Source organism: Anopheles stephensi, chromosome 3 (genome assembly GCF_013141755.1).
Source record: "Anopheles stephensi strain Indian chromosome 3, UCI_ANSTEP_V1.0, whole genome shotgun sequence".
Lineage (NCBI taxonomy): Eukaryota > Metazoa > Arthropoda > Insecta > Diptera > Culicidae > Anopheles > Anopheles stephensi.
Genome location: NC_050203.1, coordinates 50511591 through 50628219, shown reverse-complemented (window position 1 = coordinate 50628219; position 116629 = coordinate 50511591). Strand labels below are relative to the sequence as shown.

The 116629-nt window shown below is 45.7% G+C and overlaps 4 protein-coding genes and 1 long non-coding RNA gene across 12 annotated transcripts; 2 read left to right on the top strand and 3 right to left on the bottom strand.

Annotated features, from left to right (window-relative positions):
• Window positions 1-18005: 18005 nt before the first annotated feature.
• LOC118514590 lies at window positions 18006-22303 on the bottom strand. Its single transcript, XR_004906675.1, has 2 exons — window positions 22163-22303; window positions 18006-18091 (listed from the first exon to the last, which is right to left on the bottom strand). It is a non-coding gene; the product is annotated as an uncharacterized LOC118514590 (long non-coding RNA).
• Window positions 22304-29949: 7646 nt separating this feature from the next.
• On the bottom strand, window positions 29950-46778 carry LOC118514518 (intersectin-1). Of its 6 annotated transcripts, none has more exons than XM_036061488.1 (14): window positions 45827-46778; window positions 43735-44442; window positions 42395-42807; window positions 42235-42332; window positions 41994-42169; window positions 41540-41924; window positions 41305-41478; window positions 40969-41220; window positions 40675-40886; window positions 40408-40597; window positions 37171-37578; window positions 36957-37086; window positions 36697-36870; window positions 29950-33994 (listed from the first exon to the last, which is right to left on the bottom strand). In XM_036061488.1, exons 1-14 carry the CDS (start codon window positions 45985-45987, stop codon window positions 33984-33986), a joined length of 3492 nt encoding a protein of 1163 aa, XP_035917381.1. In that variant the 5' UTR covers window positions 45988-46778; the 3' UTR covers window positions 29950-33983. The 6 variants fall into 6 exon arrangements, with proteins under 6 accessions (XP_035917381.1, XP_035917382.1, XP_035917378.1 ...); XM_036061489.1 differs by having other exon boundaries at window positions 33994-34120; XM_036061485.1 differs by lacking the exon at window positions 29950-33994 and having other exon boundaries at window positions 34302-36870; window positions 45827-46319; window positions 46551-46778.
• Window positions 46779-49030: 2252 nt separating this feature from the next.
• LOC118514571 (glucose-6-phosphate 1-epimerase) lies at window positions 49031-98799 on the top strand. 3 transcript variants are annotated; one of them, XM_036061571.1, is made up of 8 exons: window positions 49031-49150; window positions 50463-50929; window positions 64664-64715; window positions 95603-95661; window positions 95750-95906; window positions 95980-96160; window positions 96234-96542; window positions 96607-98799. In XM_036061571.1, exons 2-8 carry the CDS (start codon window positions 50803-50805, stop codon window positions 96613-96615), a joined length of 894 nt encoding a protein of 297 aa, XP_035917464.1. In that variant the 5' UTR covers window positions 49031-49150; window positions 50463-50802; the 3' UTR covers window positions 96616-98799. The 3 variants fall into 3 exon arrangements, with proteins under 3 accessions (XP_035917464.1, XP_035917465.1, XP_035917463.1); XM_036061572.1 differs by having other exon boundaries at window positions 49046-49197; XM_036061570.1 differs by having other exon boundaries at window positions 49051-49203.
• Window positions 98800-99801: 1002 nt separating this feature from the next.
• LOC118514589 (putative SERF-like protein) lies at window positions 99802-104875 on the top strand. The gene is made up of 3 exons (XM_036061591.1): window positions 99802-100078; window positions 100894-100996; window positions 103388-104875. The coding sequence occupies exons 1-3, from the start codon at window positions 100072-100074 to the stop codon at window positions 103455-103457; spliced, it is 180 nt and encodes a 59-aa protein (XP_035917484.1). The 5' UTR covers window positions 99802-100071; the 3' UTR covers window positions 103458-104875.
• Window positions 104876-108281: 3406 nt separating this feature from the next.
• Window positions 108282-116305, bottom strand: LOC118514507 (microtubule-associated protein futsch-like). Its single transcript, XM_036061443.1, has 4 exons — window positions 112176-116305; window positions 111867-112093; window positions 111498-111803; window positions 108282-111434 (listed from the first exon to the last, which is right to left on the bottom strand). The coding sequence occupies exons 1-4, from the start codon at window positions 115848-115850 to the stop codon at window positions 108578-108580; spliced, it is 7065 nt and encodes a 2354-aa protein (XP_035917336.1). The 5' UTR covers window positions 115851-116305; the 3' UTR covers window positions 108282-108577.
• Between the last annotated feature and the right edge of the window lie 324 nt (window positions 116306-116629).

Below are 116629 nucleotides of genomic sequence, written 5' to 3'. Positions count from 1 at the left end.
TTTAATTTTCCTTCTTCTGCATTTGACCAAGTTGTGCAGAAAGCGAGCGTTTGGAAAACAGAAAGCTACCAGCACCAGTGAAGGCACCGAAGTACACGTTGCACAAACAACCACATCACTCCCGTTGGCATTCCTTTTCCCACCGCCGTCGTTGTTAGTCCTGCCTGGCGGTAGTTGTGCACACATCGCGCGTATTCAACACTGCCTTAGAAAACGATCGGCCATATAAACCTGACCGCGCTCGGTCGGTGTTATCTCATGCAGCGAGCAGCATTCCATTGGCACTCCTGTTCCCATCGCCGTTCGATTTTAGTCTAGCCTGGGGGTAGTTGTGAAACAAAATCACCAATTTTCAACACTGCCCTATAAACCGATCGGCCATACGAACCGTCTCCGTTGATCGGGTTTATCTCATGCAGCGAACAATACTAGAATTTCTGCGCGCTGTACAAACCATCATTCCACTAGGCACCTTTTCCCATCATCGCGAAACGCCGGCGTCGTGTTAGTTTTGCCTTACAGTAGTTGCTCCAAACACGCGCGTATTCAATCACACGTTATAAACGATCCGCTTTCATACTGGCCAGTGCTGTCTGTCCAGCACTGTGTATTGCCCAGGTGCCCATTTGCTGCTACGGGTAACAAACAGCTCAGGAACCCTCTTCTGGGTGGTGGTTGTGCAGTTTGTGAAGCATTTCTATTCGATCCTTCGATACAATCGTAAACTGTGTACAATTATCAAACCAACCGATGTGCGTTGTATTGCTCACGGGCAAAGCTGGTCTCTGGAAAAAGGAATGGGAATGGGAATGGGAAGAAAACAAAGCTAGCTTAAGATGGAAATTAAACTACAATTCTATGCAATTGAAACAGTGGCCGTGCAGTGCGCTGTTTATTGTCCTTTTGATTTAAATGAGTAAAGGTCTAAAGTAATGGTCCATGGCTCCTTGGCCATCTCGTTCTCTTCGTTCTGGTTGGTCGTTGTCTATTGTTTGCCGAGCGCTTGCGTCGTACCGTGGTCCGAAATACAGCCGGATCTAGCACATTGTACGGGGGCTGCACTCGTTGGTATACCGGCGCCCTCTTCGGTCTTGGCATTTCGTCCTTGTCCAGTAGCAAATGTGGAGCCAGCACCAGAAATAGCTGTTCAGCCCACCCTGGCAGGCCACAGCTGGCAAAGGCTAATTGCCAACATGGTAGCCCGAGATGCACGATGCACATGCGTAAGTATGTGGTGAAGGAGTCCGCCAACAGAGTCCACTTTAACGATCCCATTTCCAACAGATAAATTTCCGGACGGGTTGTACCATGCGTCTTGTAGACCAGAAAAACGAACCCCATGTCCCCTATGCAATCGAGCTCGAACATAGTTCCCCCCGGTCCGTCCAGGTCGAGGTTCCGGATGTGCGTCAGTTCGGTATGTACAGGTGGCCTACACGTAATTTTTCGCGCTTCGAATACTTGTAAGTCCAGCTCGATTGAAACCCATCGGTCGACATGTAGAAACGCTTCATATCGTCTGGCATAAGTACTCCGTTCTTGTTTTCCCAAGCCGTTAGGTCTGCCGTTTTACATGGTCCATTTTCGTCGATCGTCACGTTGCTCACTCGCGGAAGCTTGTTCAGCGTCTTCTTCAGTCCAATCGTCAGGTGCTGCAGGAACGTATCATCAGGACGGTTTTCCGATCTCCATTTTCGACAAAATACGGAACGGGGAGAGGCACAGTGGAAAAAGCGTGTCTGTTGCACACTTCAGCTTGATAAATAATGATTTCAACGCATGCCTGACTTTTACTTATTAATTATTCCAATGGAAGGAATGGTTTCCAATGTGTGCTGAGATGTGTTACAATTTAATTTTTACAACTGTAATTGTCTAATGTCGTCGTCTAGAAGGCGAACAGAGATTTTGTTGGAGAAGGGAGAAACACACGACGCGAAGCGGTATTCAGTTAAAGCACGTCTTTATATAACAAAGAACATTGGCGGAATTAAACCTGGGTTAGACAAGTTGCGAATGACATATGTCAAACCTTTTTGAGGGGTAGGAAATGGCTCATTCAACAGATTTGCCTGCCGAGTTTCTCATGTGCAATTTGAGACAGAAAGTCATAACAACATCAACACAAAACACACGCTCCGCTCCATTCACTTACCGAATGCACGAAAGAAAGCTCGTGCGAGTGATTTGTTTGCTGTACATCCTGCCAGCCTCGCGACAACGCGCTGTACATGGCGTTCCACAGTGTTGGCCCCGAAAAACGAACCCTGCGGTGCTCATCCGTCGCGTAGTGAAGTGTGCGTTTGGCAGAGTAGTTCCGCAACGAACAGCATCAACCGTTGCCTCTTCCACTCGTCCGGGAAGTGGCCGGAATTAATATAGTGCTGGAACGTTCTCCTGAAGACACCGGGAAAGGCCGTCATCGCTGTAATGAAAGCCACGTTCGGGATGTTGTCGTCACCAGGGGCACGCTGTGGGTTGAGCGATTGGGCAATGCTCAACAGCTCCTCTTCGGTTACTGGATACCGCTCCGTGTCCCGCTGACCGGTCAATCCTTCAAATGTTGGCCACTCCATAGGCGGCCGGTCCGGAAAGCGTTCCCCGACGGTTTGGCGAAGCTTGCTGGAGTCCCATTGCTGCAGCGGTTCAGGAAGCTTGTCTGCACAGGCCTTTTTACTGCACTTGACCGCTTGGTCAAACGCCGCCCTTGCTGCAGTATAGGCCGGTCGCCTCTCGTCGCGTTGCTCCTCCGTTCGGGCTCTCCTCAGCCTTCTCCGCATCCCGATGTACGTCTGGCGTAACTGGGCAATCTCGTCGGTCCACCAGCACACCGGTCGTCGTGCCCCTCTGACTGCCGGCAATCGCGGCATTGTTGCGTCGCAGGCAGTCGTCAACGCCTGCGTCAGCTCATCCGCCATCAAGGTGCGATCATGGACGTCTAACCACTCCATCATCACGACGAACAGCTCCTTGTTGAAGTATCGAGAAGCCCACCTGATCTCCGTTGCCTGCTGCTCTTCATGCCCAGTGCTTGTCTGCGCCGCCGCCGTCGTTCTTCCAACCGTAAACATGTTCGTGTTGTGGTCGCTCGGATTTTCGTCGCACACTCGCCCAGTCGCGCTCGATTCCCTGCATGCAGCTGGTTCTGTGCCGTAGATATAAAGCTGTGCTCCGATTACAATACTAACGAAACTTCTTCGCTTCTCGCACAAGCCTGGAGATCGGATGATGAACTGTCGCGTTAAGGTTTAAGATTGCAAGTGAAGTTTGCTGACAAATATAAGGGTCCTTTTATGCTAATAATGTTAATTGTATTGGTGAAGTGTGTTTGTGAGATCCTACGTGGGAGGCTGTACCTGTTTAGGTGCGCGTCGCGTTCGTCCTAACTAAAGTACGCTTGTCTAAGCTTCGATTTATTTGGACATGCTGGGTACTGTAAATGTTTTTCCTATCCTGTACCGGGCTCGTTAATTGTGCCTCCTAACTCCTTAGCTGCATGTTTATTGGACGCGTGGGTATGAAATGATATTTTAGGACACACCCGACGTTTAATGCAGGCGAGCATTTTCGCCTTGAGGACGCGTTTATTTAGGCCAACGACGACGGTTCCAGACGATAAGTGACATTGTTCTTTTTTATTAAACTATATCGTTGCCTATGGACATGCATAGACAATGAAACAACCAATGTTAATTTATATGTTAACTACAGTACATCTGTTTATTATATTGATCCACACGATCCGCACATTAAGGCCGTCACCAGCTAAGAGAAAGCGCGATTCTTCTTTCGATCCTTCGATCCCCCCCGAAAATCTTCGTATCGTTGTCTTCGTAGTTTGTCGTGTCTTTCTTCTCGTCTCCGCTGTCGTTAGCCGCCGTTCAAACTCGCCGCCGGACAAATAGTCGCCGTACAACTCCCCGCCGCTCGAAATCATTGCGTCCCAGCCAAGGTCGCTACAATAGTAAGGATAGCTAATTCGTGCGTGACTATGTTCGTGTTCGTGGCGCACTTGTTTAGCGAGAGAGAGACAGAGAGAGAGAGAGAGAGAAATTCAACCGGTTGTCGTCGACCGATAGTGTTTCTGTTTTATATTTTCCTTCTTCTGCATTTGACCAAGTTGTGCAGAAAGCGAGCGTTTGGAAAACAGAAAGCTACCAGCACCAGTGAAGGCACCGAAGTACACGTTGCACAAACAACCACATCACTCCCGTTGGCATTCCTTTTCCCACCGCCGTCGTTGTTAGTCCTGCCTGGCGGTAGTTGTGCACACATCGCGCGTATTCAACACTGCCTTAGAAAACGATCGGCCATATAAACCTGACCGCGCTGGTCGGTGTTATCTCATGCAGCGAGCAGCATTCCCATTGGCACTCCTGTTCCCATCGCCGTCGATTTTAGTCTAGCCTGGGGGTAGTTGTGAAAAAATCACCAATTTTCAACACTGCCCTATAAACCGATCGGCCATACAAACCCGTCTCCGTTGATCGTGTTTATCTCATGCAGCGAACAATACTAGCATTTCTGCGCGCTGTACAAGCCATCATTCCCACTGGCGCACCTTTTCCCATCATCGCGAAACGCCGGCGTCGTTGTTAGTTTTGCCTTACAGTAGTGATGCAAACACGCGCGTATTCAATCACACGTTATAAACGATCCGCTTTCATACTGGCCAGTGCTGTCTGTCCAGCACTGTGTATTGCCCAGGTGCCCATTTGCTGCTACGGGTAAACAAACAGTCAAGGAACCCTCTTCTGGGTGGTGGTTGGTGCAGTTTGTGAAGCATTTCTATTCGATCCTTCGATACAATCGTAAACTGTGTACAATTATCAAACCAACCGATGTGCGTTGTATTGCTCACGGACAAAGCTGGTCTCTGGAAAAAGGAATGGGAATGGGAATGGGAAGAAAACAAAGCTAGCTTAAGATGGAAATTAAACTACAATTCTATGCAATTGAAACAGTGGCCGTGCAGTGCGCTGTTTATTGTCCTTTTGATTTAAATGAGTAAAGGTCTAAAGTAATGGTCCATGGCTCCTTGGCCACCTCGTTCTCTTCGTTCTGGTTGGTCGTTGTCTATTTGTTTGCCGAGCGCTTGCGTCGTACCGTGGTCCGAAATACAGCCGGATCTAGCACATTGTACGGGGGCTGCACTCGTTGGTATACCGGCGCCCTCTTCGGTCTTGGCATTTCGTCCTTGTCCAGTAGCAAATGTGGAGCCAGCACCAGAAATAGCTGTTCAGCCCACCCTGGCAGGCCACAGCTGGCAAAGGCTAATTGCCAACATGGTAGCCCGAGATGCACGATGCACATGCGTAAGTATGTGGTGAAGGAGTCCGCCAACAGAGTCCACTTTAACGATCCCATTTCCAACAGATAAATTTCCGGACGGGTTGTACCATGCGTCTTGTAGACCAGAAAAACGAACCCCATGTCCCCTATGCAATCGAGCTCGAACATAGTTCCCCCCGGTCCGTCCAGGTCGAGGTTCCGGATGTGCGTCAGTTTCGGTATGTACAGGTGGCCTACACGTAATTTTTCGCGCTTCGAATACTTGTAAGTCCAGCTCGATTGAAACCCATCGGTCGACATGTAGAAACGCTTCATATCGTCTGGCATAAGTACTCCGTTCTTGTTTTCCCAAGCCGTTAGGTCTGCCGTTTTACATGGTCCATTTTCGTCGATCGTCACGTTGCTCACTCGCGGAAGCTTGTTCAGCGTCTTCTTCAGTCCAATCGTCAGGTGCTGCAGGAACGTATCATCAGGACGGTTTCCGATCTCCATTTTCGACAAAATACGGAACGGGGAGAGGCACAGTGGAAAAAGCGTGTCTGTTGCACACTTCAGCTTGATAAATAATGATTTCAACGCATGCCTGACTTTTACTTATTAATTATTCCAATGGAAGGAATGGTTTCCAATGTGTGCTGAGATGTGTTACAATTTAATTTTTACAACTGTAATTGTCTAATGTCGTCGTCTAGTAGGCGAACAGAGATTTGCCTGCCGAGTTTTTCATGTGCAATTTGAGACAGAAAACAATAACAACATCAACACAAAACACACGCTCCGCTCCATTCAGTTACCGAATGCACGAAAGAAAGCTCGTGCGAGTGATTTGTTTGCTGTACATCCTGCCAGCCTCGCGACAACGCGCTGTACATGGCGTTCCACAGTGTTGGCCCCGAAAAACGAACCCTGCGGTGCTCATCCGTCGCGTAGTGAAGTGTGCGTTTGGCAGAGTAGTCCCGCAACGAACAGCATCAACCGTTGCCTCTTCCACTCGTCCGGGAAGTGGCCGGAATTAATATAGTGCTGGAACGTTCTCCTGAAGACACCGGGAAAGGCCGTCATCGCTGTAATGAAAGCCACGTTCGGGATGTTGTCGTCACCAGAGGCACGCTGTGGGTTGAGCGATTGGGCAATGCTCAACAGCTCCTCTTCGGTTACTGGATCCCGCTCCGTGTCCCGCTGACCGGTCAATCCTTCAAATGTTGGCCACTCCATAGGCGGCCGGTCCGGAAAGCGTTCCCCGACGGTTTGGCGAAGCTTGCTGGGGTCCCATTGCTGCAGCGGTTCAGGAAGCTTGTCTGCACAGGCCTTTTTACTGCACTTGACCGCTTGGTCAAACGCTGCCCTTGCTGCAGTATAGGCCGGCCGCCTTTCGTCGCGTTGCTCCTCCGTTCGGGCTCTCCTCAGCCTTCTCCGCATCCCGATGTACGTCTGGCGTAACTGGGCAATCTCGTCGGTCCACCAGCACACCGGTCGTCGTGCCCCTCTGACTGCCGGCAATCGCGGCATTGTTGCGTCGCAGGCAGTCGTCATCGCCTGCGTCAGCTCATCCGCCATCAGGGTGCGATCATGGATGTCTAACCACTCCATCATCACGACGAACAGCTCCTTGTTGAAGTATCGAGAAGCCCACCTGATCTCCGTTGCCTGCTGCTCTCCATGCCCAGTGCTTGTCTGCGCCGCCGCCGTCGTTCTTCCAACCGTAAACATGTTCGTGTTGTGGTCGCTCGGATTTTCGTCGCACACTCGCCCAGTCGCGCTCGATTCCCTGCATGCAGCTGGTTCTGTGCCGTAGATATAAAGCTGTGCTCCGATTACAATACTAACGAAACTTCTTCGCTTCTCGCACAAGCCTGGAGATCGGATGATGAACTGTCGCGTTAAGGTTTAAGATTGCAAGTGAAGTTTGCTGACAAATATAAAGGTTCTTGTATGCTAACAATGTTAATTGTATTGGTGCAGTGTGTTAGTGAGATCCTACGTGGGAGGCTGTACCTGTTTAGGTACGCGTCGCGTTCGTCCTAACTTAACTACGCTTGTCTAAGCTTCGATTTGTTTGGACATTCTGGGTACTGTAAATGTTTTTCCTATCCTGTACCGGGCTCGTTAATTGTGCCTCCTAACTCCTTAGCTGCATGTTTATTGGACGCGTGGGTATGAAATGATATTTTAGGACACACCCGACGTTTAATGCAGGCGAGCATTTTCGCCTTGAGGACGCGTTTATTTAGGCCAACGACGACGGTTCCAGACGATAAGTGACATTGTTCTTTTTTATTAAACTATATCGTTGCCTATGGACATGCATAGACAATGAAACAACCAATGTTAATTTATATGTTAACTACAGTACATCTGTTTATTATATTGATCCACACGATCCGCACATTAAGGCCGTCACCAGCTAAGAGAAAGCGCGATTCTTCTTTCGATCCTTCGATCCCCCCCGAAAATCTTCGTATCGTTGTCTTCGTAGTTTGTCGTGTCTTTCTTCTCGTCTCCGCTGTCGTTAGCCGCCGTTCAAACTCGCCGCCGGACAAATAGTCGCCGTACAACTCCCCGCCGCTCGAAATCATTGCGTCCCAGCCAAGGTCGCTACAATAGTAAGGATAGCTAATTCGTGCGTGACTATGTTCGTGTTCGTGGCGCACTTGTTTAGCGAGAGAGAGACAGAGAGAGAGAGAGAGAGAAATTCAACCGGTTGTCGTCGACCGATAGTGTTTCTGTTTTATATTTTCCTTCTTCTGCATTTGACCAAGTTGTGCAGAAAGCGAGCGTTTGGAAAACAGAAAGCTACCAGCACCAGTGAAGGCACCGAAGTACACGTTGCACAAACAACCACATCATTCCCGTTGGCATTCCTTTTCCCACCGCCGTCGTTGTTAGTCCTGCCTGGCGGTAGTTGTGCACACATCGCGCGTATTCAACACTGCCTTAGAAAACGATCGGCCATATAAACCTGACCGCGCTGGTCGGTGTTATCTCATGCAGCGAGCAGCATTCCCATTGGCACTCCTGTTCCCATCGCCGTCGATTTTAGTCTAGCCTGGGGGTAGTTGTGAAAAAATCACCAATTTTCAACACTGCCCTATAAACCGATCGGCCATACAAACCCGTCTCCGTTGATCGTGTTTATCTCATGCAGCGAACAATACTAGCATTTCTGCGCGCTGTACAAGCCATCATTCCCACTGGCGCACCTTTTCCCATCATCGCGAAACGCCGGCGTCGTTGTTAGTTTTGCCTTACAGTAGTGATGCAAACACGCGCGTATTCAATCACACGTTATAAACGATCCGCTTTCATACTGGCCAGTGCTGTCTGTCCAGCACTGTGTATTGCCCAGGTGCCCATTTGCTGCTACGGGTAAACAAACAGTCAAGGAACCCTCTTCTGGGTGGTGGTTGGTGCAGTTTGTGAAGCATTTCTATTCGATCCTTCGATACAATCGTAAACTGTGTACAATTATCAAACCAACCGATGTGCGTTGTATTGCTCACGGGCAAAGCTGGTCTCTGGAAAAAGGAATGGGAATGGGAATGGGAAGAAAACAAAGCTAGCTTAAGATGGAAATTAAACTACAATTCTATGCAATTGAAACAGTGGCCGTGCAGTGCGCTGTTTATTGTCCTTTTGATTTAAATGAGTAAAGGTCTAAAGTAATGGTCCATGGCTCCTTGGCCACCTCGTTCTCTTCGTTCTGGTTGGTCGTTGTCTATTTGTTTGCCGAGCGCTTGCGTCGTACCGTGGTCCGAAATACAGCCGGATCTAGCACATTGTACGGGGGCTGCACTCGTTGGTATACCGGCGCCCTCTTCGGTCTTGGCATTTCGTCCTTGTCCAGTAGCAAATGTGGAGCCAGCACCAGAAATAGCTGTTCAGCCCACCCTGGCAGGCCACAGCTGGCAAAGGCTAATTGCCAACATGGTAGCCCGAGATGCACGATGCACATGCGTAAGTATGTGGTGAAGGAGTCCGCCAACAGAGTCCACTTTAACGATCCCATTTCCAACAGATAAATTTCCGGACGGGTTGTACCATGCGTCTTGTAGACCAGAAAAACGAACCCCATGTCCCCTATGCAATCGAGCTCGAACATAGTTCCCCCCGGTCCGTCCAGGTCGAGGTTCCGGATGTGCGTCAGTTTCGGTATGTACAGGTGGCCTACACGTAATTTTTCGCGCTTCGAATACTTGTAAGTCCAGCTCGATTGAAACCCATCGGTCGACATGTAGAAACGCTTCATATCGTCTGGCATAAGTACTCCGTTCTTGCTTTCCCAAGCCGTTAGGTCTGCCGTTTTACATGGTCCATTTTCGTCGATCGTCACGTTGCTCACTCGCGGAAGCTTGTTCAGCGTCTTCTTCAGTCCAATCGTCAGGTGCTGCAGGAACGTATCATCAGGACGGTTTCCGATCTCCATTTTCGACAAAATACGGAACGGGGAGAGGCACAGTGGAAAAAGCGTGTCTGTTGCACACTTCAGCTTGATAAATAATGATTTCAACGCATGCCTGACTTTTACTTATTAATTATTCCAATGGAAGGAATGGTTTCCAATGTGTGCTGAGATGTGTTACAATTTAATTTTTACAACTGTAATTGTCTAATGTCGTCGTCTAGTAGGCGAACAGAGATTTGCCTGCCGAGTTTTTCATGTGCAATTTGAGACAGAAAACAATAACAACATCAACACAAAACACACGCTCCGCTCCATTCAGTTACCGAATGCACGAAAGAAAGCTCGTGCGAGTGATTTGTTTGCTGTACATCCTGCCAGCCTCGCGACAACGCGCTGTACATGGCGTTCCACAGTGTTGGCCCCGAAAAACGAACCCTGCGGTGCTCATCCGTCGCGTAGTGAAGTGTGCGTTTGGCAGAGTAGTCCCGCAACGAACAGCATCAACCGTTGCCTCTTCCACTCGTCCGGGAAGTGGCCGGAATTAATATAGTGCTGGAACGTTCTCCTGAAGACACCGGGAAAGGCCGTCATCGCTGTAATGAAAGCCACGTTCGGGATGTTGTCGTCACCAGAGGCACGCTGTGGGTTGAGCGATTGGGCAATGCTCAACAGCTCCTCTTCGGTTACTGGATCCCGCTCCGTGTCCCGCTGACCGGTCAATCCTTCAAATGTTGGCCACTCCATAGGCGGCCGGTCCGGAAAGCGTTCCCCGACGGTTTGGCGAAGCTTGCTGGGGTCCCATTGCTGCAGCGGTTCAGGAAGCTTGTCTGCACAGGCCTTTTTACTGCACTTGACCGCTTGGTCAAACGCTGCCCTTGCTGCAGTATAGGCCGGCCGCCTCTCGTCGCGTTGCTCCTCCGTTCGGGCTCTCCTCAGCCTTCTCCGCATCCCGATGTACGTCTGGCGTAACTGGGCAATCTCGTCGGTCCACCAGCACACCGGTCGTCGTGCCCCTCTGACTGCCGGCAATCGCGGCATTGTTGCGTCGCAGGCAGTCGTCATCGCCTGCGTCAGCTCATCCGCCATCAGGGTGCGATCATGGATGTCTAACCACTCCATCATCACGACGAACAGCTCCTTGTTGAAGTATCGAGAAGCCCACCTGATCTCCGTTGCCTGCTGCTCTCCATGCCCAGTGCTTGTCTGCGCCGCCGCCGTCGTTCTTCCAACCGTAAACATGTTCGTGTTGTGGTCGCTCGGATTTTCGTCGCACACTCGCCCAGTCGCGCTCGATTCCCTGCATGCAGCTGGTTCTGTGCCGTAGATATAAAGCTGTGCTCCGATTACAATACTAACGAAACTTCTTCGCTTCTCGCACAAGCCTGGAGATCGGATGATGAACTGTCGCGTTAAGGTTTAAGATTGCAAGTGAAGTTTGCTGACAAATATAAGGGTTCTTGTATGCTAACAATGTTAATTGTATTGGTGCAGTGTGTTAGTGAGATCCTACGTGGGAGGCTGTACCTGTTTAGGTACGCGTCGCGTTCGTCCTAACTAAACTACGCTTGTCTAAGCTTCGATTTGTTTGGACATTCTGGGTACTGTAAATGTTTTTCCTATCTTGTACCGGGCTCGTTAATTGTGCCTCCCAACTCCTTAGCTGCATGTTTATTGGACGCGTGGGTATGAAATGATATGTTAGGACACACCCGACGTTTAATGCAGGCGAGCATTTTCGCCTTGAGGAGGCGTTTATTTAGGCCAACGACGACGGTTCCAGACGATAAGTGACATTGTTCTTTTTTATTAAACTATGTCGTTGCCTATGGACATGCATAGGCAATGAAACAACCAATGTTAATTTATAGTTAACTACAGTGCATCTGTTTTTTATATTGATCCACACGATCCGCACATTAAGGCCGTCACCAGCTAAGAGAAAGCGCGATTCTTCTTTCGATCCTTCGATCCCCCCCGAAAATCTTCGTATCGTTCTCTTCGTAGTTTGTCGTGTCTTTCTTCTCGTCTCCGCCGTTGTTAGCCGCCGTACAACTCGCCGCCGCTCGAAATCATTGCGTGCCAGCCAAGGTCGCTACAATAGTAAGGATAGCTAATTCGTGCGTGGCTATGTTCGTGTTCGTGGCGCACTTGTTTAGCGAGAGAGAGAGAGAGAAAGAGAGAGATTCAACCGTGTTTATGTTAGTGTTTCTGTTTTATATTTTCCTTCTTCTGCATTTGACCAAGTTGTGCAGAAAGCGAGCGTTTGGAAAACAGAAAGCTACCAGCACCAGTGAAGGCACCGAAGTACACGTTGCACAAACAACCACATCACTCCCATTGGCATTCCTTTTCCCAGCGCCGTCGTTGTTAGTCCTGCCTGGCGGTAGTTGTGCACACATCGCGCGTATTCAACACTGCCTTAGAAAACGATCGGCCATATAAACCTGACCGCGCTGGTCGGTGTTATCTCATGCAGCGAGCAGCATTTGTAGCAGCAGTACGCGTTGTTCAAGCCATCATTCCCATTGGCACTCCTGTTCCCATCGCCGTCGATTTTAGTCTAGCCTGGGGGTAGTTGTGAAAAAAACACCAATTTTCAACATTGCCCTATAAACCGATCGGCCATACAAACCCGTCTCCGTTGATCGGGTTTATCTCATGCAGCGAACAATACTAGCATTTCTGCGCGCTGTACAAGCCATCATTCCCACTGGCGCACCTTTTCCCATCATCGCGAAACGCCGGCGTCGTTGTTAGTTTTGCCTTACAGTAGTGATGCAAACACGCGCGTATTCAATCACACGTTATAAACGATCCGCTTTCATACTGGCCAGTGCTGTCTGTCCAGCACTGTGTATTGCCCAGGTGCCCATTTGCTGCTACGGGTAAACAAACAGTCAAGGAACCCTCTTCTGGGTGGTGGTTGGTGCAGTTTGTGAAGCATTTCTATTCGATCCTTCGATACAATCGTAAACTGTGTACAATTATCAAACCAACCGATGTGCGTTGTATTGCTCACGGGCAAAGCTGGTCTCTGGAAAAAGGAATGGGAATGGGAATGGGAAGAAAACAAAGCTAGCTTAAGATGGAAATTAAACTACAATTCTATGCAATTGAAACAGTGGCCGTGCAGTGCGCTGTTTATTGTCCTTTTGATTTAAATGAGTAAAGGTCTAAAGTAATGGTCCATGGCTCCTTGGCCACCTCGTTCTCTTCGTTCTGGTTGGTCGTTGTCTATTTGTTTGCCGAGCGCTTGCGTCGTACCGTGGTCCGAAATACAGCCGGATCTAGCACATTGTACGGGGGCTGCACTCGTTGGTATACCGGCGCCCTCTTCGGTCTTGGCATTTCGTCCTTGTCCAGTAGCAAATGTGGAGCCAGCACCAGAAATAGCTGTTCAGCCCACCCTGGCAGGCCACAGCTGGCAAAGGCTAATTGCCAACATGGTAGCCCGAGATGCACGATGCACATGCGTAAGTATGTGGTGAAGGAGTCCGCCAACAGAGTCCACTTTAACGATCCCATTTCCAACAGATAAATTTCCGGACGGGTTGTACCATGCGTCTTGTAGACCAGAAAAACGAACTCCATGTCCCCTATGCAATCGAGCTCGAACATAGTTCCCCCCGGTCCGTCCAGGTCGAGGTTCCGGATGTGCGTCAGTTTCGGTATGTACAGGTGGCCTACACGTAATTTTTCGCGCTTCGAATACTTGTAAGTCCAGCTCGATTGAAACCCATCGGTCGACATGTAGAAACGCTTCATATCGTCTGGCATAAGTACTCCGTTCTTGTTTTCCCAAGCCGTTAGGTCTGCCGTTTTACATGGTCCATTTTCGTCGATCGTCACGTTGCTCACTCGCGGAAGCTTGTTCAGCGTCTTCTTCAGTCCAATCGTCAGGTGCTGCAGGAACGTATCATCAGGACGGTTTCCGATCTCCATTTTCGACAAAATACGGAACGGGGAGAGGCACAGTGGAAAAAGCGTGTCTGTTGCACACTTCAGCTTGATAAATAATGATTTCAACGCATGCCTGACTTTTACTTATTAATTATTCCAATGGAAGGAATGGTTTCCAATGTGTGCTGAGATGTGTTACAATTTAATTTTTACAACTGTAATTGTCTAATGTCGTCGTCTAGAAGGCGAACAGAGATTTTGTTGGAGAAGGGAGAAACACACGACGCGAAGCGGTATTCAGTTAAAGCACGTCTTTATATAACAAAGAACATTGGCGGAATTAAACCTGGGTTAGACAAGTTGCGAATGACATATGTCAAACCTTTTTGAGGGGTAGGAAATGGCTCATTCAACAGATTTGCCTGCCGAGTTTCTCATGTGCAATTTGAGACAGAAAGTCATAACAACATCAACACAAAACACACGCTCCGCTCCATTCACTTACCGAATGCACGAAAGAAAGCTCGTGCGAGTGATTTGTTTGCTGTACATCCTGCCAGCCTCGCGACAACGCGCTGTACATGGCGTTCCACAGTGTTGGCCCCGAAAAACGAACCCAGCGGTGCTCATCCGTCGCGTAGTGAAGTGTGCGTTTGGCAGAGTAGTTCCGCAACGAACAGCATCAACCGTTGCCTCTTCCACTCGTCCGGGAAGTGGCCGGAATTAATATAGTGCTGGAACGTTCTCCTGAAGACACCGGGAAAGGCCGTCATCGCTGTAATGAAAGCCACGTTCGGGATGTTGTCGTCACCAGGGGCACGCTGTGGGTTGAGCGATTGGGCAATGCTCAACAGCTCCTCTTCGGTTACTGGATACCGCTCCGTGTCCCGCTGACCGGTCAATCCTTCAAATGTTGGCCACTCCATAGGCGGCCGGTCCGGAAAGCGTTCCCCGACGGTTTGGCGAAGCTTGCTGGAGTCCCATTGCTGCAGCGGTTCAGGAAGCTTGTCTGCACAGGCCTTTTTACTGCACTTGACCGCTTGGTCAAACGCCGCCCTTGCTGCAGTATAGGCCGGCCGCCTCTCGTCGCGTTGCTCCTCCGTTCGGGCTCTCCTCAGCCTTCTCCGCATCCCGATGTACGTCTGGCGTAACTGGGCAATCTCTTCGGTCCACCAGCACACCGGTCGTCGTGCCCCTCTGACTGCCGGCAATCGCGGCATTGCTGCGTCGCAGGCAGTCGTCATCGCCTGCGTCAGCTCATCCGCCATCAGGGTGCGATCATGGATGTCTAACCACTCCATCATCACGACGAACAGCTCCTTGTTGAAGTATCGAGAAGCCCACCTGATCTCCGTTGCCTGCTGCTCTTCATGCCCAGTGCTTGTCTGCGCCGCCGCCGTCGTTCTTCCAACCGTAAACATGTTCGTGTTGTGGTCGCTCGGATTTTCGTCGCACACTCGCCCAGTCGCGCTCGATTCCCTGCATGCAGCTGGTTTCGTGCGGTAGATATAAAGCTGTGCTCCGATTACAATACTAACGAAACTTCTTCGCTTCTCGCACAAGCCTGGAGATCGGATGATGAACTGTCGCGTTAAGGTTTAAGATTGCAAGTGAAGTTTGCTGACAAATATAAGGGTCCTTTTATGCTAATAATGTTAATTGTATTGGTGAAGTGTGTTTGTGAGATCCTACGTGGGAGGCTGTACCTGTTTAGGTACGCGTCGCGTTCGTCCTAACTAAACTACGCTTGTTTAAGCTTCGATTTATTTGGACATGCTGGGTACTGTAAATGTTTTTCCTATCCTGTACCGGGCTCGTTAATTGTGCCTCCTAACTCCTTAGCTGCATGTTTATTGGACGCGTGGGTATGAAATGATATTTTAGGACACACCCGACGCTTAATGCAGGCGAGCATGTTCGCCTTGAGGACGCGTTTATTTAGGCCAACGACGACGGTTCCAGACGATAAGTGACATTGTTCTTTTTTATTAAACTATATCGTTGCCTATGGACATGCATAGACAATGAAACAACCAATGTTAATTTATAGTTAACTACAGTACATCTGTTTATTATATTGATCCACACGATCCGCACATTAAGGCCGTCACCAGCTAAGAGAAAGCGCGATTCTTCTTTCGATCCTTCGATCCCCCCCGAAAATCTTCGTATCGTTCTCTTCGTAGTTTGTCGTGTCTTTCTTCTCGTTTCCGCTGTCGTTAGCCGCCGTTCAAACTCGCCGCCGTACAACTCCCCGCCGCTCGAAATCATTGCGTCCAAGCCAAGGTCGCTACAATAGTAAGGATAGCTAATTCGTGCGTGGCTATGTTCGTGTTCGTGGCGCACTTGTTTAGCGAGAGAGAGAAAGAGACAGAGAGAGAGAGACAGAGAGAGAGAAAGCGAGAGATTCAACCGGTTGTCGTCGACCGATAGTGTTTCTGTTTTATATTTTCCTTCTTCTGCATTTGACCAAGTTGTGCAGAAAGCGAGCGTTTGGAAAACAGAAAGCTACCAGCACCAGTGAAGGCACCGAAGTACACGTTGCACAAACAACCACATCATTCCCGTTGGCATTCCTTTTCCCACCGCCTTCGTTGTTAGTCCTGCCTGGCGGTAGTTGTCCACACATCGTGCGTATTCAACACTGCCTTGGAAAACGATCGGCCATATAAACCTGACCGCGCTGGTCGGTGTTATCTCATGCAGCGAGCAACATTTGTAGCAGCAGTACGCGTTGTTCAAGCCATCATTCCCATTGGCATTCCTTTTCCCATCGCCGTCGTTTTTAGTTTAGTCTGGGGGTAGTTGTGAAAAAAACACCAATTTTCAACACTGCCCTATAAACCGATCGGCCATACAAACCCGTCTCCGTTGATCGTGTTTATCTCATGCAGCGAACAATACTAGCATTTCTGCGCGCTGTACAAGCCATCATTCCCACTGGCGCACCTTTTCCCATCATCGCGAAACGCCGGCGTCGTTGTTAGTTTTGCCTTACAGTAGTGATGCAAACACGCGCGTATTCAATCCCGCGTTATAAACGATCCGCTTTCATACTGGCCAGTGCTGTCTGTCCTGCACTGTGTATTGCCCAGGTGCCCATTTGCTGCTACGGGTAGAAAAACAGTGAAGGAACCCTCCTCTGGGTGGTGGTTGGTGCAGTTTGTGAAGCATTTCTATTCGATCCTTCGATACAATCGTAAACTGTGTACTATTAACAGACCAAACCATGTGCGTTGCATTGCTCACGGGCAAAGCTGGTCTGTGGAAAAAGGAATGGGAATGGGAAGAAAACAAAGCTAGCTTAAGATGGAAATGAAACTACAATTCTATGCAATTGAAACAGTGGCCGTGCAGTGCGCTATTTATTGTCCTTTTGATTTAAATGAGTAATGGTTTAAAGTAATGGTCCATGGCTCCTTGGCCACCTCGTTCTCTTCGTTCTGGTTGGTCGTTGTCTATTTGTTTGCCGAGCGCTTGCATCGTACCGTGGTCCGAAATACAGCCGGATCTAGCACATTGTACGGGGGCTGCACTCGTTGGTATACCGGCGCCCTTTTCGGTCTTGGCATTTCGTCCTTGTCCAGTAGCAAATGTGGAGCCAGCACCAGAAATAGCTGTTCAGCCCACCCTGGCAGGCCACAGCTGGCAAAGGCTAATTGCCAACATGGTAGCCCGAGATGCACGATGCACATGCGTAAGTATGTGGTGAAGGAGTCCGCCAACAGAGTCCACTTTAACGATCCCATTTCCAACAGATAAATTTCCGGACGGGTTGTACCATGCGTCTTGTACACCAGAAAAACGAACCCCATGTCCCCTATGCAATCGAGCTCGAACATAGTTCCCCCCGGTCCGTCCAGGTCGAGGTTCCGGATGTGCGTCAGTTTCGGTATGTACAGGTGGCCTACACGTAGTTTTTCGCGCTTCGAATACTTGTAAGTCCAGCTCGATTGAAACCCATCGGTCGACATGTAGAAACGCTTCATATCGTCTGGCATAAGTACTCCGTTCTTGTTTTCCCAAGCCGTTAGGTCTGCCGTTTTGCATGGTCCATTTTCGTCGATCGTCACGTTGCTCACTCGCGGAAGCTTGTTCAGCGTCTTCTTCAGTCCAATCGTCAGGTGCTGCAGGAACGTATCATCAGGACGGTTTCCGATCTCCATTTTCGACAAAATACGGAACGGGGAGAGGCACAGTGGAAAAGCGTGTCTGTTGCACACTTCAGCTTGATAAATAATGATTTCAACGCATGCCTGACTTTTACTTTTTAATTATTCCAATGGAAGGAATGGTTTCCAATGTGTGCTGAGATGTGTTACAATTCAAACTGTAATTTTCTAATGTCGTCGTCTAGAAGGCGAACAGAGATTTTGTTGGAGAAGGGAGAAACACACGACGCGAAGCGGTATTCAGTTAAAGCACGTCTTTATATAACAAAGAACATTGGCGGAATTAAACCTGGGTTAGACAAGTTGCGAATGACATATGTCAAACCTTTTTGAGGGGTAGGAAATGGCTCATTCAACAGATTTGCCTGCCGAGTTTCTCATGTGCAATTTGAGACAGAAAGTCATAACAACATCAACACAAAACACACGCTCCGCTCCATTCACTTACCGAATGCACGAAAGAAAGCTCGTGCGAGTGATTTGTTTGCTGTACATCCTGCCAGCCTCGCGACAACGCGCTGTACATGGCGTTCCACAGTGTTGGCCCCGAAAAACGAACCCAGCGGTGCTCATCCGTCGCGTAGTGAAGTGTGCGTTTGGCAGAGTAGTTCCGCAACGAACAGCATCAACCGTTGCCTCTTCCACTCGTCCGGGAAGTGGCCGGAATGAATATAGTGCTGGAACGTTCTCCTGAAGACACCGGGAAAGGCCGTCATCGCTGTAATGAAAGCCACGTTCGGGATGTTGTCGTCACCAGGGGCACGCTGTGGGTTGAGCGATTGGGCAATGCTCAACAGCTCCTCTTCGGTTACTGGATCCCGCTCCGTGTCCCGCTGACCGGTCAATCCTTCAAATGTTGGCCACTCCATAGGCAGCCGGTCCGGAAAGCGTTCCCCGACGGTTTGGCGAAGCTTGCTGGGGTCCCATTGCTGCAGCGGTTCAGGAAGCTTGTCTGCACAGGCCTTTTACTGCACTTGACCGCCTGGTCAAGCGCTGCCCTTGCTGCAGTATAGGCCGGCCGCCTCTCGTCGCGTTGCTCCTCCGTTCGGGCTCTCCTCAGCCTTCTCCGCATCCCGATGTACGTCTGGCGTAACTGGGCAATCTCTTCGGTCCACCAGCACACCGGTCGTCGTGCCCCTCTGACTGCCGGCAATCGCGGCATTGCTGCGTCGCAGGCAGTCGTCATCGCCTGCGTCAGCTCATCCGCCATCAGGGTGCGATCATGGATGTCTAACCACTCCATCATCACGACGAACAGCTCCTTGTTGAAGTATCGAGAAGCCCACCTGATCTCCGTTGCCTGCTGCTCTTCATGCCCAGTGCTTGTCTGCGCCGCCGCCGTCGTTCTTCCAACCGTAAACATGTTCGTGTTGTGGTCGGTCGGATTTTCGTCGCACACTCGCCAGTCGCGCTCGATTCCCTGCATGCAGCTGGTTCCGTGCAGTAGATATAAAGCTGTGCTCCGATTACAATACTAACGAAACTTCTTCGCTTCTCGCACTAGCCTGGAGATCGGATGATGAACCGTCGCGTTAAGGTTTAAGATTGCAAGTGAAGTTTGCTGACAAATATAAGGGTCCTTTTATGCTAACAATGTTAATTGTATTGGTGCAGTGTGTTAGTGAGATCCTACGTGGGAGGCTGTACCTGTTTAGGTACGCGTCGCGTTCGTCCTAACTAAACTACGCTTGTCTAAGCTTCGATTTATTTGGACATGCTGGGTACTGTAAATGTTTTTCCTATCTTGTACCGGGCTCGTTAATTGTGCCTCCTAACTCCTTAGCTGCATGTTTATTGGACACGTGGGTATGAAATGATATTTTAGGACACACCCGACGTTTAATGCAGACGAGCATTTTCGCCTTGAGGACGCGTTTATTTAGGCCAACGACGACGGTTCCAGACGATAAGTGACATTGTTCTTTTTTATTAAACTATGTCGTTGCCTATGGACATGCATAGGCAATGAAACAACCAATGTTAATTTATATGTTAACAACAGTGCATCTGTTTTTTATATTGATCCATACGATCCGCACATTAAGGCCGTCACCAGCTAAGAGAAAGCGCTATTCTTCTTTCGATCCTTCGATCCACCCCGAAAATCTTCGTATCGTTCTCTTCGTAGTTTGTCGTGTCTTTCTTCTCGTCTCCGCTGTTGTTAACCGCGGTACAACTCGCCGCCGCTCGAAATCATTGCGTGCCAGCCAAGGTCGCTACAATAGTAAGGATAGCTAATTCGTGCGTGGCTATGTTTGTGTTCGTGGCGCACTTGTTTAGCGAGAGAGAGACAGAGAGAGAGAGAGAGAGAGAGATTCAACCGGTTGCGGTCGACCGATAGTGTTTCTGTTTTATATTTTCCTTCTTCTGCATTTGACCAAGTTGTGCAGAAAGCGAGCGTTTGGAAAACAGAAAGCTACCAGCACCAGTGAAGGCACCGAAGTACACGTTGCACAAACAACCACATCACTCCCATTCGCATTCCTTTTCCCACCGCCGTCGTTGTTAGTCCTGCCTGGCGGTAGTTGTGCACACATCGCGCGTATTCAACACTGCCTTAGAAAACGATCGGCCATATAAACCTGACCGCGCTGGTCGGTATTATCTCATGCAGCGAGCAGCATTTGTAGCAGCAGTACGCGTTGTTCAAGCCATCATTCCCATTGGCACTCCTGTTCCCATCGCCGTCGTTTTTAGTCTAGCCTGGGGGTAGTTGTGAAAAAATCACCAATTTTCAACACTGCCCTATAAACCGATCGGCCATACAAACCCGTCTCCGTTGATCGGGTTTATCTCATGCAGCGAACAATACTAGCATTTCTGCGCGCTGTACAAGCCATCATTCCCACTGACGCACCTTTTCCCATCATCGCGAAACGCCGGCGTCGTTGTTAGTTTTGCCTTACAGTAGTGATGCAAACACGCGCGTATTCAATCACGCGTTATAAACGATCCGCTTTCATACTGGCCAGTGCTGTCTGTCCAGCACTGTGTATTGCCCAGGTGCCCATTTGCTGCTACGGGTAAACAAACAGTCAAGGAACCCTCTTCTGGGTGGTGGTTGGTGCAGTTTGTGAAGCATTTCTATTCGATCCTTCGATACAATCGTAAACTGTGTACTATTAACAGACCAAACCATGTGCGTTGCATTGCTCACGGGCAAAGCTGGTCTCTGGAAAAAGGAATGGGAATGGGAAGAAAACAAAGCTAGCTTAAGATGGAAATGAAACTACATTTCTATGCAATTGAAACAGTGGCCGTGCAGTGCGCTATTTATTGTCCTTTTGATTTAAATGAGTAATGGTCTAAAGTAATGGTCCATGGCTCCTTGGCCACCTCGTGCTCTTCGTTCTGGTTGGTCGTTGTCTATTTGTTTGCCGAGCGCTTGCGTCGTACCGTGGTCCGAAATACAGCCGGATCTAGCACATTGTACGGGGGCTGCACTCGTTGGTATACCGGCGCCCTCTTCGGTCTTGGCATTTCGTCCTTGTCCAGTAGCAAATGTGGAGCCAGCACCAGAAATAGCTGTTCAGCCCACCCTGGCAGGCCACAGCTGGCAAAGGCTAATTGCCAACATGGTAGCCCGAGATGCACGATGCACATGCGTAAGTATGTGGTGAAGGAGTCCGCCAACAGAGTCCACTTTAACGATCCCATTTCCAACAGATAAATTTCCGGACGGGTTGTACCATGCGTCTTGTACACCAGAAAAACGAACCCCATGTCCCCTATGCAATCGAGCTCGAACATAGTTCCCCCCGGTCCGTCCAGGTCGAGGTTCCGGATGTGCGTCAGTTTCGGTATGTACAGGTGGCCTACACGTAGTTTTTCGCGCTTCGAATACTTGTAAGTCCAGCTCGATTGAAACCCATCGGTCGACATGTAGAAACGCTTCATATCGTCTGGCATAAGTACTCCGTTCTTGTTTTCCCAAGCCGTTAGGTCTGCCGTTTTGCATGGTCCATTTTCGTCGATCGTCACGTTGCTCACTCGCGGAAGCTTGTTCAGCGTCTTCTTCAGTCCAATCGTCAGGTGCTGCAGGAACGTATCATCAGGACGGTTTCCGATCTCAATTTTCGACAAAATACGGAACGGGGAGAGGCACAGTGGAAAAGCGTGTCTGTTGCACACTTCAGCTTGATAAATAATGATTTCAACGCATGCCTGACTTTTACTTATTAATTATTCCAATGGAAGGAATGGTTTCCAATGTGTGCTGAGATGTGTTACAATTCAAACTGTAATTGTCTAATGTCGTCGTCTAGAAGGCGAACAGAGATTTTGTTGGAGAAGGGAGAAACACACGACGCGAAGCGGTATTCAGTTAAAGCACGTCTTTATATAACAAAGAACATTGGCGGAATTAAACCCGGGTTAGACAAGACGTATGTCAAACCTTTTTGAGGGGTAGGAAATTGCTCATTCAACAGATTTGCCTGCCGAGTTTCTCATGTGCAATTTGAGACAGAAAGTCATAACAACATCAACACAAAACACACGCTCCGCTCCATTCAGTTACCGAATGCACGAAAGAAAGCTCGTGCGAGTGATTTGTTTGCTGTACATCCTGCCAGCCTCGCGACAACGCGCTGTACATGGCGTTCCACAGTGTTGGCCCCGAAAAACGAACCCAGCGGTGCTCATCCGTCGCGTAGTGAAGTGTGCGTTTGGCAGAGTAGTTCCGCAACGAACAGCATCAACCGTTGCCTCTTCCACTCGTCCGGGAAGTGGCCGGAATGAATATAGTGTTGGAACGTTCTCCTGAAGACACCGGGAAAGGCCGTCATCGCTGTAATGAAAGCCACGTTCGGGATGTTGTCGTCACCAGGGGCACGCTGTGGGTTGAGCGATTGGGCAATGCTCAACAGCTCCTCTTCGGTTACTGGATCCCGCTCCGTGTCCCGCTGACCGGTCAATCCTTCAAATGTTGGCCACTCCATAGGCGGCCGGTCCGGAAAGCGTTCCCCGACGGTTTGGCGAAGCTTGCTGGGGTCCCATTGCTGCAGCGGTTCAGGAAGCTTGTCTGCACAGGCCTTTTTACTGCACTTGACCGCTTGGTCAAACGCCGCCCTTGCTGCAGTATAGGCCGGCCGCCTCTCGTCGCGTTGCTCCTCCGTTCGGGCTCTCCTCAGCCTTCTCCGCATCCCGATGTACGTCTGGCGTAACTGGGCAATCTCGTCGGTCCACCAGCACACCGGTCGTCGTGCCCCTCTGACTGCCGGCAATCGCGGCATTGTTGCGTCGCAGGCAGTCGTCATCGCCTGCGTCAGCTCATCCGCCATCAGGGTGCGATCATGGATGTCTAACCACTCCATCATCACGACGAACAGCTCCTTGTTGAAGTATCGAGAAGCCCACCTGATCTCCGTTGCCTGCTGCTCTTCATGCCCAGTGCTTGTCTGCGCCGCCGCCGTCGTTCTTCCAACCGTAAACATGTTCGTGTTGTGGTCGGTCGGATTTTCGTCGCACACTCGCCAGTCGCGCTCGATTCCCTGCATGCAGCTGGTTCCGTGCAGTAGATATAAAGCTGTGCTCCGATTACAATACTAACGAAACTTCTTCGCTTCTCGCACTAGCCTGGAGATCGGATGATGAACCGTCGCGTTAAGGTTTAAGATTGCAAGTGAAGTTTGCTGACAAATATAAGGGTCCTTTTATGCAAACAATGTTAATTGTATTGGTGCAGTGTGTTAGTGAGATCCTACGTGGGAGGCTGTACCTGTTTAGGTACGCGTCGCGTTCGTCCTAACTAAACTACGCTTGTCTAAGCTTCGATTTATTTGGACATGCTGGGTACTGTAAATGTTTTTCCTATCTTGTACCGGTCTCGTTAATTGTGCCTCCTAACTCCTTAGCTGCATGTTTATTGGACACGTGGGTATGAAATGATATTTTAGGACACACCCGACGTTTAATGCAGACGAGCATTTTCGCCTTGAGGACGCGTTTATTTAGGCCAACGACGACGGTTCCAGACGATAAGTGACATTGTTCTTTTTTATTAAACTATGTCGTTGCCTATGGACATGCATAGGCAATGAAACAACCAATGTTAATTTATATGTTAACAACAGTGCATCTGTTTTTTATATTGATCCATACGATCCGCACATTAAGGCCGTCACCAGCTAAGAGAAAGCGCTATTCTTCTTTCGATCCTTCGATCCACCCCGAAAATCTTCGTATCGTTCTCTTCGTAGTTTGTCGTGTCTTTCTTCTCGTCTCCGCTGTTGTTAACCGCGGTACAACTCGCCGCCGCTCGAAATCATTGCGTGCCAGCCAAGGTCGCTACAATAGTAAGGATAGCTAATTCGTGCGTGGCTATGTTTGTGTTCGTGGCGCACTTGTTTAGCGAGAGAGAGACAGAGAGAGAGAGAGAGAGAGAGATTCAACCGGTTGCGGTCGACCGATAGTGTTTCTGTTTTATATTTTCCTTCTTCTGCATTTGACCAAGTTGTGCAGAAAGCGAGCGTTTGGAAAACAGAAAGCTACCAGCACCAGTGAAGGCACCGAAGTACACGTTGCACAAACAACCACATCACTCCCATTCGCATTCCTTTTCCCACCGCCGTCGTTGTTAGTCCTGCCTGGCGGTAGTTGTGCACACATCGCGCGTATTCAACACTGCCTTAGAAAACGATCGGCCATATAAACCTGACCGCGCTGGTCGGTATTATCTCATGCAGCGAGCAGCATTTGTAGCAGCAGTACGCGTTGTTCAAGCCATCATTCCCATTGGCACTCCTGTTCCCATCGCCGTCGTTTTTAGTCTAGCCTGGGGGTAGTTGTGAAAAAAACACCAATTTTCAACACTGCCCTATAAACCGATCGGCCATACAAACCTGACCGCCTTGATCGGGTTTATCTCATGCAGCGAACAATACTAGAATTTCTGCGCGCTGTACAAGCCATCATTCCCACTGACGCACCTTTTCCCATCATCGCGAAACGCCGGCGTCGTTGTTAGTTTTGCCTTACAGTAGTGATGCAAACACGCGCGTATTCAATCACGCGTTATAAACGATCCGCTTTCATACTGGCCAGTGCTGTCTGTCCAGCACTGTGTATTGCCCAGGTGCCCATTTGCTGCTACGGGTAAACAAACAGTCAAGGAACCCTCTTCTGGGTGGTGGTTGGTGCAGTTTGTGAAGCATTTCTATTCGATCCTTCGATACAATCGTAAACTGTGTACAATTAACTGACCAAATATGTGCGTTGCATTGCTCACGGGCAAAGCTGGTCTCTGGAAAAAGGAATGGGAATGGGAAGAAAACAAAGCTAGCTTAAGATGGAAATGAAACTACATTTCTATGCAATTGAAACAGTGGCCGTGCAGTGCGCTATTTATTGTCCTTTTGATTTAAATGAGTAATGGTCTAAAGTAATGGTCCATGGCTCCTTGGCCACCTCGTGCTCTTCGTTCTGGTTGGTCGTTGTCTATTTGTTTGCCGAGCGCTTGCGTCGTACCGTGGTCCGAAATACAGCCGGATCTAGCACATTGTACGGGGGCTGCACTCGTTGGTATACCGGCGCCCTCTTCGGTCTTGGCATTTCGTCCTTGTCCAGTAGCAAATGTGGAGCCAGCACCAGAAATAGCTGTTCAGCCCACCCTGGCAGGCCACAGCTGGCAAAGGCTAATTGCCAACATGGTAGCCCGAGATGCACGATGCACATGCGTAAGTATGTGGTGAAGGAGTCCGCCAACAGAGTCCACTTTAACGATCCCATTTCCAACAGATAAATTTCCGGACGGGTTGTACCATGCGTCTTGTACACCAGAAAAACGAACCCCATGTCCCCTATGCAATCGAGCTCGAACATAGTTCCCCCCGGTCCGTCCAGGTCGAGGTTCCGGATGTGCGTCAGTTTCGGTATGTACAGGTGGCCTACACGTAGTTTTTCGCGCTTCGAATACCTGTAAGTCCAGCTCGATTGAAACCCATCGGTCGACATGTAGAAACGCTTCATATCGTCTGGCATAAGTACTCCGTTCTTGTTTTCCCAAGCCGTCAGGTCTGCCGTTTTGCATGGTCCATGGTCATCGATCGTCACGTTGCTCACTCGCGGAAGCTTGTTCAGCGTCTTCTTCAGCCCAATCGTCAGGTGCTGCAGGAACGTATCATCAGGACGGTTTCCGATCTCCATTTTCGACAAAATACGGAACGGGGAGAGGCACAGTGGAAAAGCGTGTCTGTTGCACACTTCAGCTTGATAAATATTGATTTCAACGCATGCCTGACTTTTACTTATTAATTATTCCAATGGAAGGAATGGTTTCCAATGTGTGCTGAGATGTGTTACAATTTAATTTTTACAACTGTAATTTTCTAATGTCGTCGTCTAGTAGGCGAACAGAGATTTGCCTGCCGAGTTTCTCATGTGCAATTTGAGACAGAAAACAATAACAACATCAACACAAAACACACGCTCCGCTCCATTCACTTACCGAATGCACGAAAGAAAGCTCGCGCGAGTGATTTGTTTGCTGTACATCCTGCCAGCCTCGCGACAACGCGCTGTACATGGCGTTCCACAGTGTTGGCCCCGAAAAACGAACCCAGCGGTGCTCATCCGTCGCGTAGTGAAGTGTGCGTTTGGCAGAGTAGTTCCGCAACGAACAGCATCAACCGTTGCCTCTTCCACTCGTCCGGGAAGTGGCCGGAATGAATATAGTGCTGGAACGTTCTCCTGAAGACACCGGGAAAGGCCGTCATCGCTGTAATGAAAGCCACGTTCGGGATGTTGTATTTGCCCATTGCTGCAGCGGTTCAGGAAGCTTGTCTGCCTTTTTACTGCACTTGACCGCTTGGTCAAACGCCGCCCTTGCTGCAGTATAGGCCGGCCGCCTCTCGTCGCGTTGCTCCTCCGTTCGGGCTCTCCTCAGCCTTCTCCGCATCCCGATGTACGTCTGGCGTAACTGGGCAATCTCGTCGGTCCACCAGCACACCGGTCGTCGTGCCCCTCTGACTGCCGGCAATCGCGGCATTGTTGCGTCGCAGGCAGTCGTCATCGCCTGCGTCAGCTCATCCGCCATCAGGGTGCGATCATGGATGTCTAACCACTCCATCATCACGACGAACAGCTCCTTGTTGAAGTATCGAGAAGCCCACCTGATCTCCGTTGCCTGCTGCTCTTCATGCCCAGTGCTTGTCTGCGCCGCCGCCGTCGTTCTTCCAACCGTAAACATGTTCGTGTTGTGGTCGGTCGGATTTTCGTCGCACACTCGCCAGTCGCGCTCGATTCCCTGCATGCAGCTGGTTCCGTGCAGTAGATATAAAGCTGTGCTCCGATTACAATACTAACGAAACTTCTTCGCTTCTCGCACTAGCCTGGAGATCGGATGATGAACCGTCGCGTTAAGGTTTAAGATTGCAAGTGAAGTTTGCTGACAAATATAAGGGTCCTTTTATGCTAACAATGTTAATTGTATTGGTGCAGTGTGTTAGTGAGATCCTACGTGGGAGGCTGTACCTGTTTAGGTACGCGTCGCGTTCGTCCTAACTAAACTACGCTTGTCTAAGCTTCGATTTATTTGGACATGCTGGGTACTGTAAATGTTTTTCCTATCTTGTACCGGGCTCGTTAATTGTGCCTCCTAACTCCTTAGCTGCATGTTTATTGGACACGTGGGTATGAAATGATATTTTAGGACACACCCGACGTTTAATGCAGACGAGCATTTTCGCCTTGAGGACGCGTTTATTTAGGCCAACGACGACGGTTCCAGACGATAAGTGACATTGTTCTTTTTTATTAAACTATGTCGTTGCCTATGGACATGCATAGGCAATGAAACAACCAATGTTAATTTATATGTTAACAACAGTGCATCTGTTTTTTATATTGATCCATACGATCCGCACATTAAGGCCGTCACCAGCTAAGAGAAAGCGCGATTCTTCTTTCGATCCTTCGATCCCCCCCGAAAATCTTCGTATCGTTCTTTTCGTAGTTTGTCGTGTCTTTCTTCTCGTCTCCGCTGTTGTTAGCCGCCGTACAACTCGCCGCCGCTCGAAATCATTGCGTGCCAGCCAAGGTCGCTACAATAGTAAGGATAGCTAATTCGTGCGTGGCTATGTTCGTGTTCGTGGTGCACTTGTTTAGCGAGAGAGAGAGAGAGACAGAGAGAGAGAGAGAGAGAGAGAGAGATTCAACCGGTTCCCATCGACCGATAGAGTTTCTGTTATATATTTTCCTTCTTCTGCATTTGACCAAGTTGTGCAGAAAGCGAGCGTTTGGAAAACAGAAAGCTACCAGCACCAGTGAAGGCACCGAAGTACACGTTGCACAAACAACTACATCACTCCCATTGGCATTCCTTTTCCCACCGCCGTCGTTGTTAGTCCTGCCTGGCGGTAGTTGTGCACACATCGCGCGTATTCAACACTGCCTTAGAAAACGATCGGCCATATAAACCTGACCGCGCTGGTCGGTGTTATCTCATGCAGCGAGCAGCATTCCCATTGGCACTCCTGTTCCCATCGCCGTCGTTTTTAGTCTAGCCTGGGGGTAGTTGTGAAAAAATCACCAATTTTCAACACTGCCCTATAAACCGATCGGCCATACAAACCCGTCTCCGTTGATCGTGTTTATCTCATGCAGCGAACAATACTAGCATTTCTGCGCGCTGTACAAGCCATCATTCCCACTGGCGCACCTTTTCCCATCATCGCGAGACGCCGGCGTCGTTGTTAGTTTTGCCTTACAGTAGTGATGCAAACACGCGCGTATTCAATCACGCGTTATAAGCGATCCGCTTTCATACTGGCCAGTGCTGTCTGTCCAGCACTGTGTATTGCCCAGGTGCCCATTTGCTGCTACGGGTAGAAAAACAGTGAAGGAACCCTCCTCTGGGTGGTGGTTGGTGCAGTTTGTGAAGCATTTCTATTCGATCCTTCGATACAATCGTAAACTGTGTACTATTAACAGACCAAACCATGTGCGTTGCATTGCTCACGGGCAAAGCTGGTCTGTGGAAAAAGGAATGGGAATGGGAATGGGAATGGGAAGAAAACAAAGCTAGCTTAAGATGGAAATGAAACTACAATTCTATGCAATTGAAACAGTGGCCGTGCAGTGCGCTATTTATTGTCCTTTTGATTTAAATGAGTAATGGTCTAAAGTAATGGTCCATGGCTCCTTGGCCACCTCGTGCTCTTCGTTCTGGTTGGTCGTTGTCTATTTGTTTGCCGAGCGCTTGCGTCGTACCGTGGTCCGAAATACAGCCGGATCTAGCACATTGTACGGGGGCTGCACTCGTTGGTATACCGGCGCCCTCTTCGGTCTTGGCATTTCGTCCTTGTCCAGTAGCAAATGTGGAGCCAGCACCAGAAATAGCTGTTCAGCCCACCCTGGCAGGCCACAGCTGGCAAAGGCTAATTGCCAACATGGTAGCCCGAGATGCACGATGCACATGCGTAAGTATGTGGTGAAGGAGTCCACATACAAAGCCCGGTTGAGAGGTTGAGCCAAGTTCTGGGAGTCGAGATCCGAGATCCGGAATACGGACCTTGGGCATTAGATGGGGCCGAGTTCTGGGAACCGAGATCCGGAATATTGAACATGAGCGAAGATTTATCCCGCTATTCCAACTTATTCACACTGATTTTACTATCGTTACTGAGTAGTTTTTCTCATGACTAGTATACACTGCATCCACATAAAGGCCAGCGTTATTTGTCGTGTCAGCAGAGGATAGCAAACTCGATGCAGTTGGTGCCGGTGGAGCGTTTCGGTAGAAATGGCGCATATACTAGGCACTCGAACAGCTTCGCACCTGTAGCGGATCAACCTAGGAGCGGAAGAAGCTACCGCTCGGGACCTCGTCGGCGGGGGAAATCCTGTTGCTTCCCACTAATATTTCAATTAGAGGGGCCCCAATTGTTATTCCGCTCGGGGCGTCCAAATACCTTGACCCACCACTGCTTTGCACGGGCACAAGGCGATGTGATTCCGCGATACTTTGGCGCGTTGAGTCCCAGCGAGCGGGGTATATACCCGAACCTACGGGTCCAGCTCGGGTCGACCCAAACTCTTTCCACCCACGGGACGAACTTGACTCCTATGGGGACGAACTGGACTCCTTGTCGCTGTGGTGATGAGAGTCGCCGTACCCATCACTAGTACGGGATATAATACTTCTGATTCTTTCATCGTTCTCTAACACTGCGTAACACCATTTCGTTCCCATTTTAATGTTTATTCACGTTTTCTTTGTTTGTTTGTTATGGTTTGCTATACATGTAAATTAGGTGAAATTGTGTGGTGGTCAGCTCGCAACTTGCTCACCGTCTTGCTTTGTAATGTGCCGCACAGTTTGCATAAATATTACATTTCTCGATCGCGCGGTGTCACCCCCATTCCTTCAACCGTGTGGAGCTGCTGCTGGTGCGACATATACATTTGCTTTGCCTAATGGAGCTAATGGCTGCAGCTTATTTGTCTCAAGTGTGTTGTGCTAGGTGTTAAATGCTTTCGACGACTTCATCGCCCGTAATGTTTTCCCACCCATCCATCCAGCAGCTTACGGGAAAACGGATAAATAATCGTACTGTTTGTTCCTTTTGCGCTCTATTTTTCATTGATTTTAAGTTTTGCTTTGTTAAGTTGAACAACACACACATCGAACATATACACCTATTACCAACATATGAAAGGTTTGCAAAATGTTTCCGGACACACGTGCGATTGTTCGCTTCAGTGTATCGTATAGCTGAGTTTGCGATTTTAGGTGATTAATGCTCTGCACCAGCGTGCTTTTTAGCCGTTTCTACATTATTATAGTGGTAATATATTGTTTGAGTTAAATTGTCCTTTGCAGTAGTGGTACAGTGTTGGTAAGCTGCGTTTGTTTACTCTTAGCAATCGTACTCGAGTCTCGTGTCGTCTACTGAACGATTATCTGCATCACGTCCTATTGCAGATTTGGGTAAACTAAGTTTGTACAACATTCACTTCTACACCGAATAAACGAAATAAAACAACAGTTGATATGCAATGCATGAACAGCATCGAAGAAGATTGGGGGGTGAAAAACGAGGAGTTGTGTCAAGTAAAACTATTTCTTTCCATATCTCGTTTTCCCTAGCGGGTTGAGTTGCTGTTGGGTGCAAAATGGGTGGAGCCACTTTTCACTGTAAGCTTTTACTTACTTTTGCATTCATTCTCCACTTTATTTGGTCTTATGTATTTTTCTTTTTTGGGTTGTTCTGTTTCGCTTTTGTTTGACCAATTTTTGTTTTTACATTTACAACATACAACAAGCACACATACATTTGCTTGTTTTGGGAAGTACTTTTGCTTGGATGCCATTTGCCTGCGCCATGGTTTTGCCCGAAGGAATTCACAATATACACAAATATGGGAAATCCTGGTATTGGTAGCTGGTGCGGGAGCGACTAGAGCGAGTGAGTCGTACGGGATGATTTGCGCACCTGTGTCGCATATATGTTGTAATGTGAGCATTGAGAGACGGTGTGAATGTTTCGAACGTTCGTTACACCACAGGACCGAGAGGGAATGGAGCAGCTACAACCTAAACACTATCAACCAGAACTTTGCTGCCGAACCGTTCGTTTAGATATGGAGTTTAGAGCGAGAGAGAGAGAGAGAGAGTGAGAAAGAGAGAGAGAACGTTCAACGTCATCCGCCATTCTATCCGCTACTAAATTCATTTAACGCTTGCAGTAGCATACTAAATAACACTTTCTGAAGAAATAACCTTTGTCGCGTGTACGATTCCGACTCCGAGAGCTGCAGCTTCCGAACCTCGCAGCACTGTGCCTGTGCACAACCGGAAAGCTCTGGACATCTTGAGATCGCAACAATTGCTGGGCTCGTTGTACCTGTTCGAACTTATTAGACACGAGTGTTCGGAATGTCGGTTCAAATTTGAAAGCTAAAAGTAAAATTGTCTCGGACATGTGTTTTTAGCAATGCAAAGTAATGGCGATGAACTATTATCTGTTTAAAATTGTACGATTAAATCGCATCAAGAGTAATATAGCACAATGTGTCTCAACTTCACCGCTACTATTTTCATGAATCATGATTGTCCATCCCTAGGCTGGTAGAAAATCGTCCTCCGAGTCGAGCAATTGTATCGATTTCAAGATGTCCGGATGTCCCCGGTGTGGAAGGCTCTGCCGTAAAGCACGCGTAAAGTATTTGCGAGAGGTTTTAGCGTTCGTCGAATAATAGGATAGGGCACAGTTTAAGTTCTAAATATATATGTATATGTATATATGTATGTATATGTATGTATGTATATATTTATATATGCTTCTCATTTTCATCATTTAGTTAATCTTCCTAGCATTTTGCGTAACGAGTTTTTTGTTTGATGGGTTTTGTGTTGTTCTTACTAGCGTAACGAGCAGTGTTTGCTTTGCGATTTTAATTGATATTCCGTGATTTGTTGGGGGCGGCGATACGGCCGATACTTCGCCGTTCGCAATAAATAACGATGTCTATACGTAATTATAAGGTAAAAGGTATGCTTACAATGTATGTCCGGTTTTTACCCCTGCCGACGACTACACACGGTGAGATGAGAAGTATTCCGACAACAACAACAAAACAAAACCCCCCGGAAACAATCGAAATGTCCTAACGCACCACAAAACACGGCACAAAATATTGTCGGCCTAGATGTAACGCAGTTTTGTTGGCTTCCTCGCGGATAATAAGAATCATACGAATCATACCTAATCACATTGTACCGAGAAACGATTGTTTTTGTAATGAAGTTGTTACACACCCGCCTTAATAGCTAGCCGCCGCGCCCTGCTAATCATAAGAATTAGTAACTATATAAACAATGCACCCTGCGGCAAAAGGATGTCTCAGGATGCATATGTGTAAGCGCAAACTGCACGGTTGCATGCATGCTCACCTGCTCAATTTAATCATTGCCATCCTTACCAAACCAAACAAAACCGAAGGACAGAACCGGTTCGATTCACAGCTATTCTGCTATATTAACGTTTCCTTCTAATAATCACTAGCATTCATGGAAATGTAACAAGCCAAAGAGTAGATGTCCTACCAGTATGGAGGTGGATCCCTATTTCTATCGATTATGTGACCATCCCTTCCGTGGAAGATAATAAATAAACTCATCCAGAGGAATGTTTTCGCATTTCGCTAACAGTAACAAACGAAACACAACTCAATGCGCAATTCACTAACTTAACAACGTTCCAATCCCGACAGAGCTGATTGTGACTTCTTCCATTGCTTTTAAATGCCCTCCAAAGGTAAATGGGCGGTTTTAACTGATCTGATCCGCGAACGTTTTAATATCTACAAAATGGCTACCTTTTTCTTCTGTGGCGTTACGGAATAATACTTTGCAAACTGATATCATCAACTGTGCCCTGCCCGGGGGAGGAGTGTGTATGGAGTTAAAACACCGAGTGATAGACACCTGAGTTGCTGCCTGGCTGCTGAATACTGGCCCTGACGGACGACCTTTGCAACTACAAAACGAAACAAAAAAAACGGATAATACTTGTTTGCTTGCCACTCACAACAGGGCCTATTCGCATATCACCCTCCTAGAGAGGGTGCGAAGTTGTATTAGATGATTGTATGTAAATAGAATACTACTATGCGCGTGTTTTGTTTGTGGAGCAGCTGCTGCAGCGATCATGAACTCCACACACACAGATGCAAGGAAAGTGTCCCTGTGCCACTGGCTTTGTCGGTCGCTTCTTCCTCCGAATCAAAACAATCGTTTCGATGCTACATTTACATTATTACACCTATAACAGTGGGGTTGTTTGTTAATATTTGCTAAAGTGCTACTGCTGCTGCTGCTGCTGCTGCTGCTGCTGCTACTGTGGCATTGCCTGGCTGCGGCTGGCCACGTGAAATGCTCGCATCATTAGCTGATTATTGTTGCATTGATTAATATCGTTATTGTTGCTCATTGTAGTTTCGTTATTACAGTTATTGTTATTATAGTTAGCTTTAGAGTTATTGATTTTATTGTTGTGGTATCGCTTATTGTTGTTGTTGTGTCGATCGTCCTCCGCACCGTCCGCTGGCTGTCTGTACTCGTCGTTGTTGTAACCATAATCGGTCTGACAATGGTTGCCGCTGGTGCTGTCGGCGGTGCCCGGGTCGGTACACCAGCCGAAACCACGGTCTAAGCCGCCCCGGTGTAACGCGTCATTATGGGCTTTGGTGAACGTAGCGGAAAGCCCTGCTGCCCGTTATACATTGCCTTTTAAGCAGCGTGACGAAAAGTTGGAGAGAGACAGAGATATATAAAACACGCACTAGGCGGTACAGGAACCAAACACTACCGTGGGTGAGGAGAAAGGGTTTTTTTTGGTTGTCTAGAATATAACTAACGAAGAAAAAAAAAGAACCGAAAAATATTTACCACGCAAAACCATTTGTAATCAAACTTAAACTAAACACGGAATCAAACGGAAAATGCAACACGCAATGTACTATTTCACACAAAACAAACAAAAAATAAAATACAACACATTTCTTTCGCTCAACAATATAACAGAAGACTTAGAGAATGTTTAAAGTATACAGGTATATAAATAATGAACCATTTTCTACAGCACGCTTGAAATCAAAACTCTGATCGCAAAACAGTACGCATATAACAGAGTTCAATTACACTTTTCATTTTCCTAGTTAAAGATATCATTTGGTATGATACTTGCAGGTGAATATATGAGACGGGATAGATGTAACAAGATATTCAAAATAAAGTGCCCCGGTACAATAGGGAACCCACTGAAGAAGCTTTTTTAATATAGTTCAAATAATAATAATTGTTCAATTTATACAGCAAAAAATCACACTCACTGTCCTTATAATGCCTTTTTTGATAATCAATTGAGGAGGATCGTTTACGTTAACGGACGATCGCCAAGATCGTGCCCGAAATAGAGAAAAATTCAGACATAACTAAAGTATTCGTCTGTGAATCGAATCAGTATGGCTACCAAAGCCTAGCGGTCTAGAGATGGGCAAATCCCACCATTTTCCGGATCGTATCTGACCGGAACGCTCCGCCGCCGGACTCGAATCCGGATCACGACTTCGCGCTCCAGTTTTTATTTTAATATTTTTTATCCGATCTATAACAAAACTTAACTTGAATGAGTGGAGGGAGAGGGGAGAGACGGTGGGGTTGATGCAGAATTTAATAATATCACGTAGTTGGATAGTTAGTCCTCACTAAGGGCGAACGGTCCAGATGGGATCCAGGAAGATTTTAACAACCTCCATATGAAAATTTTGCAAATGAAGACCGGCGCTGCACCCGGTGCCTGAAGTTATATGGTAAAAGACTTGAGAAGGCCTCCCCTAGAATATTTTGTGTGCAGCACTGTGGCCTGTCATTTTTAATGCACAGTGGGATTTTGTGTGGTCATAGCTCGTTTGATATAAACATTGTGCATTGCTCATTAATACTGTTACTGGACAGCGAGAAGAGCATGATAATATAAATTGTAAGAAGTGACTTGAAATGTTATTATTCTTATTTTTCCTCCTTTTCTGAATATCTATGCCCGTTAACAAGTATCCATCGAACCTATGTTCCGTTACAGTCCGGGAACATCGCGTATGTTGTAAGCCTGATTGGTCCCTCCTAGCTTGACCAAAAATTACTACGCAGCTCCTGTAAGCCAATATAAATGGTCAGGATAGAGGGAGGGGGATTTGATCGAATAATAAGCAATTCTACTTTATTCAACCATTTTTGACCACACTGAAAGCACACTGTGAAGCTTTCGCAACGTGTCCTGCGGATTGCATACATTCAGGCGTAAATCCTACAGTGCCTGACAAATTTTGTCAGGGGGGGGCCTTCTCGAGTCTTTTACCCATAAACGAGTTCGAAACCAAAATGATTCTGGAACGGAATCATTTTTTCGGATCGGATCGGAATGCGCTACACGTACAATTTTGAAAAACAGTTTTGTGGTTTCAATGTTAATTGGACCGGAGAGGATATGAAATCTGGACATGAAATGACGGAATTATGATAGCTGTTCCTACACCAACATTCTGTGTGAAAATCCGCTAAACCGCTACTGTTAACCCTTTTCAACATTGGAAAACAGATTTTCAATTCCGTAAAATCCTAGCTCGAAAATGGAAAATGCCTGTACAATGTTGGCTTGAGAAACCCTGTATTCAGCTCTAGCCGCAAAACGTTTCGTTTTAATGGCGGCTAGAAAACCCAAATGTCAACCCCGAAGACTTTTTTCTGGATTCTGGAAATTATAAAATTTACTCAAACTCTTCAAATAAATATAAATTTTTTAGGCAAAAATATAGTGGACATTTTTTATCAGTGGGATTTTTTACAGTTTAAATTGAACTTTTTTTTGTCTCAAATAAAAGTTGGTTGCAACATGAGATTGGACATTTTGAAAATATAATGAAGTGAGCACATAATTTTGCGGGTCACTGTATCTTGCAGAGATTTGCTTTCGGGGATGCAATTTAAATGGATACAATTTAAATGAATATAAAGTATGAATCTGCTTAGTACGGCACAAGTAACAAGTAGCGCAACTAAATTAACCTATCCGTTGTCGATATCTTTCACACGGAACAGAGTATCCTCCACCCGGCCTACACTCGATCCGAGCGTTACACGCGAGAGCTAACACGTAAACACACGCACCCGCAATGAAATGGGAATGATTTTGGCAAAGCATATAGTATGGAACGGAACTACATGTCAACAGTTTTACACACATAAAGTCGTCACGTATCGAACACTCAACAGTTACGCACAAAACAGGAAGAAGCATAAATACAATTGAAAAAACAAAAGCATGTCTAAACAGACTATTACGATGTACAGCTATTGCGTGTATGGGTGTGTGCTTATAGGTGTGTGTGTAGTGTGTTAACTAGCAATTGCGGGAGATTTGCCGTTCTTACCGGACGACACGAACGGGCCGACGTAATTGCTCGGAAACAGACCGGTGGTGCCGTTCAGTTCGCCGCGCCACCACTCCGGCTCATCCCGCCCGAGCACGCTAATGATATCGTCCTTCTCGAAGGACAGCTCGTCGTCGTTCAGTGCTTTATACGGGTACAGTGCGATGACTTTGTCTACCGATTTGGAAATAAAGTTAAGTACACGTCACAAACTACTAGCGCGGTGCGTGGGACCTCTCCGACTGCTTCAAGCTACTTACCGAGAATAGTTTCCGTCAGCTCTACCTTGCTCGCTGACACGGGCGTGTTGCGGCCGCTGTTTCGTCCACCCTGCAATATTTTGACGTAAGTCGCCGGGAACCATCCAATTTGCCGGCGACGTCCTTTTGCCTAGCAAATATAACCACATTAACGTTGCATTACACTCATACCGGGGGGGCGGGGAAATTGAAGCGGCAAGCCGCCAAACCGTACCTGCAGTTCACCTTCCCACCAACCGGAATCGGTCTTCTTTCTTATCATTATTAGCTGACCTCGCTGCAGCGACAGCTGTTCGGAGCTGGTCGCTTCGTACGGTGCAATCACCTGCGCCACTTCGCCCTTCCGCCGGAGGCTGGGCGTGGCCGACGTCATGGACATGGAGGAGTAGCGAATGTTTTCTTCGTTTGCTGCCGCACCAGACGGTGGCTGAGTATTGATCTGCGACACTTCCGAGTCGAGTTCGGCCTGGTTTCGTGCATCCTCGGCGTCCTGAGTATTGCTGCCGGCGGCGGTGGTTGATTGCTTGCGTTTAATCTCCTGCTCGTACGTTTGCGCTGCTTGTTCCGGTTCCTGGTGCGCCGGCTGCTCGTTATATGCCGTCTGGTTGCCGTTCATTGTTTCCTGTTTGAAAATTAAAAATAGACAAAAGTGTGTTTTATGATCGATAAAAAAAGTTTCTATCTTTAAGAGATCCAAGTCCAAGTAAACGCCATTTGTACTTATGTCCGGGTATAACTAAGGAGTTTCCGGCGCCAAAGCTAATTGAGGACCTCTATACTAGTGATGGGGAAAATGATGGTTTGTGTCGGAATCTGGTGTCCGATACCGGACCCGATTCCAATTCCGGATCCGATTCCGAAATCGGTTCCAAAACCGGATACAAAATCAGATCCGGGAATCGAATGCGGATTCAGTGCCCATGAGTTTGGGAGATCTTTATTCAGACTTTGAGGCGGTTCGATGGCCGAGGCGACAACGGCGCCGGTTTTCACACAAAGATACTTCACAGAAAGATACAAAATCACCAAACCACAACGACTTAGCGAACATTTGTGTGCAAATATCATATGCAACGTAGAGAATGATAAACGAAACCTCTCGAGATTGTAGGGCAAAAGAAGAATAAGAAGATGGTTGGCAATAGAATTTGTTCCCTTATCATAGCTGAGATTGATTCCGGGCTTTGTTCCGGATTTCGCCCCGGCTTCTGTTGGAAGGTCCACGCTTGCTGGCATGTCACGTGATCTAAACTTCAGGAAGCTTGACCGCAGGAAATTCGAACCATCTCATCAACACCCATGACTTGAGCTTCCTGAACTCCAGTCCCACGATCGACGAGGCTGTTGCCAACTTTACGTTTGTAGTTTCGTCTTTCCTCTCCACATGTTGTCCTCTTCGCACCCCACCTCTCAAACCATTGTGGTCTGACGCTCCGTAGGTACAACAGGATCCGTTTTCGCACTCATATTGCGCGCATCCAATCCCAGCTCCATTCCAATCCTTTTGGCGCTATGCCAATAGTCGTCGGGGTAGCTCTGTTATTCCATCTACGATGACTATGGGCGACCACTCTATATCCTCTCCCCCTAGCAATTAGTAACTTGTTCGCTCATCACTTTGAGGGTCTTTTTGTGGACCCAGCTGACTCTTCTTCGCCTCTCTCGACGGGACTCGCGAGCCCTTGTGACGTCATTAATCTGAACCACATTCTCATCGAGGAACCCGTGGTACTCTCCGCACTCGCTCAGCTGAAGCGTTCCTTCTGCTCCCGGTCCCGACGGCATTCCCTCTTCAGTGCTGATTGACTCCAGAGAGGTGTTGGGTTCCATATTGACGCACCTTGTCGCGAGGTCGGTTAGTATGGGAGTTTTTCCCTCGCTTTGGAAATCAGCCTTTGTGATTCCGATCTTCAAGAAAGGATGTCGCACTATCCCATCCAATTACCGAGGCATCTCTATCCTATGTGCTGCGTCTAAAGTCCTCGAGTCTGTTATCCACTTTTTAATCCCTTCATCCGAGGAGCATGGTTTCATGCCTAGACGCTCCATCCTGTCGAATCTTATGTCTCTGATGCTTGACCTGTTTCCGCACTTAAACATGCTGGAAAACAGGTTGCTCCGATCCTTTCGTAGGCAAGTCAGGGGTTCCTCAGGGCAGCGTCTTAAGTCCTGTTACTGTTTTCGCTTTTCATCTCGGACTGCATCAAGTCGCTCCCTCCCAAAGGATGTCTGTTGTATGCTGACGATGTTAAGTTCTATCTTCCTGTGTGTTTCTCGTCTCAAGACTTCCTTTGCCTTCAAAGCTACGCCGATGAATTTGCGGATTGGTGTTCCTCTAACGGGCTCATACTTTGTATAGAAACATGATGCGTAATCTCGTTCGGCCGCTCTCACAACAAGCAGCTATATGGCTACCAGCTCGGTGGCTCACCACTACCACGAGTCACTCTCGTAAAGGACCTTGGTGTGTGGCTCGATGACAAACTGTCTTTTGAACCACATATCAACTCAGTCGTCGAGCGAACCAAAAATTTATTGAGCATCATCGCCCGAATGGCGTCTGAGGTCCGTAATCCATTGTGCTTGAGGGCGTTGTATTGCTGCTGGGTCCGTCCTATCTTGGACTACGCCAGTGTCGTTTGGTCCCCAGCAGGTGTCACCTCTATGGATAGGGTGGAGAGGATACAACAGAAGTTTTCTAGAATCGCCGTAAGGCTAGTTTCCTAAACGACTCCAGTGCTGCTTCTCATCCATACTCGGTACGGTGTCAGTTGCTGGGATTAGTTGGCTTAAAAGACCGTCATTGTCAAGCGCGCAGGCTATTTATTGCCAACATCCTTCTTGCCAACATTGACTCCTCTACCCTCCTGGCAGCCATTCCCACCTATGTCCCATCCTACCGCTTGCGCGTTCGCCCTCCACTTCTCATCCCATTGCGACGCTCGCGGTTTGCTCAAAATGACCCTTGGATGCGCGCATTATCTGACTTCAATTCAGTAGGTGATTTGTTTGATCATAGCATGTCCTTTGCTTCATTCCGTTCCCTTGTATTGTCTTCCTTTTTTTATTTTATTGTATCTGACGCTACTGGAAAGCCCTCGAGGCAACCAGTTTAAAATAAATAATTATAATAATTTGGTTCCGTAGTTGATTTCGTACTAGATTCCGAACTTGATTCCGGACTTGATTGCGATCTTGAAATTGGATCCGGAGTTGAATCAGTAAACGGAATCGCAAGCAGATAGTTCCGATTCCTAGCGCCCATCACTACTCCAAACGTTCTATTTCTAAGGATAGACTGATAGGACTCGACTGATTTGAAGATCATCGAGGGACAATGTACGGGAAAATCAAGGGGAGCTACGAGACAGCAGTAGAAAGATTACTCCTCTAAGCTTAGACGATATTCTTGTTTCACAATCTATAATTTTGCAATCGAGTGTTTACTTACGCCTTCCTGTTTTTGCACGTAGTTCGAAGGGAAAATGCCAGTCCGGTTGCCAATAGTGCCCGTCCACCAATCGCCCTCCTTCTTCGACACCGCAATCGTTTCACCTGCATCGAACACCAGATCACCTGCTTCAGCCGATTGGTAGGCGTAGCACGCGACATAATACTCAACGTCACCGTTGCAAGTAGCCCTGAAAGGAATTGGAAAGGAAGGAGGTATGCTGGGTATGCTACAATCTGTGCAAAACTGCCTTCATTCGTTTCTCACTCTGTATTATCGTTCGCCGGCTGATAGTCATCGACCGGTGCGGTCGTAAACTCCGCTGCCGGTTCACTGTAAGCTATCGTTTCTGGAGCGGGAGCTTCCACCACGTTCAGGTTGCTGTCAACCTTTTCAACGAACGATTCCGGGAACCAACCGGTGTGGCCGTTTATTTCACCCGCCAACCAACCCGGTTCTGCATTCTGCTCTAGCGGTACCTGTATGGAAAAATAAGGAATTTAACACACATACACACACGCACAGCGGGGGATTGATGCTTGAAAGGATCAGTGCCCTTACCATCACAATATCACCAGGTTGGAATGAAATCTCGTCGCTGTTTCGGGCGCTAAACTCGTAGATCGCACGGTACTTCACGTATCCCGGTGGCGTTTGCACATCATCGCCAGCCGTGGCAGTGACGTTAGCCACCGGTGCCGGTTCGCTGTTGGTTACCGCGTGCGTTGCGGTATCCGAAGTGCCCCACGAGCTGGACGTATCCCATGCGCTAGTGTACGATTCGTTTTTACGATTATTTTTCATCTCCAAGATCTGTGTGACAACAAATCGGAGATAGATGTTAAATTTGCTGCTTTTCCTTCCACATAAACACAAAGTTCCACGATCAGCGCATACCTGAATCCGCTGCATATCGTATTCACCATACAGCTTCTCGCAGGCATCAATCAGATCGGTCAGTTGCGATTTCAGCTCGATCAGCTGATCTCGGTTCAGATTAATGTCGGTCGTTTTATTCTCGATCTGTTGCTTGGTGTTTTCTAGCTTGTCCTTCAGCTGCTGTATGATGATCTGCAAGAACACTCCAATTAGATCCCTCAACGTTCGGGTAAACTGTCACGGCTGCCATTACCTGTTTGTTGGTGAACTGAAGCTGACTTTCCGTTTCGCCTGACTTGCTCTTCGCGTCCAGCTTAGCCTTCTCCTGGCTTAACTGCACCAACCGCTGATTCTGTTCCTTCACCTTTGCCTTCAGCTGTGTCATTTCCGCCATCTGTGTGTCACGCGTCGTACGCATGCCGTCGATCGTACTTTTCACATTGGTGACACCAACGCGCGTGTCGCAGATCTTTTGCGACAGCTCCTTGATGCGCTCGTTGAACGTGCTCAGCTCGACGCTTAACGATTGATTTTGCGCTTTTAGTTTGAGCACGTTCTCTTGCTCACGCTGCCTGTGCTGCTGCATTTCCGCTATCTTCTGTGTTTCCCACTCGAGCTGACGTTGCTTTTCTAGTTCCCTGGCAAATGTGACAAACAATGGCGTAGATATTAGCACATGTGACAACAGATATTTGAAAACAACATACTTTCGAGCAAGTTCCTTCTTTTCGAGCTCTCGTTTGCGCTGCTCCTCTCGCTCCTGTTCGAGTTCGCGTTGGCGCTGCAATTCTTTCTCCAGCTCCTGCTGCTTCTTCATTTCTGCCTCGAGCTTTGCCTTACGGATCTTTTCCTGTTCTTCACGCTCTTTGCGTTCACGTTCCTCCTGAAAATGGGTGTGTCGGAGTAATTGAATTAACATCAAGCAGTTTGGATATGAATAAAGCTCACCTGTTCCTTCTTTTGAATGTCCATCAATGCTTTCCTTCGGCGTTCGAGCTCTGCCTGACCTTTGTCAAAGTTTTCCTTACGCTTATCTTCGAACGATGCTGAAGAGAGGAAAAAACAAATTGTATCAACCTTCCCAACGAACGCAACCACGCGCCCTTACTTTGCGGTAACCCGGACAGCGGATCAAGCTCAACGGCAGCATGCACCGGAGCGCCCTGTGACGATACGGAACCATGGCGTGAACCGACCACCGAACCATGCCGCGACGAAGCCTTGCGGAAGGAGGGTGGTACCAGCTCGGGTGGCAGCGTGGCGGGAACTTTTTCGCCGGCCGCGGCCATGTCACACAAATACATTGCCAGCACGAACTCTTCACAACCAAGCCGGCCATCGGTGTCCATATCGGCTAGGGCCCAAATCTGGGCGAGCATTGCCTGCGGAAGTTTGGTTTGCACCATAATGTTGCGTGCCTGCGGCCCGGTCAGGAATCCGCTACGGTTGCGATCAGTCGTATTGAAGAGCTGGGTGTACTTCAGCTTCGCCGGACCCTTGATTGCCCACTCGAGTTGTCCTCTGCGGAAGAAGTTTTAAAATTACATTTGCTTTGCTATTCAAATGGAGAATTATCAGAGAAGACCTGGCTGTTTCTAGCGACAAACTGAATCCAAAGTGACTGAATGAAAGATCGTGTAGACCGAACTATCCTGGATTTGGACCAACTACTTTTAAGGTTATAACGCAGTCTTAAGACTGGGACTGGGGAGCTTTGTCGCACATCTAATAGGATCCAACGATGGCATTTGGTCCTTATATCTGTGCTCCCTTAACATTCCATCCTATCAGTAGTTGAGTTAGTCCACGATGACGAACACACCTTTAAATCATTTCTCTCTAGTGTGAAGAACCTGACGTCTATAATAACACAAAGCTTAACAACAAGTTGAGCTTTAAAATTCTGAAATTTTCACTAAAAGAAGGGTGGGCTTTGGACCCTTAGCTTCATCATTCGTGGCACTGGTTATATCCCTATTTGTCTACAACACATTTGCAGCTTAAATTTGGCAGTAAAGGCAGGCCAAGACCTCTTGGCGTCTGTGGCTTTCCTATCTTCACGTGATGTATTCGATACGTTTTTCAAGCTGGTTTTGTCGCTCATAATTTAAGAATACTAGTATTTCTTTATAATTTTTGAGAGAAAAATGTAAATAAAAATATTGATCGAGATAGCCGAGGGGGAGATACACGGCAGGTCTGATCCGAAACGTTCCGCAGGGGGAACATCAGGCTACCTGACTTATCTAGAAAGCCTTTTTTATGGCCGGCACTATCATGGAGGTCATTAAACCAAGAAAAAGCAGAAGATATATGGACGGTAATATACATATACGTTTATGATGAGGGCCGCCCGAAAACGTAGATGATATCACTTTTAACTATTTACATAGCACTTTTCGGGTTTTTTGTTCGCCGCACCCAGCAATAAACAGCACAAACACTTACGGAGATTCAATAGAAGGAGCCCGTTCCGAGATTGACATGGAGCGGGCTGGTGTACCGCCACCGGAATGGGGCGGTGTCGGTGGTGCCGGAACGACCGGTGCTACACCGGCAACCAGCGGCACCGCACCGACACCTCCAAGAGGATCAATCAACGGCTTTACGGCTGCAGTTGGTGGAATGGTCGGAGCAGCTCCTACCAGTCCTCCGATGAGCGGTTGCTGCATGACAGCTGGAGCAGGTGCCATGCCCGGAATGGTCGGTACTCCCGGAATCAGTGGCTGCTGTCCCATCGGAATGAGAGGAGCCTGTGCGGTCACACCGATCAGTGGTTGTGGTGGAAGGGCCGGCTTGGGTGGTACCACGCCACCGGCCATTACCGGAACCTGGGACGCAATCATTTGATTGTTCATCAACGGAGGCACTACAGCGTGCGGAACCATCATCGGGGGCTGAGCCTGTTGCGGAACAACTTGCGGTACGGCCTGTGGAACAATCGAACCGGACAGTGACTTGAGCGGATCGAGCGGGCTCAGACCGGAAGTGGGGGTGAGTATCGGCGTTCCACCGACGGCAGTGAGCGATGCGACCAGTGTCGGAGGAAGTGCCTTCGGAACTTCAAATCCACGCAGCTTCAGATTGATCAGCTTGCAGGCGATGCTGAACTCACCGAGCGTCATACGCCCATCGGCATCCGTATCGGCGAGGGCCCTAAAAAAGAGAAACGGGAAAGCATAGTAATTAATGAAAATCCAATTGTTCGGTGTCAGCGATGATACAGAATCGAGAGCTCGGGTGGATTTAGGCAGAATTTCCAACTAATTAAACATATTTATCAACAACAATCAATACCATCCTTCGTAACCGCACCAAACCAACGATGCGCGAAAAAGGACGACGGTGGAACGCCACCTCGATGATGACTCATAGGTAAACAACTTTTGCTTATGCCCTTGAGAACGGCGATAATACACGGTCCATTTAGAATGGAGGCGCTCCCGAAAAGCCAACCCAAAAACCAGCCGTGGGTTGTACCAACTCACTTCATGTTGTTCGGTCAACCACTCATTAATTAGGCAGAGCAGGAGCAGAAGTACATTATCGAGTGCTTTAGATGGGGTTTCGTTGAGAGAATGTCGTTTTTACATGCGTTGGTAAATAACTCCCAAACTTACAGGTCCCACGGTTCAATGTAATTGAGCTTTAATTTGGAGCCACTCGAGCACACTCTCCCGAGCATCAAACATTCAACTTCCAAATAATGCACTAGGGAACCGTGCGAAGCAGAAATCGTCCGTGAGCTTTACGGCTCTATGGACAACTCCTGGAACGTGTTTCGTTTTTCCTTTTCTGTCTGCTTCTCGCGCTTAGCCTCTTTTTGGGTGTAATTTAATGCAATTAAGACCTTTAAGTAAACACGATTTTGAACATTCTAAGCCGAAGTAACAGTTCTAATCTCTCCCCAATGTTCATACCAGTGCACTCGACAAGAATTTTGTGTTCCATCATTAACACTCCCCTGATAACGACTGACTGGCTGGCGAATGAAACATAAAATCAATGCGAATGACGTTGACGATGAATTCGTCATATCGGCAGTCGGAGTGTGCAGGCAGGCAGGCTACGGCAACAACCTCCCATATTCTTAACCGTTTGGAAATGCGCGAGCTTTCCCATTGCCCGACAGGCAGCCGTCGTGAGTCACGTGAGCCATTCCAAAGCTGCACGGGCGAAAAAAAGGATCTGCAATTATTTTCCACTCCAATCATCTAGCAGCGGCCATTGCAGTCATCGAAGCAGCCATCGAGCAGCAACACTTTTGCGATCGCATACACAATGGTACGTTGTTGTTTGCGGTGTACTAGAACGGTTCAATTGCACTCTGCAGTTATGTAAGCGAAAGGAAACCGGAAGCTCGAAACCAACGGAAGTGGGGACAATGCAAAAAAAGAGAAACTAAAAAGAAAAAAAAATCCAGAAAGGAAGGCAAGAGAACGGTGGCTGCCGTTGAGCGCTGCGTTCTCCATTGAAGTATTTTATTACACTTAAAAATAGCCCGCGTATTGCAGCACCACTAACTGCGCTGAATTCTTACCATATCTGACCGAGTATCTGCGGGGGCAGTTGGCTCTGCAGGAAGAATCCTTTGGCCTGCCCGCCCGTCACGACACCATCGACCGGTTGCAGCGATTTGAACTGGTCCTCGTACTTGAGCCTCTCGCGGGAGGTTATCACGAATGGGTCGGATGCGTTCATGGTGTGGTGGTGGTTGTAGGTGATAACAGCAGCAAGGCGAGATATCCGCTCTACGTTCTACTCGCGGGTTCTACCAGCGGATGGGGGTTCCCGTTTATCAATGGGAAGGGCCACCGACCAAAATATCCATGCACTGTGTTCTGGGCGAAGCACTGTGGGCACTCCCGTACAGCAAATATTCTTTCGCACTGCCCAACACTCACTATCGTAGTAGGCGTAGTAACCTTCTTTTTTCACGGCCCTCTTTGCACTGGGCTATTTCTCATGTATTTTCACTCGCGCACTGGCATCACTTTATTCGGACGACAGGCAGCACCGAACACCCGATGGAGCTGCAATTGGAAGGATATAATATCACACACACCTTAGGTCACAGGGGCACCATAGCGCTCCCCCATGGACGAGGGTCTGCTTCAGGAGTTCTATTTCTTGAAGGGAATAGAAGCTCGCACAGCACGGCCTACACACAGGACCACCATGCGCAGGACACGATTCAATGGAAAGTTGTATATCGATTTCTTTCGCTGGCCTCTATGGCTCGCATGGGAGTGCGTTCTACACACTTGGCTCTGGCACCAAACTTTGGCTACAATTTTTCAACCTTCACGATCCACACACACAGGCACGCACTTTTTCATACTCTGACCAGGAAAAGGACCACCGTATCCTAGCGGCGATAGGAAATTCGCAAATTTTCCGCTGTCGCTCACAATTAGCAAGAGAAATTTTGCATTTAGAATCACAAACTTTCCCACTTCTTCTTTTTGCTGTTTGGTTGATGTGCTGAAACGGAACCTTACAACAGTCGCTCTTCATCGAGGGCTGAATTTGTTTATCTGTCAACGGCAATCCCCCCACCCAATGAACAACACCCAAGGACGGAAAATAATGCCCTACAAGCAAAACTGACAGCTGATCATTTTGTATGGTTTGACATTAGCTGTCAAATCGTTTAAAATTCGTAAAAGATCAGGTTAAAACGGGTGCAACGGTTGCAGTTACAATACAAATTCATTCGTTAACTGGTTTTGAGTTTGATTGCTGTTAAGTTTGCTTCAAATTTCTCGCTGATTCATTGAGCAAATCGGTGAAAAGAAGATCGGGGGAAATTGTTATTCTGTAGTTGTTACATTTAGGAGGAGGCAGTCAAATCTTCTTTTTGCATCTTTCTCCACTGAGATGCATATTTGATAGATAATTGACCGATGCAAATGTGTTTTAAGCAACTTTTGAATAAAAATAGACGCTTTTTCATACATCATCGAAGGAAAAAAACTGCAGTGGATGTTTGTAGAGAATAATTGATGAATGTTTAAATAGCTGCTGCATTTTGGTCAATTAAATGTCAAAAGGGCCTTGTTACGGCACTTGCTGTCAATGCATTTTGACAGAAATAATTTGTTTTGAATTTGTTTTTTTTTATGATCGTTTTGTCGACACATTTAAACACGACTGAAGTATACAGAGCAAAACAACTCCAAATAGTGCACAAATTTCGTCGGGGGTAAACATAAATTTGAAGATTCAAAAGGACTCATGTTTACAATAATGCCACGAAAGAAGTAAGCCAACGTTTCAAGTGAGAAATCGTTTAAGTGGAGCAACGATTACGACTGGGCTTTGGCCACCGGCGTGAACACGTGCACTTTCCAGGATAAAAACAACAACCGATAGTGCTAGCTATAGCTGCGTCTTATGTTGAAGGATCGCCTTCAAAGAGCTCAAGCTAATCCTGCGAGTGTGTGGAGATCCTATCATCCAAACTACAAGAAGCTGTTCGCCATGAAGGACACCATTATTGGTAATTTTTATGTAAAACACACTGCTAGAATTGAAGAAGCATATGATAAACCTGATAGAACAGTACCTTCATGTAAAGTATGTGATCGTCAATCTGAAGGCGATACGAAGGCATCGGTTCGCTTCTTTGCCTCGATAGTTTGCCTCTTCCTAGGTACTATATCCTTGAATGCTCTTAGCTAGAATTTTTTGGCTTCCTTTACCTAATATATCAGTTACCGGATAGCTTTGCGTGCGTACGTATGTGTTAATATTCGTCATGATTTGAACGCTACGTTGTGACCAAATGGGTCAGGTGTGTTTCCAATTAATGTTTGCCGATCTAATTTGAGATGCTATCTGCGACTTTCGTTTATCAACTTTTATTGAGAGCTACAAACGTTTCGCAGGTTTAGCTAGCTACAGAAGTCTTTTAAATCCCTCACGCTTGGACTCCGTTGTATGTTATCTTTCAAACGAAAACTACAACAAAATCACTCCCCCTCACACTCAGGAGCCTTCAATGTCTGCTCTATTCATGGCCTTCCTGTACCATTCTCATCACATGACCAGTGCACCACAGCATGACGAATCTAAATCGTTGCACATCATTGTAACGGTTCCACCAAGGACCTTCCACTCATACGGAGCCTAAATTCCTTCGAACGTTGTTAGTGGACTCTAGTCAGAGTCTCCGCTGCTAGTGAACTTCTTGGTCAGCGTTCATGTGTCAGAGGGACATGTGAGCTTTACAAATAGTAAAATGAGTGTACTCAATAGAGTGTACTCATTTAAATAACATATAGCAAATCCAGATAAGGTTTCAGGATATTCTTCTTCGAATGCTTTTTATTATACATTTCATGTTTACCTATCTTTTCGCCTTTATTAACTCACGCCAATAATACTGAGCTTCTGAATCCGAACTCGCACAACTCGTCCATCAAACCCTGCCATTCGTAATCACGCCGGTGTAGTAAAAGCTCCACGGCTCTGCTCTCCGCTCTTACGTTTCTGGACCGGCGGATTTGCTCCATTCTCACGCAGCCCGACAGCGTCATATGAACGGTGCTGCTGGAGCTGGATTTGCCGCTCTCCCCATTCATTGCTGCGTTCTCGCACGGCGTGCAGCGAACGTTTCTGTTTTTATGTACTGCTTCTTGAATGGAGTTTCGGATTGAAACGCGCCTTCTCACAATACACTGATGCGCGCCATGCCCCGCTGTATGTATGTATGTATGGGCCGCCGCACTACGCTGGGCTGTTGGCGCTTCTCCGCCAAAGCCGCACATTCATTTCGAACGGTTTCGTGTTCCGGTGCAGACGTACCTTTTCCGTGCAGCGCTCCGCTCGTGACCGTGTGCCGTGCGTGCTACGTTCTGTGGTGTGTCCATGTATACCCGCGTTGCGTTGTCGTAAAGAAAAAGGGAGGCAAGTGTGCGTTCTGCTGCCGTTACTCGTCAAAAGTGTGGAATGTGTTGGGGATGTAAAGGAGTTTCCTGGCGTTTGAAATAATTTTTTTTTGCTCCTTCTTTTGACTCTCTCTACCCCTCCCCAGAAGACAGATTTTTTTTAGATTCCTCGCCCCAAAGTGTTCAGAAGTGTTAGGGACTCCGTGTGTGCGTGTGTGTTGTGGGGTGTTTTTTTCTTCGCGCGAGCGAAAAACCACGTTTCCCGAACATAAAAGGGAGCCGAACAGTCGAGTCGATCCTGTGAAGTACTGTGCCTGTCCTTTGACTTGAGTTTTCTTTTTATTTGCAACCTATCAGAGTGTGACTGTGCCACTTTTTATAGGCATTCCTCCTAAACATACTTAATGTGATTTTTTTTGTGGTAAAAAATTGTTAAAAACTCCCTCAACTCGATAGGACACCCGCAACCGGTTCGCTCTAGTGTACTTCTAGTAAATTAGTTTCCGTTTGTTTCTCGCACAGAGCAAAACAGAAAAAAAGAACAGGGAACAGGGCCTCAAAAAGCTTAATCGAATTTCGTTTCCGCCAACGAGAAAGGTAGTATATAGCTCAGGGATCTGATTCATCAGCGAATTAAGCGAATGTAAAAAAAGAGCCATCTTCAATCCGGCCAAGAAAATCCATGTCTTACCACTCGCTATCCCAAGCGCAACGGAGGACTAAATTTAAAAAAAGGGACCCCCGGCTTCCCTCAGACTACTACCCGTAGTACCGTAGTGTAGTACTGGTTTTTCGGATGTGAGTAGGTTCCCTAGACAACGGAGTTTACCTTCTTTTGCCGCGGGGTAACGGTGGTCCCATCTTTTCTTTCCCTTAGCTTTTCTTTTAATTTTCACCTCTTTTCCCGTTTTTCTGTGCGTGTGTGTGTGTGTTCTGAGACGGTTGGTGAGGTAAGGCCGGGAGCGAAAGGAAACGCGATCCGAAAGCCGGTAAAGTGTGCCTTCGGTTCGCCTGCCATGCTGCCATCCACCGATAGATGAGGTTTAATACAGAATCAAATTCAAACAGCTCTGGCCTCTGGATAGGGAAGTGAAGGGCGGCCAGGCGGCTAGGGACCAGAAAACGGAAACGAGAAAAGGATTTGGATTTTAATTGCTTTAAGAAGGTGGCCAAAGGAAGGATTCGCGAAGGACCAAAAGGGAGCAACGAAGGAATCTGCTTACTTGGCGATTGGGGACGCTTTTTTCTTAACCTCCCATTCTCCGTTACTTCTCATTCCAATAGAAAAGTGTTCTCGATCGAAAGCGCATTGTGGTGTGTGTGTTGTACGTAGATTCCGTGTGGTGAACGGGGTGAAAAAAGTGAAAGTGTTCGACTTTAAGGGTCGGGAAGTCCGGGTCCTTTCAGAAAATCCTGGTGTCCAGTGGTCTCGCCGTCCATACTTGCTAGTGCCTTTCCTAGTTTTCCGGTTCCGGCCAAAACCCAGCTTTCCCAGCCGAAAAGACACTGCACGCGACTCGGTTTTTGGCGCGTCGTTCTGGGCTTTGCGGAGGAAGCCCCCAACCGGGATATCTGTGTCCCCGTCACTTTTCCACGTGGCCACCGTAGAAACAAAGCAGTGTATATGTGTGACCAGCCGGGAAAGCGAAAGAAAAAGGAAAAATTCCAGTACAACAAATCGAACATGACCGCCACAAGTGTGGTGGTCCTCGATCGGGGCAACAATACGACCTGCACCGTTAATCTGCACGGTAAGTAGTACGTTTGATCGTTAAGAGAGAATCGGTGCCGATTTTGTTGTTGTCTGAGCCACCCAGACACCCCATCTAATATAACTCTGTGACTGGAAGCAACGAGAGATCTATCATCGCGTTCTTTGGGGGTTGTGATAGACAAGAACTTCCCGAATGTAGGCCGAAACCGAAAAACATCTGCGTTGGCTGTTGATTGTGAAGAGCCCGGAACAGAGCGTTCATCAAACGGTTATGCTCATGCTTGATGCTGGGCTGTAATAATAAAGTATTTTTTACTCTTGGATCAATCGCCCATACATTCACACGTCCAGAAGCCCGCCATCGTGGACGTCTTTAAGGTTGGGTTTATTATTCGCCACAGTACACATGGGGAGCGTGTTTATTTAAACCCGGATGCTTCATTCGGAACGATCACGGGTGGGCACAGTTTTCGTTGCCGAGTAATGCTGCGATTTTGTACTTTGATGTCATTTATTTGATGTAACCTACCGCTTAGGTCGTCATTCTTCCCATTTTATTGTACGAAACTGACCTGATGATTCCTGCAAGAAATGTTGTTGCTCGCGGAATGCTTTGTTAAGGTCCAATCCAAAGGTCTGGTGGTGGTGTTATAATCACCGTGGTAAGCAGATGGTAATTTCCGCCTAGTAAAAACGTCCAATCAATTACCGGCTCGGGGGTCGGGTTTGAACCACTTTACCGTCAGACGCTTTAAACGCAACCACCGTAGACCGCGCAGGTTACGATCAAGTGCACATATGTGGAAGGAAGGTAGGATTTGCGTTACGAAGGTGCGTCTGTAGTTTTTTTTTGGTTTCTTTACACCACCAAACGGTCACGTTAAGCTTGGTCGACCGTCCGCTTACCAGCAACACTTCACGTTTGGAGGGCACAACACAATTTCGATGGTTTCAAACATTATGGTTAGTAGTATGGAGAGCATTGGGTGACTGGAGCTGGTGGTAGTGGTAGCGCGCCATTCACTCACGATACGCGAACCGATGCAATCCGCTTGGGGTGGCCGGGTGCTGCGCGAGTGAGGTTCCAACCTTGGGGTGGAATTGATTTAGCTCGTTCGATGGTTCGAAAAGTTTGAACTAGACCCGAACTGAACTGCTGCTGTGCACACTGCACACGCGCTTACCAGCGGGGGAAATGGTCGACGACGCAAACAAATCTGCAAACCGCGCGCACACACAGCCACCGCCAGCTCAGACACGCTAATGAAGCAGTTTGGGTCGGTACTGAAACGGCGGCAGGTAGGGATAGGTAGCGCATTAGTCAGGCCGACGACAATAGGAGCCCCCCTTCCCAACCCGAGTGACCCTGAGTCAATGTGACTCTCCACTGGCTGGAACTCGCAGCAAGCTTTGAGAAGGTGTTGTTGGTGGGGACATCTGAATGAAGGTGTCGCATAGTGCAGTTTGAAATGCTCGATCGTCGTCACATGCGTTTCGGTTGAGCTTCGGAGCAAGGTTTTAAAACATCTGATACAATTACGATAAGATTGACATTCTCGGAAGAGATGCCTTTCTGTACGTTCGAAATTATCGCAACAATTCTTCAGATTAATATCGTCACCTTCAACTAATCATTTCAAGCGAACCGGTGTACCTTTCATTTGATGCATCTACTATCATGCGTTGAGTGCTTTAGGTCACAAGCACCAACAATATGAGCCTAAGAAAAGCTTTGGCGAAAGTAACGCATCGTAACGCGTAAAGTAACACATCTACGCGAAACCCAGCAAAAACAGACTGAAATTCGCTTTTAAATCTCGAATAGAAAGATGAATGTTATCGCGTGTAATATGGCAAACAATTTCAAAAATTTGTTTATATTTTATAACATTTTATTCGATAAGGACGGCCCAGCTCACCCGGGATAAGGTGCCCTTTCACGGTTTGAAGAGCGAATAGGAAATGGAAGAGGAACTATCGTGAATTGTATTCGTTTTGTAATCTAATTTTGAGCAATACGATCAGGTCATCCAAAATGAATAAAAAGGGTGGGCCGTATTGCTTAAAACTAGGTTACAACATAGAGTTAAGTTCAATAGAACTAAGTTACAATTACCTTAGGGTTTGGAGACTATCGGATGATCCGTCGATTGTAGTTCCTTAATTCAAATTCGTAGACCTGGAGGTCCGGTGTTAGATGTGACAGCGGCGCTGATCTTCACATGGCAGAAACGGAGTTCAAATCTCATCTGGACCGTTCCCCCTTAGTAAGAATTGACTATCCATCTAACTATGTGGTAACAATAAGTGTAGTAAGCCAGAAATGGCAGGCATAACCTAGGGATTGTTAGGCCAAGAAAGAAGAAGAAGAGTCCTGATTTTCTGTAGAAGAAAAAGAGTCCTCTGTCTGATACACGAGAATCTGTGTCGTGTATCATTGCCTGTAACAGTGAACATCGTATCCCGTCCGTGCTTGGAGCGTTTTCTTCTTGTGTTCCTCCGTGGGTAGTAGATCAAGTGATCCTTCAGCACTTTACTTTATCTGTGCTTTGGATGCTTTAAGACATTTTGCCTATGTCATACCAAGCCTCCTCTATTATCGCACTCATTCATACATTAATTCATTTATCCGAGATGCAACACATATTATCATATCATCCCCGCTTCCCAACCGATCTCCAATAGGAACGTTAGGCGATCTGCCAAAGTCCTTAGCTGCCTCCAATAACGAGGATCGTGCAACCTCGTACTCCACACAGAATATTTTAAATTTTTACTATTTTATTTCAACTGACCATCATTTTCGGTTCAGTGGTTTTCCGTGGCCGTAAGGTCGACTAATTTGAGCCCAAATTCACACGCACAATAATATCACGTCACCAACGTGCATGCACGCTACATGTAGCAACATCCGGTATCGGAACACCAAACATTTAAAAAAACTCGCTTGTAGTGTACCTTACCAAATGCTTTGTTATGTTATTTGTTATTAGGTCGCTTTTTAGTTGCTTTTCGGTCAATGCTGGAATAAAAGAAAAAAACGATATGTTCTTCAATGGAATTTGAATTGTTTTATTTTAATAATAGGCTCAATCAATGCCCTCCAAAAAAGCAAAAACTGCTCAATGAACAGAAAAAGATGCAACAAATGCAACTTTATTTGTTTTTTTCTTCTTCAAAAGGTGATCAATTGCAGGTGGTGCAAGTTAGTGGTTGATTGAGCACTTTTTTAAGGCTATTCATAGATTTCATTGATAAGTAGTTTTTTACACCTCTTGGCAATTCTTGTACTCTTGCAGCAAATGTAGTACACGCCGCAGAACACCGAGTTTGGTTTTTGACAAGTAATCATTTCTTTTCTTATTTGAATGGGGGTAGCATTTTTTTTTGTGCCCTGTCCGATCACGCTTTTTGTCACCTTGATAAATTTTGTTGCTTTATTTGGTGAAACAAAAATAAATCAATAAGTAGAGCTTGTGGCTAAGCACTTTTTTCTCTGAAATTCCACGCAGAACGCATGTGCGTGCGATATTATGTTCCTACGGTTCCGGGTGCATTTAGCAGGCATAAGCAAATAAACAATAGCAGGGTTAATTTATATGTGTATCTTAACAAAAAAAAAAAAAAGAAATCTCCACATTGAAAGGTTTTGCGATGGCATCTGTTAAGAAGGGTTCAATATCGACATCGACACCTAAGGGGGCCGATGCACAAGGTAACGTGACACGTGACTGTGGGCTTTTATACATTCGATTGTTTGTTTTGTTTTGATTAATCGGTTAACGAACTCCGTCTTTCGGTCAGCAGATGGCAAGCTTTGCAAGATTCTAAGGCTATCGCAAAATCTATCACTGAATCGCATCAAGCAGCAAATGTGCATCGTTTGGAGCAGGTCTGTGTAGGTAAAATCTGCCAGCGGTACGTTACGGTACGGCAAGTTGCTCTTATCATCGTACCGACGTGTTGGACTATTCACTTGAAGCGTATCGTTATCATTTGCTGTCTAGTGTCATAAAGTTTGGTTGGTTTGTTGGATGGGTACGTAGGAAGAAAAAGAGGAAGATCATCGCACACGCGGCCTGCTGATAACGTGAATATTGCAACATTGAGCACTGAAACGTGAATGCACGACGGTTACTCTTTGAACTCGCCTAGAACTAGTTTTAGCTAGGTTTTTTTATTGCAATAACTTATTGATAAATTGTACTTTGATTGCACATCAGATCATTTCGCTTAGTAGAGTTTGTAACTGTTTGTTGTTCCCGTACCCAGTGTTATGATCGTCCAAAACAACGTTGGACACATATAAAAATTATCGAAATTGTGTACCTGTCTTGTATGAGATTAAATTGGGCCTATCTATACGGAATACTAACTGAAAACATAGACTGTAGCATAAATTCCTTTAATAATTCGTCTCTTGCCTGTGTCAAAAGTGCCAAAATCTGCACTTTCTCAAAGGGGCCTGCAGTTACTGGTAGAAAAAAAGAACGTCATCACTGTGCTGTAGGTTTACTTATCAAGCGCTGAAAGTTTTGTTTGCGTGCAGCTGTCGTGCAGCGATTAGAAGTTCGTGAACCTTTCAACCAGCTCCTCTGGAACCGACTAGACTGCGGAACCGACTAGACGCTCTAGGTGACCCATAAGGTTTTTTTTCGTTTCTCCTGAACCATAACAAAATCAAAGAACCAATTCGGAACTGTCTTGATGTTTCGTTCCTTACTGGCCGTGATTTATGGGAGTGAAAAGTGCGTAACAACTGTCTGGCCCGCCCGGCACAGAATCTGTGCCATCGGCTTAATGATCTCTCGTTCGGTGGGGCGACTCCCAGATGGTTCGCCGGTGACCTAACGAACGGCAACGAAGTACACGCGACCTTCGGATGCAGCGGATGAAACCCGCCAGACAGTGGCAGCAATATTCATTGATTAGCTTTAACATCAGGTTGTGAAATGTGTCGCCGATTTTTGTGAAAATTGTCCTTTTTTTGTGTGTGTGTGTGTTGGTTTTAAACAATCACCAAAAGCCAAAGGTTGATAATCAAACACAAAACGTGATCGTGAACATTTGGCTTCGAGCGGAGGAAGCATGCTTCCTTGGAGGTTTTGTTCTTATCAGGAAAGGATTTTTTTTTGTTTGCTTGTCACTGCCACTGATTGGAAACGTTCTTTGATGTTTCATATGTTGTGAAATTCGTATGTGTTATGAAATTGTTAATTTGTTGTTATTAGCAATCGGTTTTATTTTGTTGTTGCAGTTAGGAGTTGTCTGGTTTTATTTTTAAGTTCTGTCTTTTAGGTTATTCTAAGATATGCTTAAAACTTCGCAAGTGTTTGAACAACTTACTGGAGACCTTAATTGTTGTTCACAATGGGCAGGAATAGTCCAAATTTCGTGGATTGTGAAATAATTATCACTCCGGCTGTTGTCGCTTTAGCCGAAGCCAGTCGGGCTTCCACTTTAATTGTCTTGTACTTCTGTGCTAAGTCTGTCCTGCATTGCAAAGCCATTGATTCATCTGTGCCAATCGTTACACGTTTCATGTTCTTCAGCACAGCACATCAAAGACACTGTTGCAGAAATGCAACGCCAATTGTTTTGAGTGTGTTATCAATGTGTTACCATACGAGATGGATACACAACCAGCAAAACATTCGGCCCATCGACAAGCACTAAGTACACGAACGTTCGAAACAGGATACTTTCGCAGCGTAGAAATTTGATTTGTTTTGCAGTCCGTCGTGGAGCAGTGCTTTGCGAGACACAGACACACTGCTCGGGCGCCCGCAATCCTTTTTCGGTTCTTGGAAATGTTTTTAAAAGCAATATTCTCTGGAAATGTGAACTCTCGCCTCCGCCCGGCCTAGCTGCCGTGCGCCTCGGCTAGGCATTATTGGCCTGTGGGATCAATCATCCATTTAATTGATTTGAATTTTGTTTGTGCAGGCCGGTGGAGCGAGAAAAGGATTCGAAGCAATAGCAAAAAACAAAAAAAAACGAAAATCGAAAGCAAATCGTCCCAATTTGAAGTGCCCACACTGAACCATTCCGGGGCGTTCAGTTCTTCTCTGGCTAATGAATTAACATACCGTTTTTGGTGGTGGACTGGAATTGTTGCTTGAACAGTGTTGCGAACCTATAAATATCTGAAACAGAGAAAAGCTATTCTTTCTTCTAAGTGCACAAGTATTAAATTGGAGAGTTGAAATAGTCGATAGAACAAGGCGCAAATTCCTCAACGATTGAAGTAGCGAAATTCGGGTAAATTCACAGCGCACAGTTTAAACTTGAATCGAGCGTTTTTTTTTGACTCTGCTCCTTCTAAACGACTCTGGTAGGAAAAGTGTTGCTGTGGTAGCAGCCACAGCGAATGACTTGAAAGGCGTAGGAAGGTTAGAATGTACGACGGAAGGGCAATGTGTAATTACACTATATACATAAACTATATGCGAGTGCTCTGACCGTCATGCCGCATCGTGTGTGTGTGTGTGTGTGTGTGTGTGTGTGTGTGTGTGTGCTATTTTATTTAATTTTTTTTTTCGCCGGACGTTATTACTCCCGGATTACACTCGCACGTTCATTACCGACCAACACCGCATCGGATATGGCGCGTAGTCACTGTTATAACCGTTGTTGCAGTTACCATTGTTCGGCATGTAATGTGTGCGTGTTTTGTCGCATTTTTTGTTGCGACTTCTTTTGGTACCATTCCATTCTACCGACCACGGCACGGCCTACGACAAAACATTAGCATGGTCCATCGACAGCGACATTCCACCAGCAAGCGGACAGCGGAGGAACCGTTGTACTCTGCTGGTTCGGATGTCGATTGCTGGGGAAAAAAGCAGTCGTTTTTAAGTAGCATCATACTAACGATTGAGACGCGTAGACATAAGAAGAAAAGATATAATTTTAGTTCTTGAAGGATGGGATAAGATATCAACGTTGTCCGGAAATTGCTCATTATTTTATGTTAGCTTTACACGGCTTCAATTCATGTAACGGAATACTTGAATCATTTAGGGGAATGTTTCACTTGGATTTGGGAGCTTTGCAACCATACAATGGATTTTTGCCTTCAGTGAGGAGAAATTTGCAATCAGTTGAGGATTTTCCCTCGACTTTATGGAACAACTCAGTCATTGGATCATTTGCTTCAATCCCTACACATTTCAAGGGGTTTAACGCGACAATTTATCGGTATTCGTTGTAGTTAATTTGCTCAATCCTTGATTGCGAAATTTCCATCTCTTTGCTGTTTCCATCAACTGAGTACAAAATTCCATTATATGATTGTAAAGTTCTATAGCCGATGCGCAAGATTCCACTATTCATTTGAAACACTACATGGGGTGATAGATGGGACAGCGGTGCCGGTCTTCACACGGCAGGACCGGAGTTCAAATCCCAGCTGAACCGTTCTCCCATAGCGGGGACTAACTATCCAACTATGCGGTAGCGATAAGTCTCGTAAGCCAGAAATGCCAGGCATGACGTAGGAGGTCGTTAGGCCAAGAAAGAAGAAGACTACCCTGAGTGAGTCAAGAGTTCCATTTTATGGATCAAATAGTGTACAATATTTAAGCAAAAGTGTACTTGCTTGTTCGTATAAAACTGAGTTCGCCATATTCTAAGTTGAGCACGGGCGTGGCGAAATTTAAATAATATTCCACCAAATTTCGTTCGATCCAGGCTGTACCGTACAAAGCTGGTTTTAGCTGTGCAATTTTTATTCCAACCCCTCCGAACAGCATCCAAAAGAACCGAACCCGTCCTCCCGAAAGAAAAAAAAAAAGTCTAACCAAACCCGTTACATCAGTCACCCGGAGGCATTTTTCGTGGGGTACTGTCCCATTTCTTGCGGCAGACCCGAAACTTTCGAATCATCTTAGGATGGAAGGATCCTTTCTAATTTCCCTCCGCACTTGGCTCCGTTCGTTCATTTGACTAATTTTTCTATACTTGCGCTCACGCGTCCGTGTGTGTGTGTGTGTGTGTTTGCGTGTTGAATCCTATTTTTTTCGAGTGCAGCCTGCTCGCAGGGAAGTCAGCTGCCTAGAGGCGCCCATCGAGAGCAGGATAAATTAGTCCGAACAGACCCCAAAACTGGAGCCCTGGTTTGGCATTTTTTTGTGTTCCTAGTTTTTTTATGTTTCGGGCCACTTCTTCAATCATCGGCCACCACCAAAGACTGGTATAAGGAACCAACCAAACAAAAAAAAAACCTATGAAAGCTCCAATTTCCACGTTCATCGGAGGAGGTATGTAAGAAGGATAGGAGTCACGAAAGGGGGAAAGAAAATTCGCGGAAGACGACAAGATCGACCGTTACTGTGCGCGCGATCCGTGAAGCTTGTGCTGCCGGCGGCGGCGGTGCTTTGTGGTCGCACAATAATTTCGCCAGCAAAACTTTCGCGGCACCCAGAGTTGGCGATTTTTGTCGATCGGAGCCGGCGGAATAGAAAACAGCAGAGGTGTAGGCCCAACACAACAAACAAACAAAATCTCTGTGTGCGAAGAAGTAGATACAACAAGCAAAAAGAAAAAAAAGATAAATTTGCAATAGAACCACCACCCTGATCCTCCCCACGGCTGATGCTGCTGTTGCTGGTGCTGGTCGTGATACCTTTTTTGGGGAGGCCTCCCCTTGTTCGATGCTCTGCGCCAAACGGGTGTATACGGCCAACGGAAGTGGAAGAATTGGCACAGTTTTGAGCATTCTTTTTTTTCCCCTTTTTGCTGCTTTTGCACTCGGTTCTTTTTTTATGGTTACCCTTCTGGTGGATAGAAAGCTAGGCGCATCAAATCAAACCAAGCACCTCGAAAGCGAAGCATGAAGTGAACGCGCGGCGCCGGTGCAAAAAAAGAAAGAAACCCACCGATCAGGTTTTTTGGCAAACCCTAATCTCGTCGTGAGGTTTTGTCTTTTAGCGATTTCGGTTTTCTCCGCGATCATCACGCCCGTCCGTACGCGTGTGCTGGCTGGCTGGCTGATTCGCAAAATTTTTCGCAACTCTGATTTTGCAACGAAAGTTTACGTTTCCGGACAACCGTTAGACACGATGGAAGAAAGTTTCGGGACGTTGTTAGCGAATGCTTAGAAACGTACTAAATCGTTTAACGTTTTGGCTTTGTGCCATGAACAATGTGCAAATGCTACCGGGAAACGGTTTCCCATTGTGATGAATATTATTTTTGAGTGCATTTAAAAAAAAATCGTTGAATAGCGTGAAATTGTAAAGTTCAGAGGTTGGCTTAATATCTTATGCCGTGAGACATCGTTCGACACATTTTGCTTATCGATTGTTGCTTACACACAGTTCGGGATCGAAGCTGAGAATGGGAGCTGCGAACATTGACGGGTAATTTTGAAGGAATGTGGCAGCATTTCTTCTTTTAACTTTCCCAGATGCAAGAAAGACATCCAACAGCTGAGAAACTTGAACCTTGAAAGAAACAATTCAAAAATCTGTCGAAATTTATCGAAATATTTCAAATTCTCTACACGTATGTTTCTACACGCGAAATTTGATGCGAGGTGATAGGTTGTCATTTTTCGTAGATCCATTTTTCAGCTCCAACTCTCGGACTGTGTGTGAGCGCTCTCTAAACTAAACTTAAAAATAATTATTGTCACCAATAGACTACACATTGAAGTCCTTATTACTAAGCTCGAGTGTTCGACAAAAGCTCTCTAATTCGAGAGATCGGTATTATGGTTGTCAAATTGGCTACCCGTTAGACAGCGCAGAGCTTGAAACTTAACGAAAATTTTTAATCTAACGTCAGAATTACGGTTACCAAGAAGAACCTCGATTTAAAGCAAAATTCTTCCGCCGACCCAGGGCTAAAAAATGAGTCACAGTTTTTATTTTTTATTTTTTTGAACTCCAAAGCTTTTTTCGTTAAAAATTGTCTATGAATTCGTTAACAAATTTATTTGATAGCATTTTACGCTACGCCCAGTTTTGTGACCTAGGACTTTTCTGTATAGAATTAAAACAGACATTTGTTTCGTCAGTGTATGAACAATGAAGACCAGGAAAAGACGAATCATCCGTTCTACCAACGGGGTTTAACCTTCTGCGTGTTTTTTGAAGATCCAGTAACGCATTCTTTCTGAGGTAGTTGCTAATGAATTGTATCTAAGTTAATAATTCTTCTTCTTCTTGCATGGCCCTACAAGGTTCGAGGGGTCTCGGTTTCTGTGACTTTCTGTGACTTGATTTTATCTGTACCAAAGTAGTCAGCCCTGCGTACGGGGAGGCGGTAGGGGTGGGATTTGAACTCCGGTTCTGCCTTGTGAAGACCGGCGTCGGCCGCCGGACCGCCCAAAGTTCACAATCAACCACGAGTTAAATGAAATCGGCAATTACTTTTGTTTACATTTTTAATACAACTTCGGACGGAAATCATCATAGCTACCGTTTCGCGACTTGACGAAAATAAGAGCTTAACGAAAGTTTGACTTCTCTAACACAAAACCATAATACCGATCCCTTCGATTAGTGATTAAACAAGGTTTGTTTAAGAGTTTGCCTGTTAGAGAATTCAACACTGCTATAGCGATTGGTTCACGAAAACAGTATATTTATCTACGACGGCTTAGTTTACGCAAACACTTGTCAGCCTAGACCCTCCAACTCTACGAGTAGAATTTTTCTTTAATAAAAAGTTGAAGAAAAAAACTCCGAATCTTCAAGAAAAAAAAACACACAAACACTCCAAAACAAACGATCATAATCACGAATGCTTTATGTTTTGTGATAGCTTAAATGTAAACAAAGCGAAAAAAATGCGATCCAAAATGCGCGAAAAAGCATTAGGTTGTGTAAAGGTCATCAGAGTCTCGTGCTAGAAACCCTGCCAAATGGATTAGGCTCGACTGGACCTACACCAAGACGACTATCACGGTTAAAGGCTAGTTAATATCCGTTGGGGTGCTGTCTTCTGAGCGATTTGTCCACAGTAGCAAACACTTGACCCCCAGCGGGTTGGCAGTGAAGGGACAACGTCTAGCGCGAGGGGTAGGCTCAGTCTCGGTCGTGGCAAACCGGGAGACCTCGGAAAGCTGTGTGGTCGTAGTGCAAACAGAGACCACAGTAAGTGTTTGCTAGGCAGACGCTGAGAGACACCGACAGTAGCTGGGGCCTGTGATCATGAACCGCGAAAAGTGAACGTGTGTATTGGTCGTTTGCTCGCGGCAGTAAGGTGTTAGGTAGTTAGGAAAACAACAACACCAGCACATCGCACACAGTTTCCGTCGAGTGTTTTTTTTTTTTTTTTTTGGGGGGAAACAAATATCACAATATTAGCTATTAATAAAATACTTCGATCTTTACCTCGTCGTGAATGTCGCAGCTGCCTCTGTCTGCCTACCATTTTCGGACGTAATTCGCGCGGCATCAAACTGCAAACCCTGGTGCATCGTCGAAGCAAAACTTCAAACAGCCCCGGATGTGTAGCATACGCAACTATCATCGCGCATTCGTTTCGATCCACGGTTTCGGTTTTCGATTTTTGTCCTAAAGCATCCACCACCCCATACTTTGGCAAGCACTTTACCGGATACACGGCTAACGCGAAACGTGTGGCGTGTGGTGGCACGTTTTACGAATGAGTAAAATGTTTGTTGAAGGTCGTTTGAGGTCTCTTGGCTTCGTAGTTACCTCCCTCTTCAGCTGCTTTCGGTTGAATGAGTTTCTTAGCTTGAGTGTAGCAAACGCAGAGGGAAAAAAACCCCCAGCGTTGGGGTCATCGTAGAGAAGTGTGTTACGATGTCTTGATGTGTTGAGTTAAGAAGATTGGACACGAAGCGATGTACGTGTGGCGAGTTGTTTTCGGGGTGGTTCATTTGTACATGGGCATTTATTTTGTTGGAATATGCTGTACGCACTGCAGTTAGATTCTTCATAGCCTGGTATACCCTGTAAGATTGGGCTTACAGATGACATGTTATGGGATCAAATCTAAAGTGAACTATCCTGCACCAAGGTCTCATTATTTAGCTTTTTGGCACGCCGAATTTATGTGTTTTTTGTTGTCAATCACAACATAGAGAACCACACCAAAGAAGATTATGCAGTTTAAAATGACTTAGGTGATATACAGGGATGTGGGATAAACGGATGCTTTGGGATAAACGGGTAATTTGCTAGACATATCTGGGCTCTGATCATACAAGGTTTCGAATCATATCATGGATCTTTTGAATCACACGGTGGAATGTATCAACTGGATAATGGAATATTGTATTCTCGTAGTGGAAGGTTACAATCATACAATGGAATGTTATATTCACTTAAGATATATTTGCAACTCGGATATGGATCATTCCATAACTTTTTTCAAGTAACATGTTTGACATATTATTGCGTAAAACCTGGTCAAATGTGAATGAAATACTAAAACAAAACTAGAAATGGCTCACTAGTCCATCTCGATAACTCATTAATTTAATCCCTGATGTACAATTGCTTAATACTCTCAGCTTCTCTCAATCTATTATGGTCAAGTGCCGTCGTATGCCAATCCAATATCTTATGTTTTCTGGCGCACGCAACACAGCCATCATGCTAACCTTCACTTGCCACCTGAACTTGTCAAGTCTCGTAGTCTTCCAAACCGTTATCCGAGCCTTTTTGGTGGATGTATCTACCCCATCGCTTTATTTGGAACTATCACTCTATCAGAGACTCTATCCAATTGAACGATCAGACAACGCTTTTCAGTCTGGATTGTCCTGTGCTATTCTCATGACATGACTAGCATTCCAGAGTCTGACGAATCAATATTGGTTTGAGAGAGAGAGAGAGAGAGAGAGAGTTCGATGCACAAAATTGAGGTCACTATTCAGTTTGCTGTGCTCCTTGTAGTAGCAACGCTACAATATCCTGTTTTATATGTTAGTTTACACTTTAAATAATTATCTCTCTTTCTCTCCCTTATTGGCTTAACGACCTCTAAGGTCATGCCTGCCGATTGTGGCTTACTAGCTAGTTTAATGATACCACGTAGTTGGATAGTCAGTCCTCACTACAAGGGAACGGTCCGGATAGGATTTGGACCCAGTTCCTGCCGTATGAAGACTGGCGCCGTTGTCGCCTCTGCTACTGGGCCGCTTTATAATTATCAAATTAACAATATTGAGTTGTACGACAGCCAGCAAAATTAATACGAGTTAACGCTTTTATTTTATACAAACCACATTTTATTGCTTATTGCTTGCTTAAGGCAAAAAATAACACAAAACGCACAGGAAAGAGATGGTTGAAATTGCATTGCACCAACCTTTCCCAAATGAACCGGAAGAAATTGGAAATATCCTTTGTTGATGTGTTAATTATCTTAGTTTTTGTAGCCCATCGGACTCCCATTCTGTGCGGTGTAGTGCTGCAAAGTGCAGTGGAATGTGTGGAATGCACTTCGTACACGTCGCCGCTTTACTTGTTGGTGCTATTAATAAAATAATTATGAGACGGCTGTCCATCCTTCTGATTCTTGACGGTTTTGTTTTTTCGTGACGAATTCTCCGCCGTAAGGGAAATAACTTATCCCACTCGCCGGAGGGAGGTTGTCTGAAATTTTCCTCTTCTTCACCGTTGAAGCGTAGGAGCGTTGAGACTGCGACGGCATAGGCGTGTTGATTCGCTCGGGGTGGCGAGCAACGTCTGCATTAGGAATGTTACACGCCTTTGTGCTAAATTTTCAAATACTGCATTTATCACTATTTGCGCACTAAATACTGATTAATTCTTCATTTTAATTGCAGGTGCAACCGTAGTGTCCTGGCGAGTAAATAATCAAGAACAGCTGTTTGTTAGGTGAGTAACAATGAAGAACTAGTATTTTAATTCTATTACTGTTACTAAAGGAGTGGTTCTGGGCATATGCATGATTCACCTTCTAAATATCAGAAGAAAAAAAACGTTGGAGAGTTCAGATTATATCAAGGGGTTCGCATACGGGATCAACAATCCTTCTGAGCATCTTTCTCTCCACTGCGGCTATGAGGGTTTCGTCAGTTTTACACAGAGTCCTTCGCCCAGAAATGGAAGAGAGTACTGGAACATTAAATGATCTATACAATCCCAGATTCGTCGGTTGCGACAGGTATTTATAGTGAAGAAGTTCTTCGGGCTGTAGTATAGCCGATTGGCAGCCAGCACCCTTGCACGTAACTCAACCTTAATGTTGTTGTCTGTGCCGCCGACTTTTGACCCCAGATAGTTCAAGCTTTGGACGACTTCAAAGGTGTGGTCACCGATCTGTACATCACCCCTGCGTAAATCAGTATTTGTTAGCAGGGCCGCTAGTAGTGCCATCATCATTTGGGTATTCGCCTCGTTAATCTCCATCTCGAGGATTAGTGTAGCTCGCTCGATCCTTTTGGAAAGCTCTTGCTACATAGTAGATCCTCAACCCAACGATGCCTATGTCATCAGCGTATGTCAGGAAACGGATTGGCTGATAGAATATGGTCCCTGATGCCTGATGCTTGCTACACCCAGTCAAGGATGGCCCTGTCTAGCACCAGATTGAAAAGAAGACATGCACGCCCATCTCCCTGGCGAACTAGATGATGATTTTTGAACTAGAATAACAGGATTCTTTGGTCTAACATTAAAGACTGTTGGGCTTTCTATCAGTTCTGCTGGTTCTGCGTGCGGTTTTAGACGTGATAGACTGTAACTATTTCTGAACAGCCCTGAATCTGTTTGCTGATTTTTATTTCCAACGCTCGCAGATTATTAGTGATTGCATGAAACACGATTATTTTACACGATCGAATCGGGGTGTGCCTTTAAAGAGATTTAATTTTTAAACATGTCCATACAAAATTCTAACACAAAAAGGCTTCATCAGTCATTCGGGTGCGTTTTTGATTTTTTTTGTGCACAACTGATTTCATCACTGATGATTTTTAATTCTACCGCTTTATACATCCATCACACCTATGGCTACCTACGGCAGCGCATAAAACGGTGCCAGCGCGTACAGAAAAAAAACAAACAGCAAAAGCAAAAAGTAAAGCAAAACCAATGGAAAACAAAATCAAAAAAAATTACGAAAATCTCTATAGCACATAAAAGTGCTAAAAAATAGTAATATCCCCCGGCTTCCACGAACACAGCAAGAATAATGTTGACGAGAACAAAGTAGAAAACGTGATTAAATTTATGATGGGTATGTGGGTATGAGTGTGTGTGTGTGTGTGTGAGATTTTTTTTAATTCCACGTCCTACCACGGCCGCCCAGCGATCCTTTCCCATCCTGGTGCTTTACCCATAGACGGGGTGGCATTTTTTGTTCCCCATTTTCCCGAGCCTGGTCGGGAGTTTTTCTAGTTTCATTATCCGGGCCTGTGCTTTGGACCATCGGTGTGTGGGGTAAAAAAAATGAACCGAATCTCCCCCCCCCTTCATTCCCGTCTCTCGGCTATCCCCTATATAGTGCTTTGCAATTTGTGCCTCTATCGGTTTACACAATCACTACCAAGCGGTATCTATACCAACCCTACCCGGTGTTCACGCACGGGACACGCACTAAAACACTGTCCTGCTAGGGTGGTGTATGGTACGGTGCCGTGACATGGAAGTGGCAGTGGTGCGATGATTTTTTTGCATTTTACCCTGCCTTCCTGACCGATCCTATTCCTCTGCCATTCTGGCCCACAGCCTGGACGGGAGCAAGGATACGGCGTATTGGCGGAAGCTTTTGTGCACTAACACACACACACACACACACACACACTCGCACAGGCATACTCGGATCGGTGGGGTGACCAAGGTTGCAACGAACGGGATGGACGGTGGGACAAGGGTGAAATCGGTGTGTTGTGGTCATCATTTGGCTGTTGCCAATGGTTAGGAAGCGACTTTTTTGTTGGCTCGCTCTCATACTAAACTCACTTCCCACTGTGGCCAGTGGGTCCTGGCCCGTGTACCTTGCCGGTGGTTCGGTTAGGTTATGAATTGTGATCCAGGATCGGATTGATGATGAGTGTATGCGGATGTATTGGGCAGTTGGGAAAGCGTCCTCACCTGGCGCCGCTCCGCTTGGTTCGAGGTTTTTCATTTCGTGCATATTTGAGCAGAGTGAACAAACTTTGAATCCAACATCCGTTATCCGTTTTTTTATTTCTGCTTCCCGGCTGTTATGCCGCTATCTATTAGCTGGTTTCGGGCTAGTTTTTTTCCTCCTTCTGGTTCTCGTATTTGTATCATTTGCTGCTGTTCTGCGCGTTCTCTACACTCGTTATCAATCTTTGTGAGCTTCAATCCTCTGCCGTTCGGGAGGCAGAATTGTTGCGAGAAATAGGAATAAAGCGCTGCGAAAAAAGGGAAACCCCAACGGTTCGGTTTAGAACCAATGCATGAGAGAGAGAGAGAAAAAAAAAACGAACCGTATAAAGCATTCAAATCATGAAACGAATTTAAATCACGAATCCCAGAACCACCGGTCGATGGGTGTATATCACGTAATTGTGGCAGATCGAGAACCGTTAACTTACTGAATGGGAATTGGGTAGAGAAATAGAACAATGGACAGCGAAGTCCGTATTATGACTGTCACCATGCGTCCTTCTCTGTTAGTAGTAGTTACACTAATAGGATGTAGATGTAAATTGCATGTGCAGCTAATTTTGCACAACTACTTGGTGCTTAGTATAATTATCACCATAAAAAGAATGTTCTTCGATCAGAAATATGCAACTTTAATTCTGGACATTGCTTAAGATTAGGCATTCTCGTTTTGGACAGGATACTCAGCATTTCTATTCTGCACCGATTAGACGTTTGTTCTGACTCCTGAAACTAGTTTCTAATGGCAATAGTTTGATTTTTATCATCAATTTTCATTGGACATTTTTCCTTCTCTAGATAAGTCTGAAGATGTTGTAAAACTCCCAAGTTCAACTTCTTTTTCAAGTACTAACTTATTTTTTATCCGGCACTAAAACCAACTCGCGGTCTTGGCACCGTTGTCTACCAATCAATATCTACCAATATCTCGGTAGTTCTGGCAGACGCCATTGCTTCATTTGGTCCAACAACGCCTCCTCTGTCCATTTCAATGGCCTTAAAAAGATTTTACGGGCTGAATAGTCATCTGTACAACACCTCTGAGTAAATGGTTGTTAGTTTACAGGGCAGCTGATTATGCCACCAATAATTTGGTTTTCAGCAATTTAATCAGGGACGGTCCGGTGTTCAGTAGTGAGGACTGACTATCCAAATATGCAGTATCAATAAGTTTTGTAAGCCAGAAACGACTCGCCAGGTCGTTAGGCCCAGAAAGAAGAAGAAGTTCACGTTAATCTTCAGCCCGAGGTAAGCATATTTTGGAAACCAAATGAACTCGTTTCGTCGAATAATTTTACCCTGGCTGTGCTGTCTTATGCAGCTTCAAAAACGATGAAGAGGTGGGAGGAATGTAGCTGCTGATCCGCCATCTTCTCCAGGATATGCTGCATCGTGAAGATCAGGTCAGTGTTTGATTTTCCGTTTCGGAATTTTCTTTGATAGTTTCTAACTATCTCTTTGAGGAATGGTACAAGTCGGTCTTGTAATATTAGGGATATATCTTATAGGTCGTATCTATAATACCCTTGTTGTAGCTGCAATCTAGCCCCCATTTTGAACATGGGATATGTGATGTCTACTTCCATCGAATAATTATCCAATACCTCAGTAATGATTTAGCGAAGCCTGTTTGAATGCTACACCACCGCTTTTGATCAGTTCGGCGACTATTACGTCGGTGCAAGTGCCTTGTTGGTGTGCCAAGTGCCCTAGAATATAATAAAGCTTTTTCAAATAGGAAAAAGCACACTAACTCTGGATACCCAGTAGCTTAGTTCTCACTGAAGACGAAGAGATCGAAGAGTGGAAGGTACTAACAATGCCCGGCAGAGCTATCCTGTGAAAACTAAGTGAGAGCATAGTAAGAACAGAGCATCTTTACAAGGGCAGAGGTACTTAGACAGACAGAAGACAGATCATCTTTTGGTGGACAGAGCTATGCAATGAGGATCAGGCTTCATGGTGAAGATAGAGGACATGACGACGGAGCTTTTTGTGCGGGTGTAGCTTTACCGGGGTTCAAATCCCATCCAGACCGTCACCCAGTACGCAGACTTGGTTACGGGTAAAATCAAGTCGCAGAATGCCAGAATTGGCAGGCCGAGACCGTTCAAGGTTGTAGTGCCAAGGAAGAAGAAGAAAAAGTTTTACAGTGAGAAAAAAGCTTCATTGTAAAGGCCCAAGTTAAACATTTCGTACTGCACCCTATTTTTATTATTGTCAAGCCTCTTTGAACTTCTGTGAAAAGGGTCCTAAATCTTGTTTAGTGCTTACTGTAATCAACGTATTGAGTTTAAAATGGTTTCTTGCAACAATCTGCCATTTTTTGGACAAAAATCTATACATGATCAACCATCATCATCATGGCACCCACAACGCGACAGAGAATGGAAAACCGCGAAACAACACGAAACCCCTGGAACGGATGAACTTTTAATTCGCGCTCGGTGAAAAATGTTTCATGTGGTGGGTGGTGCCTGATAGGGCTTGTTTTTTGTATCAGAACGCAAAATAGACATGCATTTTGAATTTTTATGTTTATTTCTTTCTGTTTTGTTTTGTGCAAATTAAAATCATCAACACAGCCATTTTTTGTGTTGCCGTGTCCTGCAACACTAGTGAGCAGCCTGCGTACCACTTCAGCCTTTCCCTCGGACATTGTCCACCCGAGGAACGTGCTAGAACGATTTGTTATGTATTGTGGTAATAATGAACGCTTTTTTCCAGCCACTATTATTGTGCTGAACGGGCTAGCCACCAGTATGAGGATGGGGCTCGGAGGTACTGTGTAGCTAGTAAATGAGGTTCGGTTCGGTGTGAAAACACCGACTCGACTGAGCCAACCACCACCACATGGGGGTGCATGTATGCGTACATAAATAGATTTGGTTTACTGCGGTTGACATCCTCACTAACGCCTACATAATCAGCTCATGTTTTGCTAAACTGGCTTGTTTTTATTTAACAAAAAATAATAAAAAAGCAATGATTTTATTGCACACGCATAAAGTACATAGGAAACTAGGCCTCGGGCAGAAAAATATGCAAAATTCGATATTGCACTCTTCCATTCCTCGTTGCTGATCTACGTTATCAATATTGGGAATGTGTTGTGATGCGTAGTTTTGGTAGCTAAGCAATATTTATTATAAAAAAATCAGGACTTTGAGGAAAACCGATTCCTACTTTTATTTTATAGTTGTATTAATTACCAGACAAAATGAGACTAATACGTTATCAACTCCATGCCACAAACGTTACCATCCTTTACCGCGACCGTGAAACAGTTACCGTCATTTTCAGTAAGCTTTTTAAACTTGTTGGAACGATTCCACTGATATCCTTTTCGAGTGGACAGTTTGCTTTTATTTTCTCGCGTTCACTGCGATAAAATGTGCATCGCCCTAGTATGCTGCTGCTGCGCCAAATCGAGCCATTTTGTGAGCTCTTCCTCTTCATTGCCACATCACTTTATGCTTCCTTTTCCACCCGTTCTAGCAACCCTAGACGGTACATTTTTTCGGGTTTCCTACTTTAACCACCTTGGGCGAGGATTTTGCGTTAAAAACAAACGGCGCAAAATTATACAACGCTTCTTCCTTCCCCCTTCCGGCGGCTGCAGGGCACGGAGCACGGTTTGCGATCATAGGAGGATGTCCTGGGTCAGGGAGAGCTGATGAGAAATCGTCGTAGTTGCAAAAAGTACCAAAAAGATGACCAGCGGATAAGGATAGTGTGTGTGTGTGCGAGTACGCTGATCACACGGGAAGAGAAAGGGAGCGCGAAAAAAAGCGCCACGGAACACCCAGGAGTTTGAGTAGCCGGAACATCGAAAAAAAAGGAGTTTAAAAAAAAGGAATGGTAAAGTTTGGAACAAAAGAATAAACGAAAATTCGCGCGCGCATTCAACTTTCGGGCATCCACTGTTCGCGGTTCGGGACGTGCGTCCTTTCTTCTGCCACCCCCCAAACTCCCACCCCCCTTTTCCAGCATCCATATAACGCCCTTCATCTGGAGCTGTCGGGGTTTTTTTTTTTTCAATGTTGCATATTCGCAGCGTTTCCACCGTATAGAGCACTGGGCCGATATCAGGGTTGGCATATTTTTTCCAACATTCTATACCAGATTTAAAATTTTTAGTATAACATACAACTTGTATAACACAACTTGTAAATTAAAGAACTTGTAGTTGTGTATGTAATTATTTGTTTATATTTTTAGTATTACGGTTTGACGCCGTATGGTCAGCACAAGGCATTTCCTCCCTGTTATTTGCCTTGTCCCGCGCATACTCGGTTGTGAGTGTGAGGTGGTTGCGGGGTGTGTATCCAGGTTGTTGGTGTAGATGATGGAGATGTTCGTTATCCGGATCCGGTTCTATTGCTGTTTCTATGGATGTGATGGCTGGATTTGGGGTTCAGGTATCGGCGGATCGGAATTTGGACATCGTCCTTCCGTCTATCGGGTCTGGGCTGAAACAATAACCAAAACAGCAAACTAGACAGCACACACAATTGCCTGCGAACAGTGTTCCTCAAGCACCCCGGCCGTGATAGCCAAAGCTCGACCAGGTCAGCACCGAACTCAGAAGCTATTGGCGTGCTCTATCCCGTAACAGCAGGCTCTCTGCTAATCACGAGGCTGCACTCGCCGACCACCTCCGAACCCAACGCCAGCAAGGCCGAACCCACTTCATCAAGGCTGGACTGGGAGGAAGAACACTGTTGCATAAAGTCTGCCCCTCTTTTTACGACAACGCAATTATTGATCCCGGATGCCATTGTTCTGTCAACGGATCACTCGTGGCGTTACAAATAAAAACACTTTAGACAAAGACAACACAACGAATAACAACTTGTTGTTGTGTACTTTATTTAACAAAAAAAAAACAAATAAATTCAATTTATTTTCCAAGTCTTAGAAAATTCGAATGACGTTTCAAGAAACATTCTCGGTAAGGGCCTAGATCGTCTTGATCGTGGATCTTCTTCTTCTTCCTTTGCACTACAACCTCGAAAGGTGTCGGCCTACCATTTATGGCTTTCTGTGACTTTATTTTACACGAAACTAGATAGTCAGTCCTGCATACCGAGATGCGATTTGGATGGGATTTAATCCCCGGTTCTGTCGTATGAAAACCGGACCGCCCCGATCATGTTTAAGATTGGATGTTCAAATCAGATGTCCGAAGTCGGTAATCCCTTCACCTCTGGTGTTGAAGCCTATGCTATGTTTTTATTTTTTTACTTGTTGTGGTAAAATCTTTCAACTAAAATACTGGATATCGTTAGATAATATTTATTAAAAAACATACAATAAAGGGTGTTACATCATTCATGCTATGGAAATTAAGGATATCCACTCAGAACTTTTCTGCTTGGACATACACCAATCTTTGGATATTGTGGAACTCTTATATTGATCGATTGATCGTTAATGTATGAGCCTATAAAACTAGCATTTCTGTAGATAATATCTTCTTGGCCTAACGGGCTTTGCTATGGCATGCCGGTCATATGATAGCATACCAGCTTTATTTATGCCACCTAGTCGGATAGCCAGTCGTCACCACCTGGCAGCGATTCGGATGGGAATCGATGCCCGGTTGGACATTTTTATGAAATACTGTGTGCGGTGAAAGAATTCCTCAACAAGCTACAGGAAAGTGGTTAATGCTGAACAGAGGTTTTTAAATAAAGCTCAGTTATCTGACAATTAGTTCGAGATGTCTTAAACGTCTTAATCGCTGCGACAATGGTGGCGTCAGTTTTCACGAGACAGACCCGGTATAGAATACTGTCAGGAGACCGGCAGACTCTCTAGACTCTTCAGGTCCTGAATAATCTTGTACTGTCTCTCAGTGCACTGGACTGAATACTTAGCCACGGACAAAGATAAGTCAAAGTAGCTAGATACGACAAGTTGAGACCATTCGTGGTTTTAGTGTGAAATGAGGAGAAGAAACTATCTACCTACCTAGTACCTAGCCATTTTGCTATTTTGAAGTTACAAATTAATTCACAAATTACAGTTAGTTCGTTGAATGTGGTATAAAAATATACCATTTATAATTTCTGCTCTATGTCGTTCCTGAGTTTTTACGAATAAATGTTTGGTTGCATTTTTCTGCAGTTGATCAGCTTGTTATACTAATGTAAAATTTTATTGTTAGAATAACTTGTTTTTAGTTAGTAGTTAGCTCAAATTATATATTTTTTATTATCTATAAATTAATAAGCTTTAACCGATACTGTCTCCTATTAGTTCTAGTTCTTCTCGTTAGCCTAATATTGCTTTTTTAGTGCCCTTTTCTGGTACTTTGCTGTTTGTGCGATACGTATCGACTGACCGTAAACTGCAGTGCCCCCCGGTATATGAAGCCGTTTTGTCGATTATTTGGTCAGCCCGGCTGCCCCAACCCCATACGGTAATGGTCGGCGAATGTGCCGAATTTCAAACAGAGCAGGACTAACGCGCGCAATCGATGTCCGTGCTTGCACACACGCAACCAAAAAAGGGCAAAGAAACAAAAAAAAAGGGGGCTGTATGTGGAAAAAGTCGCGCCACAGAACTGCTTCAAAATGAAAGTGATGGAGGGTATAAAAATAAAAGAAAATTTCATAGCTCCCTCGCGCAATTCATTTCGCGGCGCTGCTACTGCAATTCTCCGGCAAACTGCGTTTGCGGGGGGGCATCAAAGAAACAAAAGCGAAAAAGAAAAATGGAGCGAAAACATCAGCTTTGCTCTGCCGTTGATGAGAAGAGTCTTCCTAGTTTTTTTTGTGCGTCCTCCGAGAGAGTTTGTGTGTGTGTGTTTTAAAATTCTTTTCCTATGCGTTTTTCCCGGCAGCTGCCATATAGTAGATGGAGGCATGAAAAAGCTTCGTGCTGGCGGGATGAAACAGGAGGTAGCGTTTTTTTTATTTCGAAACTAAGGCTGTTTGGTCGGACCAGCCGTCGGGTTGCAGCATCCAATAGAAAGAGTAGGATCGACAGTGGGGAAAAAATCGTTGAGGTGTCACACAGAGTCATAAAGGAACCGCGGGCTGGTTTGACGGTTGTACGAACGAGCCTTTCCCGGTGCACAAACGGCTCCAGCAAGTGAGCGAATGTGTGTGTGTGTATGTGTTTTTTCTTTGTGTGTTCGCAACATTGGTCTATGATCCAACAGGCTCCAACAAGCGGCTTTGGGTGGGATCAACCAAGGACGAGCATGATAAAGCGAGCAGCAGCAAAACTCGAAAGAGACCAACGCCGACCGACCGAACAACTTGGCCGGACACGGCACGGTTATGTCTATCTCTATCTGCAGCGAGCCGGGCTGCAAGTTTGGGTGCCATTTAAGTTTCCATTTTCTACCTCCATCACATCCACCCATCCTGCTTTCCCGCTTCTTACCGGTTCTGCTGGCGCTTTTCAGGAAAACTTCTCCACGCAGGACGCTGGAGCCAGCTCGATCAGTAGGAAGTGTTCGCATTTTGTGCGGCATACGCGCACACCAACAGGCTCCTCTTTTTGGCAGTTTTTATACGCTAAAAAAAAAGAAGTGCATGCGAAAACTTTAAATGAAATGAGTTTTCATTCAGAGGCAGCAGCAGCATTTGAGGGGGAGAATATTGTGCCAGGGCAGGAAGGGAAGGAACAGATACAGCAGACGATGTGTTTCAGCTTATGACGTGTTCTGATGGTGCATTAATGAGAACAAGGCGTCGTAATTAGTCGTGAACGGGAAAATTGAGGATCAAGATGAACAGGAGAAATTCCAATAATTGTTAAAATTTCCCGAACCATTTCACATTGCACGCTACAGTAAAGAAGGAATTTCTTGGAATGCTTGTTCTCTCCCGAATAATGCTGTTAACTGTGTCCGTTGCTTCTGCAAAGCCTTTGAAAAATATTCTACGACATATTTTTTCACCTCCAAGTTTTCTTCAATTTTCACCTTATCTGGCGCCGTTGTTGCCGCAGGGATTACACCACCCAACCAGCCTTGCGCTTCAAACTAAATAACTTCGACTGCTACTGCTGCTGCAACTTCTCGACAGGTGGCATAACCGGTGTGCGTCCCTTTTAACGAAGGGCTCATGTCGCTGCCAATACCCTCTGTTTTCTGTGAACATTCTTTTTCTGTACGTGTGCGTGTCTATGTGTGTGCACCCACATTTCGCGGCCAACACAACGCTCCACCTAAGCTGCTGAGCGAAGGATTCAGCGGCAAAAGCAAAAAAAGGGGGAGCAAAATAATATCCCAAGTTAGCGAAAAAAGTTAAAATTGATTTTGCTTTGCTTTCGTCGCTCGCCACACAAACACAACAGAGCACATTGCAGCCCCGTTGCACCAAGCGCTCGTGAACGAAGGCAGAAAGGTCGGCACTTTGTCGCGACAGAAGCCTGATTCGACGCGAGGGGGTTTCTCCACGATGAACGGCCCAACGAACGCCAGCCGGGCATGCCGCTGGGCAGGATTGAGATGCGTAAGATGTGATAAAGAAGTAAGCTTTTCGTTTGGCGGACGAAGCTGCGAAGCGTTTCATAATGGTGCGTCCACACGGTTCGGTGATATGAAAACCATGTTCATAGTTATTGATGAAGGTAAAACCGTTAGGCAATAGCGAAGTTGTGCAGTGAGGATTTTTCGCTTCCAGCATCGTGGGGTAGATGGAGACTCCTGGTGGCTCACTTATAAACACTTTCTTCTATCCGATCCGATGCGAAATTAAGCCTCATGGAATTAGTTTCTTGAACTTTAAGTTAGCTTCTAAACCTCAAAAATATAAAAATACGCCTTCGACACCACATCCAGTACGATGTTTGAAGGAGTTCACTTAAAGACGATCCTCCAGTCACGGGAAGTTTCCGCGCAAGTGAAGAAGAGGGACATTAGAAGAAAATATTGTCCGTGCCTGAGGGGCTCTTTAACGAGACGGTACTCACAATGGGAGGTAGGTATACTTGGCAGCGCCACTGATGACGGTGCAGAAACGAACGAACGAACGAACGACCGGCAGACTTTTGACAGATGTTGATGACGCTGACAGGACGATGACGCTGCAGAGTGTGACACATACGGAATGTGTGAAAGAATTCCTTTCTTGGGGTTTAAAAAAGTGTATACTTTCTCAAACTATTAAACGATAAATGACATATTACCGGTCAAGAAGAGAATTGTCCTGAGTTCCTTTATTCGGATTATATTTTTTAAAACAACTCTCGAATACGATAATGTATAATCATATCTCTAAATGTATTAGCGAACACTCTCCCCTGACTTGATACTCGTCTAGTTCCTCCAGATTCTTTTAGTCCTCAATTTCCACCGCGAAGAACGTAATAACACAGGCAACCAGCAAACGGACGAACGAAACGTGATGATGCAACTGAGATTTCTTCGGCGTACAGCTCTTCTTAACATAGGTCCGTCCACGGCGAGCTGGCCGAAGTTTCTTTCGAGCAGCGTTGCACTAGAAAGCAGCTGTAGAAGCTGTACATAACTAAGGGAGGCAACAAAAGAAAAAACTAACATTTGCTTCGTATTTCAACGTGCGATACACTACCGGCCAGAATGGTGAACTAGAATCAAAGACCTTTAGTGTAGTGAGCAACTACTAAACATAGGGACCGGGCTTTCGGGGGGATACAGAGGGCGCATGAGACGAAACAAAAGCAACTCTCTCCTTTAAGCAACGATAGAGGTCAAGGTAGGAAGGCCAAGAGAAAGAAACACGATACCGCCGACCGTAGGAAGCAATGGTCCAGGCGCCTTTCCGCAGGTTTCCAGATAGTAAGAGGCCACGGACGGACGGGAGTGAAAATATAGGACAAAAACGCGACTACCAAAACGAAACATCGTTCGTGAGCTAACGAAGCTTCCTGCAAGCGTTGGATAAGTTATAGGAAAGTTAGCAACAACATTGCCAGCAAATAAAAACGACCTTCCTTCCAAAAAAAAACCTCAACAAAGTCCCGTTTCAACAAATGGTTAAGCGAACGAGCGAAATAAGGGAAACGTCACAACAACAAAAAAGGATCTTCCCATTCTTATGGGAATGTGCGGGAATGGTGAAACGGTAGAAAAACTCGCCGCCGCTTTCGGAGAGAGAATACGAGATCTAGACACGGAAGGAATTCAAATATGGCCATGCCAGCGAGAGTTCGCATAACGTTGGCCTGTGTGTGTGTGTGTGTGTGTGTGTGTGTGCGGTTGATGCTTCTACTGGTGGCCCATCAAGAAGACGGCGGGAGGTTGCTGGGCATCCGCCGGTTTTACCACCGCGTGCTCACAGTTCTATTACTGCACTCGCTCTGTCGTCTCGGATGGTGTGTCGCGTGTAAATAAAAACTAGAGCACCGCATGGATGGCAGATTTCGGTCGGTTTTTGGGGCGTCTAACGAAACGAAACGACGCAGCGTCGGTAGGATCGAATTCGAAAGAACGGTTACCATCACCGGCCAGGATGCAAGGCGGCAGGAACCGACTCGGTGGTTGATGTTGAGGAAGTGAGTGTAATTTCTCTCCTTTTTCGCCAACCAACCGCACGCGCTTCATCTGCACGAAAACGATGCCGGTTCGTCTCAGGATTTTTTTGTTCGAACTCCTCCTGCACATACATAAACACATACATCGAACATAAACACATACATTTGTAGCAACTATCGATGTCGGCTGGCCGCGCGCTGCACGGAATATGTAAAGTTTAGCTGTCTGCCAGGCATTCCGTTTTTTTCTCTCTCGCTCTTTCTCTCCATCTCCATCTCTTACACCTTGCCTCTAAGTCCTTGCCTTCCATTTTCCGCTGAAGGTTGAATAAATCCACCAACCGGGCGAAAAAACTTTTCCGCCAAAGCGAGCGAGCGAGCGAACGAGCCAGTATCAGCCGGCACAGCTCGTCAAAGGCCCCCTCTCAAATCCCACGCGCTGCAATTCTAGCCCGGTTGCTCATCTTACCCATCGCGGGACAAGGGCTCTGCATTAATCGTTTCAAGCGGTGTCTACGTCCAAAATGTCCACCGAAGATGGAAGAATGTTGTTGAGCCGGGCAGTGGATGCGCTTTTTTTCTGCCCAACTCTCCTGTTCGATCCGGCAGTCGGCCGGCAGCGGTGGCCCGAAAAAATGGGCTCCCGAAGGCTGATGATCGTAAATTATCTCTCTAGCTTTTGTCTGGTAGTTTTTAAGTGCGGAATTCTTTTGCCACGGAAGCGACGAGATTAGAAAACGAGTTGTTGTGGAAAAGATAACGAGTAGTGGGGAAAAGGCGGGAAAGCGAGAGGAGAAGACACATACTTTTGCGAAGATTATCCGGGTGGAAGGTTTTTTTTTTTTTGGGAAAGCTGGTAACGAAACCTTATATAAGGAATTTCGAAATAGTTGGAAGAGATGTTTCATTCATTTATTGCGCTGATTGTTTTATTTTTCAACCTGATAATTGTTTGTTGGAAGTGGTTTGTAAGGGACAGTAATTTAAAATTAAATGCAAACATCTCCCATTTATTTGACAGCCTTTCGATAAATATCAATCCGGGTACATGTGCATGAATTTGTGTAATGCAATTAACAAATAGACTAATTCATGCTAGTTCCCTTTCAATGACCGGGTGTCCTAGCGATCCAGGTCCATGTCTGCTGTTTGTTGTTTAGGGACAAAATATTACTGTGGTAACAGTTGGAGCCTTTGGAGCGTTATCAGGTCAAGCTTTACATGGCTGTGCCGAATAAGTAGAATTGAATCTCGTTAATGGACATGTTGGCATTATTGATCTTGAAGGTAATTGCTTGTTAGGGGTCTTGGATGTACTGCCAAAGAATGAGTTTCTGGGGAAAACTAACCTAATGAACCTCTGGTGGATTCGTCTTGGCCCAATATCAAGCATATAATTGATAACTAGCCTCTTCATCAGGAGAGAGGGCTCATTGCTGAACCAGAGTGGATCTTAGGTATGTTCCTAACTATCGGACGGATTCCCCGAACGTAAGACCAGGTAAAAGTCAATCAGATACTAGCAGGTAAAACTCTTCTGGGAGTGCCTGCTATTACTGTGATAGTGATAATTCCAAAGAAGAAGAAGAAGAATTTCGAAATACCTACTACATAATCTAGATGGCCACTTGCAGTCTCAATAATCAACTGTCAAAGTGTCTAAGTGTCTACTGCATAGTTCTCAGTAATTATCCTTACTTAGACTTATCGAACTAACCTTCTTCTTCTTGGCTTAACGGACTCCGTCCGGAGCATCCTGGAGCATCCCTATGGGAGCATCCCCTGGATGGGATTTGAACCTCGGTCGTGCTGTGTAAAGCCCTGTGCCGCTTCTATACTAATCCGAATGGGGTTTGGACCTCGGCCATCGCTTCCCTATTGCTTCGGCCACCGAACGTCCCTAACCGAACAAACTTCAGCAACGAAACTCTTACGGTCCGCTTATCCAATCAGTATGAAGGACAGGTCCCAGGAAGAGTCTTAAAAACGGGACGATTTATTTCGAAGAAAAACTAAGAATTGAGCCCATGAGCCACCATGGAAGGAGTCAGAATATGAGAGAATGTGAGATTTAACCAAACTTTAATGCGTTCATCTATTTAAAATATCAACATTTTTTATAATCTACCGGATCATAATTACCTAACTTTTGTAGGCATATGTAACGTGTGGAATAATAGTTTTACTTAATTGATAACGATTTAAACGATCGAATCGGGATTTTACGGTTCTCTACTGCTCAATAAGTGGATAGTCGTGCACATACAGTGAGATATTACTTCTAAACCTTTAATCTGAACGAAGCAATCAGAAACAAGTTAAGAAACTGATGCTATCTCCATCTATATGCTCACCATCTTATGCGCCCAGACGTCAGACGTCCACCATTCGTTGCCCATAAATTCATAGAATCAGTGACGAAGGTACCGTTTGATGATTAATGCTGCAATTGCGCTGGAAACGAAGGCTACAGCAACACACAGCTACACGCCTTCAAAGCAAAGAAAAAATATCCCTTTGAAGAGCAAAAAAGAAGGAGAGAGAGAGCCGAACGATCGAGAGAAGGGAAAAAAAAGTTGTGCGCTAATTAAATATTAAACATTAAAAATTTTCACCCCGAGTGGATCGGCGGTGTATCCTTGGTACCTTTTTTAATTTACGCTCATGTTTTACTTGTGCTTTTCGAGTTTTTTTTTGTCCGTTCACCATTTTCAGTGTGCGTACAAGTTCAGTTGAAGACTTTGCGACTACTTGAAAGGATGTGTTCGCTGGTGCGTTCGAGCTGGCTGGAGCTGGTGGAGTTTTGTCCTATTTGAATAATTACTGCGCAGTGGAGGCGTTTGGTGGAGGCACAAAAAGGTACGGGACTAATAGCTTGTTGCACTCGTGTTGGACGAAGGCGAACAGTAAAAAAACTTCACCTCAGTGTATCCGACAGGAGGAAAAAATGGGGGCCCTGCAGGAGAGCTTCGCATAAGAAAGTCTTTGGAGTAAGGTCTTGGTTTTTTTCGCGATACCAAACCTTTAAAATGTCATAACGAAGAGACTCTTAAGGTAAGGGATAATGTAAGGAATATTGCTCAACACGTTTGACATTCGCCTCATAATTGTCTGCTCTTTACCAATATTACCAATGTCCAATGAATCATTACAACTCTTTTAGGCTAATACGCTGTGTGATTGATTTTTGGTGTAAAGCTCAAACAACGGCAGATGCGTTAGCTGTACTCAAAGTTAAAGGCGACTTTTTGCTCGCCTCAGTTGCGTCCTGTCGCTCTCGAAATGGTAGATTTGCGCGGGAACTTCACCGAGCTTGACTTTAACCGTCTGTCAATCAATCAATTGGGATATTTCGGCAAGCTTTTTTTGCTGTTGTTGTTGTCGTTGTCGCTATCTATGCGCTTCACCGACAAAAGCCCAACATATTGTCCCGTGGTACGAACCGATGGCCGATGCCTATCGCACCGAGAACTCTCCGCGTGAATCATTTTCGCGGTAGCTGATGCTTGGACCCATATTATTCCGTCTGGTGAGTTGGTTGATTTTGGACACCTATCACTGACGTAACGTACGGAGGAATATTGGAAAGAAATGAGCATTAAGAAAAAAAAGAAGCTTTCAACAGTACCAAAAGCAATTGCTAACGAGCAGCAGTCAAAGTTTTAACTGTCAAACGACGCGTACACAGTACAGGTGAAATATTTTTTTTAAACTCCCATGCAGCCCTTCCACATCATTGCCTCATAAGGTTTTGGTACGTATCGAACACCTAAGGGCGTACATAATTGAGACCAAAACAAAAAAAAATCTAACTGCAGCAACAAAGGAAACCCCTTTGGGAAGTTTCATTTCTTCGTTTTTGCCGTCGGTAAAATGCAGCATTGCGCAACTTTGACAACGGTCGCGATGGCGAGCTAAGAAGCTGCTGTGAGGAGCTGCGTACAGTAAATTAATCTTGGTTCCCATGCTCCTTCGTGTCTGCTTTGGCAGTGTCCTTCTTGGTTTCCATTTTTTTTTCTTGCGAGGACAAAAATTGTTTCCATTGCTCTTTGATTTTGTTTGACGTTGTAATTGGTCGAGCGAACGCGATCGGCTGTGATTTTCTGCGTTCTCTCTGATGGACCGCAAGGAATTGAACTCATCCGACAATCTATCGCGTTCGCACGAGCATGAATGAATTGGCTCGACGGATGGGCTACGATTGACAGGCTTTCAGTGCTGTTGGGATAGAGAGGGAGAGAGAGAGAAAACAAAGAAAAGTAACACAGGTTAACCATGTGAATGATTATGCATCAATAAAAGAGGTACTGTGAGTCGTAAATGAATGGCTTTGTCCATGGAGACGCCTGATACCTGTTGTAACGGCAAGGACTTTTCTGTCGTTTGCTCATTGTTAGCTACAAAATGCATTGCTGCAAAACATGTTTAAAATAAACATAAACTTTTCCAAACCCTCCCTCCCTTATGATTCTTACTTGTACATTTGATCTAAGCGTTGAAGCTATCGTTTATGCATCTTCTTGCGCCCGTCCATGGCCAACAACATTTCGTGGGCATTGAAGATTGTTTGTGCGCTTGAACGATCAGCAGTCCAAAAAGTACTTTCCCGCTTCATATTCACGCAACACACACACACACAAACATATCATAATAATCCTTACTGGCAACTGGCGAGGAGCTAGGAATGGTGGACAAGCAGGGCAATATGTTTTCGCTAAAGTTCGGGCTACACGACGAGCGCGTCGCACGCAAGCATTCGTGAAATTGTTGTTTGACGACGAACATCGACCACGTTCCATCTCACCCCGGGCTTCGGGCGGCACAAAATTGTACCGCTAAGTGAGGCTTATCGCTTACCTGGTTCGCGGGAAACCGGCAACACGTTCCGGGAAATCGTCTGCCACCGTTGCATTGGCACCTCTGCAAACGGTTACCAGCTTCTTTTTTTTTTCTTCCCGAGAATAGTCTTCCTTCGGGTGGGCAATAGCAATTTGAAACATTTATGCAGACGAATCATAATGTGCGCCCCGGCGTAAAGCAGCTTTCGTTGGAGTGGTTTGAGAAAAATGTACAACTTTTCTGTTTCTATTTGTCGCTTCGCACACCTAACTTTGTGCGTTTTGTATTTACAGCAGAAGCAGAAGGATCGGTTTGTTGGAGACAGGGTTTTCCGGTTGAGGAGGCCAAGTCATCGGCTTCTAAAGGTGATCTACTACCGTGACGTCGAAAACAATCATATGATATGTCCAGGTGCGACATGTGTATGGCTACATTTTAACACCAAAACATTTGTTTTGGTTTGTTGTGCTCAATTCAAGCGTGGAACTTGGTATTATAAACGCGTTGCTAGTAGTTGTTCTAAAGTTTCACGACTTTCTTGATGATTGTAGCTCATAGTTTAAGATTGACGAGGTGTCGAACATTATCCAATATTCAACATTATTCAATATTCTCCTTGGAAATCCTGAGCAGAAAGAGATCCTGAGCAACTGCGCCAGAGTCAGAGGAAAAAAGCGGATCCATTAGACGAGGCCCCTTATAGAGTTTGGAATTCGAGTCCTTCTTATGGTCCAGACTGTTTAAAGTAGTAGAACCGTTTACCAACTCCACCTCCACCTGGAGTCTTGGTCCAAGAATTATTATTAAAGAATTAAAAAAAACTCAAATTCTCAATCAGATTTCAATTACCGATTCCAATTGAATCCGATTGGATTTGAAGCCCCATCGTGCGAGCCGGATTCGTATCCTTATTGAATCCGTGTCAGATTCGTATCCTTATCAGCCTAGTCGGATTTGAACCCTTATTGAATCCGTGTCAGATTCGTATCCTTATCGGCCGAGTCGGATTTGAACCCTTATTGAATCCGTACCGGATTCGAATACGTCATTTTGAATCCAAACCGATTCGAACCTTTCTTGGGATTGGATATTCGAATCGTCCGAGTCTCGCATCTTCCAACAATAGTTTATACGCCTCTGCCGAAGATACGCTTCTGTCGATAAGAATTAGACCTCTTGAAAGCTCGAGGCCCAAAGCATCTGCTTTGTTGGTTTATATTATGAGGCGCCCCTGCTCCTGTCCAGTATTTCTACCTAGTTTCACACTTGGGACTTGGGAAGACTTTAGCTGTGTTGTTAAGATTTGTCATCATGTACTATAAAAAATTTAATACATCTCCTTCTTCCTTGACACTACAATCTTGAAAGGTCTGAGCCTTCCATTTCTAGTTTTCTTTGACTTGATTTTACCCTTAACGGGTAAGATTCCATAGCTGCGTACGGAGAGGCAGTCTGGATGGGATTTGAACCCCGGTCCTGCCGTGTGATTGTTTTGACGCAACATCTCTCCCACAATTGCCATAACAGTTGATTAATTTGCCTTATCAACTGACACTGATACTGTTATCCACATTCAACCGATTAACCAATTTTTTAGTGCTTAACCAATTTCAGATATCATATTTTTGAAGTATAAAAATCTTCTTTGTTATTAAGTCTTCAATTATGTTTCCTTTTGACTTATATTTTTGAGTTGTTGAGCCTTCTATTTTTAATATAAAACTCGAAAAAGTTTTCTGATTCTTCGAGTGTTCCTTTTCGAAATCTAAATAAAACAACTCTATTTTACGTTCACCAACGATTTTTCTTTCATTCTTCTAAAAACATGCCTACGGGTTTGCCTCTAAAAATGAATATTATTTACAAGCACACAATATGCGTGTTTGTTGAAAATCTCTACCTTTGCAGGGCTCACTTGTATCGATTACGGTACCACGATCGTAGGCGTCCTTGCCCTTGGCCATAATTGTACCTGCAGAAGAAGAGAACAGCAGGGAACGGATTGAAAAGAATTGAAAACGAAAAACCCACCCGCCAGTACCTTAAATACTTTCTTCCCGCAGCCAATAACCCCACATGAATGGTTTTAGGACGAGGTTTTCGGAGGTAGCACATTGCAGCGTCGTGGAAATCGAGTGTTTGTTTATTGTGCCAACGCGGGCTGCACGTCCTTTTGTGTCGTTTTGCATGAAGTTGTGCATGAACGAAACAGAACAATCGCTCACCACCGGAATACGGTGTCTGTCTGGCTGGATGGCAAGCGAAGTGTAATGCCGAAACATGAAAGATCCGAACAATCAACATCGGTGGTGGTGAGAAAGGGGGAGGGTGGTGGCGAGGAAGGAAGGCCGACTCTATTCAAGGTCAGCAAATGCAAACGAGCGCGAGCATCATCACACCGAGCGACCGATGGAGCCGCATGTTTGTGTGTGGTGCGCCCTGTTTACCCGAGCGACCCAGTTTCGATTGTCATTTTATTCACGTTGATCGTACGGCCGCAAAGCAGGATGAGACGAACAACAGGGTTGAGAATATTTCAACTACTGTGTAAACATTTTCGACACCGTGTCTCTCGGAAACCGTCGAAAAAAGTCGTGGCGGAAGTCGTTAACTTTGAACTACTACTTGGATAAAGGGTGATCTTTGGAACAACATCCGATCGTCACAAGTTCAATGGGAAGTTTCGTAAAATTGTTCTAAAATTCTTAACAAAAATACCGTTAGGCACGAGAGATTCTTGTCCCAAAAGCAAAAACAGCAAAAAACTTAAAATGGAATTCAAAACACAATGAATGTTCCACGCCAGATCACGAACTGTTTCGCATTCAACTATCATCCCGCCCGCGTGAAGCTGCAGACGAAGAAGGGCGGGTGCTCTAACGTTTTGTCTGCGGGCGTCGAAAAAATGGATGGATCATTTTGTCCTACCTTTTTCCGTTGAGCTATAGCCAAACTGGATGGAAAAAGAAGCTGGCTTGAGTAGGGCAAAGCGGGCATTTGCTTTCAACGGTGTATCATCCTTTACGCTGACGAGCAACTGGAACTGGAAGCAGCAAAATGGCAGCAGCCTGGGACAGTTCCCAGTTGGCAGCTTCCGACGTCTGCGTTTTTTTTTTTATGCTCCACAATCGTATCCTGTCGAACGAGGAACTGGCGCCGTTAGCTGTATTTGTGCTGGAAACTGTTTGCACATGTGTGTGGTTCTAGAGGATGCGGAACAGTTCCTCAGTTTTTGTTCCAACTTTCCTTCACATCATCCTTTCAATACTCCCAAAGTCGTGCAAACGTTATGCTAGGATCGGTTTTTCAAAATGACAGTTGAGAATGGTGTTTTTGTGAATTTGAAATGCGAGTTTAAATTCGTTCGAAGCAGCTGAGGCTCAAAATGCGGGGAGCGTCCACAGAATGGAGAGGAAATGTGTTTCATGATAGGGATAAGAAACCTTAATCTCCTGCTGGTGGTAGGACAAATAGCCGAGTTCAGGGAAATAGAGCAGGAGAGCCCGATAGAGAAACGTTCCCAGCGTGAGAAAGACATACGCATTTTGGGGCATGTGTTTTTGTTTACAGACGCTCGCGTTTGCTATTCAAATGATTATCTTTCATGAGGTTTCAGCTACGTTTGAGACAAGAGCTCCGCATAACTGTTGAGCTAATTTTCCGGAATATTAATCATTTAAATTTTATTATTATAAAACACAATATTATCCTTTTAGTTCAACACTCACTTTTCCCAGTTTTCCTTCGCATCAGCTCCTTTACCGAAAAGGTAGAAAAGCGAAGGATAAGGGAAAGCCAAACAAAAACCGTTCCACATCACATCCTGGCCCGTACGACCGTACCTAAATCATTCGCATTCTACTCACTCACTCGCACCGTGTTCGATCGCTATTTATTCACTCCCGTTCACTACCGATTCGCAGCATGGTACAGTTCGCTCACCACTACAAGCAAGCAAACAGAAGCGGGGGGGTTTTCCCCAGTTTTTCTCCTCGGTCGGTGGAACGGTTGGAAAAGCTGTGTGTGAATCGCAATGAAAAACGCTTTGACCACCGACGCCATGAGAGCTTGGAGCATGTCTGTCTGTCTGTGTGTGCGAACAGCGTCGTTGCGCTGCCGGCGTTGAAGTTTGTTTGGTTTTTCATGCTGCCCTTTTTACATTCATTTTCTCCACAATTGCGCCATTCACCTTGTGCATTGGTGTGCGTCTGGCACACCAGATCGATGCCTATGTGTTTTTATGCTCATCCACTTGCTCGCTGTGGAACGCTTTTCTGTTCGGTTTTTTTGAGAGTGATTGGGGTACAGATGTTTGATAGTTTGCTGGAACATGAAACATTTGAAAATAAAGCAATTAGAGTTTAAAGTGAAGTTGAAACTGAAGGATGAAATAATGCTAACATATGAAAAAAGAGCTTTTCTTCTATTGGTGATGCTTTCAACGTTTAAGTTTCTCTGAAAGATCACCTAGATCTTGATCATTTGATTATCTAGTTCTTAAGAGCAGAATTCTCCAAAAAAGATCTTTAATCTCGAAAAATTAAGCAAATTCCTAGCCCATATCTCAGAGAAGTTATCTTCAGGATACTAGTTCGGATCTACGTCAATGTGAACCACGTTCCCCCAAAAACTTATCAACGCACATGAACCCAACAGATATATAACAGAGTTGGTGCATTTGCTCTTTCTACGCCCTTCCGGGAGAGGGCGTTCGGGAAGCGGTCGGCCATAGCAGTCCGGAAGGGACGTTGCCAAGAGCCACTGGGGGCAACGAACAGTCGGGAGCCGAGGAGTTCTGGTGGCGTCATCACGGTCGACTGTTGCGTGCATAAAAAGCGAACCGTTTTTCCCCTTTCGCCGATTCTCTCGCTTCGTGCGCTCTCCCGGCGGTATCGGTCGTTCTCTCTGTTTTGGTTTTTATGCACGTGTTCGCCACCGTCTCGTCGTAAATAAATGCTGTCATGTTGGGCGTTTTTTTGTTGCTGCCGCGCACTCCGACCGACCCACCCGATCCCTTCCCTCCATTGCCGGAAAGTGGGACAGAGTGGCGCTCCGATTCGTTCAATCTCCATCGCCGCGCACCACAACTCCCTCTCCCCACCGCCCCAGTTGCGTGGAGGTTTTCCGGTTCGAGATGCGCCATTAGCGTTTTTCACCACGTGCTTTTTCTGCACACTTTCTATACAAACACCAACACTAGCAGGCGGGCCAGCACAACTTTCCAACACCAGCGTAGCGGGCCACAACGATACGAGAGAAAGGGCGGGAAACAAATGGCCACCACTCGGAGGTCGTTCTCGTAGACGTACATAAACATTTCTTGCTCCCGCGCAACGACACACTCGGAGCAGCAGAACCAACAAAAAAAAAAACATAACGCAAGCGGCATTCAGGACGACAACCCGGAAGGATCTGGGGTGAGCAGGGCAAAAGGGCAACAGTGTCGGGGCGGAGAGGGAGGAGGGATTGGGAGGTTGGAAATTGACCGTGAGCTCTGGAGGAGGGCACCATCTACACCACCAGCAACCATTGCCATAGACGCCGACACGGACGCTCACCGAGAAGAACCACATGTTTTAGCGTTGGTTAATTTATGGCGTACGAGTGACTTGACGTTTCGACGGGTCATCCGAGCGAGGTACGGTGAAACAAGTAGCAAGAAGAACAAAAAAAAAAACACCCCGAGGTAGATATGTTGCAGAGAGGCGAATTTAAAGAAAAACCACCGTCGGCGATGATCGAGACCGATTTCCATCCATTCACCGACAGCGATATGTACACGCGCGGGATTGGCACACGGCAAAGGATTTACCGCCATACAGCCAGCTAGTCGAGAGTCTGGCACGTGAGGAAATCATGCTCTTCGAACATGAAAATTAGAAAGAATCTTTTGAGTGCCTAGCATTTGTTGAGGAACATGTTTGAATTGTTTCAAGAATCAATTAATTGTGTCAGGCTTTACTGTGCGAAAAGCCTATTAGTTTTATTCTAAGAAAACAACCGTTATTGAACAAGGAGACAAATTATATATTCTTCACATTCATTATTATGTTTGCTCTTGGAAGAGAAAACGCAAAGAATTTTTTGTTATTCCCTTCAGTAGCTGTACATGTTCTTTTGAATTAATTATTTTGCCTCCTGCCGCATTTCTGAATTTCAAATACGCTTTAGTCAATTATGATTTTTGAGAAAAAAATAGAAGCAGAAAGCAATTTTTGAAGTTGAATTTCAAAGAGATTCTTATCAGGTCATGACAGCTTAAACATGGATTACAAGACTTATATTTTTAATAGGAATTTGGTTAGTGGATCCTTCGTTTGGAATCTTTAGCGCTCAACGAAGCAGGATGATTATTCAAAAACATATTTTGATGTTTGAAATTGAAATTGACCCCAGTAAAGTAAAGTAAAGTATATTTAATTCTTTTTATAAATATGAAATGATTTTGTTTTGTACGTTACATAATTGTAATACATCCTTCCACTAATCTTACATATCAGTTTGGGTCTACTACGCTTTCTCTATTCATGAGGACGTCCTTAAAGGATTTTATAGCCTGAGCTGTCTGGTGTCATTCTCATGACTTGATCAGCCCGCTGAAGCCTAGAGAGTCTAATTCGATGCATGATGGTGATATAGGCTCCTTCCCCTTATCCGTGGTCAAAAAACTCTTCCGAGCTTCTTCGGTTCAAAGGTGACTTAGACGATTTCATTAGCTTTGGACAGAGTCCATGTCTCAAAAGGTGTATGTGAGTTCCAGCTTCGTCCGTTACGGCAGGTATTCTGAGTGGAGGAATGTCCTCAGGCTGTAGTACGACCGGTTAGTAGTCAGCTCTCTTGCACGCAACTCAACATCAATACTGTTGTCGGTACTGACTTTCGATCCCAGTCAGACGAAGTTTTGGACGATTTCAACGGTGCATCTAAAAACCAGGGGCTATAATCAGGCTGACTATTAGTGTACTACTTTTTAAACTATTCTTATTTATTATACTGTTAAAATTGCTGTACTATTCATTGTATAGTCAACCCCAAGAATGATTTTGTGTCTTTCGTTTTTTACTCCTTTAACGGGTCGGAATTATTTGCCTTAATATGCACAGCGTCCACTAGCACTGTCCTCGAACGCATGTAATTGAGGCATGTACTGAACCACTAACCCTCGTCAATACGTTCTTCATATGACCTATGGCGAGTACTACTTTCGCAGGATTCAAGAACTGCGTCGACCGGTCGAGAGAAAAACCTTGTCCTGATTATTCTCCCTGCAATGCTCACACGAGATCGTGCGTAGGGTCGTAGGTTTCCTTGAAAAATATTATTTCCTATCGACTGAACGTAATGGTTGCTGCTGTTTCCAACTATGAACTAACTAAGCCGGCAAGGTAATTGGTTCCGTTAAGCTTGATTGTTTACATCAACTCGCACATCAGCTGTACCTGCCCGTCGACGCTACAATTCCTTCCGGTGAGCTTTACAGTTCCAAGGAAAACTAGATCTCCACTTTTTCTACACAATGCAACTCAACGGGCTCCTTCATGTTACATTATAATCGGATTATCGGTCGGTTTCTCTGCAGCTTGCAAGTATAATTTAGCTCCTAAGAAATCATTTGCCAGCTTGTTCCCATGGTGGTCAGAATCTTTTAAAATGTTCCAGGTATATTTAATTTGCGTTTTCAAGTGCACGGTCCTGCCCATTGGGGCCCGGCCCTACGGTGATTGACTGTGTAGGACTTTATTTGCTCAATGTGATGAGCCGTTAAACGATGGTCATTAGACGGAGACCTATTGCGGCGATACTGTACCTACACACGTACTTACGCTAGCAAAAAAAAAACGGGACCCCATCCATCCTGGCAGTGGTGGGGCGATACTGTCAAGAAAACACTTGAGAAAGGATCACAAACGAAAAGCAGAAAAAAAATCGTTGAAGAATTATTTCCACGACCACTAATGGCAGTTGATTTTATAACCGGAATCGAAATGAGTAATTGACTTCCTTTCCTCTGTCCGTGTGGTGGTAGGTCGCAAGAAAACTGAGTGAACATGGTCGAAAAAAAAAATGTAATTCTATAGTGAAGTGCTGTAGGACTGTTAAATTTTAAAATCCATTCATTTATTTTCTCCCAGTCCCGGTGCTCCGGCGATGCTTTGGGTTGGGTGGGTTTCAATCGCAAAAAACATTTATTTCGTTCTAGGGTTTGAATTTAAGACAGAGAGTGAGCGAAGTTGTACTCATCGAACTTAATGGGTTATCCATTTAAAGTCGTCGTTTTTGTACGTCTGCTTCGTTTTGGCAACTACAAGTTCTTCTTCAACTAACTATGAAGATAGAAAAGTTTCCCTTCAAACGTGAGAACGCGCTTTTTTGTTTAAAATTATTAGGCTCTCAGCCCCGAACAAGTGGGAGAAATTCTACATTGGTCACAGCAATTACAGTGTTGCCCAATGTTTTCTTCCTCGATAAAGGGCTTTATGGGTCCTCCGACACTAATCCATGATTTAAATACATGATTCTCTTGGTATTATTCGGTTCGAAAACTGTTGGCCAGTTTTTGTGCTAGGTGGTTCCACGTTTCAAACAATTAGAGAATTTGATATAACCTAGCTCCGAAGCAATTGTTTTTGTTATATGTCCATTCGCAAATTATTTTTACAAGGAGTTGAAAATTTATTCTACGGGATTGTGAATCATATATTGGAATGCTTGAACAAATATATTATTTTTATGTATTATTTATATATTTTTCGTATAACCGCTTGACAAAGCATTGTCAAATGTTGTAACTAAACAGTGGAATATTGCAATTCCGTTGTGCAAAATTGCATTAATGTAAGGGAAATTTGTTACTGGGCTGTGGAATTTTGCAATCAACTATAGACCTTCTGCCGAAAGCTTGGTCAAGAAAATGTTTAACTGTAAAATTTGACTGTTTACAACACCACATGCCTTCATACATATTCGAATGAATTTACAGGGTTTCCGAGAGTTCCGATTTACAGGGTTCCGCCGTTTTGCCACATTTTTAGTTCTTCTCAAGAACGCTGTAAATCTAAAATAGCATTTTCCTTAAACACACATAATTGCAAAGTGCCATAGCCCAGATGTAAGTTTTCCCTAACTGATCACAACTTTCCACCTCAAATCTTCAGAATTCGAGATCAGTAAGAAATTTGGCCAAATTCCTGTGCAACATAAAACACAAAACCTTTTTCAGAATTTTGATACATTTATGGAGCTAGTTGCGTAAAATAATTCCAAACGAACGAATGTTTTAGTCGCTATCATAGCAATGGTTTGCGTCCGGCCCAAAAAGGTAGGACCCAACACCTAGAGTGGTGTACATTTAAAATGCCTCAAAACGATCGTCTTCGTACCTTCGCCAACGACAGTTAAAAGGGGGACGAGTCTCGTTCCGTTATTGTGACCGGACACTTTGCAGCTAATGTTGTTTTTTGTTTGGTTAGATAATGAGTACCGGTTTCGTTGTTGTTTTTTGTACAGATATTTTAAACAGTTGTACCCAATCCCCAACCATACATGATGAGGGCCTTTTGCAATTTTTTACTAGCTGACTAAATTCATTAAACGTACATAAACGGGACAGGACAGTTGTATGAAGTTGCTTTCAAACAGCCGGAACCTCCCGTTTCTTGAAGACTTCCAGCCCGAGTCCCGGGTGACCAGCCCTACTACTCGAGCCCAATCTTAAGCGAACGATGAGTTTGAATTTATCTTCCATTCCCATTTACCGCATGCCGTCGTTGTGGTGGTTATATGCAAAGTGTTTGAGTGTTTGTTTCTTTTTTTTGGCGGTTTCTAGTTAGCTTCACAGTTAAAATGGAGTTAATTGTGTCGGCTGTTAATGTGTTTTCTTTTTCGAATGATAAAAACATCATCAGATGGAAGGGGGGTAACGTTTAACCGGTGTATGTTAGGTACACGTATTCGTCTTCAAATAGTCACTTTGGTAGCGTCCAGATAAGGTCTGTTGGGTTTGTTGTTCGATGCAATCTTGGTAGATTTCGTTGATGCAGCAGCTTGACTATAAACTGATGGAAAATTATGTTCTGTGTAAATCGACCTGCAATTTAGCTCCAGATTTGTAGAATCTTTTCAACATAAAATGGTTGAATATTTTTCATTTTTCAGCGCGAATAATAGGTTGATTTTAAAGTTCAAATATATAGCTTGTATAATTTAAATATTCGAATTTGACATATGCTCGCCTTGCACTTTTTCCAAATATCGCGTCGCTGACCAAAATTTGTTCTTTGTGCGTCGGAACAACTCATGCGAGGTCAGTTTTATTATAATTTTCTACCATCGGCTACCCTCCCTACTACAATTGAATGTGCGCCATTGCACTGCCTAACGGTAAGCATTGGAAATTCATGAACGTCCGGAGGATCTGTTCCTCGTCGTTAATTTTGCACCAGCCGTACCGGCGTACGTAAAGAAAATCTATCCACAAAAAATCGTATTCTGGCACATACAACGTCAAGCAAAGAAAAAAAATCAAATTACCATCCACACCATGGGTGCCCTCTAAAATGACGATCGTCGCCTGATGAGCCCCCAGCAGGCTGTGGGGGCCCCCGACAAAATTAATGAACTAAAAAAATACACATACATTAAGATCACGATCGAACGGTGCCGGGGGGGAGGGGGGAGTTTTCACCTCCCCTTCAAACTCTCTTTTCCTCACCTTTCGGCTCTAACGGGCACCTCCACACGCCACAAAGTGTATAGTTATGGAAGCCACACGGGTTCTGAGATGATGGGTCTTTAGAAGCAGGGAGCTGCAAAAAGCTCTCCAACTCCAACTGAAACAGACACACCAAACCAAACCGGGGAAAAAAAATCGACCGGAACAAAGAGAATGAGAAGCTGCGATGAAGGGCCGCTGAGTGGTCGCCGATCCTACAGGCGTCAAACAACGCTCGGTACGCGTTAAACGGTAACTCGATAATTGATTGCTGAAAAAAGTAATTAACCATCCTGGACCGTTCATTACCATACGAACAATTACACTTTACGTGGTAGAGAGCGAGAGAGGGGCAAAGTGGATGTGTGTATGTGTGAGGAGCAACGAAAAAAAAGGTGGCGGAAAAGGTCTGTCATCGTTTGGTTCTGACCATCTGTGGCGCTCCCGGGGGATACAAAGTTGGCCGGCCGTTCAGTGGCGCTTCCAAGACGTCATCGTACCGCGTAATTCGGGGATGTTCGTTAACAGAGCAAGAAAGACAGAGGGATCCACGTACGTAGAGGCCTAAAGCTTGCGATCGAATGCTGTGCGTACTTCTGGGCAGATTGATCGTTCGAGGGAAATGGTACTCATCGTGTAGTTCGTGTACATGGACACGCGCATCGTATGCTAATTTCATCAAAATGACTCTGTGGAAGCGCGTGTGCCCAGTCTGGCAGTGAGTGTTAATATACTTCACCATACTCCAGAAGCTATTATTTGAGCATGACGTGTGATCGAGCGGGATGATCGTGGAGGCTTTATTAGAACGATACATCTTTTCAATGGGAAGAGTCTTTGCAATTTGAGCCAGCGATCGTTGAATTTGTCGCCTAAATAACATCTTTGACCAAATTAACGAAATAAAAAAGAGGCTCACAGACGACGGTTGATGTAGTTGTCGCTGCTTACTGACAGTTGGAAGCCACCTTACACTACCGGGTGCTGCTACCGGTAGCAGCTGATGGGATCGTTGTAATAATTGCCTATCGAAAGCATCTCAGCCGGCTTACAACGTATCGAACGTACGCATCGTTATCACTTCCGGTGATTTCACCATCGTAAGCAGATGCCGTCGATCTAGTCGATCGCCGATCGGATGCAAAAAAGCAACAGGTGATCGTGTGCCGTTTTGATGAATGAATCTTCAAGATGCGCCTCGCGTGTAGCGCATACGCTACTCTCTCTCTCTGTCTCGCGTATGCACACACATTTCCGGTAAGGATACGATGGTAATTTAGTTGTTGTGCAAGGTCTTCACCGACTGGCCCACAGATGAATGGGTGACAGCTGACCAGACAGCGGCATCGTTTAATTGATAAGCTTGACAATTTCATTCAACGATTCGCCATTGATCGGATCGGAGCCCGTTGCGGTTCCCTTTAAAATGTCATTGTAAAATGGATGAATGGAGAATGAGAACGTTCAGGTTCAGCTTTCTTTTTTGCCTTTCATTCAATAAAAACGGGAAGTGCGTTTCAATCGACATTTTAAAAAACCCAGATCGACGGAGACCAAAAACGATCTCCTTACGATAGTACCGGATGGGTACGTTTCTTTATTGCAATTTATTTGAATGTTTGCTGTGGGGCGTGATCGCTACGGTACGACGCGAGAGTTCACTTATATATTTCAAATCGAATCTAAACCATATTTAGACATATTTTAAGTAAAGTCCTGCTTGCAATAAAGCTTGATCACACTGGAGCAATGCGTTGTTGGCAAAGGTTTAATTTATAAAATTGCCATCAATTCTATTTTCCATTCCAAACTCCATTTCAATTCTATTTTCAAACATAATTTAAAATGTTTTTTAAATTTTTATTTAAACTTCTTCTTCTTCCTGAGCGCTACTACCACGAGAGGTTCTTTCTTCTTTCTATGACTTGTTTTCACCCGTAACTTTATATTTAATTCTACACCTGCTTACGGGAAGGCTTTCCGGATAGGATTTGAACCTCGGTTCTGCCGTATGAAGACCGGCGCCATATCACCTCTGCTACCAAATCGCCCCATTTATAATAAAGGCTAAACGAAAAACTTAAAAGCGCCCTGGATAGAAACGAATGCTGAGTTGAATAACTCTCCGTTCTCTGAACTCTCTAGAGGCTAAAAAATCAACTCTCCAACTGTCTAGCTGCTGGTACAGAAAACAGACTCTCGTTGATCTTTTGCCCATTTCTTCCATTCGTTAACCGATTTTTCAACCATTTTTTATGCTACTGATAGAACAGGCCTCAGGTTAGCAAACGCAACTCTAGCAGGTTGAAACGAAGAATTGACTGATTTGCTTGTAAGCCAAGGAAACTAAGAAGTGAGCGGTAAATACAACTCTCCAAGTACACCTATTTCGATACCACGTAATTTGAACGGAAGCGCGGAAAGTATGCTAAACTGTTGGATGCCTCAGCTTTCATGATCCCGACGCATTTAAATAGCTCTTTTAATAGCTTCTTAGAGATTGCATATTCTCCATAAATCACTCATTAATAACAGACTCTATTTCTTATGTGATAGAATGGAATGTTAATAATATGTTTTCTCTCCTTTTTTCTTGCAGCAAACTAGCCGTTTTTGATGGGAAGAAGGCAATCCGGGGTGGCATACCGTTCGTTTTTCGTAAGTTATACGCTCGCTCGTACAATTATCGATGAAGCTTGCTGCGGTGATGTTTAAACGCATTTTTTCGGATATTTCGTTCCAACAGCTCAATTCGGCCCATGGAACTTTGGTCCGCAGCATGGGTTTGGGCGCGTAGTACGGTGGACACTCGAGCGTGCCCCGGAACGGTTGCCGAGTGGAGACGTGGAAGCAGTCTTTAGCCTCATGGACAACGAAATCACCCGCTCGATGTGGAACTATCCGTAAGGAATCTTTGGGGGAGAGTGTTTGAAATCGTGAATAATGTGCTCTATCGGGTTCTTGTTGCATTTGCAGATTCCGTATCACGTACCGATTGATTCTACGCGAGAAAGAGCTACACTTTCACGTTGGCGTGTACAATCCGAGCAAAGACATGACGTTCTCGTTTAATCTGCTGCTGCACACCTACCTGAAGGTGCCAGACGTCCGTCGGTGTCAGATCACGGGTCTTCACGGGTGCACATTCGTCGATAAGGTAAGGACCATCCGAGCAATTGGTGGTGGTAAGGTGTGCATTTAGAGTAAAATGTTCCTGTGGTTTTTTGTAGACACGGGACGGAGCGATCTATCAGGAGGGTCGGGACGCGGTGACAATCAACGAATGGACGGATCGGATCTACCAGCACACGCCCCAGGAACACGTGATCACGAACGTAGTGTCTGGGCGTAAGATGCGGCTGCAGAAGTACAACTTGCCCGACACGGTCGTGTGGAACCCGTGGATGGAGAAGGCCCGCGAGTGTCAAGACTTTGGCGATGACGAGTACCCGAACATGATCTGCGTCGAGGCGGGCCACGTTTCGACACCGGTCATTCTTCTGCCCGGCACCGCGTTTGAGGCATCACAAATACTTCAGGTTCGTGTGCTTGACTCTGCGTAGTAATTGTCCACTAAACTGTTACTCTTCTTCCATCTTGTAGGTTATGTGAGTAGAAACCCCGGGAGGTACTGTGACCCGCAGTAAAGGTTCCTCCCGAGCAAAATCCAAAAAGAATCAGCAACAGCAACAACAGCAGCAACAGCAGCAGCAGCAGCAGCAACAGCAACAACAGCAGCCACAGCAACAGCCGTCTCAACAAAACCAACAACAAACTACTAGCCAACAGCAGCAGCAGCAGCAGCAACAGCAGCAGCAGCAACAACAGCAGCAACAGCAGCAACAACAGCAGCTTCAACAACAGCAACAGCAGCTGGCCACGAACGCTGCCGCGCTGTGGCAGGTGCCAGCGGCTGCGGCGGCTGCTGCCGCCTGCTGGAACAACTATGCCAACTTCCAGACGGCTGGAGTGTTGGCGTTCAAAATGCCACCGTCCTGTGGCGGACTGTGCGGTCCGCAAACGAACTGCGAGCTGTGTTCGCTCAACTCCAACTAGAATCCGTACCATCGCTGTGCGTGCTGCAAATGCGCTTAGGGTTGTGCTTCTTTTTGCGTGCAAATTGCATCCAATTTGCCGATTAGGCCAATGGCTGTGGATCGTTGATCCTGGTCGCCAGTTGCTCTGAGCCGAGTCCCTCTCGCCAGATGCCAACAGTCGATCGGGAACGAATCACCAACCAAAGTGGTCTGGGATTTTGCTCAAGAAAGTGTCAATGAAAGGGTTTTTTTTATACTTTTCTTAATCTTATTTTATTAGTTAACTTTAATTTTGCATACCAATAATAATCGTATTTGTTAATAAGGATGTTAGCGTTTCGGATGGAGGAGAGATGGGCTCGTGCCAATCTCGGTCTGCACTTGAATCGAATGAACTGGACAGTGTGTGGTAGGTGTGTTTCGTCCTTTTTGTTTAACTTTTAACCAATAATCTATGAAAAGAGTAATCAAAAACTAGCGATAAATACGAATGATCGTAGTTAGAGCCGGGCAGCAGGAAGAACGATTTGAATTATGGGCGAAAAAAAACTACTAGTGTTAATAGGAATTGAACAGTAAAGCCAAGTCCTTGGTCGACGAATGTTTTAACGGCGAATGGCCCGTTACACTCGACGAGGTGTACAGAGAGACAGTAGTTAAGAAGTACAGCTGCATCGATGTAATTAGGAAGTTAAAATTGAAATCAAATGACAAACTGTGCGAACAAACGAGAACGCAAAGGTCAAAAACAAAAAGTTCTGTAAACTAAATGAAAAACGGGAGATTCGACGGAGATAGCGGAATATTAGTAGTTAGGTTTAACAATTTTCCTGTTTAGTTTCAACCATTTTACGATCATGCGAGCGTTTCCGTTGAATTTAGTAACTGTGTTTCCTAAATTTCCGCACAAATGATTGTTCTTCTCTTACTAATGCGCCTTGATTGAAACCACGTGTTACCGATCGATGTCCTGAGGTGTTGGGACACTTATTTTCCCGCATGTTGTTCTTAAAACGGTCGTAAGTAAGTGTAAAATAGAGTTGGCTGGCGCACAAGGTTAAACAAAAATCGCCAAGCGAAAGCCGAGATGGTTCAGTAGTTGTACCATCGACCAGTCGTCAATTTTGTACGTGAGGAAATAAAATGCGCAACAACACAAAGTGTGGAAAAAAGCAAGAAAATGTGGTGTTATAAAGTGTTAATTTGGTGTGAAAACTATGTAATATTGGTTTACGTTTGACCTTTTTTTTCTAGTGTCTGACACGAAAGCACACAACGAAAGCCACACAGAGCTGGTGTCAATAAGAAAATTTTAAAAATGTTGTTCAATTACATCTTTTTTGGTTGCAAATTTCTCTCAGCTTGCCATGTTTCGATTTCAGAGTTTTGCGAACAACAGAGAACAGCGTATAGGAATGGTAGCCGAACTTACCATAAAATCCAAGTTATGTATACGAATGGCCCTCTATTTGTACATAAAGATGGGTGTTTTTTAAAGGCTAACCCACTCATTTGAAGAAGGCGTCTGTCCATCAAAAGAAAGATCGTCTATCAAACGTTGTTGTCGATCTGTGTCACAAAAGCTATCGCAATCGTTCTTCACACTTTCGGTATGGTTTTTCCTTTCTGTTTTAGTAACAAGCTCATGTTAAATATGAATGTTTAAGTTGGTATTTTTCGTTTTGCTACTAAAAATGCATGTCGCCACGTGGCGCTAATGTTCAATTATGTGTTAAATAAAATTAAGATGGGGAGATATTAAATTTGTGGTTTCGTAGTCTTATCATTTGGAGATGGTTTTTGTGTTGTGGAAAAACGAAGTGAAGTGAAAATAAATTGCTGTTTCTAAAAGATGTATAATAATAAGAAATAATGTGTGCCAATCAATTTGAGATCTTGTGGGATAGAATTTAGAACTGAAAGAAAGAGTACAGAGAGTGAAGTATGCTTCTGAAAGATTGGTAAGCTTTTGGGAGAGCTCGATTGGAATTCAAACCAGGCTTATATGGGCGGACCGGGAATCTACCAACAATGATCGCCCTGCTTACAAACACTGATTTGCAGAGGGTGGATGTCTCTTCGAAGTCAAGGACCTGGGCAAATATTCGAATCTTGCGATTGTGCGATGTATTAAAATCGCTCTGGCTCCATTCGACCGACCATACCGTTTGAATGTCACCGGACGGCTCAACCAGAAAAATCCAGTACAGTACATCGCCAGTACATCGGAATGACGAACCGTGAAACCGATATTTGAACATTTCTCCAGCAAATCAAGCTTATATGTAGGAAAACTTTAGGAAATCATGCAAGATCTACCTTTTTTTTAGTTCGTGTTTGACAAACCTGACGGTCACCAGGCTGACAAGATCGATCTTCCACAATCTTTTGAATAAAAAGGATGGAGTGTGGAAGTTTAGATTTATTTTTTGATACAAATTTGACAAAATTAGTTCAAATTATCTAATCGAATGAAATGATTTTGTTTCGTATTTTTACATTCTACATCGTCAAACATTGCAGTCGCATATTTGATTAGAAAATTTCTGGTCATTATATTGAGCTAGTTATAAAAAGGTAAATATTTATTCTAAGCACACTGAACATCTCGTCCTCAAGATTATAAAGTTTACTGATTGCCTCATCTTCTTAAAATAAAAAAATAACGTTGGAATTTGATTTTACTGTAGCGGTTATCGTCTGCTCCTAACTGTCAAACCAAAGTGACAGTTCATTGGTCGGAAAAGGCAACCGTGAGCTAGCCTCCTGCATCAACCCACCATCGTCCTGTGTAGCCAAAGCCACTGTATTGCCTCCACGGTAGATCAAATAAAACACAATTTCTCGAATCTTCCGTGCCCAAAAATCATAGTTACGGTTTGCATTTAAGATCGAACGCGTGCCGTTTTCCTTCGCGAAATTGAATCAGTGCCTCGCGTATTCCCGTACCGTGGTGGTAAATCTTGCGGACCGCTTTTCCCTACAGTTGAGAGTTGTTTTTGGCGTATTCTACTCGATTTTAAAATAGAAAATGACCCGTAAGTATAGTGCGACACAGCAAATGTTGTAAAATTTCGTACCGGTGCATGCGAAGAATGTGTTATCAGGACAGAAAGGGCTGGCTGTATGCGGTTGGCTGCATCGTCGGTGGTGGATAGAGCAAAGGTTGAGATGTCGACAAAGGGTCGGGAAGCGGCAGGGGGCATCGTCAATGTGCGACGTAATGTTCGCCTCTGTCTGGTCGATTAAAACCAATGAAAGATGATGCATTTCCCAGCTTTGGTGCTTCCGAAACACAAATCAGTGTTAAACGGTTCAGAAAACATTACATTTTTGATTGCATTTCCCTCTGCTTGTGGAGCGAATCGCTTTTCTTTGGTAGCATTGACTCGCCATGAACCCACCCTCCGTTGAATGGCATTGTGTTCGGTGCTTCTGGTACATTCGAAAACCTTCGTTTGGAGATGGACATTTCGCCACCGAAAGTCTTCGGAATAAAAGAGAAGATGCTGTTAAATAACGCTTTATAGCACGACGAGGAGAAAACTGTCTCCACACCCAGTTCCCTGGGTGCCTTGGACGTGTTTGATTTTCGTATGTAAATTAGGTGTGTTGAATACACGGAAAGCGGCGGCATGGTTTGTAGCATGCTGCTGAAGTGATCAAAGCAAGCCACGCGAGCGAGAGAAAGAGAGGGAAAGCGACTTTGTTTATGTTTTTACTTTAACCGATAGTCCAGCGACTGCGACAAATCTCTTCCAGCCAATGAAAGCACATCTAGCGCTCTGTTTTATACATTAATCAATCACATTGTGCATATGAACAACGTGCTAAGATCTTCATTTTGTTCCAGGTGGCAATCAGCGTGAACTGGCCCGTGCAAAGAACCAGAAAAAGAATGCCGGCCAACCGAAGCAACGGGACGACGGACTTACTCACGAGCAGAGGAAGCAGCGGTAGGTGGATGGTAACATCCGTGTTTGTTCTTTTTTCTTGCCACCCCATAGTGGATGTAGTTTCTTATCGAAAGTTGTTCCACTGCTGTTGATATCAACTCATGTTCGTTTTTTTTTAAATGAAGTGTATCGCCTCCCCCCATATCGTTATGGACATCATTTTTCATTCGGGTTGTTGAGAATTGCTTTTCAACGCGAGACAAATTAATTGGAAAGTTTAACTTAGTTTAACTGAGTAGCAACGGCCAATAAAGTCGTGGGATTAAGTTAGAAACTTTTTTCGTTCTATCAGCGCTACTCCTGTGCATAGGAAGCTCTAGATCATGAGGCACTTTCTTCGTCTTATGTCTAATGTCCATTCGACTTTTACACTATCTTTTGCCATCTGGACAAATGCCGGAATATAGCACGGGGATCCAAATATATTTCGATATATGGCCGTACTATCGACTCTGTCACCGGATCGCCTCAAAACTAATCCTCTTACGATCAATATAGAGCTTTGCCCGAAGACTAGTGAGGAAGGAATCAGGAGCTGAAGATGGAAAGAGTTTATGCAGGGCGTTAAGGTAACGTTCACCATCGAGCCACACTCTTGAGTTATTAAGCAGTAAATCACAGCTGATCAGTTGACCTAATCCATTATATAGGTACAGAACAGTAAAGACTGGCTAACGAGATGGCTTGTCCCTTATTGGGATAAAGTATGTGTGGTATTTTTGCACACCAACATAAGAAAATAGTCAACAGCTTTTTTATAGCACGCATTCGACGAAATTGGGTGAAAGTGTAATCTTAATGACAGATGCAGATTGCAGATCGTGGATCAAGAGGGCAACTTTAGCTTGTCTTCATGGTCTAAGAAATATGCTGCAACAATCCTAAATGCTGCTCATGGTCTACCGCCGTTGTTTGCCATACCATTATCCCGGTCGTTTTGGCGGACGCAGTTTGCGGTTTGTTATTGGTGTTCGGTTTGGTTTTACCTAGGAATAGCATTATTACAAAATGTGACGCGATTTTCTCGCAGGAATTTTCCTGTCGGCCAGCGGATAAACGGATTTTATAGACTGGGTTGTCCGGAGTATTCTCATGACATGTCCAGTCCTGACGATTTTATTGCGCCACACGATGGTGTGATTACCGCACGGCTCGTAGAGCTCTGCACCTTCATTATCCTTCCACACAACTTCTTCTTCCTTGGCACTACAACCTCGAAAAGTCTCGACTTGCCATTTCTAGCTTTCTGTGATATGATTTTACCCGTAGCAAAGTTGTCAGCCCTGTGTACGGAGAGGCGGTCTGGATAGGATTTGAACCCTTCCTCACATACGAAGCCAAACATCATTCCGAGAATCTTCCTCTCGAACCCGGCTAAGAGGGTTTTCTCAGTTTTGAAAGTTCCAGCTTAATCCGCTACGACAGGTATTTTGAGTGGAGATATTTCCTCAGACTGCCGCTTGACTGCATATCAGTCATTGTTGTTATCGGTGTTGAATTTTGACCCCAAGTAGATGTTCCAAGGATCCCAAATCTAGCAAAGAATTGAAAGATCTGGAAACATGTGAACATTTCATTTTGCGACAACCATGGCTGAGGATATCAGTTATTTGTCATAAATTATTTTTTTTTTGTTTAAGTTTCTAGTTACTTATCTGTAATGCTTCATACGGTCCACAAGTTGCATGGAACACACTCGCACGCAAGCTTTCGAGGAAGTGCACAGTGGAATGAAAAGATGACGAGATAGGACAAAAAGGACTTAATTTAAACTCACAGTTAGTTGTGTACGTAAAGTATGTGAAGCATTTTCATTTGGCGTGGTAAAATGTAGTTCTAATTATTAGGTACTTTTCTTCAAATTTTTAGATAAAATTATAAAAATTACAAAATTATTATTAAAAATTATTTTTTTATCTAGTTTATGTACCTTTTAGCCCACAAGTTAATAAACTATTTAGTAAAAATATACTTAAATATAAAATTTATTCATTTTTTTACTATAAAAAATGATACACATTTTTGATCATTACATGATGTAATGATAAAAATTATAATTGAACTTATTAAAACCATTGAAAAAGTTAATAAAAACTGATAAAATTTCTAATGAATACCTTAACAAACTTTCGTGACAACTTATAAAAACTTTTAATGTATCTTTTTACTTAATTACCGGTTAATTTAAATATTTTTATGACCTAAATACTCATGCCCACATTTCACTGTGAACTTTTACGCAGCTTGCCTACAGTTGCGTCCCGTACAACTTGTGAGCCTTCTACTACTCCTTAGCTTTAAAATTTGCTACAAATCTGTTGAACTAATTTTCCATTTGGTAAAGGTTCATAAACTAAATTTGTATGTGTTTTTTTTTTCTTCTTCTTCCAGCGATGCTGACATCATGCGACAAAAGCAGATGAAGAAGGAGCAGGTGGCGCAGCAACCGATCAAGAGTTAATATCCGTCTCCGCACACGATCGAAGCAGCGCCAAAAGCATCCCCATTTCGTATGTTATCACGAAACGAAGGCCAAACCCATCGTACCAACCGAACACTATGACTGCGTGCCCGTATCTCGTCGAGTTGGGTAAACATTCTTCAAATAATTTTCCTTTGCTAAACGTAGTGGGATATGCTCGGATTTGTTCCTGATTTTGTTGCTGCCTCGATTCCCCTTGCTTTTTACTGCAACAGCCAACACGTATGCTGTAGGTAGTTGTGGCAAAACACTTCATCATGGTACGACTTTGTACGAGCAATCGATATGTTACATCCGTGGTTTGACTGAACCTCTTCTTCGCAGTGTGTGCAGCGTGATGCACAAGCCTTTTTTTTGTATGATTTCCCCTTCCTAGTATTAAAACGTAGGTTACGTTGAAACTACCGTGCAAAGGCAATGAATATGCTACGGCATGGCAACACAGTCCACTAACCTCCCGACAGAAAAGCAATAGCAGCAAACTCAGCGAGCTCAAAACAAGCATAAAAAAGCAGTAAGCAAACTGTAAACGGCAGGAATACTCTAGCGCTGCACATACACACAACGCGTTTCAAGTATTGTTAAAGTTAAACGGTTTAAGTAGCAAGAGAGGAGAAGGCGTTTACTGCCTTATAGGTTGGCAGCCACGTAGCCGCGTAGCCGGAGCGCGCACAGTTGAGGTTAGCGTAACAAAAAGGGGTGCAAAACGTGCTGTTGTTTTCGACATGCCCCAGACAACGATAAGAGAAATGTTAGGGTTATTCAAACACACGCGATGGGGACAGACATTTGAGCGCTCTATCTCGGTGAATCTTACGTTAGGTAGGAACGCGTCCATGATTTTGTGCTTTCGTATGAACCGTGTAAAAAGTTAATTTTCCACTTAAACACTGAACTATGAATAAGTGAATAATTTCCACCCCTTTGTTTTTGTGCCGCGGTTTTGTATCTTATAGATGCCATTTTCTAAAACAAATATGTTCAAATATTCTACAATCAGTCCAGAGGAATATGAGAAAAGCGATTTGAATTGTTGTACGTTTACCATGTGCCGTTGAAACGTTTCGCTTCGAGACTAGAGCTAGAGACACATAAAATAACACGATGGTGTAGAAGCAGTGGCGTAATGTTTAGGTGGATAGGTTCAATTTTTTATGTTGCTTTTGTGTGCTGAGCTACTTTTTTATGATTAATTTTAATTGGAACGAAATCTACTACTCCATGTGAGCAATCGAGATATAGAAAGGAGCAGGAGCTAGTAACAATGGCGTACGATGGCCAGTAGGCGTTTGATTGAACATATTACCCCCTCCGTCACCAGGAAGTAGCTGTTGTATAGAGGACCGTAAAACAAATAGACGTAAACGCAAATAAACCACCATGATCAATGAATTGAATTGTTGGCGTAGAAAGGTGCTAGGTTTACTGTCTGTTTGATGACGTCCACTCCTTTTGTACATCAATGTCTCTTTACTCTTTGGCCGCTTGCCGGAGCTGCATTCCTATACCCAAGGCAACAGTCGGTTTCGGGCAGAATCCAATTGATCCAGTCATCGAGTTCATCGTGCCTTCTTCACACCGCTACGGGCAGCTGACAAGAAATGCTCCAGTGGAGTATAGATTGCAAGACATTGGGGCGGTCCGATGGCCGAGGCGACAACGGCGCCGGTCTTCATACGGGCAGGGCTGGGGTTCAAATCCCTTCTAGACCGCCTCGCCGTACGTTAGGCTGACTACTTTACTAGGGGTAAAATTAAGTCCCAGAAAGCCAGAAATGGTCGGCCGAGACCTCTCGAGGTTGTGGTGCCAAGGAAGAAGAAGACATTGTGGAGCCTCTAGTACGGGACTAATCCTGTAAATGATTGCCCCTTAAATGATCCACAGCTACGAGCCAAGCCCTGACACTACTTCGAGGTCATCCCTGTCAACTCATACTCTGCTTCCCAATCGAACCCTATCAAGAACTTTACACTTATTATCCATAAACTTCTAAGCGTATGCCTCACGCCATCATGGCATATCGTCTTTCTGTGAATCTGAATCAGTGATCTTTCCAGCGCTACTATCTTAGTGCAAATCCTGGATTAGTCCTGCTCAACAAGGGTTTATGTCTGGCCGTTCTACGACCACGAAACTTCTAACATTTGTTCGTATGTAACCTCGTCACATACGTCAGGTCGATCCCTCCTATACCGACTTTCAGGCCGCTTTTGATCGAGTGCGTCATGATCTTCTACTGGCCTACGCTAAACAAACTGGGTTTTCCATTGGTTCTACTGATCGGTTGTCGTCCTACCTGTCCAATCGCACTTCAAGAGTATGAATGGCAGTAGCAAATCTTACAGTTTCCTTTGCCTATCTGGTGTCCCACAGGGCAGTGTGATGAGTCCTCTACTATTCCTCCTGTTTGTTCCGTTCCTCCGCCTGAAGGTCATCTGCTCTCAGCATTATTGTAATTATGCCATTAATGGTTGCCCCATTAAATGTGTTTCAGTTGTTCGCGATCTTGGTTGATCTATCAGCTCAAAGTTGCTGAGCCATGATAATATCCTAAACATGGTTAACTCGGTCGTCAAAACTTTTTTGTTTGGGACGATCTACTGTGCCTAGAAACCCACCATAGGCGCCCAATACTTGAATATCCCAGTGTGGTGTGGGACCCACCCATCCTTTACCACCTTATCAGCACGAATGTTTTAGGCGACTCTTTGGCCGAACAAGTTCACCCTTAACACCCTACTCAATTCGCTACCAATTTCTTGAGCTTCCCACTCTAGAGTCCCGTCGTTTCTAAGTCCCGGCCCGTTCCCTTCGTCCCGGCCCTCCGTCCAGGCCCTATGGTACTGACGACCCACTTCTTGCAGCAATTAGGAAATTTAACAACTCTGCCGACCTTGTTGAGCTTGCTTTGTCTTCTTTTTGTGTCCTTTCTTATATATCCTTTTTGTTTTGCTTTGTATGTTTTTTTTTCATCCAATGTTTCCCTTTATTTTTGTCAGCGATTTTACTGTGTGTACTGTCATTGTCATGACCTGATCAGACATGGACCTTTGGTAAGATTAGGGTTAGATATAAGATTAGGATGAATAACTTTAAGGATCCCTGTCAAATCCACTTCCCTAACAAGTTCGTGATATACTTACTTACTCACTTACTTATCAGGCGCTACAACTGCTTTCTGGTCTGCAGGCCTGCTGCTTTAATCCCCGATACCCCTCACGGTTTAGCACCGTCGTCTGCCAATCCGTTATCCCGGCCGTTCTGGCGGACGCATCAAACCATCACTCCATCTCAATTTGGGCCTACCACGCCTCCTCTGTCCTTGTGGACGGCCTAAAAGGACTTTACGGGCTGGGTCGTCCGGTGTCATTCTCATGACGTGACCAGCCCACCGGAGCCTGGCGAGTCTAATTCGCCACGATGGTGAGATCATCATACAGCTCGTAGAGTTCGTCATTGCAGCGTCTCCTCCATTGTCCTTCCACACATACGGGGCCGAAAAACATTCTGAGCACCTTCTTCGATTCGACCTTCGATCGCAGCTAAGAAAGCTTCGTCAGTTTTATTATTATTATTATTATTATTATTATTATTATTTTTGTTAGCAATACGGCCAGGCCGTTCTTTATGAATAAAAAAAAAAAATATTATTTTTGTTATTTATTTTAAACTGGTTGCCTCGAGGGCTTTCCAGTAGCGTCAGATACAATAAAATAAAAAAAATAAACATATAACTAAAACGCTATGCACGGGACGAAACACATTAGGATAAGGAAGACAATACAAGGGAACGGAATGAAGCAAAGGACTCGCTTACTGTGCTGCTGATGTGCCCCGTGTGCCGCAGACGAAGTTTCCTCAGACGGTGATGGTGATCGGGTGCGTCTCGTCGGAGGGAGACGTGATGCCGCCTCACATCTTCCCCCAGGGCCTGTGGCTGAATGCTGACGGGTACATTGACCTGCTGGCCACCGTAGTGAAGCCGTGGATTGAGACGGTGGCCAATGGGCGGCCGTACGTTTGGCAGCAGGATTCTGCACCATGTCATACGGCCGTAAAAACACGCCAATCGCTCACTGCCAATTTCGACCGATACACCAGCACCGACGTTTGGCCACCCAGCTCCCCTGACCTTATTCCTATGGATTACTTTGTGCGGGGCACAGCTGAGCGGGACACCAACAGGGCGTCCTGCAATACCAAAGCGGAGCTGGTGGCCAGAATAAAGGCCGTGTTTGCGGCCATCCCCAGAGACATGGTTGTCCGGGCTTGCGCGCGGTTCCGGAAGCGGGTGCAGGCGGCCATCGCCGCGGAGGGAGGGTACTTCGAATAAAAAATGCGGCAAACATGGTAAGCTAAACTTTGTAGAAATTTTTTTCTAATATTTAACATAAATTTTATAAAAATTCCTTTCCTATTCCCTCAGAAACTGTCAAATTTATTTCGAACACCCTGTATCTGTACATCACCCCTGCGTAAATCAGTGTTTGTTAGCAGGGCCGCTGGTGGAGCCACCATCATTTTGAATTTCGCCTCGTGATGTACAAACACAAATCGCCGTAGATGTTGGCCGGTTTATGTCGATTTCATCCGCGAAGCCAAGGCATTGGAGCCAAGCCCGAGCCAAGGCAGCCCACAAGAAAGTCTGTGCCCTTTGCTTCAGCCGCTGGTAAGGGACATTGTATCCGAAGATGGTGTTTTTCGACAGTTTTTCCCTTCTATTACCGATCAGAGAGGCTACAGTGTACGGACACGACGATAATGTATGATTTTTAGCCCCACTAGACCTCAACGACAACAACATAATATTGTGCTTGAGGACGCATTTTTATTAAACATACAATTAGGCACTAACAAAATGCAGAGAGAGAGAGATAAAAAACAGGTAATGTAGAATTTGAGCAAACTATAGACAGTCACAATGATGCTGTTGATTATACTACGCGACTGTTGCACGTAACGCTTTAAAATCAGTCCATAAAATTGCAAACACTTGCTTCACGCTAGCGTGTGTAAGTAAAGCAGAAGAGCCCTCTAATACACTCACCAGTGCACTCTCTCCAAATCAGTTGCTATCACATGCGGTGCACGCTAATCGTCTACATGGCACTTTCCTGTCGCTGGACCAAACCTGCTTCCTTGCCCTCCTTCCGTTCGCACGCTTCAACCATATCCTGCAACGCTTCGGCGAGCAGCGACTTCAGCAGCTCGTCCGTAATGCGATCCTTCACCTCGATCTCTTCCCGATCAAAGTTGGTCCAGCGCGCATCGTCATCGTGCGTTTCCTGCTTCAGGATCTCGTCCACCTGGTCCGGTTTGCGCTTGCTCGCACAACCGTTGCCGTACAGGAAGGGCATCGTGGCTGTGCAGTGGCCGTGGTGCAGCAGATGGTGATGGTGCAGCTGTGGGTGGGACGGATGGGTTTGTTGCTGTTGTTGCTGCTGCAGCTGATGATGTAGGAGCAGTTGATGCTGTTGATGTTGATGCTGCTGCTGCTGAAGGGCTAGCTGAGCGTCGTTCAACACGCGTCGTATTTTCCCGCGAAGATAGTCCTTCATGCAACGCAACGCATCCGGCGGATTGTGAAACACGAGCGGCCGTTTGTCGTGCGGTATCGTACGAAAGGAAACGGTCGGTTCGGCTGGCCGTAGATCACGGTACAGCTCCTTGCACATGTCGAGAATGAGCTTTTCGTACACGTTCGTCACATGGTCGGAGCGTAGATTTTCCGGCGCGATACGATCGCGATGCAGCTCCTCGACGCGTCCATCGATCAGCTCGTCGATTCGCGGTTCGGATGGGAAGAGTAGCGCCAGCGGGCTGCCGTTCGCAGGAGGGATGTACGGTGGTGGCGGTTTGTTGGGGATTTCCCGGAAAAAGCCGACCTGCTGTTCGAGCTCCTTGATCTCCTGCTCGATCTGTAGCTGTTGACGCCGCAGGACCTCTGCTTCGTTGATAATATCTGGCATTCGGACGCCGATGTTTGGTGATGAGCTGGACGACACTGGAGGTTCCGTTTGATGATGGTGGTACAGTTGCTGCAAGGGAGCCGGATAGTCACGACCGTACACGGAACCGGAACCAGCAACGATCGCCACCGTATCACCGCTGCTGCTCAACACCTTTGATCGTAGCTTCACTTCGATTTTGGCAGCATTTTGGCTCACCGTCGCATCGATGGACGCTTTATCATCGTCGTCTTTTGAAGGATCACCCGAAGGAGAAGGACTTTCCGCTCGATCGTCCTCGTAGTCAAATGTGATTGTTTCTTCCGAACTGTTTTGATCCTCAAAGTGGTCAGACTTGGATGCAACCGATGCTGCTGCTGTTACGGGCGACTTCATCAGCGGAGTTCTTTCGAAAGTTTCACTCAACTCCTCCAGCTCGTCGTGAAGTGTTGCAAGCCGCTTTGCCAGCTCGGATGTTGTGGCCTGTGCCGAGCCAGAAACACTGGAGGATTTCGTGTGAAATATATCTTCTTCGTAAGAATTATCAGATGCTACCTCCGAAGGTACATTCGAGGAGTTTTGCTTGGGTGAGACTGATTCAACGCCACCGTCTTCTGCTTCGTCTGCTGGAGGATGTTGTTCATCCGTAGCAGCAACATCTTTGCTTTCGATGCTTTCTGCTACAATTGTAGGGGTAACCGTAGTGGGAGTCGACCCGTGCGAACTACCTTCGCTTGCCTCTTCCAAGGACTGTGCAATAGAAATGCTGGTATCGCTGCTAATCGTACCCAAATCGTCTCCTTCCCCGTTGGGCAATTCCTCCTGCACTTGCTCCTCTGCGGTCGCCAGCGGTGCTGACAGTTCCACAGTGGCACTGCTTTCACAGCTACTGCTTGAGGTGGAATCTTCGTCGCTTTCGAGCTTGAGCGATGTATTGTTGAGTAGCATCGGTGGCAGTGACATGTCCTCGATCAACAGCTGACTTTCATCTCCTGCCTCTACGCCACCAACGGACTGTTGCTCGAACGTTGTGGAGTAGCTCTCGCTTTTAACTGGTTCCTCTTCTACCGTGACTTCCTGCTCGTCGTTTCGTAGGGCAGATTGATACGGCGTGGACGTTTCTTCTAGCGTGTGGAACTCTACCGATTCAATGCTTCGTCTGCTACCCGGTGACCATCCGTTAACAGTCGAAGAGAGCAAACATTTTGCGTCCTCCACCATCGGAGGCAGCTCACCACCATCCATCGCATCGGGTTCCTCTTGACGGACCACCACCACCAAATCATCGCCCGTCCGTTCCGTGTACGTCGTTTCATTCCCCGCAACCGTCGCGTCATCGTGTTGCGATTCCTTTTGCTCCTCTACAGTGCGAACCGTTTCTTCGCATACGGCCGTGCTTTGCAATGACTTCTCCTGATCTTCCACACTTCCCGTCGTATTGGCATCCGTATCGCTAGCGCCCTTGCGACGCACGATCTTAATGGACTGATCTAACAACGCTTCCTTCAGCTGACCCTCGTTGCGTTGGAACCGTTCTAGCACACACCTCTTCGCATCTTCAAACAGCGCTTCCATGTGATGGCGCGTTATTGGATAATTGCGTTCCGGTTCGTACCGCTGCTCCTCGATACCGGTCAGCCGGTACCAGAACTTGTTAAGCTTACTTCCTCCGGTCAACACGATTTCCTCGGCTGACTCCGGTGGTTCTTTATCGCCGATATCGGAATCGCGTCCCTGCGCCTGCTCTTGATCTCTGCGAGCGACAGTGGAGGGAATGCTTTGCAACGTTTTCAAACTCTTCTCAATTCTTTGCACTCGTTGCTCTATCGTTATCTCATGACGTCGTGGCGCGTTTGCTGTTTCCAGTTTGCGACTATTGTAAGCCAACAATCGATCCTCCACCGCCATTAGTTCTTCCTCCTCGCGCTCTAGCTTCCGATGCCACTCGAGCAAATGTTGTACGTGCTCTTTGCGTTTGCGCAATTCTTCTTCTCTGCGCGTTAAAATGCTGCAAAATAAATTCATTCATTGGTAGACTATAAAACTGCTGGAACGCGTTCAATGAACTTACTCTTCCAAACGGTCGTTCGGCTCCAGCTCTCGGCCCCGAATAGCTATCTGTATGGAGTTGCTGGTGGTGGTCGTAGTAGTGGTCGTCGTACCCGGTATTCCACGCTCGGCACCTTCCGGCGTACGGGAATGTTGATGACGCGCAATGCGCAGGCTGCTGGATGATTTGCGCAATGTAAGCGAGCCGGAATTGTTCGCTACCGGCGAGGAGCAGTACGAGTTAAGCTTACTGTCCACCATTTTCGACGTCAGCACTGGATCGTTAGCCGTCATGGTGCGCGAGGATTCCGTGGACGATTTTAAAGCCCTGAAAACAAGCAATTGTGTGAGTCAAGATTAGGTTTGCTCGAAATGAAATCCTTCCACTGACCTATTTAACTCTGCTCGATCCTTTTGCAGCCGCAACAGTATTGCACGTTGCTTCTTTTTAACAGCCGTCACTTGATCGGTCAAGCCCTTCTCTCGGTAGCGTTGCTTCTGAAGCTCCAACCAAGCGAGTTGACCCTTGGCCCGATTAAGCAGCGCCTTTTGCTTCGATTGCACGCGCGACACGAGATGCTCCTCTTTGCTGCGTTCGTTTTGAATGAGTTGATCGTACTATAAATATAAAAAGGTTCGATTAAATTTACTCCACGATTATGCATCACAGCGGACGCAAAGATATTGCCCCGCCACTTACCATTCCGATAGAAGAATAGCTAAGGTTCGTTTCCGATACGGTGGTAGATAGGATGGATACTTCCAGGTCAGTTCTGTTGAACATGGCAGTGAGCAGCTCGCTGTTGATGGTTGCGTCGGGATTCTCTACGTAAAGAAGCGAATCCTTGTTGGGTTGTTGTGTCCGCTGATTGCTCTTCGTAACGCTATCCTCCGAAGAACTTGCCACCAGTGGGAGGAAAGAATTCACCTTCGAATCGTTGGCGTTTTCCGAATGTTTAAAGCTGTACGACCTCTCCTCATCCTGGCTGGGCTGAATCTCTTCATCGATGCTACTTTCCCGTGAAATTTGCTTATTTGCCCTTTTCTGTTCCTCGTGATTTTCCTCCATTTCTGTACGTTGCTCTCTGTCCGACGAATACCGCTTTCTACGCAAACTCTCCTCAAACGAGGGCAAATATTCTTCCGGCATCGGTGGATGATTGTTGGTCGTGTTGTTGTGACTGTCCGACAGGCTGAACGATCGAGAATCGAAATCACTCGAGTGCGCCGTTGTGGTGTTGCTGGTTGCCTTGCGTTCGTCGTCGGTGGCATTCGTTTCTGGCCGGCTTGGGACGTGCTCGCGAGGTGATGCGACCACCGGCTCGTTACGATCGAAGGACGATGAAGTAGAAGATGATTGTGAAGAGCTTTTGGCGGTACTTTCGCCTGTATCACTTCTCGCGCTGCTGTTGGCAGAGGAAGAGGATGATGAAGTGGCCGAGGATGACGCTGTCGTTGATGGGGACGCTACTGTTTCGTGAGGTGTTGTAGGTGGGGGTGGTGCTTCCGTTTGACTTTGATGTTCAAAGTCATCGCTGTAGTTGGAGGCTGTGGTTGTGATCGCATCCGAAGCTTTCCCTCCTTGCTGATCTGAGTCAACTGTTTCTGACCCTGTGGCCGTTGACGCGCGTGGCATCGGAAGCGATGTTTGTGTCATTTCGTCACGCAGTCGCAGGACGTCCTGCGGAAACAGTGGCATCGCTGCCGTAGTCGGTACATTCTTCAATGCCGAGTAGAGCTGTTGATTGACTTCGATCACGTGCGTTAGGCTTCGATTAAACGACTCTAGTAGCCGCTGATATTCCAGCTCTTTCTGTGATCGATCCAGGTGGGAAATGTTGGATGTATTGTGAACGGCAGCATGAGGACGGGATGGACTTGATGCTCTAGTCTTCTCAAGGACTTTTCTGTCGTGATGTGGCGATCTGGCAGTAGTGTTGCCCGGTGTAGCGATTTTCATTTGAGAAATTCTTTCCACTGACAGCGGACTGATGGGCCCGCTAGTGGCAGCCGAATCATGTGGCCCAGCTGGTATCTCAATTTTCGTACTACTGAGCAGCGGTGGCAGTGGTAGAGCTAAGTCGGATTTGATCGAACTAATGTCGGACGTAGTGTTTGGCGAAGAGCACGGCGATATCTTCGTAACAATTGATGACGCTTCCTCTTGGACATTGCCAAACGGTCGTTTGTTTAAAGCACTTTCCTCAGTACGCTGGCCGGCAGTGGCGAACCCTTTTCTAATGAAGGGCACACTTTCGATTTCGTTCATGTAGGAACTGTATCGTGTGCTGGGCATTTTCTGTTCCACTTGCTTTTGCTCCAGCTCTTTACAGGCGGTGGGTTTGTCCCGCTCGTCCCGGACGCTCTGAACGGCTTCAAGCTTTTTGCGCACTGCCAATATGAAAGGATAGGGATCTGGCTGCCTCAGAGATTGCTTCAACCATGAAGGAATGCTCTTTACCGGCTGCGATTGAGGCACCTCCCGAGCTGGTATTTCCTCGACCTTGTTGGACGTAACGCTACCCTCTGGTTGCTTTAGTTGTTTTACAGGCAGCGCACAAGCATTTGCCGGAACAAGCATCACAGCAGGCACTTGTAGCTTCAATTCCTTCTCGGCGGCCGTTTTCGGCTCCGAGCTGTCGTCTTCGGCATTGATCTCTATGAGCTGTGCGTTCACTTTCGGTTTGGTAGGCAACGAAATCGCTTGCGAAACCTTCAGTGGACTCTGTGGTACAATATCTTCCAAAGTCAAATGGTCTGGTTTGCGCAATATGCCAATTTTAATGCTCGATTTACTTATCGTGCTAGCTGTGGATGGATTGGTGGATCGACCGGAAGAACTTTCTTTACCCAACCGTAGATCGCTTCCCCGACTACCGGCTGACAGTGGTTTCGGTGGAATGTCGGGTGACGGGTCTTTAGGTTTAAGTACCACAGCTGGCTTAAAATCTTGTGGATCTTTGTCCTTCTTTATCAATCGAAGCGACGGTGTTGAGGCAAATTTGCGTAGTCCCATCGTTGGTCGAATGGATGACCTACGATCATTGCATGGCACCGAAGCCGGATCTTTGTCCTTGCCGGTTGGGGGCCGCTTGTTCAAATTTGCCACTTCCTTCGGCGCACAGGACACCGAACGTTTGCGAGCCTTCTGCAAGTTTTTCGACACCAGCTTCTGGGAACTTTGGCGAAGCGTTTCCAGCCGTTGCTTAATGAGATCCTTTTCTGCGGTGCCGCCTTTGGAACTACCGCTCACCCCGACAGGATTTTCCTTCTTCTCCATCCGGCGCTTCGCCTGCTGCTCTCTCATAAATTCGCGAGCTTTTGCCGGATCGTAAGATTTCTCTTTCTTCTTCGCATCCTCCACTACGGCAGCACTCTTGGTTATAGTGCTGGAGGTGGGTTTATATGGTGGCTTGGGGCGCACTTGAGCTGCTGGCTGCGCACTTTTCGCTGTTTCGACAGTCACGTGAGATTCTTGATTTGCGATTTGAGGTGGAGGTGGCATTTTAATACTGGTAACGCTTAGCTCGCCTGGAGGTTGGTTAATACTTTCAGCTGTAATCAGTTCGATGGCCGGTTGTACAATATCTGCTTGTTTCGGCGTTTCCATTAGCAACGAACGCCGTGCTGCTACCGGTTGCTGCGTCGCCGGAACGAATTGAGCTGCCTGCGCAGCACACTGAGTTTCACCGTCTGCTTTCTGTTCTTCTCTAGCTGGGTGCAATCGTTCCACTCGCTGACTACCAGACCTGCCAGCACTTTTGTGCGGAATTAAGCTTGCAGACGTACTGTCTGCTTCGGACGATCCTTTCTCGACGATACGCGTGACTTCAATCGCGGAAGATGGAGGAGGTGGTGGTGTAGAAGGAGGAGTTTTGTTTTCCTTAAAGCTCTCACGGAGAAAATCTTGAAAGTCATTTGTTGCACGCTCTCGCTCCGTTCGCCGTACTTCGAATTCTTTTCTGGTATCTTTGTTCTGCGGAGAAAGGATGGGTGTTATTCGATACGAGGCCACCGTTTCATCGGATGCCGCCGTGGCTGGCAGGTTTCGCTTTTCTGTTAGCACACTGCTCGATCCAGTTAGACCCGGTCCGGCAAGTGTTTGTATCGATTTGATTATAACGCCGGGTGGTTTCGGTTGGCGTTTCGGGCTACCGGGCGGCGTCTTCAGTACCAGCTTCGTTACTTGCATGGTGCTATTGTCGGCACCGGCAGTCGTCAGAGGTCCTGTGCGCTTTGCTTGCCGGCGTGGCGACAGCGAAACGATCTGTATTGCACTGCGTCGTACTGTTGGCAGGATAACATCGTCGAGCGATATTTGCTTTCGGTCTGGTTCCGATTCGATGGAGTACGTTGCGGTATCGAAATCATCCATGGCTGTTTTTTTTGGGTTTTGTATGCGACCGGTACGTTTATGTTGGACGAGAGTTACCTTGAGGTAGTGCGATTTACTACATCAACTCAAAAGTTTGGATAAAACCACATTCGATCAAGCTGTACATATTACTTTCATGTACACAGAAAAACATAAACTAATTTTCCGGTTTTACTGGTTGAGGTCGTTGGCCGAGATGGCGTCGTGGCGGTACCTGGAATGTGTCGCTTCGTGTACGGCGCACCACGATTACATTCCGATGCACGCGTATTGTTTCGAACTCCTTATTTCACATGTCCGGCTTATCATTTATCACAATTGAAACTAATTCTTTTCACAAATAAAACACCTGCACGTTCTTTGATACCAGTTCACCGCGATACCGAAAATTTCGCGTCTCTTTTTGTTGTTATTGTTTGTTTGTCCGCTTCGAATCCAAGGCAACGGTTGAAAGTATGCACACTGGGCGCGGACTGCGTTATTTGATCGTTCGAGAAATTAAATGACATTTGATAAATTCAAGCAACGGATTTCATAGAAAAATGTGGAAGTTGATTATTCAATAATTTTGTTATGTTTCAAAATGTGAGGTTGTAATTATAAAGGAGATTAATGTTTATTCGTGAAAATTCATACAAAAGATCTATCAGACCTCTGTGTATTGTGGAAACACCCACTGTGGCTAAAGATCACTTGTCAAATTTGAAGCGTTACGGAACGTTATGTTGTAAGACGTTATAAAAGCAACCCTTGAAGAAGCGATGGAAACATTTAAACGG

What these genes read in the sequence shown, in the direction of transcription:
- LOC118514571 (XM_036061571.1), top strand. Translation starts at nt 50,803, where the DNA reads ATGTGTGACCAGCCGGGAAAGCGAAAGAAAAAGGAAAAATTCCAGTAC. An exon ending in CTGCACCGTTAATCTGCACG is followed by an intron (nt 50,930 to 64,663) that starts GTAAGTAGTACG and finishes TTTTAATTGCAG; the next exon opens with GTGCAACCGTAGTGTCCTGG. An exon ending in TGGCATACCGTTCGTTTTTC is followed by an intron (nt 95,662 to 95,749) that starts GTAAGTTATACG and finishes TCGTTCCAACAG; the next exon opens with CTCAATTCGGCCCATGGAAC.
- LOC118514518 (XM_036061485.1), bottom strand. Translation starts at nt 45,987, where the DNA reads ATGAACGCATCCGACCCATTCGTGATAACCTCCCGCGAGAGGCTCAAG. An exon ending in ACATTCAAAAGAAGGAACAG is followed by an intron (nt 42,170 to 42,234) that starts GTGAGCTTTATT and finishes ACCCATTTTCAG; the next exon opens with GAGGAACGTGAACGCAAAGA. An exon ending in AAGAAGGAACTTGCTCGAAA is followed by an intron (nt 41,925 to 41,993) that starts GTATGTTGTTTT and finishes CACATTTGCCAG; the next exon opens with GGAACTAGAAAAGCAACGTC.
- LOC118514589 (XM_036061591.1), top strand. An exon ending in CACGAGCAGAGGAAGCAGCG is followed by an intron (nt 100,997 to 103,387) that starts GTAGGTGGATGG and finishes TTCTTCTTCCAG; the next exon opens with CGATGCTGACATCATGCGAC.
- LOC118514507 (XM_036061443.1), bottom strand. Translation starts at nt 115,850, where the DNA reads ATGGATGATTTCGATACCGCAACGTACTCCATCGAATCGGAACCAGAC. An exon ending in GCTATTCTTCTATCGGAATG is followed by an intron (nt 112,094 to 112,175) that starts GTAAGTGGCGGG and finishes TTATATTTATAG; the next exon opens with TACGATCAACTCATTCAAAA. An exon ending in CCGAACGACCGTTTGGAAGA is followed by an intron (nt 111,435 to 111,497) that starts GTAAGTTCATTG and finishes TTTATTTTGCAG; the next exon opens with CATTTTAACGCGCAGAGAAG.